Source organism: Sorex fumeus, unplaced genomic scaffold, assembly GCF_029834395.1.
Source record: "Sorex fumeus unplaced genomic scaffold, SorFum_2.1 ptg000151l, whole genome shotgun sequence".
NCBI lineage: Eukaryota > Metazoa > Chordata > Mammalia > Eulipotyphla > Soricidae > Sorex > Sorex fumeus.
In genome coordinates, this window is record NW_026606208.1 from 2277349 (window position 1) to 2421527 (window position 144179).

The 144179-nt window shown below is 44.4% G+C and overlaps 1 protein-coding gene across 1 annotated transcript; it reads left to right on the forward strand.

The window, feature by feature from the left end:
• Positions 1 to 40875: 40875 nt before the first annotated feature.
• Positions 40876 to 105301, forward strand: CDH20 (cadherin 20). The gene is made up of 11 exons (XM_056106963.1): positions 40876 to 41205; positions 53222 to 53516; positions 54710 to 54829; positions 57703 to 57870; positions 63104 to 63291; positions 73651 to 73904; positions 82260 to 82396; positions 85252 to 85373; positions 90320 to 90437; positions 99039 to 99290; positions 104789 to 105301. The coding sequence occupies exons 1-11, from the start codon at positions 40960 to 40962 to the stop codon at positions 105295 to 105297; spliced, it is 2409 nt and encodes an 802-aa protein (XP_055962938.1). The 5' UTR covers positions 40876 to 40959; the 3' UTR covers positions 105298 to 105301.
• The last annotated feature ends 38878 nt before the right edge of the window (positions 105302 to 144179 follow it).

The following is a 144179-nucleotide window of genomic DNA, read 5'->3' on the forward strand; positions in this document are numbered from 1 at the left end:
TTGCCTTGCACAGAGCCTGTATCACTGTATTACTGTCATCCTGTTGTTCATCGATTGCCTAGAGCAGGCCCCAGTAACGTCTTCTTCGTCCAAGCCCTGAGATTTTAGAAAGTGCCACATTCAAGGCTCTTTCAGGGTCAGGAGAATAAGACCCATCATTGTTACTGGTTGTTGGCATACTGAATACGCAACAGAGTTTGCCAGACTCTGCCATGTGGGCAGGATAATTTTGGTAGCCTGCCAGGTTCTCCAGAGTAAGAACTAGATAATAAGATGTCGCGCAGCTGCGCACTTCCGGGAGCTAGGTTTATAGTCTCTGGGTCTTGGCTCTTGATGGGATTACATAGCACCAGGGGCGATTGGTGGGTGTAACACCTACATACTGGAAGATGGGGGATCTGGGTGGAGGAGTCCCAGTCCCCATCCCAGCAGGCTTAGAGATCTAAGCCCCGGGTACCGCACACCGGGGTTCCTCTACTGGTTCCTTCATGCGTGAGGCTCATCCGAACCTGTCTTAAGCATGGCTGTGGCTGGAACCAGAGGTCTTTAGCTGCCAGAGCTCATAGCCTACCCAGGTTCAATACCTGCCATTCCATATGGTCCTCTCAAACCTCACAGGACTAATCCCTGGGTGCAGAGTTCACATTGCTCAGAATCCCTGAGTAATGCTGGTGTGGCACCGAAAAAAAATAACCAGAAATCTTGAATGAGGTTGGAGATGAGGGGCTCCCTCTTTAGAGCATGCCATTTGGCTTTCTTCTTTCCCTTTACCTCTACCCATCGTGCAAACAGAGAGAGCAGAGTGGGCAGCTCTGAGTCCATGTGACTCACAGAGGAGTCACTAATTTCTGGTGTTCAAATAGAATCTCTTCCTGAAGGCTGCAGGGCCGCCTGGGCTGCAGTCCTTAGGGGAAGGCGGCATCGAGGGGAGGGTGACCCAGGGTGGTCAAGATCCAACTCCCAAACCAGGCCAGTGGCAAAAGATTTGGACGTTTTCTCAACAAAGAAAAGAAAATTCTGGACTCTCTGAAAGCCCTTGAAGTATAACTTTTTACTCCACACTGGACCCTGGAAGTACCTTGTTTAGCTACCCATTAATGAGGTAACATATGTAAAGCACCCAGCATGGAGCCCAGCGGATATTAGAGGTTCAATAAATATTAGTTCCCTTCCTTATTAAAAGCAACACCAGCTACACTCTTATGTGATTCGCTTGCTCTTATTACCACATAGCGCTGTAAGAAGTGTGCATGTAATTAAATACGTACCACTCTGGTCATTTTGTGTTTTAAATTTTATTGATCACATCATTATGTTCTTTATGTAAGCTCAGAGGCTTTCTGCTTATGCAGCAAGAACATCATTGCTCAACTTTAGAAAAAAAAGGAAAAACAAGGAACATCAGGAACATCTGAGGGAAGAACAGTTTAGTGGTTTAACAATCAATTAAAAAAAAAAAGTTAAGCATCTTCCTGTGATATAAATACCACTTCCCACTTTCTTCTTCCTATTCTAACTCAATCCCTCCACTTAACCCCGGATTTTCCCCACCAATGACCCCTCACAAAACACTCTCTTGTTTTGTGAGGGGTCTTAGGTGGGAGGTTGGTGCAGAAACATGGGGCTAAGAGTGAGACTAATTTATTGTAGTCCTCTGCTTACTAATGCAGACATTTATGTAGCGTCTATATAATACATTTTCTAACATAAAGCTAACAGTCCCTTCTTAAGATAAAGCACACTTTTATGCATCTATTCAGATGTATAAAATAGGGAAGGCCTATTCAGATTCTCCACTTAAATTTTTCTTTACTCTCTTGACTGTTACTGTCACTGTCCTCCCGTTGTTCATCGATTTGCTGGAGTGAGCCCAGTAACATTGTGAAACTTGTTATTACTGTGTTTGGCATATCGAATACGTCACGAGTAGCTTGCCAGACTTTGCCGTGCTGGCGAGATACTCTCAGTAGCTTGCTGGGCTCTCTGAGGGGGGCAGAGGAATTGAACTCGGGTCGACCGGGTCTGCTGCATGAAAGGCAAACGCCCTACTCACTGTGCTATTACTCTCTTCATGCTTACTAAATCTTACATGTGTAGGATTTATGTACTTCATGTAAAATTCACATATATTAGCACAGAATTATTTATAATATTAGTTCTTAAGCTTGTGTACTCAAGAAGTTACAGTTTTTGAAAAAAATACTTTATCAATTTATCATTGATTTATAAGATAATTTGTGGAATTTTCTAGTTTATCTCCATTTTTCTTTGTACACCACTCTATGAACTCCACAGTTTAGAGAGAAAGAGAGAGAGAGAGAGCACCTAAATCAAATATGACATTTTAAAAAATGAAACATAGTATAGGAACTAAAATTGGTCAAAGTCATCAAAACTGAAGATTTTGTCTATAGAACCGTTCATCCCCTAAAATCTGGGAATACCAACCAGGTCAGAGCTTGCTCCTGGAGCTGGCAGGCACCTGTCAAAGCTCTGGTTACAGAATTCCTTATCCAAACACTGGCGGAAGTGGATGAGGACCCTGACTTGAAGCCACCAAGGAGCTGAAATCCACCATTCACATTTATCAATCCCTGGAATGCAGAGGAAATGTCATCATTGAGAAACAGCCTCTCCAACCTGAAGGCAGGTATGAATAACCCTAACACAGCACCAAAGCCGAAGTGGAGGTCATGGGGAAACCATTGGACCCCTCCAGCCCCCATCTGAATGTGAATTCCTGTCACTTAGAAATCTGCAGAGCCACGGAACACATACATAAAACTCTCAACAATATTGTTGTATAAGAAGTGTCTGGAGTCTCAGCCCGACTTGAGGAAATGACAATATCCACAAACGGAATCAATCATTTCAGAATAAGCCTTGTAATAGCAAACAACTCAAATCGCAGGAAACTCTGAGAGAGTGCTCATCACAGAACTCACCGGAAATAAATCAGTTGGTTGAGTCTCCCAAGAACATCCCCTGACATTTTTTTAAATTGAAATTGAAAATAGGGTCACTACCAATAGGCTCAGCGCTCACTCCTCTCCACCTGTTCTCCTCTAGCTTCTAAAACACCAGGCAGGAAAAACAAGACAGCACCAAGTCTATCGACTCGACTCAGTCCACCCTCCCTGAACAATAACTTTGAATCTCATCATTACAACTGCCACTTTTTATAAATGGCACCATGCCCGTCTTCACACTGTGACCCTTCTACTAGTGACACACACATTTCCCAGCACACCAAAAAAGAGGAAGTAGGCAAGACAAAAAGAACTCTATAGTTGGTGAAAGTTACCAGGTTTGCAGAGATGAATTGAGATTTCATCTCCAAAACCTTTTTAAACTTTTTTAATATATTTTCTTTTTTTTCTTTTTATTATTCGGAGAGCCCGGCAAGCTACCGAGAGTATTCGATATGCCAGACACAGTAACAACAAAGTCTCCAATGGAGACGTTACTGGGCCCGCTCGAGCAAATCGACGATCAACGGGAGGGCCTTTACCTTTACCTTATTATTTATTGAATCACTGTGGGAAAAGTTACAAAGCTTTCAGGTTTAAGTCTCGGTCATGCAATTATCAAACACATTTCCCTTCACCAATACTTATTTTTTACCACCAAGAACACCAATAAACCCCCCTCCCAACCCTCCCAATGCCTGTGAGGCAGATGAATTCTAGTTAACACTATCTACTTTGATTAGATTCATTGTTTTGACAAAAGATGCACCATTATTATTTAGAGTTTACACCCCCAAATCAGACATGCTGAAAAGACATTGTGAAATAATTTGTTTTCTACAGCTGTTTACAAGAATCAAATGATGTCACGCAGCTGCAATAGTGGCCGCGTGATTTTGGATTTCGGGTATTTTACTTATTAAGCCTGGAAGTATTTCTACTGAGAGTCAGATAATTGTGAGATTGGTTTCTGTGGCTCTGGAGCCATGGCCGTGCTGGAGAGCTGCTCTTGGGGGGCACTTCATGACTTTGGTAGGGCGTGAAGGACGAGCTGGGAACGCCCCCCTTCCCATGAGGTTTCAGTCACCCCGTCATGAAGGGCTCATATCTGGCTTTCCATAAAGCTCCAAAGCAGCTATCATCTTTCTTTCCAGAGGGAAAAAGGCGGAAGGGAGCAACACCCTTTCCCCTCCAGGCAGGCATGGCGGCGTGGATTAATGCATAGTCCATTCACTTCTTGGCTGCAAGCTGCCGGGTTCTGCATTAAGCCCTTGTGCTTCTGGAGCCATGGCTCATACCTGGCTTTCCATAAAAACCTTTTTAAATTTTTATCCTTCAGAAATAAAACAATATTTTTAAGTTCAACCATTTTTAGTTGTCTACAGCTACAAAATAAAAAATAAAAGAGTTATAAAACATTTAAAAAAAAGAAGCAAGACAATTCTTAACTTTCAGGAAGAATAAATGGCCTGTAACTTGGTGATCAAACCAGGTGAATTTCTGAAATTTATAGTATAGTGAAACAAGAAGGTTGAACATCGTAGCAGATTGAAGCATCTAGAAAGCACACAGGAGGGGATATTTGTGAGTGCAAAGTCAATAAAAAAGAATTCCCATTCTAATTCTGCAGGGAACCTTCACAACCCGCTCTCAGTCAGACCTCTGTCTTGGGAAGCAAGTGTGTTTGTCACTGAAACTATGACAACTGAGTGAGGGCTCACTCCTTAGAAGAAGCCAGTGCTTCTCTTCATGATTTGAATGCCAATTTATTTTTAAATAAAGATTTACAAGAGGTAAATCATTCTGAAAATAATTCTCTCCTCATTTTTTTACCAAAAGAAAAAGATGATCATAACCCTATCTCAAACATTCACATTTATTTTTTTTCAAACATTTACCATAAAAAAATGATGAATTTACATACATGCAAGAACTCAGCACATTTTCTTTCGACTTACTATTTGTAACTGTTTCCTTGGCTTGATGTTCTAGCTGTCGATAGTTACAGACCTTGCTGCTGCTGCATCCGTAGGCACCGCTGTGGATGTCCCAGCCGTGAATTCCAGGTCACTTTGGTGCATGTGACTCTACCTCCCCCATCTCACAGTGCCACAGTTCCTTCAGGGCCAGCCTTTCACGAGCAAGCCACACCTGTGCTTAGTCAACTTTCCATCTCCAGCAACCAAACTTTCCTCAAGTTGACTTGAAGAGGCGGGGAGGGAGGGTAAGTGCTTCATTCCTGAGCTCCATTGCAAGGGCCCCTGAGAATCCAAGGACAAGCAGTCAGCTCAGCCTCCAGGGGAATCTGGAGCAGCAAGCAGGAGTTTCCCTTCCCTTGCTACTTCTTCTCCCCTGACTTTCACTGTGTTGCCCTTGGGAGTTGGGAGTCGGGACACTGTTCCCTGGCTGAAGCATCCTGCTGTCAGTCCCTGTCTGACCCCAGTTCCAAATAGCCTGAAAAGGGGCAGCACCTTTCATTACAAAACTGTAAGAGCGGAGCTGGAACGATAGTACAGCGGATATGACATTTGCCTTGCACAAAGCCGACCCAGGTTCGATCCCCTGCATCCCATATGGTCCCCTGAGCACCGCCAAGAGTAATTCCTGAATGTAGAGCCAGGAGTAACCCCTGAGCATCGCTGGGTGTGACCCAAAATGCAAAAATAAATAAATATTTTTTAAAAAGCTATAGAGCTTGTCCTGTGTGAAAGGGGCAGTTCTTCGGCAAAGAAGGAATTTAGTGCACAGGCCACCCCACAGGCCTGTGTCTGGCACAGTCAGGAATGAGAAATCATATACATAAGGGTGGTTAGCCTCCAGGAAGACCCTGTTCAGTGATCCCAGTCAGAGCCTATCAGTTGAAACCTGTGCACCTTCATTAGGAAATGTGTTCTGTGGTTTGGTTGCTTTTTTACCAGAAAGCTGGCGCCCATCATTTTTCTTCCTTTCCTCTTGAGAACTGGACAGTACCCTCCAAGTGATAATGAAGTGGCAGGTTAGAGAACTTTAGTCTCTACATTTCCCAAATAGATCAAGAATAGAATACCCTTTGGACAGGACGGGTAGATGCTGTATCCTACGACTCAGCTCTAAGCACCCAAGATGGGATTTGCAGTTTGAACAGCTTTAGGGAAACTGCCACTGCCAACAAGCTAGAAAGATTCACAACCCCTAAACTTCAAGGAAGGAAAAGATACACACAAGAAGGAACACACACAAATAGGCAAGCTTGGCTCCAGAAAGATGCAAACTTACACTGAGTATCTACTTTGTTCCATACCAGACTTTGCTGGTGTCATCCTGAGGATGGTTTAATCCTTACAGCAACCCTGAACTGGTGAATCTCTGCTCCTTGGAGAGGCAGAATCACCTGCCCACCAGACACAGAAGGAAGAGATAAACCTGCTTGACCAAAACTTACATTACAGTGAACCGAAGCCTTGTTTCAGTGCATCAGTGATGCCAGCTTGGGAAGCCGGTATGTAAATATGAACATGCTGCTTTGGAATCCAGTCCACCAACATGGAAAACGAAGCCCAAAGAGATCAACTGCATCGTCACGTTCACACAACCTGTACTCAGGGCAGAACTGTGATCAGACGCAAGAGATCCAGCCATACATCCATTCCATCGGGTGCCTGCAGGGGAAAATTGAATCCTTCTGAAGCACTCGGCACTCCTGATGCCGGCCACATGACTGAGGCAAACAGTACCCGTGAGAGCAGCCGTGAGTTCATCCCAAATTCAGAGGAAAGTCAAGTAAAAACTGCAAATCTGGCCTTGTCACTGAGTGTGTAGAAACAGAAATGACAGTCTGGGTAGCCTGGATTCCCAAATTCTTTATTCACCCTGCAATACGTTCTTTTCCTAATATCTCTTAAAGAGTCAAGCTGTCAATGGAGGCTAAGGACTTTATGGTGGCAAAAAATTTGTTATATCTCTTTCTATATGGACGTGTGTGTGTGTGTGTGTGTGTGTGTGTGTGTGTGTTGGGGAGGGACAAACATAGTGCTAAAGAATGGTGGTCAGTCTCTCCTCAATGTGTTCTTTCCTTGTTTCGCCCTTTGAGCACAAGCATATGTGGTTTCTCTTTGCAGGAACTTTAATGGACTGAATGCCTCTAGGTCTCTTTTTTCCTCCTGCTTGCTCCATTAAAAGTCTTCCAATTTCAAATCGCTACAGTGCAAGAGGCTTAGATAATGTACTGTCATCCCTAACTTATACATCATGTCCAGGGGACTGGCTTACAGTAAGCATCACTTCAATTGCAGGGAGCTGGCCATGGGCCATGACCTACGGGGACCCTGTGGCCATTTATTGCAAACTACAGCTTGACGGTGATGCTAATGAACTTCTTCAAGAAGCCCATTTGCACGATTTTCACATTTTGCTGTGTCTTCTTTGAGATTGCTAGTAAAAGACTGGTAACCCAGCTTTTTCACATTGATTTGCTTCCCCTTTTTCTGTACCCCCTTGTGTAGAGATGAGTCCCACTACAACACATCTCTACATGACTACACAAAAACAAACATTCCCCCTCCCTCCCCCTCAAATCAAATGTGGTGATTGCCTCCAAATCTGAACCATCTAAGCAAACTGTTCATGACATTCTCAAAACTGGGAAGAAACTGCAATTGCACGGTGTTTCTGGGAAGATAAAGCCAATTTCAGAAGCCAATTTTCAAAAGGAAATGCCATGTTTGTTTCATGTCATCCTCTGCTTCAGTTCAGGGAGAAAAAAAAATAGAGCCCAACAAAGCAAAACCCTACGGTCAGACTGGCTGATTAGTCCCAAGAAGCGCAGGGGACAGCTGGAAAGTCATACCTTTGGCCGGAGACTCTTGTCCTGTCCACCCCCAGTTGCTTTGGAAGCAGCTGAGCAAAGCTTAACCCACCCCTGCTGAATAAGATCTCATGCACTCATACACACACTTCCGGATGTTCATTTAAATAACATTATTAAAAATATAGCGAGCAGGCCATCACACTGACAGGGGGTCCAGCTGCCTCTGCAGTTCTGATGCACCAGGCTGGCCGCCCAGTTTGTCAGAAGCTTTGCCTCCCATTTGTCCAATAGTGACAACATAACACACAGCCTTGGTACAACATGGAACCCTCCAGCCCAAAGCTATCACTCATTCCAGGGAAAGGACTTTTGGAAGCAAGCCTACAGCATTAGATAGCATGAATATGTGCAGATTATATCTATATATGAGGGAAATCATTTCTGTTATTGTATCTGAAAGATTCTAGCTACATACATACCTGTGGAATTAGTGAATTGAAGAAAAAACTCTCTCTCTCATACACATACACACACACACACACACACACACACACACACACACACACCAAACAGAGAAGAAATGGATATGAACTGCAGGTATTATATATGATGTGTCAGTGATGCAAAAAAGATTCTGAAAAAATTTTTTTGTAGAGAAACAATGTTGTTGATCTTTGAAAGAGTCTTCCTGTGTGTTTAGCTTTTTTAGCTAAAGACCCTTCTTCTCCTCTCCCCCTGGTGAAAATAACTTGAAGTTGTTTCTGGTTGTCCGCACCAGATGCAGAACCAGCCACATGTGGTTGCTCTCTGCTAGCTTCCCTGTCGACTGCTGTTTGAGCTGATCGCATTTAGCGGAATGCCCAGGGCATGTGGAGAAAAGAAGGCTAGGCTAGCATGGTGATTGTTCCCGTGGCTGCCTCCTGTCCTCCTTGCATGTCATAAAACTCAGGACTGTTGCTGAGATGTGGCTGGCTGGGCTCTAGCTGCAACCCTTCTAGTCCTACGCTGTACTGTCATTGGCCAGAAATGACCTGGTGCTCCCATTGCGTCCATTTTCCAGCTAAAAGAGAAAAGGAACAGATAAGGCTGGACACAACTTGTTCTGACAACCATCGCTAAGTTCCTACTGTGAGGGAGGCCCCGGCCACCTGGTGCAAGATGACACAGCCATCCAGGGTCCAGACAAAGGGAGCCCCTGTCTTTTTCTAAGTGTATTATTCAGCCATGTAGAGTCATATCAGCGCAGATGCCCACCCACTCACATCTTAATAGGAAAGAGAGAGCCAGAACAGGGCACCGGGGAAGGGGGGTGGGGGCACACGAAAGATGGTCAAGCTGTACCAAACAACAAAGTGTGAACTTGATGAAGAAGAAGAAGAAGAAAAAAGAACTCTATTTTGACCACGGAACAATAAATCACCGCCACGCTGTGAATATACGTGTTTTCATAGCACTCCGTTAAAATAGGGTTTTATTACAGATAAAGGTTACTCTCTACTGAAATGTGAACTTGAGGAAAGTTATGCTTATAAGGTGGCTATAATATGAACTTCCCCTTCAGTCTTCTGTTCTCTCTCTCCATCCTCCCACGGCCCCCTCCCCCCGACCCCCTGCTTTCACTTAGGTACAGCTGCACATTAATTCAACCTAATGAAACTGTTAGGATGAAATACCACTGAGATGCATTCTAAAGTGTAATTCTTCTGAAACAAGTATATAACTTTATTAAAAACTCAAAGTACCAGTCAAAAGGTGAAAAAATATATTACATTATGATGAAAAAGAGGTCATTTAAGAAAAGGCTGAAATAGCACTTCCCTTTGATTTGGCATATAAAGACTTCTTTTATAACAATAGTGGGGGGGAGTGACTTTTTCTTAATATTTGTCCTTATTCACTGTTCATGAACAGAAAAAAACTGTTGGAAGATAAGGTCACTTTAAATTCTAGGTCACAGTACATGTTCCTCCATGGAGCTGAATGCCCTCATCTTTCTGCCTTTCAACTAAATCTACTGATAATTGTTCTACTCATCCACATTCCTGTCAACTAGGAAAATAGTTGACAAGAAGTAATGTCAGAGTAACATCTAGGACATAGCAGAAATCATTCCTCCCAGCAAAATTCACTTTTTGCAAAGGACGAGAAATGAACTGGGGGAAGGGGTAGGAAGTTCATTTTAAAATCTAGTATTAGTTGCTTCGCTTTAGTCATAATGGAAATGGGGGGATTACAGATTCAATAACAACATGCAGTTTTTCCATTATGGGGAATGGCTAATTCAATGGATGAATCATTAGAAAATGATCCCTCTGGCCTTATGATACTGCAGACCTAAAAACAAAAATGGAAAGTTTAAGATATAAAATATACCATAAAATTGTTGGGGAAAGTGAACTACAATCTCCAATGCAATTACCTCTCAGGGCAATTAAGAGCCCCGTTCGTTGGCACATTAGCAGCCTCAGGCAAACTCAACAGACCCATTCCTGGCTGCCAGTCAGGACAGATTTCTTAGGGAGTATTATTTAATTAACAATAATTTGAAAGAGCAGTTCAGCTGAGATACAGCATTTACTTACTGGAAACTCTGAGCAACGGTAAGTGAAAAAGATGTGCAATTTGTTAGCTTCCCATTATCTTTTGTTTCCGAGCTACATAAGTAGCTGATAGGTATTCGCCACTAGATGCTTTCAGCTGTCTGGGCGGCCAACACATCCAACACATTCCAAAGAACTTTAGCTCTTTTGGTACATGGCTGCTAATAGTTCTTTGCAGTTTACTTCCGTTAAGAAGTCCCTCTGGGGCCTCAAACGTTCAGGGACTACATTCTTTGTCCTTCCTCTTCCAGAGGAGGACAATTGCCAGCCCCACTTTCTACAATCCAGAGGACTCCCTCCACCCACAGACATCATTTGGTGCCAATCACAAACTGTGCCTTTGGCTCTAATTCCCTTCCCCATTGGCTTTGACTTGCAAGTTGGTAGAGGCTGGGTCTTCCCTTCCCCCAAGAGTCTCTGTCCTCCCTGAGGCCACCGGCACAGGGCAAGGGTAAGAGAGGGGCTTGGTGGATGCAGTTCCTTCTCTCCTCCAAAGGGCCAGATTCAGTTCCCTCCAGCTCGTTTAAAGCTGTTTATAACTTAAAGGCCAATTTCGCACGGGCAAAGGAAGGACTATTTGAAGTTGTCCTGACATGCAGCCGGGAGTTAGCGCCAAGTAAGCTCCAGGACTCCAGGGACAAGAGCAGGAAAATGCAAAAACCAAGCACTCTGAGGAAGAAGGGGGAAAGTAAGTTCTAAAACTTTTCATGGCATCCTGTTGCTTTCACGTAGCTTCAAAATCAGGTCTAAAGATGGTCAATGTCATAGAAAGATTGCCTTGGGAAATGAGTGTGTCGATTTAGCTCATGCAAGTCGAACAAAGCGATGTGAGATAGTCATTTAAAATTATTATTGGGTGGCCATTCATTGTAGTCACCCATGTCCATTAAAATTCCTGCTAACAGAAAATCTTTATCTTGGCTTGATTTGTGATAAGCTTAGAAATGAACACTTGGCATAGAGCACAGTTATTAAGAAAAACTAATTTCCATACACAGTCTTCTGAAGAGATAGATCTGAAATCGCAACCAGTTAGCTCACGCTTATGTTTGTGGGTAGATTAGAATGAGGTGTGTATAAAGCGCTAACATCTACCACGGATTAAGATTGATTGCAGGAGCTAAAGATTTTTCTCTTTGATTCTTCTAAGTCCAAAGTAGCTTTGGCTTGAATAATATCAAAGGCATCTGATTAAACACATTTCCCAGCAGGATTTTATCATAGGGCAGGCTTTATTATGTATAGTATAATCAGACTGATATAATATGGCATCAGTCTGTGAATGCCTTGCTTAGAAACAACTCGTGGAGAGAGATTTTTATCCTTTTCTTTAATCCTAATTTGATCCTATTAGCCAATTCCACTATTTAAATTGACTGTTAAGATTAGAATATATTTTCCATTAATATGGCTTTCTTTTTAGCTCCTTCCTTAACATTCATTTACTAGAAGTAAATGAAAAGAAACATTTGCAAAATCGTTTTCCCTAGCATGGTTTAAAGCATGTAAGTGGTTTCTACTAAACTATTCTTAGACTCACAGCATAAGAACAAAAAGTTGCAGAGTTTAGATCTTCTTTCATGATTCATTACTGTAGGAGAAAAATAGAAGGACTCACAGGAGTGAGAAATAAACATAAATTTTGCAAAGGATATTCTTGTATATGAAATAAATACGCATGAATCTTAACCACTAATGCAGTTTTTACCAATAGCATTGAAATATCTTTTTCTTTTCTTTTTTCTTTTTTTTTTCTTTTTGTTTTTGGGCCACATCCAGCAATGCACATGAATTATTCTGTGCATTGATACACAAGAACTCAGGAATTACTCCTGGTGGCCTTGGGGGACCATATGGGGTGCATGAGATTGAACCCAGGTCCGCCATATGGCATGCAAAGTAAGTCCAACCCCTACAGAAACATCTTTGTGGGACAACTACGTGATCTTTAAACATTTAAATATCAGAATAGGAGGGAATACTAGCATAATTGTTGGAAAAAACACCCAAATTTTTCCAGAAAAAAATGAAAACAATCCTACCATGCAATAAGCATTGAGCTAATATTCCTATCATGCTATAACTATTACCTGGAATAAATCAGGAGATCATAAAAATATTTTAATACTTTACAGCAAATAAAAGTAGAAATGCTTGGAATCCACTCTTATCAATTGGTTGCACTCTGGAAGTAACCACTAACTTATTTTTTTACTGTGTGTTTACAAATAACATTTCTCCTAGGCAAAATGTTAAATATTACTGAAAGGTAAAGCCAGCACTAGAAAATACATTGATCTATAGTACTCATGGTGTCCAACTCTTCACCTTTGACAGCCCAATACTCTGTCAATGAGAAACATTTTCCCCTGAAGTCTCCTGGCCTTGATTTCTCTCATGATCCCCCCCAAAGCCCCAGAGGAAGGTGATTCTTGATCTCCATAAGCAACCTATACCTGTTTGTATAAGCTTCACCACCAAGAAACCTATCTGTGCATAAATTCCTTCTGTTACTAATTCACGCCCTATTCCTGGCCCCACATAAATGCCATCTTTAGTGAAGATGAACTTTGTTTCTAGTCTTAAAGATTATGGATGCATGAGTTTCCTCCTGAAGACTTAGTGATGCTGGTGGACTTGCTTTAGACATCTGCCCTTGAGCTGGAGAGATAATATAGAGATTAAGGCATCTGCCTTGCTCCTGGCCTACCAGGGCTCAGTTCTGGGAACTGCAGAGTTCCTTGAGCACTGAACCAGGGTTATTAGCCCAAGGCATAGCTGGCTGAAGACCACCCACTCTCAAGATAAAAGAAAATAAAGTGAACCTCTTTCATTACTCTTCCCAGCCCCATCCCACCTCCCAGCTCTCAGAAACCGACAAAGTTCTGGAGAGAGTCCCAAACCCACCAGGTATTCATGTGGCACTCTGTTCGCCTCATTCCGTGCCACAAAGTGCCAAACTTCTCTTAGGAACCAGAAGATAGTGTCACTGAACTGTCGGTCACTTTGCATTAAATTTCACTCAAAGCCAAGTTTGCTTCAAGTCCTGCTGAAGGCTGACACTGCTCTACTCCTGAGAAGACAACAGAGGGTGCCCAGGCTCCCAGACAAAGGACAAAGCAGCCCTCGTGGGGCGTTCAGGCCTAAAGGACAGGGTGATCTGAGAGCACAGCCGAGAGAGCTGCTGATTGAGAAGTGCTTCCTGCCCAAAGTCTCCTTGCCAAGGACCAGTGAGGGCATTTGCACGTCTTGTTCGCTTGGGGCGGTGTTTTGTGCAGATAGCTCTCCAACAGTGCTCAGGGATCTCCTTCTGGCTATTCACACCTGAAGAGTAAGGGCCTGACACAGATGCAAAGATCCTCAACAAACTACTAGCAAATAGAATCCAACTACTCATCAAAAAGATCATACACCATGACCAAGTAGGATTCATCCCAGGGATGCAAGGATGGTTTAACATTCGGAAATCAATGAACATAATCCACCATATCAACAAAAGAAAAGATAAAAAGCATATGATCATATCAATAGATGCAGAGAAAGCATTTGATAAGATCCAGCACCCCTTTATGATGAAAACCCTAGCCAAAATGGGTATAGAGGGGACCTTCCTCAACATAATTAAAGCCATCTACCACAAGCCTACAGCAAGCATCATCCTCAATGGGGAAAAACTGAGAGCCTTCCCTCTAAGATCAGGGACGAGACAGGGATGCCCACTCTCTCCACTGCTGTTCAATATAGTACTGGAAGTACTTGCAATAGCGATTAGGCAGGAAAAAGATATTAAGGGCATTCCGGTAGGAAAGGAAGAAATCAAGCTCTCACTATTCGCAGATGATATGATACTCTACTTAGAGAACCCAATAACTTCCACCAAAAAACTCCTAGAAACAATAGACTCGTATAGTAAAGTTGCAGGTTATAAAATCAATACCCAAAAGTCCATGGCTTTCCTATACGCAAACAGTGAGAGAGAAGAAAGCAACATGAAAAAAACAATCCCATTCACAATTGTGCCCCAGAAAATCAAGTACCTAGGAATCAGCTTAACTAAGGAAGTAAAGGACCTGTACAAAGAAAACTACAAAACGCTACTTCAGGAAATAAAAGAGGACATGAGGAAATGGAAAGATATCCCCTGCTCATGGGTCGGGAGACTTAACATTGTCAAAATGGCAATACTACCGAAAGCATTGTATAAATTCAATGCAATCCCTATAAGGATACCCATGACATTCTTCAAAGAAATGGAGCAAACACTCCTGAAATTTATATGGAACAATAAGCCCCCACGAATAGCTAAAGCAATTCTTGGGAAAAAGAAAATGGGAGGAATCAACCTCCCGAACTTCAAACTGTACTACAAAGCAGTAATAATTAAAACAGCATGGTACTGGAATAAAGGCAGAACTGCAGACCAATGGAACAGGGTTGAATACACTGACATCTCTCCTCAATCATATGCTCATCTAATCTTTGATAAAGGTGCAAGTAATGTGAAGTGGAGTAAGGAAAGCCTCTTTAATAAATTGTGTTGGCATCACTGGACGGCTACATGCAAAAAAATAGGCTCAGAACTCTGCCTAACACCATGTACAAAAGTAAGATCAAAATGGATTAAAGACCTCAGCATCAGACCAGAAACCATAAGGTACATTGAAGATAAAGTTGGCAAAACCCTCCATGATATTGAAGCTAATGGTATCTTCAAAGATGCCACGCCACTGGCCGAGCAAGTGAAAACAGAGATAGATAAATGGGACTATCTTAAACTAAGAAGCTTCTGCACCTCCAAAGAAACAGTGACCAAAATACAAAGACAGTCTACAGAATGGGAAAGGATATTCACCGAATACACATCTGACAAGGGGTTGATATCCAGGATATACAAAATACTGGTTAAACTCCACAAGAAGAAAACATCCAACCCCATCCAAAAATGGGGCAATGAAATGAACAGAAACTTTCTCAAAGAAGAAATCCGAATGGCAAAAAAGCACATGAGAAAATGCTCTACATCATTAATCATCAGGGAGATGCAGATCAAAACCACAATGAGATACCATCTCACACCTCAGAGACTGGCCCACATTCAAAAGAACAAAAGCAACCGATGCTGGCGTGGATGTGGCGAGAAAGGGACACTCCTTCACTGTTGGTGGGAATGTCCACTGGTTCAGCCCTTCTGGAAAACAGTATGGACGATTCTCAAAAAATTAGAAATTGAGATCCCATTTGACCCAGCAATACCACTCCTGGGAATATATCCCAGAGAGACAAAAATGTATAGTCGAAGTGACATCTGCACTTGTTTGTTCATTGCAGCACTCTTTACAATAGCCAGAAACTGGAAAAAACCTGAATGCCCAAGAACAGATGACTGGTTAAAGAAACTTTGGTACATCTACACAATGGAGTACTATGTAGCTCTTAGAAAAGATGAAGTCATGAACTTTACATACAAGTGGTACAATATGGAAAGTATCATGCTAAGCGAAATGAGTCAGAAAGAGAGGGATAGACATAGAAAGATTGCATTCATCTGGGGGATATAAAGTAACAAAGTATGAGATTAATACCCAAGAATAGCTGAGATCAGCACCAGGAGGATTACTCCATAACTTAGAGGCTAGCCGGGTATCCTAGAGGAAAGGGCAGTTCAGATAGAGAAGGGAGCACCAAATAAAGGATGTTTGGAGGATCCTCCCAGGAGGGGAGATGCATGTCGAAAGTAGACTATGGACTGAACATGTTTGCCACTCAATGCCTCTTTTGCAGACCACAACACCCAAAAGGAGAGAGAGAACACAGGGGAATGCCCTGCCACAGAGACAGGGGGGATGGGGATGGGGGTGGGAGGGATATTATCCATGGTGGTGGAAAATGGGCACTGGTGGAGGGATGGGTATCTGATCATTGTATAATTGAAACCAAAGCACAAAAAATTGTAAATCTACAACTTTAAAAAAATAAAATAAAATAAAGGGGGAAAAAAAAAAGAAGAGTAAGGGCCTGGCCCTGGGCTGGCCTTGGGGACTACTCTAAGGCTCAGTGCTGGAGGCCCCCAAGGCCACACCCAGCAGTTATAGGGCCAAGCTCTTCCTGCTCCAGTCTAGTGAGCCTTTTGGCCAGCCCTGAGGCACTTGTAGTTAAACAAAGAGAATGGGGTGTTAAAAAATATGTCAGGTCTCTAGTTTAATTTGGGCTGGAGCTATAGCACAGTGGGTAGGGTGTTTGCCTTGCACTCGGCCGGCCGACTGGGCTGACCCGAGTTCAATTCCTCCGCCCCTCTCAGAGAGCCTGGCAAGCTATCGAGAGTATCTCAAAGAGAGTATCTCAAAAAGGCTGGCACGCTACCAGTGATATATCCTATATGCCAACCACAGTAACAACAAGTCTCGCAATGGAGACGTTACTGAATCCACTGGAGCAAATCGGTGAACAACGGGAGGACAGTGCTACAGTACTACAGTTTAATTTGATGCACCAAAAACCCCTGAAGGAGGAGAAGAAAGAGCACATCCTGTAGGTCCTCAAACTCTTACCTAAGAATTTAGATCTTATCTTCAAGAAGAGCCCTAAGAGACCTTTCAGCAGGTGTCTATTAAAAGCACATTCCTCTTGGGGCCGGAACAATACAACAGTGGGGTAGGATCTCCAGCACTATATATGGTTTCCTGAGCCCGCAAGGAGTGATCCCCTGAGCACAGAGCAAAGAGTAAGCCCTGAGGACTGCCAGGTGTGGCCCCCAAAAAACAGAAAGCAGACCCTTCTGGCTGATAACCAAACAAATTAGAACTAGGATTTTCCAGGTAGGAGGCTACCACAACGGAGGTATGGCATCTTAAACTCCAGAACTATAGCCAGGATGACAGGAATGCAGCAGGGATGCAGAGCTAAAATAGACTTGAGAAAAGACAAGATAGAATAGGTGGAAATGGAAGGACTGATAGTTATAGGAGGGGATGGAAGTGGAGGGCATGTGGGGGAGGGGCAGTTGGAATGGAAGAACTCTTAGACTGACTTCTAGATCTCTACTGGGACAGGCAGAAGAGCCAGGCCATTCATTCACTCCCCAGGACAGAGTAAGAAAACCCAATAGACTCAATCAAGAAAAACAGCAGGACCAAAGAGGGGATGAGCCTCGCCCAAGAGGGGACTGGCAGAAACACCCAGGTACGCAGGAACCCATGACTAAGATCCTGAGATCTCCAAGCCAGCTCAGATAAGGACTGGGCCCCCACCCCCCAGCTCCCCAGTTTTCCAGTAGCTTGGCAGTCGCACCCACAAAATGCCCCTGGTGCCATGTAATCTCATCAATGGTCAAGACCCAGAGACTATGAACTAAAGCTCCCAGAAGAGAACAATGCAGAATTTCCTTACACTCTGTCTCATTTACTCATCAAAAGTAGCACACATTTGTTTGGTTTCAACATACTTGCTTGTATTCTCTTGTATCTCTTGTATTTTCTTGTATCTATGGGCACAAATGGCTCCAGAATAAAATGTTAACAACCTTCACACACTTCCCTTTTATAGGTGGGAAGGTGCTTGGTGGTGGGATCGGTGTTGAAATATTATCTGTAATGAACTATTGTGAACTACTTTATGAAAATAAATTATATATTAAAAAAAGAAAAAGAAAAAGAAAAACAGGAGGAAATAATACCCACAGTGACCCACCAATCTTGTCTCTGTTCAATGAGGTATCATTTGCAGGTATTTCTAAGTAGGACTTATTCATCATTGGCCTATTCATCTTCCCCCTTGTAAGACTTCCCCTAGGAGACATGTGTTTAAATCCAAGCCACATCCTTTATCACCACTTAAATTTGTTCTATTAAATTTGTTTAAAGCCTCCATGCTTAGTGATCATGATTTCATATGTTCTTATAATTGTAAATATTCAACACTTGATACAGAACTCGGTCTTCTATAATACAACTTGTCATTTCTCTAAAATTGAAAATGTTGCCTTGAAAACAATTCTTCCGCCACTCAATGCTAAAGTCAGAAGTGCCTTTTTTGTTTGTTGTGCCTGAATGGCAAAACCATGCTCAGAAGTTTCACTTGCATAGCTTACATTAGATACCCTCCCATCCTCATATATATATATATATATATATATATATATATATATATATATATGTATGTATTATCACTGTATCACTGTCATCCCGTTGATCTTCGATTTACTTGAGCAGGTTTCAGTAACATCTCTATTCCTCCCAGCACTGAGATTTTAGCAGACTCTTTTTACTAGTCTTTTCCCAACGATTGGAGGCTCTTTCAGGATCAGGGGAATGAAACCTATTGTTGTTACTGTATTTGACATCTCGAATACGCCACGGGGAACTTGCCAGGCTCTGCCTGTGCAGGCGGGATATTCTTGGTATCCCGGGCTCTACGAGAGGCATAAATGGGTAGGAAGTGGGTCCAGAAAGCTGCCATAATGTGGCAGTTGTTGGGCAGTGGAGGTCAGCTGCCAGGGCTGGGTCCGTTGAGGTGGGGAGGACTCTCACCAGCCCCACAGCTTGGTGCAGAGTCCTGTGGCATGTTTCTGGGGGCCTCCTTTTATACTCCCATCACGGAGTAGCATCGTGAGTTCTGGAGGGTGGCCAATGAGGAGATTATCTGATATATATATATATATATATATATATATATATATGTCCATTTATCTTATAGCAAATTAAAGGGGCCAGAGAGATAGTACAGAGGTTAAGTGCTTGCCTTGCACGTGGCCGGCTCTGGTTCTATCCCTGGCACTACAAGGAATGAACCCTGAGCAGAGTCAAGAGCATTCCCGAGAACATAAAGTAACAAAATAGGAGACTAACACCCAAGAATAGCTGAGATAAGTACCAGGAGGTTCACTCCATGGCTTGGAGGCCAGCCACACATGCTAAGGGAAAAGGCAGCTCAGATTGAGACGGGAACACCAAATAAAGGGTGTTGGGAGGATCCTCCCAGGATGGGAGAAGCATGCTGAAAGTGGACTATAGACCAAACATGATTGCCACTCAATGCCTCTTTTGCAAACCATAACACCCAAAAGGAGAGATAGAACAAAGGGGAATGCCCTGCCACAGAGGCAGGGTGGGATGGGGAGGATGGGGGGTGGGAGGGATACTGGGATCCGTGGTGGTGGGAAATGGGCACTGGTGGAGGGTTGGGTGTTTGATCATTGTACAATTGAAACCCAAGCACAAAAATTTGTAAATATAAATAAATAAATAAATAAATAAATAAATAAAGTTAACTGGGATTTTGTTGATAATAGATAAGATCAGCTCATTCTAACACACCGACCTATTGTTATAGTTCCTTTTGAGATGTTTTTACTAGAATAGATTTCCTACTGGAAAACTCCCCATGACTTTATGATAAAACTTTAAACTGACCAAATTCTCTGTTCTTCCCAGTGACACATATATGAGGAAGTTAATATGAATGGGTACCAGAGATAAAGTACTACAGATAGGGTGTTTGCCTTACACGTGGCCAACCTAGGTTTTATCCCTGTCCTCACCCTCCATATGTGGTCCCCTGAGCATCACCAGGAGATCCCTGAGCACAGAGCCAGGAGAAAGACCTGAGATGTTGGGGCTGGACTGACTGAGCTGTCAGGGTGAGCCCATGTAGACTGCACCACACAATGGGCAAGAACATAGGGACCCATGAAAATGGGCGAGATTTCTCGTGTATCCTGACTAGTTTGGATGAGGCTGAACATTTTTCTCCTTCAAACTAGTCAGGACACCCCAAGAAACTAAAAAAAAAAAAAACACAAAAGTTTATGATAAATTATGTCTTAATAAATATAATCATAAACACAAAAATAAATAAATGGCTGAGAATAGCTTTGGAACAATTCTTAAACTTCCTTCAAAGACAGAAATGCATGGTATTTCTTGGTATATCATAAGTTTTATTTTTGCTTTTCTTGGGGGGTGACGCCTGGCGATACACAGGGGTTACTCCTGGCTCTGCACTCAGTAGTTACTCCTGGCAGTGCTCAGGGGACCATATGTGATGCTGGGAATCAAACCTGGGTCAGCCGCGTGCAGGCAAATGCCCTACCCACTGTGCTATCTCTCCAACCCCCATAATTTTTAAATCATCTATTGTTAATGATTCTAGTTTTTTGCTATAAACTACTATATAAATACAAGTACATTTAATTTCAAATAAAATATCTGATAATTATTTCTTTGTGATCAGTTACATATTCATTTTAAAGATATGACAAATACTGAAAAATTGCTTTCAAGAAAAGGTTTGTCAACCTACACGCCATCTGAAGCATATGAGAAATATAATTTCCCACAATCTCAGTACCAGTAGTTAGCTATGAGTCATTTTCAACTTAGGAGTTATTTTGTAATGTTTTTCAATTTAATTGGTTGGAAATGGTTCATATTCTTTCTTCAGCTAATTATGGAAGCAAAATATTCATTCTATGTTATAGATCTTGTGTTTTCTCTCTTATGAGTTTCTCTTATTATCATTTGATCACTTTCCATTAGAAAGATATTTGTTTTTACATTGAACATAAATATTCCTCTGTATGTTAAGGATAATAAGCCTTTGTTTTCTCAAGCATTTACTTTGTTTATATACATAAACATTTTCTATAATTATTTAGTCAAATCAATTAAAAAATTCCTTTAATTTTCTTGGGAAGGCTTCTTCGAGTAATTATAAAAACAAGTCTTCTGCACCTTCTGCTAATATTTGTAATTTGTTAATTTTTTTACATGGCTTAATTTTTCCCATTCAATGGGTACTGGAGATATAGTACAGCAGACAAGGTGTTTGCCTTGCATGTGGCCAACCTAAGTTTTATCCCTGCCACCCTCCACTCCCCACATGTGGTCCCCTGAGCATCACAGGGAATGAAGATTGGATGGTAGGTGGAAAAGGGGGGAGATGTAGGATAACACTGTTCTGTCCTTCCTGCATAATCTCAGGAATAGTTGATAGTGGATAATTTATTGGATGGAGGAAAAGAGAAAAACACCTTAAGAGGTATTTTGCCCTTGGGCAGTCAGGAAGGGCTTTAAAATTACCTTTTAGGTGGGCCCTCAGGAGGGGCTTTCTTATGTTGATTTGGCTACCTGACTGGATGGAGAGTGAGCCCAGACTGCAAGGGAGTTGGAGACGAGAGGAGAGAGACAAGGGAGCTGGAGAAAGAGAGAGCAGGGCTGAAAGATGGACCATCGAGAGACTAGCAAGGAGAACTTGTGCTTGAGAGAACCTAGGCCCTCCATAACATAAATTTCTTCTATGGGATAAACTTCCTTGTAATAAACTGCTACAAAGATCAACCGACCTGGCCCTCATCTCTTCCTTCGTCTGCCCTTGGCCAACAGCCGTCCTGATCCAGGTCACTCACAGTGACTCTAGGGCACCGAACATGGGCGGTGAGATAGAGCCATCCAGAGAGCCCGCAAACACACAACCTTCAGCGTACATAGTTTTTTACAGTGAAGCACATTGATACTCCTATTTGGGGAGTGGGCAGGGCACAGAGATGGTGCTCAGGGCTGCTCTTGACTCAGTGCTTGGGAGACTGTGTGTGCTTGGGTGTCATACCCTGGCTTCTGGTAAACTCTGCATGCCCTTTACCCCTTTAAGCTCTCTCCCTGATCCAGTTATATCTTTTTATTATTGTAGTTGCTTCTCTCTTTGAGGTCTTCCTTTATCGCATCTCTGCACTGCTTTGCGAGCTCGGATGTTCGCTTGCAGTTGCCTGAGGCATGCACCAAACCATGTTGGTGAATAAGCTCAAGAGTTTTCGAAGACAGGTTTTTTTTGTGGCTATCTCTCTCTTGGAGTTCCTTGCACAATTTTGGAGGTGCTGAAGCAGTCGATCGTATTCCTCGACAAGGTTGTCAACAACGGCATCTTCCCATGTTGCCGCAATAGTGCTAAAGAGCTCCCAGTTGATGGTCGTTCTGGGAGTTCTCTTCTTAAACTTTGCAGCCCTTTCTCCCCACTCTGTGAAGTAGAATTTTGCATGAAGGAGACGGTGATCCGATCCCATTTGGAATTTTGGGACAACAGTGACATCAGTCAGACAATACCGCAATTGAATATGATGTGGTCTATTTCATTGTGTAACCGTCCACCGGGAGACTCCCATGTCCAATGTTTAGATTCAGCCTTCTGGAACTGTGAGTTACCATGGATGGTCTTGGTCGACATGATAAACTCAGCCAGTCTCTCACCCTGTTCATTCCATTCTAGGCCATGGGTCCTGATGTGGAGTTCTTCAACTGATCTTCTCGGTCCTATCTTGGCATTAAAATCACCCACAATGATCTTGTAGAAGGTGTGGTCTTCTTTATAGAACTTCTCCAGCTCCATGTAGAACTTCTCAATTTCTCCATCATAATTGGATGTTGGTGCATAGACAATGAAGATAGAAACTGCCAGCAGTGAGCCACATCTATTCAAGTGTAAACGTCTGATTTGGGTTGTCAGGCATTCAAATGAATCAATGCTCATGGTCAAGTTCATGTTGACAACGACACCAACGCCTCGAACGCCTCTTTTATAGCATGTTCCGAGGAACAATTCTTCTCCAATGTAGAAAATGGCGTGATGTGATTGATGCCTTCTTGTCTCAGTCAGACCAATGATGTCATACTTGATCTTTCACGCTTCTACCATCAGGTCCTGGATGGATGCATCCGATGCTAGCATACGTGCAATGAAAGTACAGACAATCATTTTTGTCTTCCTTCGTTTTGGCAGCCTAGTTCTGCCTTGAGATTTTATCAGCCTCTCCTTCCTCATCCTTTTCAACGCCGCCATTTGGTGATGCCTTCAGGGTCAGGGGAATGAAACCCATTGTAATTACTGGTTTTGGGCATGTCGAATACACAATGGATAGCTTGTGAGGCTCTTCCGTGCATGCAGAATACTCTCGGTAGCTTGCCAGGCTCTCCAAGAGGGATAAAAGCTTTTGGGGTGGCCTCTAATCGCCCATGCAGGTGTTCCCATGGTTCAAACCATATTTGAACCCTATCAAATATGGTGCGGCAATTCTGAAAGATGGGTATTAAGTATCTTATAATGTGTCACATGGCCACTTCACAGCCGCACAGTCCAGAAAGTGTCCTGTAGCATGGCGGCGGCTGGGTAGTGGAGGTAGTGGAGGTCAAAGAGACCTCAAAAAGAGAAGAGCAGAAGTGCTGGTAGATGTGGCAGAAGCCCGGAAAAGCATTTGTAATGACCACCTGTCCTTTGCCAACTACAAGACCAAGACAACTGCCCTCCAACATCCTGATGGATCTATCACATCTTTCAGAACAGCAGTGGAGAAGATTATCCATGACTTCTACTCAGTTCTCTTCGATAGCATGTCCACCTGCCCACATACAAAATTCCGCAGGATGGATATGTTGTTCCCAATGTTCTCCCTTCTGAAATCCGACACACCATTTCGTCGGTAAAGAAATGAACAGCACCTGGCCCAGAAAAGGTCAGACCTGAACACCTGAAGAACGTGCCATCAGTACTCATCAATACATTGGCTCGGCTCTTCACATGCTACCTGTCTGAATGCAAGTTTCCGTCCCAATAGAAAACCAGCAGGACTGAACTACTGTACAGAAGGGAGACATTCATGACATTGGCAACTATCACCCAATCTGCCTATTGTCTGTCATCTACAAGCTGTTCACTTGAGTCATCCTGAATAGGATTGGCAGAACACTAGATGAAGGACAACCATACGAGCAAGCTTGTTTCCGAAAAGGATTTAGCACAATCGACAATATCCACACGATGACCAAGCTCATTGAGGTTTCTCAGGAGTTCAAGATGCTGCTCTGTTGTTCATTGATTTAAAGAAGGCCTATGATTCTGTTGAGATGGAAATGGTCATCGAAGCCCTAGCCAATCAGGGTGTTCAAACTCAATACATCAGGACCCTCTGTGAGCTGTATTACAGATTCACTACCAGGATCTCACCATTCTACAAAGAAGTGATCATCCATGTCAAGAGAGGGGTTCGGCAGGGTGATACCATTTCACCGAAACTCTTCATTGCCACCTTCGAGAACATCATGCGACGACTGGAATGGGAAGGAATAGGAGTGAAGATAGATGGTTGGCAACTATACCACCTCCGCTTTGCTGATGACATTGTTCTAATAACACCAAACATTAGCCAAGCGGCACAAATGCTGGCTGATTTCGACCGTGAATGTGGAAAGGTTGGACTACAGCTGAATCTTACGAAGACAATGTTTATGAGAAACAGCCTCATTCCTGATGCTCCATTCACTCTCAACGGAACGACCATCTCCGAATGCAACAGTTATGTGTACCTAGGTCAAGTTGTCAACATAATGAATGACCTGGCACCTGAGTTGTGCAGGAGGAAGAGAGCAGCTTGGAACTCCTTCAAGAGCGTCAAAGAAATAGTTAAGAGGATGAAGAACCTCTGGCTCCGGGCACATCTCTTTGATTCCACTGTTCTTCCTGCAAATAACATATGCCTCAGAGACCTGTGCCCTATGCAAACAGGATGAGAACGCTATTCAGGTCTCCCGAAGAGGAATCGAAAGAGCTACGCTTGGAGTATCATGTTTCACTCAAATGAGAGAAAGAATCCGGAGTTCCGACTTCCGTCGACGATCAAGAATCAGGGATGCTGTCTCGTTTGCCAAGGCGTCAAAAATCAGATGGGCTGGACACATAATGAGATTTGGAGACGACCGCTGGACTAGAGCCCTTATCGACTGGATTCCACAGGATGTCAAAAGACCACATGGCCGCCCACCTAACAGATGGTCAGACTTCTTCATCAACATCCTGAAAATCAGTTTGAGGCTCTTTGTGTTCCTAGAATGAACAGACGCCATTGGGCTACACTAGCATGTGACAGGGACAAATGGAGACATTACTGGTGCCCACTCAAGCAAATCGACGATTAACGGGAAGTCAAGTGATCAAGTGATCAAGTGATTGTAGTTGCTTAAATTTTGTTGGAGAAACACAGTTAGTGGTGTCAGTGCATAATCCTGGCTCTATACTCCAAAATCTATTCCTGACAGGGCTCAGGGAACCATACGTGGCACCAGAGATCGAACCCAGGTTGAATGCATGGACGACAAGTGCCTTATTTGCTGTACTATCTCCCTGTCTCCAGATATATCCTTTTTTTCACCCAGTTAGTCAACTGCTAATGAAGTCTGCTTGCCAAACATACAATACAAATTAAGGTGAAATGTATTTTATTTTTAATACAATGTTTAAATTATTTTTTATTTAAAACCCCATGATTGACAAAGTTGTTCATTACACAATTGTTTCAAGCAATTGGTGTTCCAACACTGCCAGTGTGACCTTCCCTCCACCGAATCCCCAGTTTTCCTCCCAATCCCAAACTGCCCCTTAGCTACATAACAAATTTACTTTATATTATTTATTCCAACAAAACTTTAAGAAGTGAAAAGAAAATAAATCTGTAAGAGTCAATTTGTGATTACCATATGATTTTGACCTGTTGTAAATAAGAAAATTAAAATCATGTATTACAATATAATAAAATGCCTATTCTCATACTTTACAGCCCTAGAATATAAATTTAATTTAATTTTAATATAATTTAATTTTATTTTATACTTGGATCTCATTTTGATAATAATTATGCCTTGTCTGTCATTAATAAAACTTTGAAAGCAATTTTATATTAATATATTTTGGAATTACATGAAATAGGTAAAGCCTACATATGTAAATTTTCCCCTTACACATTATATAAACACTGTGGTTGGTTCATGATGTTGTTCATAAAGTTGTTCATGATGATTTATTACAGGTATTCAATATTCCAACACCAATCCCACCATCATTACACCTTCCCTCCACCATTGTCTCCAATTTTTCCAACCACCTCTTAAGCTTGCCCCCATAGCAGTCCCTCAATAATTTATTTTATATTGCTTGTTATTGTCAATAACAATATCAATATCAAAAAATATCAATATTTTTGCTAACAGAATGGTCAAAAGAACGTTCCCTTAGAAGAAAATTAGTGTAACTTGTGGTATCTCACCATGGAGACATTAGGTCCTTCTATGTGAGATTATTAAGATGGTACGGGTTAAGCTTTCTGTGTTGATGCTTTGTTAATCGCGATTGGTCATCTTCTACATCACATCCTATCCAATCTGGTGCACTGCTACTGATTTTTTAGTGTTGTATAAGTTGAGATGTCCCTCTAGGAAGTCCAGAATTTTTAAGGGTAGTAGTACATCTGGAGTTAACTTTATAACTGGGTGGGTGTGAGGTGTGGGTGTGACTGCCAGGGCTTCTGAATGTGCTAGGATGTGGGGAGGAGGCGATGGGTAGCCCATCCTGACTCCATGCAAATGAAGATTTCAGTGACAAAACCCACGTACCTGATTTTTCCAGTAGGTTAATTTCTGGTTGGTGCTGTCCCAAGACAGTTGAGTCCAGGGCATGGTGGCAATTTTGAAATGTGGGGGCAATCGGTGCCAGGACTCTGTCTGGACAGGCACTGGGATGACTCACTCCACTTTGGGGTACCCCGGGCTTCTCAGTCATTCAAGGGTTTCCGGAGAAAATTTTTCCCTGAGGTGCAGCTTAATGAAGGGGAAAGAAGAATAATGAAAGAATGACAGTAAGTGGAAGACAGAGACAAACAATTTGACTTTGAAAATCCTTCAGAACTTTAAGGGCCTAGAAGGGCTGGGTAAGAGAAACACTGATCTGAAGTATTTCTTACTTTCCTGATCCTATGAAACCAGAATTAAAATATATCAAAAACAGAATAGCTGTAAGTTCGGGAAGCAGGAAGTGCTAATATTTAAGTGCTAATAGAAGTCCTAATAACATTGATGGAGAGGCAGGGAGGCTAGGGAGGCTGGAACACACCTGCTGGTGTCCAGGGCCTCTTCCAGTGCCTGAGGGTCACTCCACCTGATGCCAGGGAACTAAGTGTTGCTGGGGATGAAACCCAGGCTACTCACATGCAAAGTATGTGCTCAGTCCTTGGACTTCTCTCTCCAACCCATAGCATAGATTATTAATGAAATCATTTCCGAGCTATCTGGAGCTTTTCCTTTTCTTTTCTCTTCAATTCCTTGGTAGTCTGCTTATTTTTAAGCATCCTTCTCAACTTTCCTATTAGTTTTTGTTTTATTAAAAGCAAAGTATTTGCACAGGTCAGAAACAAAACAAGAGGACTGGAGAGCTAGTAGGGTGGGGTAAGACCCTTGCATTGTGTGTGGTTGATCTCTGGCATAACACAGTCCCCTGGACACAGATGAGGAGCCACTCCCAAGCACAGAACTGGGAGTAATCCCTGAGCATCCCAGGTGTGACCCTAAAATACCCGCCAAAAAAATTAAAAACAAAGCAAACTAAATGGCACTGTCATACTTGTAATAATATGGTAACTAAAATAAAAACAGGACTTTGTCTCAACCCAAAACCCAGTATATGAAGGCAACTCCAAAGCTTGTATCTTTAGATATTTGCCAATATATTTGTAAAATGCTTATATAAATATTCCTCAAGGTCTCCATTGTAAATATTAGCAGCTGGCTCACTAATAGGATGTTGAAGATGTCTCTTTAAGCATACTCCCATCCACCCTCCCCTCCTCACCCTCTTATCTTAGCCGCATTTCATTTTAATTAGAAGATTAGATGGTATTTACCATATTATGAATGAATTTTGTTTATTATCAAGCAAGCTCTCACATTAAGATCTAAATTCTTTTAGTACATTTTTGTTTTCTGATGTTTTTTCCTCTTGTTCTTTGTGCTTGTTACTAATTTTATTCAAATGTTCAAAAGATTTGTCTTGCATTTGCCAGTAATTTTTTCGAATGTTGCAAGTCTTTCTGAGGCAGTTGACATTCCTCCATTTTTTTTTCTGAGCCCTCCCACCCGAGCTTGACTTTCATAATCTAGTGGGGTTACAGCTACGTTTGCCAGTCCCCAGGGCTTCCTCCAGAATCCCATATCTTTTTCTTACTTTCTTCTCTCATTTTGCTAAAATGCATTCAATTCTTCCATAGAAATGCTGAATTCTAGAAGAGAGTAGGCCAATTTCCATCATGAACTCCAATACATAGCCAAACTACTATTGGAATATTCTAATGTATATTCTAATATATAGAATCCAGGTGTCAAGAAAGACAATTAAAGGGCAGACAGGTGGATGTATTTCTTGAAAAGAGTTAGAGTTCTCCTATCAGCTCCTATTCCCATAATTAAGGATATAAAAAACCAGAGCAATTCAACTGTTATATCCTTTTATTTAAGCAACTTTAGAATATCATCAAATTTTACACCGTTATAATTTCTCAAATCCCAATTCCCTCCAAAGAATCCCTAACATCGCTACAAAGGATTTTATACTTTATGCTCACAAGTGATAATAAGGTGCAAAACATTTCTGACATGCAAGTGTTTATTTTATTTGTTTCCTAGTAATAAAAATAGCATATGTAAAAGCTGACTGCTTGACTTTTGTTGACTTCATACTGTCTGACTCTCCATATATCTTACTATGTTCACTAATATATTGCTGGAAGAGTGGATATTAAAGTTGATGTGGGAAATATTATTTAGATCAAATCACAAGCTTGAAGGATAATATAATATCCAACTGTTAAGTACTGCTTTTTTACAGTTTGGAAGTACATTGGCTCCAGTTAATATTTTCTAAGCACCTTGGAAGTGACAAATAAGTGCAAAAGGCATTAGGATAAAGAATAAAGGATGTGGGTTCATCTGTTTCTTCAAGGAGTTTACAAGCAAGTAATTATATGTCTAAATATTGAAGCCCCGTGACAGGAAATGTACACAGCATTCTGAGAAGACAGAAGAAAAAAAGGACACATACAGGAACTAAAAGAGAAAGAATGAAAAGAATTTAATCGATGCATTAGGTCATGATTATCTGTGCTAATCCTGTATTATCCTCATACTTGAGGATCCAGGAGGTTAAGCAAATGCCTGAAGTGGCAGAACTGGAAATCGTGTTAAATCAAGATACCTTGATTCCACCATTCTCTATAGTTTCCTTTGTTTTTGAAAGTATGTATAAGAAGACACATTTTTCTTTTTCCTGCCGCGGGATAAGCATAAATATGAATCAATTTTGGGTTTGATTTGTTCAACCAGGATTTTTTTTCCTCTGGAGTCAATTTTCCAGGGCTTTCTCTGTATGCAAACCGACTCATTACAAGGAATGGTCCAGAGTCACGACTCAAGTGGAAGTAACTGGAGACTGTGTAAAGGGACATCCGAGAACAGATGGCCAGAAAGCTCTGGCTGAAGTGGCAGAAGTGGCTTTGCCCAAACCACCTCCCAAGAAGCTGCTTAGAGCTGCCCTGGCCCCGGGCTAGGGAGCGAGTAATGGGACCAGCACTCAGGGATGCTGGGCTGGGTGCTGAGAACCGCTCTAAGGGGAAGAAGGAACTCACATATTTTATGCCCAAAGCGGCTTTGAAGTTTTGGACTGAAAAAGCAAAGAGAGTCCTGGCCTCTTTAAATAATCAGGCACAGAGGATGAATTTTTCATCCCGAAGTCTGAAGCTACCTTATTACCTAGCCTCTGACTCGCAGCCTCCGGGGGCCACCCAAGTCCCGAAGTTTCCTGGGATCTGGTGGCTTCATCGTTGCCCTCAGCCACCTGCCTTCAGCCTCAGCCCATTCAGGGGATGGGGATTCTGCGCGTTCCAGAGTTAGGACCTCTCATTAATCTCTTTCCTCCTGACCCCAGGTTAAAGTTCTTCCCATCTCCCCAGACTCTCCCCTAACTCTGCAGCGTTTGCTGGAGCTTGACTCGGCTACAGCCTCTCAGGATTCTCCGTGAGCATCTAAATAGAGTCGCCACTCTAAACTCTAAGCTCCTAACGGCTCCTGTGTCCTGTATTTGCTGTCCCCTCTCTCACTGCTGTCCTGAATGGGGCAGATTCTCCAAGCCCATGGTGTCACTCTTGTCTCGGACAGGCCTTGTGCAGATGCATCCTGTCTCTCTGTGTACCTGCAGCCTACTTCCAAGGTGTGGGCCGCACGCCACCAGGAACTGTTCCCTTATGGGTTGCTATGGGGTGCTGTGGGGTGCTGTGGGGTCCCGACCTGCAGGACTGTACCTATGAGGGTATCCTGGGTGAGGGGGCTCCCGAATGAGAAGGAATGGAAGTACATCTTGGATGGAAAGTATGTGACCAGCTTTATTGTCTGCAAGGCACTTATATACCTTAAGGTGGTGTGCACGCGAAACAGAATGGGCTGACCTCTGTCGCAGCTAATGCTCAGTGGACAGTGGATGGACAGTCAGGACGGACACTCAAGATAGCTGTATAAGGAGTGGAGAGTTACAGAGGGGCTAGCCAGATTGCATCATCCAAGAGCCACGTGGTGGGATGCCATGTGCTTGTGAGGAATGTACATACCTACAAAGCCAAGATGGAGACCTCTGGCTCCCCACATTCCCTCTCTGACTTGGTCTCACGTTTTGTTTCTGAGGGATGTTGTGGCCCTTCCCAAGAAGAGATCTCTGTTTGAAGAGATCTCTGTAGAAAGAAATTTCTTTTTTGTTGTTGTTGTTTTGTTTTAGGCTTTCTTTTTTTTTTAATTTTTATGAGTGAAACACTATGAGGTACAGTTGTAGGCTTACAAATTTTTGTGCTTGGCTTTTGATTATACAATAATCAAATACCCATCCCTCCACCAGTGCCCATTCTCCACCACCACCAGTCCCAGTATCCCTCCCACCCCCTCTCTTCCCCATCCCACCCTGCCTCTGTGGCAGGGCATTCCCTTTTGTTCTCTCTCTCCTTTTGGGTGTTGTGGTCTGCAAAAGAGGCATTGAGTGGCAATCATGTTCAGTCAGTCCATAGTCTACTTTCAGCATGCATCTCCCATCCTGGGAGAATCCTCCAAACACCCTTTATTTGGTGCTCCCTTCTCTATCTGAGCTGCCTTTTTCCCTAGCACGCCCAGCTGGCCTCTAAGCCATGGAGTAATCATCCTGGTACTGATCGTGGCTATTCTTGGGTATTAATCTCCTATTTTGTTACTTTATGTCCCCCAGATGAATGCAATCTTTTTATGTCTGTCCCTCTCTTTCTGACTCATTTCACTTAGCATGATACTTTCCATATAGTACCACTTGTATGTAAATTTCATGACTTCATCTTTTCTAACAGCTACATAGTACTCCATTGTGTAGATATACCAAAATTTAGAAAGAGATTTCTATGTAAAGTATGTGCCATGGGCTGGCCTGAGGAAAAACCCCAGTTTAGCTACTGGCTGTAGTAGAATTAAGACTCTCACCACTCATTTCAAGGAACTGTGACCACTCATTTCAAGGAACTGTGAAATCTCGTATGCTAATTGAGTCTTGGGAGAGCTGGTGGAAGTCAACCATCAACCAGCAAATGGCACTACCATTCTATTCCATTGCTTGCTTCCTTCCTCCATTCTTTCCTTCCCTATTTCCTTCCTTCCTTCATTCTTTCCTTTCTTATCCTTCCTTTCTAATTTCCTTCCTTCCTTCCTTTCTTTCCTTCCTTCTTTCCTTCTCCATCCTTCCTTCCTTTCCTTCGTCCTTTCTTTTTTTCTTGTTGTTATTGTCTTCGGGCCACACCCCTGAGTAAGGCCTTGCTCAGGGCTTACTCCCGGCTCAGACTCCGGTCTTACTTTTGACTGGCTCGGGAACTAGGGGGTATGGATGCCCAGGAATGAACCTGGGTTGGCCACGTGCAGGGCAAATGTCCTACCTATCCAGCTACTGCTCCAGCTCCTAGTCCTTTGTTTTCTTACAAAAAATATATTTTTTAAGTCTTTTGAATGGGGAAGGATCTGAAGATGTTTCAGGGCCACAGCTGGTGATGCTTAGGACACCATGAGGTGCTGGGGATCAAACCTGAATCAATGTGAGCACCAACTCTAACCACTGAACTGTTGCCCAACCAAAAAAACAATACTTTTCCAAAGAAATCTTAAAAGATTAAATGGTAAAGCAAGAGAGATAATACAGGGGTTAAAATGCTAATCTGCATGCAGCCTACCCGGGTTCCATCCCCAGCACCAAAGGGTGCTTTGAGCATTGCCAGGGCAACCTGACACAGAGCCAGGTATAGCCCCTAGAGCTGCTGCAGGCTATGCCTCCACACCAAACAAACCAAAAGATTAAAGGACAAAGGAATGACTTAATGACTTAATGCAACCTGGCATCAATACTCCCTGGGATGTAACTTCTCCTGCTATTGCTTCTGTTACTCCTGCTGTTGCTGCATCTCTAACATCAGTGCTCTAATGGGATTATGCCTACGCCTACTCCTGCCAGTGTTTATACTATTAGTATTAGTGTAGGACTTCCCCCACCAAGGGGAGAAGGGAAACTAACATTTATTAAGCATCTACTACTTTTCAAACACAAGGCTTTTACCATCTGCTGAACATTGTGCTAAGAGCCTCATACATATTTTCTCACTTAATTCTGACAGTCTTCCCCATGAGTCTATAATTATCTCCAGTTTGTTGATGACAATCTGAGACTGAAAGAGTTTAAGTCACTTGCTCTTGATTGCCCAGATAAGAACGAAGGTCTAAAATGGAAACTTGGGTTAATCTTCAAAAACCTTTCTTCAATTAAATGTAATGGGTTTTTAAATATTTATCGAATTAACAAATTAAATCTTAATTTTGTATAGCAAAGTTGCTTTTTCCAGAAATTGGTTTCTGTGGAAAAATCTTGTGGTAGATTACATAGGGAAGACTACGGAATTGACCCACCTGAAGTAAATGGGCAAGTTTTCTATAAAAAAAAAAAAAAAAAAAAAAAAACCTCTAAGTAGGGATGATTTGCAATTTCTTCCTTTCTTTTTTATAATTTATTTTTTGGACCACACCTAGGAGTCCCCAGGCGTTCAGAGCTCGGGGGACCATATGGTAACAGGGATGGACCCGGGCCTCCTGCATGCAAAGCATGTGCTCAATCAGTGAGCTATCTCTCCATCCCTTTATTGGCAACTTCTTCTTAATAAAGGTAAAAGGTAAAGGCCCTCCCGTTGATCGTCGATTTGCTCGAGCGGGCCCAGTAACATCCCCATTGGAGACTTTGTTGTTACTGTGTTTGGCATATCAAATACTCTCGGTAGCTTGCCGGGCTCTCTGAGAGGGGCGGAGGAATCGAACTCGGGTTGGCCATGTTGGCTGCTTCTAAGGCGAACGCCCTACCCGCTGTGCTATCGCTCCAGCCCAAGAACTTTAAGCAAAGGATTATATTTTTTAATGAATGAGGTCAAATTTAACATAATATAAGGATTGCCTAAGAGTAGACATTAGTGAATATGCAAGACAACTCTGAAAAATCAAAACTGATCATTCTTGTTTAACTGTAGTCTAAGAAATTGCCCAGGCACTGAACCGTAGTTTCAGTAGCTTGATTAAAAGTGAAAACTGGAAGAAGAGCAAAGTAGGTCAAAAACTTCTGGGTGCCTTTAGGGATTAAAACATTTGCTGGGGGCTGAATAATTGCACAGCGGGTAAGGCGTTTGCCTTGCTCATGGCCAACCGGGGTCCGATTCCCAGCATCCCATATTGTCCCCCGAGCACCACCAGGAATGATTCCTGAGTGCACGAGCCAGGAGTAACCCCTGAGCATCGCCGGGTGTGACTCAAAAAGAAAAAAAAATTTACTGATCGTGTATGGGAAAAAGATCAGTAAAGATTTGCTATTCTTGAAAAATATGAGGAAAAAGACAGGGCGCCCTCAACTGGAGAAATGAATTGTAATGGAAATAAAATGAAAAACAAAAGAATGGAACATGAGGTCTAGTTTTTCAAGTGATCTGTTTTTTGTGACCCACCAAGGGAATTTGGAAGAGTCGGCCTATATATAGGATATCCAAAGATGGGACTGACGGGTGTTTTACTGTGAGATTGATCAAAACCAGCTCTAATTACCTGATTCCAGTTGTCTAACTTTTCCTTTGCTCTACTCTCACCCACAAATGAATATTCCATATTCTACACTACGCAGACAACACAGACAGACAGACAGACACACACACACACATACACACACACACACACACACACACACACACACACCACCCCTACCCTTACATAAAACCAGATCCTGTTTCTGAACTCTTCCATTAAGCCACTTGGCACTCCTCCCTTGCTCACAGCAACCCACAATTCCATTTCTGAACTTCTCAGAACAGCATTCCCTCATAAAATAGCATGTCTGCATCGAGGAAAAGGAGATCAAAAAAAATCAGTAAATGGAGAAAGAAAAAGGTTTTAGAAAATATAATGACTTGAGAGAACCTACAAGCAGAATCTGTAGGCTGAGGCTTTTTACACAGACTACAAGGAAATTGCAGAGGAAATTCATTCATAGGAAAACAATCAAAATTAGAATAAGCAAAAGTGACAGCCACTTTTTCTACATTTAATTTCATAAAAATTAAATTTGCTTTGTTTTTCTTTTTCTCTTCAGTACTTTTTAAATACCATGATTCGTCAATTCTTGACACACATTATTACCAACTCCTTTGAAGGAGTTTTTAAGATCTATTCCACTGCAGAAACATTAAATTTAGGGGAAGGGCATAGTGTCAGAAGGAGGTAAGATCTATAACAGTGTGGGGTGAAGGGTCACCCTAATCCAGGAGATCTGGTACCAACACTGTTTTCCCCAGCTCTGCTGAGTAAGTTGCCTCCATAAATGACTGACTAGTTTTTTGTTTTTGTTTTTGTTTTTCGGGGGAGGGGGTCAGTCGATGACTTGAAGGCCAAAAAAAAGAGGCTTGAGGTCCACTCGCAAGGTCCTTGGGAAGAAATTGAGATGGATGTTAATACAAAAATGATAAAGACTTCAGGTGAGAGAACTCAGTTCCAGTAACAATATCACACTCTTCCACTCCCCTGTTGTACGCTTTCTCTCCTTCCCTTTCCAAAACAAATCCCAGTGGTGGACTGGCAGTAGTACAACTCTACACAGCCAGATCCTGGAATGCTGAAAGTTGAAGAACCACTGAAAGCATTTTCATTATAGGATTCTCCAAAAAGAATCCTACTGTCTGTGAATTGTACATATTTAATGATGTTACCATCAGATGAGTTTCTCACTCCATTGATACTACCAGCAACCTTCTCTGTGGGTTCTGTACCTTAAGGATAATGACTTCGAAGTAAATGCATTTGTTTCTATTTCTCAAGAGACACAGTAAATTGGCAGGTGGGATAACATGATGACTACATATAGTTGTGTTCCGAGCTAAATGTTGATGCTTCTTGTGGTACACAGTAATACTTCACTGTAAAAGCTAGGAGGAGTGTCCCAAGGTTTCTTTTAAGTGCAGTTTGAGGCTCTTTCTTAAAGTAAAAATGATAGCTTAAGAAGTTCAGTAGCCTAAAATGACAGCACCACTTTCTATATTGATCATTTTCATGACATTCAGCCATAGCAGAAAATTAAAATACCCCATCCTCCTTTCATGGACAGAATCAATTCAGCATCAATAGATTTGCCTTCTTCAGAGATGCCATTTGAGTTTCACTGAGTAGCACTTCCTTTCACCATGAAAAGCTCAGGAAAATGGGAATAATAAAGGAACTCGTAGGAGGACCATAAAAGCTTAGTTTGTTTCCAGGAGAAAGCAGCGACGGTCCTTCACCCTTCCCGTTTAAATATCACAACAAATTTAAGTAACGAAATAAACAATTCACTGGGAACACACTTTATGGACAACTTTAATTTCTTCCTACTGTGTTCATTACCAAGCTGTTTGCTTTCTTGGGGAAGGAGAGGGAGAGGGTGGGTGGGGTGGTAAATTTTAAAAGACTCATTAAACACAGAAGTTAACTTACACTAATGTCACCTTCATGTGGCACATGTGTTCTCCCAAAGCCCCTGTACAGACTTCACGTATAGATGCATAGTCCTATCATCATCTAGCCCACCTCACACACTTCATCCCTCTGCTGATCCTGGACAGAAAAAAAAACAATAGTAAAGTAACTCCTGACAGAAGTGATTTCCCTTCACTTGTAAAAGCAAATAAGTAAACAAACAAAAGCAGCTTGAACTGTGAAAAGAATCAGGAATCTATTGAGCAGGCCCAGTTTTTATGCCCTGAGGAGTAAAGCTGGGCTTCTCTGAGGTACCTCTGCCCTGAGGGGCGCCTTCAAGCACTGCCCATTGGGAAGTCTCAAGGTTGCCTCACAGGGAAGAGTTGACAGTGCTTCAGCTTTGATACTGAGGCACCTTGAGGTGGGTCACAAGTGATGTCGGTGGGCCCCACGGGTGACTTATGTGAAGCGGGGAGGAGAAAGACAGTCACTTTCTCCCCATCCACCTCTGCCACTCGGGACCCAGGGTTGCTGGGTTCTTGTCTCGCCTCGCAGAAAGGAATTTCAGGAGTAGACAAGCAGTGAAGTAAATAGATTTTATTTGGAGGATTTTTAGGTATGGAGGGAGGGAGAGGGAGTGAGAGAGTAAAGTTAGACACGAAAGCATGAAAGTACACATCTCAAGAGGGGAGATGAGGGCGACACATGTGCTCGGGCACCACATGTGCTCGGCCACGTGGGCGCAAGCAGCACATGGGCTCTGGCAGCAAATGCGCTCCCTTCCTTTGTTCAAGGTGGCCTTTATAGGGTTTCTCCAACCTGCTCCCACGTGGGGCTTCTTCCCAGGTAAATGTCCCGTTGCTAAGGAGGTTACCAGCGCGGATGGGAGTGGTGATGGTCTTCTTTGAAATTCCTTTCCTGGCCTTTTGTTCCTAGAGGAGCTTCTTTGGGTCTGTTGCTGGAGCCAGGCTAGGGTCTTATCAAGCCTTAGTTCCTGTTTTGCTATTTTCTGCAGGGCTGGCTTTTGTCATTGCCTCGGGAGGGGGCCCTCCCTGTCTACCTACCTACATCACAAGGACCACCAGAGCACACTCGCAGGTGTCCAAGGACAACCAGCAATGCTCAGGGGTTAGTCCTGGTTCTGAACTCAGGAATTACTCCTGGCAGTGCTCGGAGGAGCATATGGGATGCTGGGAATCGAACCCGGGTTGGCCGAGTGCAAGGCAAACGCCCACCTGCTGTGCTATTGCTCTAGCCCCAGCCTGGAAATTTTAATCAGTGACACTGGCAGACCCATGGTTGTAATCCCTGCACTTAGAATCCAAAAGTAAGAAGCTAAAACTAGCCAGAAAAAAATCACAAATAATAAACAAAATAATACTTAGGTAAGGAAACAGGGATGTGACTTAGATGGCAGAGCATGTGCTTTGCATGTGTGAGGCTCTGGGTTCAAGACTACTGGCACCTGAGGCCATGCAGAACCTCTCCCCAAGCACAAAAATAAGAACAAAGACAATTCTTAGGCAAATGTAGATATATATAAAACACAAATAGAGTATACTTCTATCTTTGATAAGTACAATTCCAGAAAGGAATTTTCTCTACTCCCCAGTTTTCTAATAGTATTTCATTTGGCTTATCACAGGGAAAACTGAGATTTGGTTATTATTGAATTAGACTGGGTCAAAATGTACTATTTATAATATTTTTCACAAATTTATAGATCTGTGAAATGGGGTGACAGGAAGATATACCTTAGCAGGAGAGCACTTGCCTTGTATATGTGAGGCCCTGAGTTTCATCTCCAGCAACACACACACACACACACACACACACACACACACACACACACACACACCATAAAATACTATGCACATTAAGTCCCTGCAGAATTCCAGCCCAGATGCACCCACAAAATACATTTCAGGGTTTCCCCATTTTTCATGTGGCTTTTCTTCTGTCTCTCTATAGACTCCTTTTCCCTCCATTTTCGCAGCAGACTCAAGGTAGAGTAAGGAGGAGTAGAGGTACCTCTCCCACTTAACCCATAAAGAACAAAAGCTCCCAGAAGCTGAATAAGTCAGAAATAAAGAAGATAGAACCAGGAGCCAAACTGTCTGGCTTTGTTTAGTGTCCTCAGGAAAAAACATAAATAATTTGCTGTCGGGTAGGGCGTTCGCCTTACAAGCGGCCAACATGGCCAACCCGAGTTCGATTCCTCCGCCCCTCTCGGAGAGCCCGGCAAGCTACCGAGAGTATTCGATATGCCAGACACAGTAACAACAAAGTCTCCAATGGAGACGTTACTGGGCCCGCTCGAGCAAATCGACGATCAACGGGAGGGCCTTTACCTTTACCTTGCATATGGAAGATTCTCTTTGTGATGACCTATCACAGTATCTAGGCAATGCCCTTACCTTTTTGCTTGTTTGTTTGTTTATTTGTTTGTTTGTTTGAAGTCAGATCCTTTGTCTTCTAAGTTGCTGAAACAGAAAAGTTGATTCTCATCAATATTTTCCATCAATTAATCTCCTTGGCCCCTTCCTCCATAGGGCTTCCCCTAGAAAAGAGTCTGAGCACATAAACTGGCTTCCTCTCAATCAGCTCAGAGAGAGAGACAGAGACAGACAGACAGACAAACAGACAGACAGGAAGAGAGAGAGAGAGGGAGAGAAAGAGAGAGAGAGAGAGAGAGAGACTTGGCACCACACCACTATTTTAATTTAATTTAAGTTGGGGGAGCTTTTTGGCCATACCCAGTAATGCTCAGGGGTTACTCCTATCTGTGCACTCAGAATTTACTCTTGACAGTGCTTGGGGGAGCATATGGGATATTGGGAATTGAACCCAGGTCAGCCACTTGCAAGGTAAGTGCCCTGCCTTCTGTAATATCTCTCCAGCCCAGCACAACAACAGTCTTTGCTTAACAAATATATTACTCTAAATCCAAATGCACCTTGCTTTTCCTAACAATCTGCCTTTGGAACTAGAAGCAGGAGGAAGCAGTTCCCCATTCTATTGCAGAAATTTCAGTCTTGCCCCCATGTTGTTCTATTTATCATCTCCTGATGAAGGGATTTATTTCTTATACAGAAACCATCGCATTGTTTAGTAATGACAATAAAATTATTATAAGACAGCTTTCTGATCCTTTCGTTCATTTTACTGATATTTGAGAGCTGAGATGATAGGTGGAAAGTGGAAACTGAGTTAACATTCTTGGATTTGTTTTGGTTTTTCTTTGGGGATGGGGGAAGGGACGCATGCCCAGCGATGCTCAAGGGTTCCTCTGGCTCTGCTCTCAGGAATCCCCCTGATGGTGCTCAGGAGACCATAACTGGATGCTGAAGATTGAACCCAGTGTTGGCCAAGTACAAAGCAAGCACCCTATCCATTGCCCTTACTTTCCAGTTCTTCTTGCGTTTGTTTTAATCCAGTGCTTTATATGTCTACAGATGAGCATCGGTCCATCTCATTTTAAACTACTTGTAGATATAAAATGACTTTTAACTGCATGAGTCTGAAATCCCCAAATAGACACATTTATTCTGAGACGATGTCAGAGGTTCTCTGCATTAACTATTAAAATATTAAGTCCACGGCAGACATTTCAACTGTTAGGACAGAGGGCCATGAGCACTGTGGCACTTCATTAAGTAAAGGAAGAAAAGGTTGATGAGGTCATCAGCCAGGAGTGAGGTCACCAGCTAATCTGACTTCAGAACAACCTAAGATGTTGGTCTGATTGATAAAAAGGTGTCCCAAGGGTTGAAGTCTATATCCCTTTGCCCAAGTCTCTCAGATTGGGGGGAGGGGGGAGGGGGGCAATGTTGGCTGGACTCTCTTAGCTTGCTCCTGGAAGTGTGTCACTAATAGCACTTAAAAGTCCACTGTGAATGATATCATGATTAACTGGTGATTCAAATCCTAGAGAGGTCACATTAACAGCCCCTATCAGTACCTCAGCGCTGAAGCAGTAGAGTGTGAAACTCAAATGCAGCTCAGAGAATGACTGAAGTCAAAAGTGATTCATTGCTGCTTACAAACAAAGCCCAAGCCTCCTCCTATTATCAGTAACAGGCGGGGAGGCACAGGATTGTTGTGGGAAATTTTTAAAAAAGTGTGTTCTTTTGTTTTATTAAGCGAACCAAGAAAAGCAGTTGAGCTAATGAAAATATTAGTTATTAGCTGTAACTTTTGGAAATGAATGCTATTTCTAAGAGTTTGAGAGTCTGTCTCGTCATAAATATTTCCAAGAGCTTGCTATGAATTCGAACCAATCAATAATATAGCATAACCCTTCAGCTACATTGCCAGGGGAGAGGAAATTTATTTACTAGTTTTATTTCCACTGAAATCCATAGGCAAAGGTCTAGAATTGATTAGCGCGCAAGAGGTTGTCTTCTGTTTCATCAAAATGTTTTTGTCTCCGCCAACGTTTCTAAAGCATGTTATGACTCTTTAACTCATTGAGCAGAATATTTACTAACGTTTCTTAAGAACTTGCTAGAAGCCCACCGCAAAGAACCTGTCATCACACACTCTTTTCCTTAACTTGACAGGAAGTGAACTTCAAGAGGATCAATCTGAATCAGAATCTCTTTGGGGCCACGGAAGGACCCGGTTACCAGAGTAGTTTTGTTTTGTTTTGTTTACATTTGGAGAAGACGCCCAGTTCCAAGCAACTACACCAGCCTGTCCTTTCCTTTCTGAAAACCTGGCATCCCATGTGGATTTCTGGTAGAATGATCAATGCAAAGAGCTGGCTTACACTTGGCATGTCCTTGTGTTTCTGGGGCTTGATGGATCTTACCACGGCGGTTCTCTCAGGCACCCCTTCCCCGCGAGGCAGCTTGGAAGCGCTCCTGTCAGACAAGCCACTGGCACATTCGAGAACCAAGAGGAGCTGGGTTTGGAACCAGTTTTTTGTTCTGGAAGAGTACACGGGAACTGACCCTTTGTATGTCGGCAAGGTAAGGACTGCCCGGGAGTGACGGTGTCTGGTGTTGGGTACGGAAATTGTACGGGACAATGAGTTGGCTGTGAGGGGACCCTCCCTGGACCCTCAACCCCTCCTGAACAGTTGTCACTGGTGATATCTCATTTCCCAGCTAGTTGAAATTTCATTTCTACTTTGTCAGATACCAGTTGGAAAGAGTTCTCCCCTCGTTTCGGCCTCTGTTCTGAGTAGGGAAACAGAGGAATTGGAGTTTGGAGAAAATCGCCTTGGAGCCTGGTTTCCTCTGCAGGCCCAGAGGCACCAGCTTTGAGTGACAGGGGTGTGGAGAAAGAAATGCCAAAATGCAAAGGGGGAGCGCTGGAGGTTTTCTTGATTATTGGTTGGATCTCTCCCTTTCATCCTCCCCCATCCCCCCAAGGCATTTCTGCAGGTATTGCCTGAGGTCTAAATCTAATGATGGGCAAGAAAGGGCGGGTGGGGTGGAGAATAGAACATCATTCATTTCAGAGGATCCGAGTCGGTGCTTTAGGACAGTTGGAGACAATCAATGAATATATTCATAAACTTTATACTTGAACTGCCTTGATTTATCTATCATCGTTTCGTTTCTCCATCCTGGCTTTCTCCCGTGTTTACTTTATTCGGCTGTTAATCAGAGACCATTTTGTGAAAGCAACCAAGTGAGCGAAATGGGAAACAAAGAGCTAATTAGAAAATAAATTATTCATTCAGATGATAACTTGAACACTTGCTTAGCACAGGAGCTAAGAGCGGAAACCCAACTCTTCCGATGGTTTCTCGTGGCTTTGGAGGGGTCACTATGCCCCCTTAGCCCTGGCTCCATCTGTGCTGAACAGGAAATGATGTTTTCTCAAGAGTGGCCATCCACTAAAGCCCCAGCCTCGCACCCAGCACTTCTTAGCTCAGCATCTAATGTGTCTCCCTGTCATGGTACTCGACTGTGATTTTAGGACCCTCAGCATCAAGCAGCTCCTAGGCCCAAGGTTCCCTTTGTGGACCCACCACCAGCCATCACCTTGGACACTGCTGACTGCTCTCTTGCCCCTAACTCAGTTTCCCCTCTCAACTCCATGACCCTCCCTCTCACGTGCTTCCCCTATCCTGCTCAGCCTCTTGCTGATCCAACGCACCAGCACACCCCAATTGTGGGTGACCTATAAACTTCTCTCCACTCGCTCACTGTGGTTCCATCACCACCCCTAAACGTGGGTTTAGTCACCCCTAAACCCACCATTCATCGCAGCCTCCTTCTCTGGCTCTTACGACTCATGGTGTTTTGGGCACAGAGACCCTCCAGCGCTGCTGAGAACTCCATGTTTCTGCCTACTGCCTCTCCCAAAGGTAGCAGATCGGGTGAAGTGGTTTCTCCCTCCCAAACCGAGTCAGCTTCCCTCTTGCCTTAGCACGCCATTTCCCCATTCCTAATGCCAGGGTTCAGCCTGCCTTCCATTTCTCTTGCCTCTCTGCCCTTGGCATTCTCTCTCCTGCAAATTCTGTTAGTCCTATGCCCAAATCAGTCCCCGGTCTCTCCCTTCTCTCATCTCCAGTCCTACCACTACACACACACACACACACACACACACACACACACACACACACAGGCAGATACCAAACTCCTCGCTGGTCTCCTTGTTCCCATTGAGACTTGTTTCCCATGTATTCTCTCCTTGTCTTTTAACTGGAGGTCAAGCCAGGTCCCTCTGTGTCCAACCCTCCGTGTCTTCCTTTTCCTCTGAATCATCCCTATGCACAACTAACAAGGCTGGTCTCCTATGACCCTGCCAGTTTCCCTGCCTGTGCCACTTTCTCCTTTACCCCGCTCCAGGGACACAACCTTCTAGCACTTGCTCACAATTGCCAAGCTTTGCTTATTGTTCCCCAGAATTAAGTGCCCGTCCCTGGCTTGTTTCGTGTGCCTCCACGATCTGCATCGTGGCTTCCGGGACCCTTCTCTCGGGTTCACGCTCACCACCATTCATTTTTCTCACGGTTCAAGTCAGAACCTACATGTTCTCTGGATATGAGCACCGTCTGGAGCCCGAGACTTGATTGCAAAATTGCAAACGCACTATGGGAAGGTTGTGGCTTCCACGTTCTCTCCCAGGCTGTATCTGCCACGTGGAATTTGCTCAGAGATATGTTAATGTATGAGTCCATTGTGGTATAATTTTGATTTAAAAACCTAACATATGTCAAGGGCTTAAACACAGTGCCTGGGCTAGAGTAAGGACTTAATAAATATTCGTCTTTAGGAGTAACAGTAATCGAAGCAGTAATCTGAACAGTAGCAGCAGTAGTACTAGTAGAGCTGCCATCCAAAAGGAGCGAGAGAACAAAAGGGAATGTCCTGCCACAGAGGCAGGGTGGGATGGGGGAATAGGGAGTGGGTGGGATACTGGGATCAGTGGTGGTGGAAAATGGACACTACAGAAAGAGAGGGATAGACATAAAAAGATTGCATTCATCTGGGGAACATAAAGTAACAAAATAGGAGATTAATACCCAAGAATAGCCGAGATCAGTACCAGGAGGATTACGCCGTGGCTTAGAGGCCAGCTGGGCATTCTAGGGGAAAGGGCAGCTCAGATAGAGAAGGGAGCACCAAATAAAGGGTGTTTGGAGGATCCTCCCAGGAGGGGAGATGCATGTTGAAAGTAGACTATGGACTTAACATGATTGCCACTCAATGCCTCTTTTGCAGACCACAACACCCAAAAGGAGAGAGAGAATACAGGGGATTGCCCTGCCACAGAGGCAAGGTGGGATGGGGGGATGGGGGGGTGGGAGGGATATTATCCATGGTGGTGGAAAATGGGCACTGGTGGAGGGATGGGTACTCGATCATTGTGTAATTGAAAACCAAGCACAAAAATGTGTAAGTCTACAACTGTACCTCATGGTGTTTCACTAATAAAAAGGGGGGGGGGGGGAATAGTAGAGCTGTCGTGTTCACAGTACCAGCACTAGCAGTGTAGGGAGTCCATTATGGGGTTTAAGCAGCTCAGAACTGCATCTACTCTTGGTGTAGCTGGGCCAGAGCAACATACAGCAGGGAGAGCACTTGCCTTGCATGCTGACCTGGGTTCGATTCCCAACACCCCATAGGGTCCCCCGATCCCTGCCAGGGTAACTTCTGAGCACAGAACTAGGAGTAAACTGTGAGCACTGCTGAGTGTGGCCCCAAACTGAAAAGTTCAAAAAGCAAACAACCAACCAGGAAAACAATGCGGCCACAGCTCTCTTACCCTCAACCTGCCAGTTTTCTCTGACTTTCTTTCTCTCTTTCTCCTCCCTTCATGCACAAGCAGTCATCACAGCCTCTCTCTCTCTCTCTCTCTCTCTCTCTCTCTCTCTCTCTCTCTCTCTCTCTCTCTGCCAGCCCCTCAGATTCGCCACGTCCTCTCCTGCTGTCGCTCTGTTCTCCATGATTAGGTCAACTGAGCAGGAGTGCCTCCTCTCCTTGGATTGGCTCTTCCCGTCCCTCCCCAGGGCTCAGGACACTGCCCTCCTTGAGGTGTCCTTTCTAGTCCGTCACTCCCCTGATGCAGCCGATGCTGAGCCCCAGAACTGGTCAGCGCTGCACATATGGAGCTCAAGTGCTTCCAAAATTGGATCCTCCTCACCCTCCCAGGATGGGAGAAGCATGCTGAAAGTAGACTAGAGACCAAACATGACTATAGACCACAACACCCAAAAGGAGAGCGAGAACAAAAGGGAATGCCCTGCCACAGAGGCAGAGTGGGATTGGGGGAGGGGAGGGATACTGGGACCTGTTGTGGTGGAAAATGGGCACTGGTGGAGGGATGGGTCATTGTATAATTGAAATCCAAGCACCAAAATTTTTAAGTCTACAAGTATACCTCATGGTGTTTCACTAATAAAATTTTTTTAAAAAAAAATTGGATCCTCCTCTCTGATCCAGTCCTTGCGTGTGATCTAGTTCTGATCCCACCCGAGCTAGGTCTCCTTATGGGTCTTGATACACGTTTGCTCCCACCCCAGAAGGACGCTTGGCCTTCCCAGGACACGCTGTCACCTTCCCTCTTAAATTGCACTCGAGTTCCCCATGGCTTTAACCCAAAAAAGCATTTTCTAGAGAAACATTTCTTCTCCCTATGCAGAACTTTAAAGACTTCTAGCTACTTTAATATTTGTAAAATATTCCTTCCAACTAGTGATGGTATGAATATTTGGGCTAAAGGGGTTAGGGAGATAGTTCTGTGGCCAAGGCACTTGTCTTATATGCAGCTGACCCAGATTCAATCCCGGACACTCCACAGGGTCCCCCAAGCCCTGCCCAGGAGTGATCTCTGGGCACTGGGTCAGAAGAACCCCTAAGCACAGAAGGCTTGAGCAAAAAACAAAAGGAAGGAGTGAGGAAGGAAGGAGGGAGGGAGGGAGGGAGGGAGGGAGGGAGGGAGGGAGGGAGGGAGGGAGGAGGGGTAGGAGGGAGGGAGGGAGAGAGGGAGGGAGGGGAGGAGGGAGGGAAGGAGGGAGGGAAGGAAGGAAGGAAGGAAGGAAGGAAGGAAGGAAGGAAGGAAGGAAGGAAGGAAGGAAGGAAGGAAGGAAGGAAATGCTTGGCTAAGTTGCTAAAGTGGCTACACTGCTACAATCCATTTCAGGAGATGTGTTTGTATCAGTAGCCGCTCTGTGTGCCTTCCTTTGGCGCTTTCCCTGCACCCCCCCCCCATTCCCCACCTCCAGTCCCAGGCCAGAGTCTGGGCCCAGCACAGACGCAGAGCACAGCGGGTAGGGAGAGAGCGGGGAGCGCGCCAGGACGTCTGCCTGGAGCCGACGGTTCCATCCGCCCGTGCTGGGAGGTTGAGCGTGATTCACGCGCTCAGACAACAGCCTCAGGACTTGGCTCACGGAGCTTGCGTGTGTTGCCACAGTTGCCCAGACGGCAGCAGGAGCAGCCCAGATGGAAACGCACACTAAAATCCGACGCTGGCGCCGCGGGTGGGACTCTCCCTGGCCCCGCGACACCGCCACGGCTCCCGCATAGCCCCGAGGACGAGGACGGAGGATAGAATCCGGGATGGAATCGATGCTGACTGCATCCTGGCCTTAGAGCCCCGAGCTGTGTGCGCTCTTGTGGTACCCGGGAACCTGCGCCTCCCCACAGCCAGCGGTCCAGCCCAGCCCCAGCGAGCAGAGCGCTCACTTTCCACCCGAACTGGGTGCATTTAGTCCCGCATGGAGATTATTTCACGCTCGGGGGCCCAGACACTTGCCTCTTTACTTCCATCTGAAAGAGAATCCACCTGCCTTTCACTCCTTTCCCCTTGGGGCACTCAGCTTGTCACCTTGAGCTCCTGGAAGATGTCTGTTTGGAGAGCCTGCCCCAGTATTTACTTATCTCAGAGAGGAATGTGGCAACAATTATCAGCTGTAATTGGTATGGCCTTATAAAATCCACACTGGGCTTTCCCAGACCGGGCAGAGAGGCTGGAGCTAGATTCTATTGACATATGCAAAGAGGCGGGTGCAGGGAGCCGGTGCTGGCTCCAGGACGCACAGTTCCAAGTCACTCTGAGGTTAACAGCTACACAGAAGCTAGCGAACCACAAATTGCACTCACTTACTGCACTCCCCAAGTCAGGCGAGGCACTGTGAAAGATGACAGGAGAAGGGTGAAAAATCACCCTGGTTTGGAAAATCCTCAATCAACCCAGATTTTTCTTAATCTGCATTTGCTTGTCATTACTCCTTCGGGAGAAGACCTTCCGAACTAAAAAAAGTGGGTGAGGTAGAATATCCACCTGCCTTATTTTGTCTAGGATATTGGGGAGGTAGGGGGTGCGTCTTCCCACTCCTTACGGAAATAGCGCTGCCAGCTCCGTTCCAGATGCTCCTTACCTTCTTTGGAGTCGCTGCGGTTCAGTCAGCGTGAGCGGAACTCAATGTGGAGAAATATAGCACAAGTTTCCATTAAACTGCCAATGTGTTGAATGACTTAGAGAAAAGCTGTTAATGTCTCCTTTGCAAGTCTCGTGACCAAATGTATTTTTCCCTGGCTTGTAAAACCCGAAATGTGCATCTCCGCATCTCTCGTTTTGGCATTCGTCTTTCTCTATGTCCACTCCACCTGGTGGCACTGGGGCAGAGACCCTGCAAGCCTCAGTGTCTTTTTTACAACAAGTCCCCACTGGAGAAAGGGAGTGGAATGTTCTAGAGGGATAACCAGATGCAAGAGGAGGAATAAGGGGCCCTGGTCCCTTGACCTGGCCAACAAAAGCTCCAGTATTCGGCTTCTTTCTGCATTCCTGACACCAGCCTCCACAGACCCCTAAGATTATCAGCACCAGAGGAAGCATCGCCTTCTCAGAGCCAAGCCCAGGGACCCTCCTCTGAGCTCTTGACTTCCCACCATTCCCTCTTCAGGGCTTTCAGGCCAGAACTCCTCCAGGCATTCAAATTCCAGCAGCCCCAACATCTTCTACAAACCCAGCCCAAGGGGCGCCTGCAGCTTCCTAGAGCTAATTAATATCTCTGCTCCCTCAAGGTTCCCTTACGCCTTCTGAGGTTTCCCTATTAACTTTTCTGCTAGAGTGACTGCTTCATGTCTGGTTTCCGCACTAGATGCTGAGCTGATAGCATTGCATCCCTCAGAACTCACGTCTGTGTAAGCAGATCCAGCCTCATCAGGGCTGAAACTCTGCCTGTTCGTTAGACATCTCTCCTGTCTGTCTTCTGATAACCTCTAACTTTCTCTTCCTTTCCCTTCCCTTCCCCTTTTCTTCTTACGTACACACACACACACACACACACACACACACACACACACATACACACACACTGAGAGAGAGAGAGAGAGAGAGAGAGAGAGAGAGAGAGAGAGAGAGAGAGAAGATGCTTGCGGATTCTTTTTTGTTAGTTTTTATTAGTGAAACACCATGAGGTACAGTTATAGACTTACAAATTTTTGTGTTTGGGTTTCAATTATACAATGATCAAATACCCATCCCTCCACCAGTGTTCATTTACCACCACCACAGATCCCAGTATCCCTCCCACCCCCCAACCCCCCATCCCACCCTGCCTCTGTGGCAGGGCATTCCCTTTTGTTCTCTCTCTCCTTTTGGATGCGGTGGTTTGCAAAAGAGTCATCGAGTGTCAATCATGTTCGGTCTATAGTCTACTTTCAGCATGCATCTCCCATTCTGGGAGGATCCTCCCAACACCCTTTACTTGGTGCTCCCTTCTCTATCTGAGCTTGCAGATTCTTTACCAGCACAGGGGCCATGATTTCACAAGAGGTGTTAACCCTCATTAGACCCCCTACACCATTCTTTTAGCTAAACTTTACTGAACATTTACTACACCTGAGGACCCACAGGAAGATGAAATCCACATGTTTCTGACTCCAAGAACCTCAAGGACATTTTCCAATACTCACAGAAACAAATACAGAGGCTTTGAGAGTCGGCCACACCCCATTTGACATGGGCCAGGTGGGCCAGGTGGGACTCAATGCCCAGAAGCAACCTTTCCCAGAGCAGCGAATTCTAGAGTGGCCTCTGTTGCATTGCAAGTGCCCTCCTCGGGCAGCGCACCTAACCTGGGGTGATCGCGGCATGTTTGACTTTTTTGAAGGTTTATTAGGCAACACATTCTAGATGGTAAATAGAACACCTTGAAGCAATACTGGGAACCTTTTTTTTTCTTTTTTTAAAATTTATTTTTTAAAGAATCACCGTGAGATACAGTTATAGACTTACAAACTTTCGTGATTACATTTCAGTCATACAATGTTCGGGTACCCATCCCTCCACCAGTGCCCATTCTCCACCACCAATGTTCCCAGTATCCCTCCCACTACCCCCCACCCCATCTCCCATCTGCCACCTCTGTGGCAGGCACATTCCCTTTTATTCTCTCTCCTTCTGGGTGTTATGGTTTGTAATACAAGCACTAAGTGGCCATCATGTTTGATCCATAGTCTACTTTCAGCATGCATCTCCCATCCCGAGGGAGCCCACCACGCATCATTTACTTAGTGGGCCCTTCTCTAGCCAAGCTTGGGCATGTTCTTTACATTAGCTTCTATTCTTTCTTTTCCCCATAATCTGCCATACCCTAATTTAATCTATCTCATCCCAAGTAAAAGTCACCTGTGGCATGCCTACAAATTTTGCCTCGTATAGAACATATATGAGCACACATATATTTTATATACATTCCTTATACATAAAGTATATGCCTTTTTTCACTAAAAAGGTCTTTTTTTTTTTTCATTAAAAAGCATCCTGTCTTTACTTCCTAGTTTTATGACTGCCTAAAAACCCATTTCCCAATGAAAATAATTTTCATTCCTTTGTGACCTGGTTTGATGAATGACTTTTTAAATTCTATGCCGAAATGACATGCTTTTTAAACTGCATAAATAGAAGATTAGGGATGGTGGGTAGGGAATAATATTATACATATAATACAGAAAGTTATATGGAATTAGGAAATATAAGAGCTTCGTGTTCTAAATAGAGTGTTTTAAGTTAAAAATTTGCAGCTTCTCTTGGTCAACTTTATTCTCTTAGTTCCCCTTTCTAGAGAAGACACAACCAGCTTCCTCTCACCAGCAAAATCATTGACTGAGTGGGTGGACTGGGAGTCCTTCTGAGGTCTGCTCAAAGCTGACCACAACCTCCAAGTGCACCGTGACCTGAGGATGCTGTGAGCATATTTTCCAATATCTTCTTCAGACTTGGGCTATTAACCCTCCAAATTACACTCTGAAACATTTCAAGCAGCCTCCACCTCTGGCCAGTACAGATAAGTCAACACGTTGCCTTTGCCTTCTCTGCTGCTCTCCTGACACCTGAGGGAACAGGGAAGAACGGGGTGCGCTAACACCCTTTTCTCTATGCACACTTATCATCATCATAATCGGACCCATTTATAGTGTTCCTATTATTGGAAAGCCTGTGCGGGGTGCTTTACATACATTAATTTCTAACGACCCTGGCAACTCTTCAAAATAAGTATTCATATTGTTATCTGCATTTATAGTATGAGGAATCTGAGAGTTGCAAACATCCATTTCTCAAGGGCACCTGGTTTGTCATGATCCCGTCATGACTGGGACAGACACACTGACTTTCCCAGGAGAATTCTTTTTTTTTTTTTTTCCAGTGGAACACCATGAGGTACAGTTGTAGATTTACAAATTTTTGTGCTTGGGTTTCGATTATACAATGATCAAGTACCCATCCCTCCACCAGTGCCCATTTTCCACCACCATGGATCCCAGTATCCCTCCCACCCCCATCCCCCCATCCTACCCTGCCTCTGTGGCAGGGCATTCCCTTTTGTTCTCTCTCTCCTTTTGGGTGTTGTGGTCTCCCAGGAGAATTCTAACCCTGAATGTCTGTTGCAGACACCAAACTTTCTGAAGCTTTCCACTGGACTAATCAAAGGCTGAACAACCCAGGCCACCTGGGATGACCAAGTAGCACCACTTGTTGCTTTGTCTTCTTCAGAGAAAGGTTGCTCCGCAGAAATCGCACACACCTTGAGCACTTTTCATGTGCATTCACTGTCTATAATTAAAGATGCAGACTTCATTTCAGGGATAAAAATGACAGTAATCCCTGGTCTCTTTCTGACAGCTTTGCTAAGTCATATGGAAGGAGATGGAGTGGGATCAGGAAGTACAAGCTTCCTGTCAAGTACAACTTGGAACGAACTTGGTTTTTTTGTTTTGTTTTGTTTATGTTTTTTAATTTTTTAATGAAATACCATGAGCTACAATTACAGACTGACACACTTTTGTGATAATGTTTGAGTCATACAGTGGTCGAGTACCCATTCCTCCACCAGTGCCCATTCTCCACCACCAATGTTCCCAGGACCCCCTACCAACCCCCGCCTCTGTGGCAGGTACATTCCCTCTTATTCTCTCCTTTCGGGTGTTATAGTTCGCAATACAGGTACTAAGTGACCATCATGTTCAGTCTATAGTCTACATTCAGCACACATCTCCCATCCCAAGCAAGTCCTCCAAGCACCCTTTACTTGGTGTTCCCTTCTCTATCTCAGTTGCCTTTTCCTCCAGCATGTGAGGCCGGCCTCCAAGCCGCAGAGGAATCCTCCTAGTCCTTATCGCTACTATCCTTGGGTGTTGTATTATACATATATAATATATCTCATTATGTTACTTTATATTTTGAAAGAACTTGGAACTTAAGTACAAGCTTATTCCAAGCTCAAGCATCCACGTACACATTTGAGTCCTTCAACCGTAAGCCCAGGAACTGGTCCCACTACGGTGAGCCCTCCTGCCATACAGAGAGTAACAGCAGAAGTGAACGTCCACACTGACCCTGACAGAAGCAAGCTCCATCCAGTCTACAAGGAGCAGAAGCTGCGAGGCCATGGAGACCTCTCAGTGCTCGGGGTTTCTAGCCTCATGCCCATCATCTATGTTTGTTGGTATTTTGTTTTGTTTTGTTTTATTTAGTAAATCAAAAACTTATTCATGATTGGGTTTTCAGGCATGCAATGTTCCAACACCAGTCCCTTTGCTAGTTTCCTCTTTCCTCCACCAATGCCCCCTCCCCCGTATCCCACCTACCCACCAGGCTGCTGCTATGAGAGGCACTTTTATAGGTACACATACATGTATGTATCTATATATCTCTATCTATATATGTGTGTATATATTTATATATATACATATATGTGTGTATATATATGTGTGTGTGTGTATATATATATATATATATATAAAACTTTTGGGGCTGGAGCAATAGCACAGCAGGTAGGGCGTTTTGCCTTGCACGCAGCCAACCTGGGTTTGATTCCCAGCATCCCATATGGTCCCCCAAGCACCACCAGGGGTAATTCCTGAGTGCAGAGCCAGGAGTAACCAAAAAGCTTCCCCCCCCCCAAAGAAAAACTTTTGGCCTGTGATTTACAACACTGTTACTGATATACTGAGCACCTTTCAGCTCTCTCTCTTTCTGGTGTACCACTTTCATCCACCACTTTTGTGGTGTTCTTGTCCCTGTCCTAACTCCCACCAACCCCATGGCAAGCTTTCTACTGAAGACCAGTCCTCAATTACTTTAATAGTAATTGCTTCAACAGTAATCCTCTTTGGGCATATGTTAGTCCCCGACTATGTTTCTTTGTAATCTATTTATTTGCCATTTCATCAGCTTCCACCCAACTTGAATTACCATAAAGTTCTTGAAATTCAAAAATCTTCCCTTAACATCAAACACCATAAAATGTTTAGGCATCTCCATTTCTGGATGGAAATGCTGAGCTCTCCTCTATTAGACGGACTCCTTTTCTTGCTTTAGATAGTAAAACTTTACAGGATGTCTGTTTTCCGTACTCCCCAGGGTGAAGAATTAAAACACAGTAGGAAGTTCAGGATAATGGATGTCATGTGGAGAAACTCTGATTCATAAAGCTATGATATTTTTCCTTGATAGAATCATGCTAGTATTTTGTAGATAAACATTAAACATGTGAACAGGTGGGAAATTTTTTCTGTTCAAAAGGAAGTCATAACCAGTCATCTGTTCTCGGGTACTTGGGTTGTTTCTATATTCTGGCTATTGTGAACAGTGCTGCAATGAACATAGGTGCAGATGTCATTTCTACTGCGCTTATTGCACCCTTGGGATATATTCCCAGAAGTGGTATTGCGGGGTAGGAGATGTGTACTGAAAGTAGACAAAGGACCAAACGTGATAACCTCTCAGTATCTGTATTCAAACCATAATGCCCCAAAGTAGAGAGAAAGTATAGGGCAAATTGTCTGCCATAAAGGCAGGGGGAGGGCTGGAAAGGGGGGTATACATTGGTGGTGGAGAATGTGCACTGTGGAGGGATGGATGTTTGATCAGTTGTATGATAGAAACTCAAACATGAAAGCTTATAACTGTATCTCATGGTGATTCAATAAAAAAAAAAAAAAAGAAATTTGGGCCATACTGAATACCCACTGATTTCAAATGTGTTCGTATCTATAACAAATTTGACTCTGTCCCCCCCAGCTCCATTCAGACATGGACAGAGGGGATGGGTCCATCAAATATATCCTCTCTGGAGAAGGCGCAGGCATCGTATTTACCATCGACGACACCACGGGAGATATCCATGCCATTCAGAGGCTCGACCGGGAGGAGAGGTCCCAGTACACACTAAGGGCTCAAGCCCTCGACAGGCGGACAGGCCGGCCCATGGAGCCCGAGTCCGAGTTCATCATCAAAATCCAGGATATCAATGACAACGAGCCCAAGTTCCTGGATGGACCTTATGTCGCCACCGTACCGGAAATGTCACCAGTGGGTAAGGTGGAAGTCACCAGGCTCCTCCAACAATGGCTCCCCCATCACCACCCGCCCTACCTCCATCTGTAACAGAAGAGAACTTGCAATCTGACAAAGAAATCATAAAGCAGAACCCAAAATGTCCATAGTCAATATAAAATAACATAATATGAGATTGACACCCAAGGACAGTAGACACAGGGCCAGGAATATTGCCCTATAGTTGGAAGTCTGCTTCATGAGCTGGGGGAGGAGGCAGCTGGAATAGAGAAGGGGTCACGAAGACAATGATGGTTGAAGGAATCGTTCGGGATGGGAGATGTGTGCTTTTTAGATAAAGGACCAAACATGATGGCCTCTCAGTCTCTGTATTGCAAACCCTAATGCCCAAAAACAGAGAGTATGGGGAAAATTGTCAGCATGGAGGCAGAGGGAGGGTGGGAAAGGGGGGGTATCCTGGGGACATTGGTGGTGGAAAATGTGCTTTTCCAAAGGTGGAGGGATGGGTGTTTGATCATTGCATGATTGAAACTCAAACATTAAAGCTTGTAACTGTAGCTCATAGTGATTCAATTAAAAAAAAAAAAGAAAAAGAAAAAAATGTCCATAGGCAGGCAGGAAGCAACTTAGACATTGTAACCTGCTGCATAAAAGAAAATTAAAAAAAAAAATGAAGCAGGTTGCCATAAGCCTGGTATTGACATTCAATTCTGCTTCTTAAAAACAAAAACTGAGAGGCAGGTATTTCCTCCATAAGGAGCGGCATTTTTGTTTTATCAAAAGAGCAAATAACCCTAAGGCTGTGCTGTCTTTACTGGTTATTAAGGAGGTAAAACACAGGGCTGGAGAGAGAGCACACAGGTGAGGCTCTTGCCTTGCATGCAACCAATCCGGATTCATGCCTGGCACCCCATAGGGTCCCCTGCCTCCACCAGGAGTGATACCTGAGCTTAGAGCCAGGAGTAAGTCTGAGCACAGTCAGGTGTGGCCCCCCCAAAAGAATAAACAACAACAACAATAACAAAAATAATTCAAAACACAAATATTTGGCCCCACTACATGATACAAGATAGAAATGACAAAAGCTCCCCTCCCAAGGGGCAGTGCTGAGAAGTAACTCTAACATCAGGGTGGATGCTGATTGCCCCTTCACAACGGTACCCCCCTCCCACTGACAACTGGCCTGAACCGGTTTCCACTCTGTCTCCTCAGGGACCTCTGTCATCCAGGTGACGGCCACCGATGCCGACGACCCAACCTACGGGAACAGTGCCCGGGTCGTGTACAGCATCCTCCAGGGCCAGCCCTATTTTTCCGTGGACTCCAAAACAGGTATTTGATGCAACGGTCAAGTAAGCAGTGTTTGGTTTATTCCCCAACTGCTCCCTCGGAGAGATCAGTTTCCCCTTTTCACTCCCAGGAGTGTACTGGCCCCAGAAGATGGTGACAAACATTAAGAGATTAAGAGAGCAAACCAGCACTCCCTTGCCGGCTGGTCTGAGAGCAGCATCTGTGTTTAAGAGGTGGAGAAGCTCCAATGGGGCCCGGGGTCAGAGGGCAAAGAACTGGCAACCCCCACGGACCTCCTCAATAACTGTTCAAAAATTCTTGCAATTGCATTTACTCCTGGGGATTAAGGCCCATGGTCCCCACCCTCCTCGCCCAAAGACCAGAGAAGATTGACACATGAACCCGTTTCACTAGAGAACTAGAACCATTGATTTTGACATGGGTCAAGACTTCAGGGAATCACACGGTTCATCCTCGTTCTCTCCCTTTCTGGGCACGGGGAAATGGCGCTGGACCCAGACAAAGCCCATCTCATTGTCCCCATGTCCCCCGACACTTGGTCTGATGCTGTTTCACTGGGACACCCAGTCTAAGCAGAACAACGGGTGCTAAGAAAGGTTTTGAGAAGCGGCTGGAGGGTGGCCTAGAACCTGGGTGTGCCCCCTTTCCCACCAAAGACAGTGACTGGAAAGTCTGAGGCAGAGGAGAACTTCGAGAACCTGGATTGGTAAGGAGCAGCTCGGCAGAGAAATAGAAACCAATAGATTTGATGTTTGCATTTTTTTCTTTGGTTTTTATTTTCATTTTTACACCAGAACTGGGAGGACAGCATTCATCTCACATCCGTGAAGCACCTCAGAGACTTGTGGGTTGGGCAGAGCGAATTTTCTATCCGTGTCTTTTAGTACTTGTGCCAGGATTTCTCCCTCGTAAAATACTTCCATGAACATTTCCAAATTTGTGCTTGGCAGTCATCTTCTGATCTGGCCAAATACCTGGAAATATTATTATTCCCGTTTTTGCACACAGGAACACTGAGGACCTAGGAGTCATTAACACACATCTTGAATAAAGACACAAACAGTTACAGAGATGAAAAGCCAGTGGGGACACTCAAAGTCACTTCTTTACAGAAGGAGGGAAAAATACACTGCTATCAGCATCCTAATAGAATTTTTTCCAGAAGTCCTAGAGGAAACCAGGCGTTCAGAAAAGTGCATCATAAAAGTCAAAGTCACAGGTGAGGGACTATAAATTAGGACAGAGAAAGGGATGAAACCGCGCTTAGGGACTTCTATAAAATAGTAACTTTAACTATCTTACAACCGGGGAAAGGGAGGCCAGCGGAACCCTCCGGGAGGAAGGTACAGCGGGGAAGAAGGGAATGTGTCCTTTTCTCCCCAGACAAACTTTACATTATTTTGACAGCTCCCAGCGGGCATCTTTACTTTTAGGGTCAAAAATACATTTTTTTAAAAATCGTTATTGTTATATCCAGAAGGCATTTAAAAAAAAAAAAAGAAAATGCTGCCTGTTTCCTTGAGAATGTTGTGCCGATAATGTAATAAGATACATTGTAGCACGCAGCTGAAGACAGCTTTGTGGGTCTAGGTGCTTCCTTTGTCAAGCAAAAGGTCCAGGTTCTGCGGGATTATAAACTCACAGAAAAAAAAAATCCTTTGCTGGTGTCTGGCACTCATCTTTTCCCAGAGGGAGGTGCAACTTTATCACACATCCTTGGCAGGGTCAGGACAGCTTCTGGCCACAGGAAGGGGTACAGAATCTCACCCCTCTCCTGCCTAAATGAAGCCCCATCCCTTAATGCTGCATTGACAAGGCTGCTTGCTGGAGTGAGTTCCTCCCTTAACTTGGGGGAAATAAACAGTTCCCTGGGCTGTCTTCCCCGGCTCCCTGGCTCCCGGGATTCAAGGAAACAGAGAGGCTATCAGGACAGATCAAACCTGAGAGGATGCACAGCCACAGCAAAAGCCAATCAGAATTCCCAGCCTGCCTGCAGGTACCGGGATGGCAGGGGAGGAGCAGCCTAGGACCGAGGCATGCACGCTACTGGGGCTCCGGGGGCCGAAAAAAAGAAAGAGCTGGCGGAGAATCACCCCAAATCACAGATTCGTAAACACACGACGCTTTGTTTTCTCGCCCCCCACCCCCCACCCCCACTCCGGGTCCGGTTTTCTTGGCGCTGGGTCGGCCTGCAATCACCTTGGGCCGCCGTGCAGGTCTGCCAGAGAACCATGCTGCCACCTCCTGTTCATTCTCGGTACTGCCGTCAAGGGAGTCCCAGCCGGGCTGCTTTAACTTAACCGTTTTAAGACCAGCACCTTCCCTCAATGGTTGGAATCAACCACAAGTGTGTAGGGGACGGAGGTTGGGTAAGATAGAGCAGGGACCAGGATGGCAATAATAGCTGAAAATGATCAAGTTGGACAAGAACGGAGTGTTAAAAGAGAAACTTTCAGTATCTGCGTTGCAAACCACAATGCCCGAAAGGAGGGGGTGAGGAGAGAGAGAGACAGAGACAGAAAGAGAGAAAGAGAGAGAAAGTGTCTGCCAGAGAGGCAGGCTGGGGGAGAAGGAGATGGGAGGGAAATTGGAGACACTGGTGCTGGGAAATGTGCATTGGTGGAGGGATGGGTGTTGGAACACTATGTAACTGAAACCTAACCATGAACAGCTCTGTAAAGATCTATCTTACAGTAATTCAACAATAAAATCTTTAAAAATAAATAAAATTAAAAGACTAGAACCTTCCCCAGTCCCACCAAGCTGGGCTTAAACAGGGGTGGCATAAGCAACGCCAAGACTCTGCCCAGGAGCTCCAAGAAGGACCCCGAAGCCCGTCCCCCAAACTGGACTGTGCCTTTGTTCCTCAAAACCAAGTGTTTTCTGTCGTGCAGGCGTTATCAGGACAGCCCTCATGAACATGGACCGAGAAGCCAAAGAATACTACGAAGTCATTGTACAGGCCAAGGACATGGGCGGGCAGCTCGGAGGGTTGGCCGGGACCACCACCGTCAACATCACCCTGTCGGATGTCAACGACAACCCGCCCCGCTTTCCCCAGAGTGAGTGTCTGGCCCGTGGAGTGGGGTCGCAGGTCCCCAAGGCAGAGCTGGGGAGCAGGGGGGCTCAATCCGAGTGCTCTTAAGCCCCCTAATCCACAGCTTCCTTTGCTGAACTTGACCACGCAGCTTACACATCACCTTTTCCCCTTCTGGTGCCCCAGATTCTTCTAGAAGTAAACCGGTGCTTCTCACCTTTTCTGTTGTTCGTTTCATTTTCCTCACCCTAAAGACGTCTTCTCAACTGCTTTTCTTGCTCACCATTGATTGTCAGTCACTCCCTGCCATAAAAAATAGATACTAAGGAAGGATTAAGATTTGATTGAAGCTTAGGGACCTCTGTGTCTGTGTATGTGTGTACTGTGAGAGAAAGAGAGAGAGACAGAGAGAGAGAGAGAGTCTTAGAGGCAATATTGTGTGTATGTGTGTGTAAGTGTGTGTGTACTGAGTCTTAGAGACAACATTGTGTGTGTTTGTACTGCAAGAGAGAAAGTCTTAAAGACAATGTTGTGTGTGTATACTGAAAGAGAATCTGAGGCAAAGTTCTGTATGTGTGCGTGTGTACTGCAAGAGAGTCTTAGAGACAATGTTGTGTCTGCGTGTATGTGTGTGTACTGAGAGTCTTAGAGACAAGGTTGTGTGTGTGTGTGTGTGTGTGTGTGTTTCTTTTTTTGCCCTCTCGGGGGCGACCTTGCCCCATTAAGAATGCAGGAGGGGATCAGGTCTAGGGAATGTGGAGACTCTCCTGATCTCCTTAACCCATGAATGCACAGGTAAGTAAAGACTGTCCAAGATGGGCCCCAGGTGCTTGGAACCCATGACCCCATGACCTTCAGATTTGAAATCCATGCTGGGAGGAGGGAGAGTGTACAGACACTGCCCTCAGCAAAAGATAACCGAGAAGCAATATTTGCCATGCCAACTGGTTAGCACTGAATGAAGCCTTCCCAATAAGCTGAGATGAAGGGAGGCGTCAGAGCAGGATGAAAATTCAGCCAAGCGCTGAAGAACGCAAATAAGTCAAATAAGCAAAAGGGTATCACTCCATGAGGGGGGTGCTATTCATTCATTTGGAAAACACTTGTTTCAGTTACCAGCTCAAATATGGAAGGTAGGGCAGCGTAGAATGCCAAACCTCTGCTCTCCTAGAGATCATTTGAGATGTAGGAAAGAATAAAGATGCACCTTTACATCCAAAGATACCCAATATTTATCTAATGGGAGTTGTTGGGAAAAAAACAAGAGGTAAAGAAAATCAAATGGGTTGCTGTGTGGATGATGGGCAGTGGAAGTACAGAAGCGGTCACTGGAAGCTGTTAGTGTTCTCTAGATTTGAACTGTCAGGACTTAAGGAACTAAAAGGCAGGAGTGTCGTGATACACATAAAAACATGCATTTCTCCCTGATGATTTCTTAGCTTCGAGATACAGGACAGAGGGTGGAATCAGATGGCCACCGAGTCAGAGTAGGATTAGATCTCAGTGACAGGCAGTGAGTGAACTGTGCTGGTAGGGGAAGAAGCGTAGAGGAAGTCGGGGCAAAGCAGCAAGAAGACGACCTCAGAGTTGAATATGAAGGGGGAGCATGAGGGCCTGACCCCAAGGCCTTAGGATGGTGGGATTACAGAGCTATCACTATAATTGTGAAATCAAGCCCAGGAGCAGGAGTAAAATTTTTGAAAACATCAGTAAGGTTGGGGGGAAAAAATTGAGAACATGAAAAAATGTAACCAGGAAAATTAGCATTGTAGCACTGTCCTCCCGTTGTTCATCGATTTGCTCGAGCGGGCCCAGTAACATCTCCACTATGAGACTTGTTGTTACTGTGTTTGGCATATCGAATATGTCACAAGGAGCTTGCCAGGCTTTGCCGTGCGGGCAAGATACTCTCTGTAGCTTGCCCGGCTCTCCGAAAAGACTATTAAACTACATAGAGCCAATCGAGGTTATCTGGTGATTAATGGTTATATTTTGAGTCTGACCAAATCAGATCATTGATTTGATCGGTATAAATACTGGGAGAGCTCAACCTTTTCTATATGCCTGATAAATACAAGCCTCCCTGAGAGTACCTGAAACACAAAGGCAGCACACTAGGAAGGGGTTCACAGTGGCACAAGACACCGTAGGAAGCTAAGTTATTGGTTTTGCAATGCAGAAGAGTCGTGCATCGTGGAACCATTTATGAAGTACCATTTTGATTGGGTTCTTATTGCTTTGTTGACCCTCTGGTTCCCTCCTTGTTACTTCATGAACAAAGCTTATATTGTACATATTGGAGATTCTTAAAATCCTTCAACTAGCCAATTTGGCTTTCATAATTTGTCAAGAGATGGTAACTGTGATGAAAGTAGAAAAGACAGAAATTTCAAGTTATCACATAAGCTCATAAAAATATAGATCCTTGAATAAGGTTATGTTGTTATAACTCTGATGAGAAAAAATAGAATCCCAACTTCATAAGAAAAAAATATATAGCCAATGTTGAACAAAATGAGCTTATTTAAAGACCTACTTCATGTTATTTTGCTTAAAGGCACAGTTTTCAAGAATTTTCAATGGAATTGGACATACTGTAGAAAAGTCATTTCACCCTAAAAATAGTATAACAGAATACAGTGAAAGTGGATTTTCACAAACCAACACATTTATACCATCCTAAAGCAAACATTTTCAATTGTCACTTTTTAGAAATAATAAAAACTCTGGGAGAGCAAGAAAGCATCCAAGCAACTATTAGACTGCCAAGAATGAAGATGTAAATATCAAAAAAGCCATCTACCTCAAAACATTTTCTGTATATTATCCTTAAGGATCATTAGTTTTAGATTTGGAAAACGCTCTATCTCACCATTAAATATTTCCCCATCTATTTCTTATTACTAAGTTTATACGGTATTATTATTCCATAAGCCTACAATATTAGCCTCATATGCATTTGTTGTTTGGGGGAGGGGTGGCTTTTAGATTCACTGGCCAGTGCTCAGGGGCTCTGGGATCAATCCCTCTGGCCTCTGGAGGGTCAGGTGGGTTGTTGAACCCAGATCCCTGCATCAAAGCAAGTGTTCCAGACCTTTGAGCTCTCTCCTTGGGCCCCTCTTCTGCATTAGTAATTTTTTGATTCTTCATCTGGGGTTCCATTGTATTTCTTTTTCATTAATACTGCTATAATAAACTATGGAATGTGGACAAAATGACATACTATTTTATATTGAATAAACACAGTCACTGGTGATGGGACAACATTTAATGAAATATCAAGATCTCGGGCTATTTATTTTTGTTTTTAAAAACTTTTTTATTGAATCACCAGGAGTTATACAGTTACAAACTTGTTCATGACTGAGTTTCAGTCATGCTATGTTGCAAAACCCATCCCTTAACCAGTGTGCATTTCCCACCACCAATGTCCCCAGTTTCTCTCTGGCTCCATCCAGCCTGCCTCTAATGGCAGGCCTCTCTCTTTCTCTCTCCTTTCTCTCTCTCTCTCCTCTCTCTCTCTCCCACCCCCCTTCTGGGAATTATGGTTTGCGATATAGGTCCTAAAGGATTATCATCTTTATCTCCTTTCAGCACTCAGTTCTTGTCCATAGTAATCATTTCCAACTATCATTGTCGTAGTGGTCCCTTCTCTATCCTAATTGCTCTCATCCCCCTCAACACCCCTACAACTTGTGGCAAGTTTCCAACCATGGACCAGTTTTCCTGACCCTTGTTTCTGCTGTCCTTAGGTCGATTCACTTCTAATATTTTTCTAATATAATGCAGCACATGAAGACATTGTCTCCATATGTTTGTTTAATCCTAGAATGCACTGTTCCTGGAGTGGATAAAATTGCAGGTGGATACTTCTTTTCCCCTAAAAGTTACTGTAGCAAAATCTAATCTGTCAACAGTTTGGGAAGTGAATGGGGAAAGGATCATGAAATCCAAGTGCCTGCAAGGTCATATAGACATTAACACTTTGGTAGCTCGTATTTCTGAAGGAAAAGTATCATTCCTTCTGTGCAAGGGAAGGAGGGATTGTGCTGTGAGCTGGCTGGAGGCTGTCAGACTTCTCAAATCTTTATGAAACTCAACTCCTCACATACCAGGCTTCTCTGTTGCTTACAATGCATATTAGAATAAAAGGGATCATGTCAATACTGAAAATGCGATTGTAAGTCACATTATGATTGACAAAATAACGAGTAACTTTGAAAACTTGAGCCCCAGGGAAGGTGAGGCAGCAAAGATACAACTTTGGAGCCAAAAATGAACTAATTTCATTGTGAAATCGAGATAGCAAATTGAAAATGAGGGTATGGCTAGCTCTTATCTTACCTATGTGAGAACACTTTGGATGTTCTATTCTAGAACAAAAGAGCAGAAAAAAAGCGCAGGTCTGTCCACAGAGACCCAGGAACATAAACACAGTAATGGGCCACTCATGGAGTTGATGGCTCTTGCTCTGCAGGACCATTCCTACAATAGAGTCCCTGGTCACCATTAAATTTGGAGATATTATGTCCATAAATATGGATACCTAGCACCTGGCCAAGCCATGGAGGAAAACACAAGGATTTGCAATGTGAGCAGAATAAGTACATCATTATCTCAGTGGTATGCTAGCTTTCTCAGAAGAAATTAACATTTGGGGAAATGGTTCCATACAAAGGAAATGAGGTACTTCCTACAACTCAGAATGGAAATTCACTAAGAAGAGAAATATTTAGTTTTTTCTCCTTCCTACCCTTAGGACTGGGCTGGAGAGATAGCATGGCGGGTAGGGTGTTTGCCTTGCACGAGGCCGACCCAGCCGACCCATGTTCGAGTCCTCTGCCCCTCTCGGAGAGCCTGACAAGCTACCGAGAGTATCTTGCCCACATAGCAAACCCTGACAAGCTACCTGTAACGTATTCAATATGTCAAATACAGTAACAAGTGTCACAATGGAGCCGTTACTGATGCCCACTCGAGCAAATTGATGAACAACGGGAGGACAGTGACAGTGACAGTGACCCTTAGGATTATAATCAAACTATTTTGACCTCTCCTTACCAAACACGTAGTTCAGGCTTCGAATCATTTGTTCAACCTCTTTGATTGCTGGTGTTCATCAATTGAACTCGGAATTTAATTGTTAAATTTTAGGGAGAAAGATGTTTTGCTAAGCATGCCTGATGTGATGTGATACTGTTGACATGTATTTCATGATGAAGATGACCAAGAATGGCCATTCTACCCTTTGTTCCCAGAGCATTATCAAATGAGTGTCTTGGAATCAGCTCCAGTGAGCTCCACTGTAGGGAGAGTATTTGCCAAGGACTTGGACGAAGGCATCAATGCCGAGATGAAGTACACTATTGTGGATGGAGATGGTGCTGATGCTTTTGACATTAACACAGATCCCAACTTCCAAGTTGGCATCATCACCGTCAAGAAGGTAATCTCACTCATTTTTGCAATGTTTTTCATTTTTGTGAAGATTCTGAATATATGTGAGCTGTTTGTTACTAAGGGCTAGAGTACTACTGATATAATATATATATATACATATACATATAAGTATATATGGGCTGGAGTGATAGCACAGTGGGTAGGGCGTTTGCCTTGCATGCAGCCAACATGGCTGACCTGAGTTTGATTCCTCCACCCCTCTCGGAGAGCCCAGCAAGCTGCCGAGAGTATCTTGCCCACACGGCAAAGCCTGGCAAGCTACCCATGGTGTATTCGATATGCCAAACACAGTAGCAAGTCTCACAATGTTACTGGGCCTGCTCGAGCAAATCGATGAACAACAGGAGGACAGTGACAGTGAGATAGATAGATAGATAGATAGATAGATAGATAGATAGATAGATAGATATACATTGCTTCAAATTTAACAAATGCTCTTTTTTATTATTAAAAAAAAATACTCTGCTCTGGGCAGAATAGATAGCCTGAAGGGCTGGGCACATGCTATGCATGCAGGAGGCCCAAGTTCAAATCCCAGCACTAAACAATCCCCTGAGCACAGCCAGGAGTGTCTCCTGAGCACAGAGCTGGGAGCAGCCCTCAGATATCACCAGTCATACCCTCCACACTCACAAAACACTCTTGGGCTAGGGGATTTAGCTTAGTAGTACAGCGCTTGAATTCTGTGTGTGTGTGAGGTCCTGAGTTCAATCCCCAACACTGAAAATAATTACAAATAGAAATGTTAAAAAATAAACAAAAACTCTTACTCCTTTTGCTTACATGGAAACATGGGAACCATTGTGCATGAAAGGTCAACATTTTACAGATGAGGTATCAGGTCTGGAAAAAATATATATAGTATAACTGTCGTTTACATGACTAGCTCACTACTTAGCCACTTAAAAAATTCTTGTAGCTTAATTCTCTAATGATGCTAATGACTTGATCAATATTTGCGTTTGAAAGCACTCATTTTTTACCATAGTGTGCCATAATATCAATAAAACATGCCATAATATCACTCGTGAATCAATAAATAACATGCAAAGACCTTTTAATTGCTACTTGAAGATCCATAGATGCTAATTAGACTTGGAAAAGCTTTATCAAAGATAGCTGCTGAGTATTGAAACGTCTTTGCTTCATAAATTACAAAATTTTCTGAAAATAACCTCTCCACTTTTTCAGTGACATAAAGCACATGTGGTTGTACTAAGCTGGAAGAGATGACATTTTAAAAATTGAAGTTCTAATATCCTAATAAATCTACATTCAATTAGAAAACATTAATTCAAAATTCACTGACTTATTCTTCTATCTCTATTTTAAATATTTCATATCCTGAAACGTTTTAAATTATTCATTTAACAGGTATGTGCGGAGTACCTACCTATGTGTCAGTACTATTCCAGGCTTCTAATTTACAGTAAAACAATGAACATCTTGGAGATAGATATAGGAGTTAAGTAGATACAGAGATTGTACAGGAGTTAAGGTGCTAGTCTTGCATACAGCCAACCCCATTTGAATCCCTGGTACCTCATAAGGTCCCTACAGCATCCCCAAGAGTGATCCCTAAATGCACAGTCTGGAGTACAGTCCCAGAGCTCCACTGGGTGTATCCAAAAGAAAAAAAAAAACTCTGCCGCCATGGAACTTGCATTCTGAATATCAGGAAGAAAACAATCGATAGCAAAAAGTCAATAAGATAGTGTATAACAGAAAGTGCTAAGTGCTGTGAGGGTGGATAGAAAAATAGAAAAGACCATCTGAGAAAGGTTGTTGGGTTCTTAGCATCACAGAGAGTGGCAGCTATGTAAGGACTTCAGTGGACGTATTCACCACATTGAAATGGTCCTCTGAATGATGTTCAGTGGAAATTAGATGTGGAAGCCCTAAAGATTAAAGATGGGGAACAGTACAATTAGGGAATAACTTCAAGCAGAGATTCAGTACAAGGGTCCTCAGGTGGAATTCTTCCTCCTTTGTTTCAAGAGCAGCAGGGGAGGAGAGGTAGGATAGGAACTTGCCTTGCAGGAAGCTGTACCAGGTTCTATCCCTGACACGGCAATATGGCCCCCCAAGCAGTGCCAGGAGTCATCCTTAAGCACAGTAGCCCTGAGCACTACTGGGTGTGGGGGAAAAAAACAGAACCAAATGAACAAAAAGAAACAATGGGGGTCATTAGACTGCGTCAAAGAGCACATTAAATGCAGACAGAAAGTAGAAAAGTATCAAGAATACCAGAGTACGTGGGATGCTGAGAAAAAAGTAAGAACTTTGAGTTTTGCTCTAAGTGGAGAACAACCGGACATGACTAGACTTTCATCATAACATAATTCCTCTGAAGGTCATGTGAGAAAGGACAACAAAGGGCCACATCTGGGAAAAGGGAGCCCACATGAAACAGAGAGCTTGGGAGGGGGGCAATCTCATTTTCTAGCAGACTGGAGAGGAGAGGAAAAAAAGACAAATCAATTTAGCAGTCAGAAGAATAACGCAGTCCTCCACTGAGATGAAAATGCCAAGCAAGTAGGGCACTGGGCACCCAGGGGCAGTGGCCGAGAGGCAGTTCTGGTCACATGATGTGTTCAGTGTCTCTTAGACAACCATGTAGAGTTGTAGACTTGGTTATAGGGGTCTGGAGTCAGGGGGAGAAATCTGGGATGGAAATACACATTGGGGAACCCTAAGCATAGAATTCTTTAATTCTATTCCTAGGAATGCATCCTAGCTGGGAATAAATCAGTGAAATGAGGTGCAAAACCCCAACGTGAAGTTAGGGAAAGGGTCACGGACAAGCAGAGACTGAGAAAGAGATTCTGAGAGGGCAGGGGGAAAGCTGAGGGGGTGTGTTCCCTGGGAGACACAAAGATTCTGCTTCCACAACAAGGGAGGGATCAGCCGTGATAATGAAAGTTAGCCATCCACGTTAGGGACATGAGGTCCTCCATGACCCTGTTAGAAGCAATAAGGTCCAAAATTCAAATGCGACACAAATTTATGTGTTTGATAATTGTGTTTCATATACACGTAAGATGCTGTCCCACCAACTGTAGAAAAGGAAGAGCTCACAGTTGCACCTGTATTTATTTAAATTGCAATCAAATAGAGCAGAGACAGCTATAACCAACATTTCACCACCCAGGAATTTTTAGAAACCTCAAAGTATTAACTCCAAATAGGACAAAATGCTGAGATTAAAGTCAGAAGACACACCTCGCTCGTCCTCTGAGAATCAGTAATAACACAAGCTTGAATTATACAAGGTGACGAGAAATAATGCCAAGCTGGGTTATGAAACAGGATTAAGAACATTCCACTTTAATTTGTGGCAGGCCCCCAAGTCCCCAAGTGAACAACTCATGACACATTTTTGTCATGACTTGTAACTGTAAACAAAGTAAAAAAAACTCAAAGATTTCGATGATCTTCTTTCTTACTGGTAATTGAATGGGGAGAGTTATATGGGGTATGTGGGCAGTGGCGGGGTGGGGGTGGGGTTCTCAGCAGCACTCAGGAGTCACTCGCAGTGATATTTGGCCCCCAAGACACGGGTTGGTACTAAGGTTTGGGCTCGGGCCCGTTGACATGGTACCACTCAAGCCATTAATTGAACTTCGGAGCTAGGCAAGGCTCCAGCCACTTGGATTATTTTTTTAGTTAAAAAGTTAAAAATGTACCAATACTAAGAAAAAAAAAAAAACCTTTGGGATTGTCAACACATTTCCTATTTTGTTTTGTATCTTAAAATAAATAATACAAATTCATGACATTATTATAAAATATGCCATTTATTGGAGAAAACAATAACTCAATCATTTTTTTCTGAAAGAAACCTAGGAATATCATTTTTTTAGCTTTCAAACCTAGAGAAAAGATTGAAACTCATAAGGCAGAGTCCTCCTTCATTGTCATTATTAAAGTTATATCCAAGTTTAAATAAAAAAATATATATCAATTTTTCTGAGGTCATTTGGCCTCTCTTCTTCTGAACTTATGAAGGGCCAGAAAATGGAATTAAGAAAGAAGTCAATAAGTTGAGTAGATAGACAAGTCAAACATAATAAATACTTTAGAGGCTATTGACTGTTCAGTCTATATCTTAGGAATAATATTCCAATGCGTGATCCACACCCAGCTCCCTACTTTGTCATTATTAATGTTTTATAAAATTGAAACAAAACTTCTGCTTCTGATTTATTTTCCTAAGGCCTATTATTTTTCCAAAAGACACCTACTTTTTCAAAAAAGAGAAATTAAATGGAATTGATAAAACTGAGTCTTCATAAAACTACACTGATTACTGCTCGGCCCCATGAATCTTTTTGGCTCTAAAGTAATCAATCAATTGATTTTCAGTCTCTTAAATTAAATGCTTGAAAGATAATGTGGACTGGTTAATTTCCAGAATGTTCTTTATTCTCACTGAGCAGGACGTGATGCCATTCCCTGGCCTGCAGTGTGTTTTCCATCTTCCAGAATACAACCAGTGATTGTTCTGAGTCCATTCTATTCAGTGACAGCCCAGGAAGAGCAAAACCTCTGTTTTCATTAAATATAAAATTCCATAAATTGTCCCTCATGACACTGCCTCATATACCATTTTAAGCAGGGAGGAAGCTCTTATCCAATAATTTAAATGATGCAGTCCTTTATTAATCTTTGTTTAGAGTTGTTGAAAACTATGTTATAAACACAGATATATTTGCCTTACAAATACCAGATTTAGTCTCCATTTACTTTATGCAATTCAGCCTACATGAAAACTATTCTTTCAATAGCTAATCATAATTTCATTCTTTTTAAGATAATTTAGAAGGACACAAGGTTCAAAGCATGCAATGGCAACAATATGCAAAGTCAGCTGACGCTGAACAACTGGAACAGCTTTGACAAGGTTTGGCTTACAAAAAGGGACAACTATGGGGCTGGAGCAATAGTACACTGGGTAGGGCGTTTGCCTTGACGTGAGTGACCTGGGTTCGATTCCCAGCATCCCATATGGTCCCTGAGCACCGGCAGGAGTAATTCCTGTGTGCAAAGCCAGGAGTAACCCCTGTGCGTTGCCAGGTGTGACCCAAAAAGCAATAATTAAATAAATAAATAAATAACAACTATTTTATCTCTTAGGATCTACAGCAATTGTAAGGTTTTCTCAATTGGACAGGCTTAATTACCTCCAAAACATCAACATAGAAGAAGATGCTCATCTTAGACTTACTGAAATCAGTGACATATCAAAATCTATATCTATATATATCACTCAGTCAGTACACATTAGTATATTACAAAATATTTTTGCATTATTTACTGTAACAACTTTTTGCCACAGTTCGTAGAATTTTAGTTCCTCACTAAGCAAGGAAAACAAATTTGAAGTCAGAGCCTTTGTCAAAATAATAAAAAATTATTGATAGAAGAGCAATCTGGAAGTATAGCAAAGTGCTCTGAGAGCATGAAAGGGCATAATTAATTTTGTTTAGGGAATCACAGTACTATTTTGTGCCACTACTTTCACAACTATTTTTAAAGATATAAAAACTTTTTTATTTTTGTGTACTTTTACTCTTGAAAAATTCTTGAATTGGAAATAGTTCTCAGATATTATAACAATTATAACTATATAAGTAAACAATTCCTTTTTATTAAAAATATAAAATCATTTTCAGAGAAAGTGTTAGCAACAATTTAACCCACTCTGGTCTTTCCAACAGACTAAAATAATTGTGAATTCATAAGTCTAAAAAATATAAGCTTCAATTCAAATCTCACAAAACTAAACTAAAACTAGGTCATATATATAAATATAAAAAAATCTCTAAAATTTTTATCAGAAAACATAAGAGAAAGTCACTGTGACCATGATTAGGTAAAAGATAATAGTTATATCACCCAAATCCCAACAGACAAAATAAAAAGTGATAAATAAGACATCATCAAAATTATTATTTTCTTCTCTTCAAAAATCACAGTTATGGGGCTGGAGAGATAATACAGCATGTAAGACAATTGCCTTGCTTGTGGCCAAAGAAGATTCAATCCCTGGCACTGCATATGGTCTCCCAAGCACCGACAGGAGTGATCCCTGAACATAGCAGTATAGCACTGTTCTCCCGTTGTTCATCGATTTGCTTGAGCAGGCACCATTGTGAGACTAGTTACTATTCTTGACATATCGAATACAACACAGGGAGCTTGCCAGGCTTTGCCATGCGGGCAAGATACTCTCGGTAGCTTGCCGGGTTCTCCAAGAGGGGCGGAGGAATCGAACTTGGGTCAGCTGGGTTGGCTGCATGCAATGCAAATGCCCTACCCGCTGTGCTATTGCTCCAGCCCTGAGCACAGAGCTTAGAATATATCCTGAGCACAGCTAGGTGTGACCCCAACAGGAAACAGCTATAACAAAAAGAAAGACCACTGTTAATAGAATGAAAAGGCAAATCACAGATTTGGAGAAATTATTGTAAATCACATTTCTGATAAAAGGCTTGAATATAAAACATATGTGGATCTCTTCAAGAAGACACATAAAGATGTTCAACATCATTCGGTTAACTTGTCAAAACCACAATTAGATAGCACTTCACATGCACTAAGATGCTAAAATCAGAAAACTGACAAGGAGTTGGAGCATCCAGAATTCTCATACGTTGTAGAAGCGCATAGTGGAGGGACCAGAAAACTGACAAGGTTTTCTCAATTGGACAGGCTTAATTACCTCCAAAACATCAACATAGAAGATGACCATCTTAGACTTACTGAAATCAGTGACATATCAATCTCTCTCTCTCTCTCTCTCTCTCTCTCTCTCTCTCTATATATATATATATATATATATATCACTCAGAAATCAGAAAACTGACAAGGAGTTGGAGCATCCAGAATTCTCTGACATATCTATATCTATATCTATATCTATATATCACTCAGAAATCAGAAAACTGACAAGGAGTTGGAGCATCCAGAATTCTCATACTGGTAGAAGCGCATAGTGGAGGGACCAGAGCGATAGTACAGTGGGTAGGGTGCTTGCCTTGCATGTGGCCTACCTCAGTTCAATTCTCCAGTATCCCATATGGTCTTCTTTTTATTTATTTATTTATTTATTTATTTGGAATACCCATCCCTCTACTAGTGACCATTTCCCACCACCACAGATCCCAGTATCCCTCCCACCCCCCATCCCCACCTCCCCATCCCACCCTGCTTCTGTGGCAGGGCATTCCCCTCTGTTCTCTCTCTCCTTTTGGGTGTTGTGCTTTGCAAACGAGTTAAGTATGATTTTCAGAGAGAAACGTTGGACGATTTACTTTCCATTGATCACTTCGTATATAAGGAGAGGTCCGCGGCCACGCAGTTTGGAGTAAATGTCCTGATTCCCGAGGGACCAACCGAGCCATGTTTGTAGAGGCTCATGGTCACTGGGGTTCCATCTGGAGAAGCCTGGATGCAGCACCTACCCCATTGGGGACTTCCCAGTGATCTTGGCTCTGTTTGGGACCTGGAGCATTCTCCGGGAGCTGTGGAGCCCCCCAGCAGTTTTCTTCTTTGTTGCTGTGTGCTGTAAAGATGGCGCTGGGGGGCGGGTTGTGGGCGTGACTTCAGGAATCAGAGGTTACCTGGGAGCCGGGGCAGTCTCGTGGCAGTTTGGAGTAAATGTCCTGGTTCCCACATGCCCGAGCTATGCTTCTAGAGGCTCATGGTCATCGGAGTTCCATCTGGAGAAGGTGGGATGCAGCACCTACCCCATCTGGGACTTCCCCGGTGATCTCGGCTCTGTTTGGGACCTGGAGCATTCTCCGGAATCTGTAGAGCCCCCCAGCGGTTTTCTTCTTTTCTTCTTTTTTTAAATTTAAATTGTTATTAGTAAAACACCATGAGGTAAAGTCCCCATATGGTCTTCTAAGCCCTGCCAGTAGTATCCCAGAGCACAGAGCGAGGAGTAAGTCCTGAACACCACTGAGTGTAACCCAAAACCAAAACCAAAAAGTTAACAATGGTACTACCACTTTAAAACTGGGTTAGAAGCTTCATATAAAGTTAAAAATACTCACTGTTCAATCCTTCAATCACATTCTTAGGTGTTTACCCAAGAGTATCTATATTTAGACAAAACATGTGTACAGCTGTTCATAGCAACTGCTTTGGAAACTGGAAACAACCCAAATATATCTCTAGTAAAAAAAAAAGAGAGAGAGAGAGAACAAACAAACTGTGCTCATAATGGAATACCACTTAGCAACAAAAAGGGACCAACCACTCCTCCGTATAACAACACAGATGAACCTCACCTTGTCCACCAAGAGAAAGAAGCCAAACTAATGCTTGTGTTTGTAAGACATTCTCTCAATAGGGAGAGACGGGACAGAAACTGAATCAGTGGTTGCCAAGAGAAAAGAGCTGACCACAAAAGGCAGGGACTTAAGGGTGCTAGAACATTCCTACATCTTAATTACCATGGAAAACACATGTCTATATTATACATTTGTCCAAACCTGCAAAACTTTAGCTAAAGCAGCTGAATTTAAGGTATGCTAATTATACCTTACGTTTATATATATCTTATGTGTATATATAACATATATACAATATGTAACATACCAAATGAGAAGAAATGACTAAGAGGACATACTTTCCCAAGCGTAAACCTAACCTAAAATAAAGTGTCAATTTGGGGGATTATCCATACATAAGAAAAGAATATTTCTTCATTTTGGGGGGCCACCCCTGACAGTGTTCAGGGCTTATTCCCAGCCCTGTGCATAGGGATCACTTTTTGGGGGGACCCAGGGATTTACATGGAGTGCCAGGGATAGAACCCAGGTCCACCATGTGCAAGCAAGTGCCCTACTTGCTTTACTTTTTCTCTGGCCCAGGAAAGAATTTTATGAAACTAGAATACCAGCACTGATAGATATCTAGATTTATAGACTGAGTGTTAATAAAATGTGTCAGAGGATCCCTTCAAATATGCTGTAATGTTTATGAAAATCTGGCCTTTTGACTGAGGACTCAGGAGGTAGACAAGACTCCGGAATTGGCTGCGTGGTTTAAATGGGGATGTTGGCACCCTGGAACAAGAAGTACAATGCTTGGCACTAATAACAGAGAACAAATGGCAACCCAACCATAGCAACAGACAAACCAAAGCTTAAAACTTGAACAAAGTGGAATTAGAGTAACCCCCACTATTACTTGTTTCTCACAAGCCAAGCAATTGCATAAATGGAAATATCTCCTAACATGAAATATGCTGACATTTTACGAAAAAAAAAGCACAAAAGAATGTTTAGCTAATAAAATGTAAGTCCTTGACAAGTTGACATGTGACTTTTAAGCATTTGTAACTGCTTTGCTACTCACTGTAATTATTTTATAGGACAGGCATTACATGATTTTTTAAAAGTGATTGATGATATTTTCAGGTGATTGTTACTTAAAACACTTAAACATCTTTGAAAACTGTAAATCTTAAGAGAGAGCATTCTAAACATTTTCGTGTTTATTTTGACATCAAACATGGCAGGGCCAGACCCAAAATAAAAATAAAAGGTAGGTTAGATTAAATTTTACAATGAACAATGAAGAAATTATGTTATGACATGGAATTTTACCAGTGTGAACTTTGCAAATGAGCCCTAGGTAAGTAATTTAAAATTCTCAATCAGGTTTTTCATTCTAACACCATGTAACCACAGCAGTTTCGTCCAGTCACTTGAACTCTCCAAGTCTCTTCCTTCAACTGCAATATCAGGCAGTGAATTTTAATAGAGAACATCTAGAACCAGCTAAATGTACAAATATTGATCTGATGCAGTGCCCTGAGAATTCCAGTGAGAGCTTCTGGTAAGTTTCCTGGAAAAAAGGAGGAAAAAAATCACTATTGCTTTTTGTACCTGATTTTTTTTTGAAGGAAGAAAATTTTAAAAGCCTCAGCCTTAGTTCTATGGATTCTAAAATAGAACGTTTTCATGGCATCTTTTCAAGTGAACACGTGTATCTAAAGACAAAGGGACCATCCTGATAAAAACGTTGGCATACTTAAGCTTGTTTAGAGCTGTGGTTTTCAACCATTGATCACTTGCCAGTGTGGCTTTACTCTCTCTGAAGCAGCCAATATCACTCTGACCTGCCTCATCATTTGTTAAAGTCAAGGACTTTAACAAGGACTTAACTCAAAGACCTATGGAACAAAGAAAAAGTTCTCGTGGTTTCCCTTTGTCTCTTCCCCACCATTTTAATGAATTTGGCAAGCTGCCCACCAAGATTGAGCATCCTTTAAAACCTGACATAGCTGCTGGCATTTAATCAATTTTCCTTTCGTTGTTTTTTTTTTCAGCCCCTGAGTTTTGAAAGCAAGAAAAGCTACACCTTAAAAGTGGAAGGCGCCAACCCTCACCTCGAGATGCGTTTTCTGAACCTGGGCCCCTTTCAGGACACAACCACGGTGCACATCAGTGTGGAGGACGTGGATGAGCCCCCAGTATTTGAACCGGGCTTTTATTTTGTGGAGGTTCCTGAGGATGTGCCCATCGGAACGACCATTCAGGTCATTTCTGCCAAGGACCCAGATGTGACCAACAACTCGATCAGGTTTTTTCACAGATCTCGTTTTTCCCTTAACAAACCCAAATCTTCTCTTCCCTAGGGATAGTTTTCTAGCCAGTGTTCCCTTTGCTCCTTCTGTATCTAGACGCTCTGTTTAAATAGCTTAGCCATTCCACATTACCTAGATGAGAAGCACCATCACGTCCGCAGTTCACTGGCAGTTAGTTCAGACAGCCACATTCCCCCTCTCACTTCTTTCTCAGTTGCAAAATTACTGACATGCTGGGCTGATCCTTCCTTATTGTGGGGCGTCCTGTGCATTGCAGAATATTTAGCAGCATCTCCCACCTCTCTCTACCCAAGAAGTGCCAGTAGCATCCCCCTAATCTGTAAAAACTTGAAATGTTCCCAGATAATGCCGTGATGTCCAGAATCACACCCAGTTATGAACCATCCATTTAAATGAAGCATAGGCATTAAGGGCCAAGGTTTAAAAAAAAATTAAAAGATATTGAAGCTTGGTAAGTATAAAAGCAATCGAAGCACATTCTTCCCGTTTTTATGACCCTTTGACATTTTGATTTTAAAAACAGAAAATGTAACATCCTTTCATGGACCATCGAAAGAATAGACACAAATCCCTGTCCTGGTCCCACATTGGACAAACAGGGCTTTCTCTCGCCAGCCCTGAGAGAGAAACACGTTTCTCCAAAGCACGTTTTTTGAGCAAGCACCAAGCGGAGATGCTAAATGCTCCTGCCTGGAGAGCAGGAGAGAGCTGACAGCATAGCCTTGGCCTATTCCCACTGACCCCGGAGCCCACGTGCACACAACTGGTCACAGGTTGACACCTCAGGCTTCCAGAGCAGCTGCCAAGCCTCTGAGGCATACACGAAAGATCAGGAATCCAAGGCTGTTGGAGGCCATCTGTCGCATTCATTGTAGAAAGCTGACAGACGGTCAAAGGGTCCTGGGGCTGTAAGGCAGAAAACACCCCTAATTGTCAGAGGACCTTATCTGTCAGTGAGTCTCGTCTCTTACCTGTGCCGTTTTCATTTAATGAAAAGATGGTTCTGTAGTTCCTGATGATAACCATATCGAGGAAGTCTGCCTTCTCTTTCCGATTAGTGAACATTTCTCATTTTCAAGCACTAAAATGGCTTAAATGATGTTGTTTGAATTCTAAGATTTACACCAGGAAGTTAATCTTTCTCTTACGAGTTTCAACAAGTTTATAGGCATTATAATTCAACCATGAGCTTTTTCTTTGCATAACAGGATAGAAACAAGTTAGCCCTATTATCCCTCAAAACAGCCACAACATAATGAAGCAGATTCCATTAAAAATTTATATTTTCAGAACCCAAGAAAATCTATATGCATAGAATCTAATCAATTAGTCTGTTCACATTGAAGAAGATAGTGTGACGAAAACTTTATGGAATAAACCTTTATAGAGGGAAATGTTTGAAGTAGAAGCACAATCTTAAAAGCATCAGTTTCCCATTTTGTTTTTCTTTTCCTTTTTTTTATTGATTGTATCAGCTTCCATTTCCTAAACAGTCAATCAGAATGCCCAATGGATGGATTCTTCCATACTCTAAGCAGAGCAAACAGGATTCTATTAGGTGCCATACTGCTCTATGACAAGCAAAGGAGACTGAACAGAATCAAACAATACACACACAAACACACACACACACACACACACAACCTCTAGAGCATATGTGCAGGATTCAGAACTAAGTCATTACCTCAAAATATATTTAGCAATTTAAGAAAAACGCCAGGAGGTCTAACTCTACCAGCAGGAGCAGAATGAGGTTCACAAAATGAAAGGCTCCTTCCCAGCTCACAGAGAACACTGCTTGGCCGACGTGGCACAGTAGTTAACAGTGGGGAAGCCCATGATGGATCACGTGTCTGCCTGTGCCACTAGCGCCAGCAGAGCGTGGGCAGTCCAGACCCCAGGGCATGGGCTGCTGAACCCATTCTGGGCCAGGATGCTGAGAGAGCAAGTGCAGGAGAAAGGAAACAGTCACAGACCTGGAGGTAGCGAGGCAAAGCCGAACTCTACTGCTTAGGAAGCCAGAGCTTCCTGCTCCGTTGCAGGTACAAAAAGGAAACAGCTATCACGTCTTAAGAGGTGTGGCCCCTGACTCTGTACTAGCCCGTAGGACACAGTGTCCCCCTGGACGGCAGCAGAGTAAGCGAGGTCTTGGATTCTCAGAGGAAAAAGCACCAAAGAGTCAAATCTCAGGCTATTAATAAATTGACATTAAATTACTTTCCCGTGTTACCTTTCCCCCTATTGCACATTTCATCCTCATTTTTCTACAATAGTTGTTTTCTTTGAATGTAATTTGCCTCTATTATTTATTGCTTGGATATCGAATTCATCTGCATTTTTATTACAAATAATAAATAAGATTTCTACTCCCCGAACCAAAAAAAAAAAAAAAAGAAATATATCACACAAAAACCAACAATTACCTGAAGCTAAACTGTTACGATAAAAAAAAAACATTTAATATTTTTAAAGGCTTTAGAAAACCTCGATATTCTCCTTTCTGGAAATGGTGCTCTCAGGCAAACACACCACCTGTCATTTACTTGTAAAGGCCCAAACTTCGTCTACAGGTTTTGTCATAGTGGACAAAAGCTAAAATGTTTGCTTTTAATAAATGCATAAGGAATAATAATAATAATAATAATAATAATAATAATAAAAGGCCCGCCCATGAAATAAATGCCAAGATAAGCAGGAAACGCCAGCATTTGGTAAGGGAAATGGGTTCTGCTAGGGTGGAAAGAGCAGAGTCTGTGCCCTTCGTTCAGATCTCAAATCCAGAGAGCTGCCCCAGCCACGGCTCAGTGGCCAGCCCACGGCCCTGCAACTCAGGGCAGGCTTGCAAGGGAGGTGACGCAGAGAAAGGAAAACATCCGCTAACGTCTTCCAGCGTTCCTCATTTTCTGTCTACACCTTGAATCACTTCTACCTCCTGAAAGTTGGCCGGTGCCTCGTTCAGAGGCAGGAATCCCCTCTCAGCCGCCTTCAGGTCCCGGCCGGGAAATGAGAACGGGATGCCCCGGGGGGCTGGCGCCGCACTTGGCCTTGGTGTGTGGTCAGGCGGTTCTGTCCGGGTCCTGAGGCTAAGTTCTCCCCTTGCTCCAGCCCCCGAGTGCCCGCCCTGCAGGTCTGCGGCACTGGTGAGCAGTTCATTGGGCAGTGGCCTCGCGTCCTCGTGTGCAGAGCTGAAGGAAAAGACCGCCGCAAGCTCCCCAATAATCTTTTTCTAAAATAATCTTCATCTTGGGGACAGAGCGATAGTACAGCCGGTGTTTGCCTTGCGGGTGCCCACCTGGATTCTACCCCTGGCACTACATTTGGGTCCCCGGAGCCCCACCAGAAGTGACCCCTGAGCTCAGAGCTAGCAGTAAGCCCTGATGTGGAAAAATTAATAATAATAATAATAGTAACAAAATTCATAAATAAAATTTCCACCACCGGATGTGGAAAAAGAAAAAACAAACAATAAGAAGGAAATTCATCTTCTACAATAGTCAGGAAACTTTAAAAGGGTACGATCACTAAAGGTAGGTAAGGAAAAAAAAATGCTTCAGTTCATCTTAAATGAGATTTTTCACCTGTGTTTTTAGCTCATTCGTTAAAAAGTCAGGTGTTCTTTTCATCAGGGCATAATCTGTTTTTGGATTTAAGAAAAGGTAAGATAGTGTTTTAAGAAAAAAATAAAAGTTTCTTTTCTTTAAGAATTTCCCATGGACAAAGGGCAGTACAGTGACCTGGTGTTTGGGATTCCCAGCCCTGCAATCTTTGCAAAATGCCCAGACTTCAGTTTTCTCCCCTGTGAAATGGGGCTGTGGATAGAGCCTACCTGAGGGCCAGTGTGAGAACTCAATGAATCACTCACTGCATGGAGGTGTGGGGGGGTGCCACGTTCATTCATAAGCCCCAGGCTGAGAAAGGGTCATTAAGTTGCTTTCTTTGTGTTCCCTAATTCTTCACTTGATCACTTGACTTCCCGTTAATCGGTGATTTGCTCGAGTGATTTGCTCGAGCGGGCACCCGTAACGTCTCCATTTGTCCCTGTCGCGTGCTAGTGTAGCCCAATGGCATCTGTTCGCTCTAGGAACATGAAGAGCCCCAAACCGATCGTTCATGATCTTGACGAAGAAGTCTGACTATCTGGTAGGTGGGCGGCCATGCAGTCTTTTGACATCCCGTGGAATCCAGTCGGTAACAGCTCTAGTCCAGCGGTCGTCTCTAAATCTCATTACGTGACCAGCCCATCTGATTTTTGACACCTTGGCAAACGAGACAGCGTCCCTGATTCTTGATCGTCGACGGAGGTCGGAACTCCGGATTCTTTCTCTCATTTGAGTGAAACATGATATTCCAAGCATAGCTCTTTCAATTCCTCTTTGGGAGACCCGAATAGCCCCGAATAGCATTCTCATCCTATTTGCGTAGGGCCCAGGTCTCTGAGGCATATGTTAATGCAGGAAGAACAGTGGAATCAAAGAGATGTGCCCGGAGCCGGAGGTTCTTCGTCCTCTTAGCTATTTCTTTGACGCTCTTGAAGGTATTCCAAGCCGCTCTCTTCCTCATGCGCAGCTCGGGTGCCAGGTCATTTGTCATGCTGACTTTTCGACCTAGGTGCACATAGCTGTTGCATTCGAAGATGGTCGTTCCGTTGAGAGTGAATGGGGCATCGGGAACGAGGCTGTTTCTCATAAACATTCTCTTCGTAAGATTCAGCTGTAGTCCCACCTTTCCACACTCACGGTCAAAGTCGGCCAGCATTTGTGCCACTTGGCTTATGTTTGGTGTTATTAAAACAATGTCATCAGCAAAGCGGAGGTGGTATAGTTGCCGACCATCTATCTTCACTCCCATTCCTTCCCATTTCCGTCGTCGCATGATGTTCTCGAGGGTGGCACTGAAGAGTTTCGGTGAAGTGGTATCACCCTGCCGAACCCCTCTCTTGACATCAATGATTACTTCTTTGTAGAATGGTGAGATCCTGGTAGTGAATCCGTAATACAGCTCACAGAGGATCCTGATGTATTGAGTTTGAATGCCCTGATTTGCTAGGGCTTCAATGACCGCTTCTGTCTCAAAGGCCTACTTTAAATCAATGAACGTTAGACAGAGTGGCATCTTGAACTCCCGAGAAACCTCAGTGAGCTTGGTTATCATGTGGATATGGTCGATGGTGCTGAATCCTTTGCGGAACCCGGCTTGCTCGCATGGTTGTCCTTCATCTAGTGTTCTGCCAATCCTATTTAGGATGACTCGAGTGAACAACTTGTAGATGACAGACAATAGGCAGATCGGGCGATAGTTGCCAATGTCATGGATGTCTCCCTAATTCTTAAGAGTTGTGTAATAAGTGGTTTCACCTTTTTCTGTGATTCCTAACTCTCTGAAGTGTCTTCCTGAACCTCTGCAGAAAAGAAAGGACATCTTTGAAAAAAACATTTTTATCAAACAATATACAGTGCATATGCTGCTATGTACATATACTTAGTGTGTACGTATTTAAAACCAAAGTTTACCATTAGCATTCACCCTTACTGGCACTGATAGTCTGAATTCGTATGTTCTATTCAACTTTTTTCCATGGACACTCCTCACAATCTGATTTCAAAACCTGCAGTTTAAAAAAACAAAGAAACTACTTGATCCCTTCAAAAAAAAGGCATTTTCTCTTCTCTCTCTCTCTCTCTCTCTCTCTCTCTCTCTCTCTCTCTCTCTCTCTCTCTCAATGTTTCTCTGAGTCCAGTCAACAAGCATAAGTTTGACTTGGGACACAGCAAACCTTTGCTATTATTAATATTATCAGCTTTATCTCTCTCTCTCTCTCTCTCTCTCTCTCTCTCTCTCTCTCTCTCTCAATCTCTTTGTGTTTCTCTCTTTCCTTTTGGTCATTATGGTTTGTAATTCAGGTACAGAGAAGGAAAGGGGGAGAGAGAAAGAGAGAAAGAGAGAGCAGAGGGAGAGAGAGAGAGAAGAAAAGTACCTTTCCCAGAGAGAGGCTGGGGCTGGGGGAGAGAAACTGAGACATTGGTGGTGGGAAATGTACACTGATGAAGGGACAAGTGTTTTAACATTGTAATACTGAAACCCAATCATGAACAGCCTTATAGCTTGTATCTCACAGTGATTTAATAAAAAATTAAATTAAATTTTAAAAATTAAGTAAACTGATAGTCGATTAAAATTAATAAATGCTTTAGAAATGAAGAAAAGGCATTTTCATAACTTGCACAACTTGAAGACACAGACTGCAAATGCAGGCAACTTTGAGTCGATTTTTTTGAGTCGATTTTTTGAAGCCAATATATCACAATAGTTATACAAATGTTATACATAAGTTCAAATATATTATGTATTACATGTGTTTTAAATCTTAACTTATCAACAAATTGTTAACCTTGTAATTGACTATGTAGCACTGTAGCACTGTCCTCCCGTTGTTCATCAATTTGCTCGAGCGGGCAACAGTAACATCTCACAACAAATTGTGAGACTTCTTGTGACTGTTTTTGGCATATGAATACATCACGGGAAGCTCACCAGGTTTTGCCGTTCAGGTGGGATACTCTTGGTAGCTTGCCAGGCTCTCCAAGAGTGGCAGAGGAATCAAACTCCGGCTGGTCGCATGCAAGGCAAACGCCTTACCCGCTGTGCTATTGCTCCAGCGGGTAAGTGACTATGTAAGTGACTTAATTTGGTTAAGCCTTATTTTGTCTGGTGATTGAGATAATACCTATTAACAAAGATGTAAGAATTTTTTAAAAAGGGATAAGAGAAATAGTACAGTGGGTAAAGTGATTACCTTGCATGTGGCCAGCTTGGTTTTTATCACTGGCCCCACATATGGTCCCTTGAGCCCTGCCAGGACTGACCCTTGAGCACAGAGTCAAGAGTAAGTCTTGAGTTTCGCGGAGTATAACCCCTTCCTCCCTCCAAAAAAAGAATAATTTTTAAAAGGTTATGAATTAAGCACGTCATTAAATGTCTGATAATAAATAAATGACAACTATCATAATTCCTGGCCTTTAGATAAGGTTCTCAACAATGATTGTCCATCAGGCTATCCAGCAAAATCCCTATGGAGGTTCCAAGCCTGAAGACACCTGAGCCACCTGTCACACTCACAAATCTCCCAAGAGAGTTACCAGATTAGAGTCCATTGCAAATCAAATTCACCAAGAACTAGAGATCTTGCCCAAAAGCAAGCTAATGACTCAACTGATACAAACAGCAGCAAAATATGGGCCAATTATTTTTTCCCTAGAGCAATCGGAGCAATCAGCACATGCGTCTGTAAGTGACCTTTGCTGTATTAGGGATGCACATCGGTCACACAGGCCAATCGAGGTTTATGCACTGGAGGAAGGGCTTTGCCTGAACAGGAGGGCTAGGGGACATCTGCTTTGTTACCCTTTAGATACATAATTCACGTGATATGTAACAGTAAGCCATGTTCCACAGACCATAAATTTGAGTTTTGTTTACAATAAACAGCCTCAATAAGCCTGGTTCATCCTGCTAAAAGCATTACATGAATAAGGATCTACAGCTAGTTAATGCCACTGCTAATGTAATAGCCATTAGCATGTTCACAAAAGGCCTGCCACAAATCTTTCCTTCCCAGTCGAAGACACTAATTACAAGGACTCAAGCCACTGAATGATACCTTTTCCAGTTTTGCATTTCAGAACTTATTTGAACAAAAATAATTTTAAACAGAGATGTGTAGGAATTGATGTTCTTAAAATTGTTCTAAGTTTCAACTATCTGGAATTTTTTTAAAATCATTTATTTCTCTGTAAGGCTTTGACATCCTGTTTGATTTCATTTTATGAGGGAAGAAACTGAAATAATAATCATTTGTTGTTGGGGCTGGAGCAATAGCACAGCGGGTAGGGTGTTTGCCTTGCACGTGGCCAACCCAGGTTCGATTCCCAGCATCCCACATGGTCCCCTGAGCACTGCCACGGTTGATTCCTGAGTGCAGAGCCAGGAGTAACCCCTGTGCGTCGCCAGGTATGACCCAAAAAGAAAAAAAAATCATTTGTTGTTGACTTTTAGCTCTTATTTGGGCAAATGAAATAGTCTTTGGGGAAACTTGGGCATGTTTGGCTGGGTATTTAAGGGTGGTTGGTTCCAGGGATCAAATGAGGGCCACAGACATCTACCACTGAGCCACATCTGAGCCTCTCTGAGAGGATAACTAACATGACAAAAAAAAGCAAATGCAGTTGTCCTAGTATCTGTAACTCAGGACTAGTACGTGTCACATGGTCGATATTCATGTAGCATACTGTAGTTGTTTAACCAGATGCAAAAAAGAATCTGTGTTTTTTCAGATACTCCATTGACCGAAGCAGTGACCCTGGAAGATTCTTCTATGTTGACATTACAACAGGTGCCCTAATGACTGCAAGACCCCTTGACCGGGAAGAATTTTCTTGGCATAATATTACAGTCCTTGCTATGGAAATGAGTAAGTAATGCAATAGATTAGTCCCTATGGAGAGACAAAATTGCAAGCAATGTAGAAGGTAGACGTTTCTGAAACATAGTGGAATGAAGATGAAGTTCTTGCAGGGAGTAAAAGTGAGTTTACACAAGCAAGTGACTATCTTTAGTTTGAATAATTATTTTGCACATCTCCTATATACCTAGTCCTCTGTTAGAGACAAAAATAAAATGGTTGATATTGGGGGGCAGAAAGAGAGATAGTACAGCAGGCAGGGTGATTGCCTTGTATCCAGTTGACCTAGGTTCCACCCCAACACAACATATGATTTCCCGAGCACCTCCAGGAGTAATCCCTGAGTAATGCCAGCTGTGGCCCATAAAACACCAAAAAAATTAAAATAACAGGGCTGGGATGTGGCTCAGGGATAAAACACTTGCCATGGATATGTGAAGCCCTGACCTAAACCACATGATCTCCCAGGCAGGCACCACCAGAAGTGGTCACAATGAGTTGGGAGTAATCTCTGACCACCATCATATATGGTCCCAAATAGCTCCCCACAAAAAAAAATTATATATAAAAGATTTTTAGTGTGCATATATATATGTATCCATATCCATATATATATATTTCTTAAACCAAGGAATTTGTAGAGTTTCATATAAGAGAAAGGAATTTCATGAGAAATCTAAAAGGTCTTAATTTTTAAAAACTGGAAATGTACAATAATATAAAATACTCTTATTGGATCAATGGAAGCCTTTATAATATACTATGCTTATTTATGTACATGCATACAAAAATTACAATCAGTACAGTAATGTCTTGAAACAAAAGGCACAGTTATTAATATAGTAAGCTTTTAAATGAAAGAAAATAAAAGCTAGATGTAGGTTTGTAGTATTAAAAGACATTAGACTACATTCTACTGTATGTAATATATTTTCATAGCACTTAGTGATGATTAAGGACCTAAAAAAATAGTAGACACTAACATACTGACAAAAATAAGTATATTCATTCATGAGGGCAATTTGGCACTTAATCTTTGTGTATTAGGATTTCTTCAGCAGTACCAGAAGTGTTCCTGAACATAGAGCCAGGAGTAGCCCCTGAGCACAACCAGGTGTGGCTCCAAACTCCACCTCCCACAAAAAGGGAATTCTCCAAACTACTGTTATGTATTGCTATAAAGAAAATCATCATAGATACCAGCACCCAAAAACTGTACCAAAATGTCCTGGAGAGTGCTGTTTTAAATAGGAGACTAATAGGGAATACCCAGGACTTCAAAGACTATTTCAATGGCACAGAATATCTCCCCCTAAAATATTAAAGTTTTAATTTTAACTTTTTAAAGAAGAATTGTAGTTTAGGTAATGGGGTGACAATAGTGTCAAAGTTTATAGTCTGAGTTGTTGTCTCATTGAGATGTGTGTCTGTGGCCCCGCATTTGAGGTTTGCACAATGTTCCATGTATCATCTAATGGGTCTCTCTGGTGGTAGGATTGTAAGTAATACTGACCTTTTTGTGTTTTCTGGGATTTCCAGTATTTCTTCTTATTATTCCTTTTTTATAAATAAATGCCACTATCACAATAAAAATGTAAAATATTGGGCCAAAGAGATAGCACAGCAGGTAGGGCACTTGCCTTGCTTATGGACAACCTGGGTTCGATCACCAGCATCCCATATAGTCACCCGAGTACGCCAGGAGTGATTTCTTAGTGCAAAGCCCGGAGTTACCTCTGAGGAGCACCCCACCACCACCAAATGTAAAATATATGTATGTCAGGATTTTGGCAAGCAATCAATAGAAACATTTAGAGGGGAAACAGTCACACATACATATTTTTTAAGAAAGAGGAGATCCAGGGAGGTAATACAGGCATCAGAGCACATCCCTTGCTTGTGGCTCACCCTGTTTCCATCTCCAGCACCTCATATGGTCCCCTGAGCACTATCAGGAGTGATAACTGAGCACAGAACTACAAGTAAACCCTGAGCACCACCAGGTGTCCCCTCAAAACAAAAACAAGGAAGGAAGGAAGGAAGGAAGGAAGGAAGGAAGGAAGGAAGGAAGGAAGGAAGGGGAAAAGAACCAGAACAAAGCAGTCCAGGCTTGAATAAAAGTACTTGCAAAGAGTAATTTCTGTGTCATCTAACTTCTATTTTGTCTTCTCGGGATGGTAAGCACAAAAGAAAAGTCAGCGTGGGGGAGCTGCTGGTGCTGTGACATGGTCTTTGTGACACACTGCCAGGCCACAGACACCAAAACCACACCTTGCCCATCCCCCCACCCCACCCCCATGAATGACAATCAGTCCTTTCTCCCACCACAGTCGAAGATATGGATTTGGTACAAGCCTGATCTTCATCCCTAAGCAGAAATAAATGTGTGTATTCCGGTGAATAACTTGAAACCTTTTGACATATAATTCAAAGAGCAAATTGCTCCATAGGAATAAAGCCAAGCAATGCCATGTGGCATGCATCTGATAAGAGATAGGCTGTTTGTAAGCCTAGAATATAGAACTGACCTGCCTTTAACTCCACAACTGGAAATCTGAGCCAAGTGAGAGGTCCAAGCTCTCTTTTTAGGATGCACTTGGTGATGCTGCCCCCGACTCCCCCAGCGTTTTCCCCAAATTCCCCTGCTGTTGCAAACCTGACTATGTCTGCCAGGTTCTGTGCACACTGCCAGGGTCCTAGCCACGCTCTGAATGGGCAATGCCTACAATCGTACCTTGTCATCATTCCCAGTATTTGATCGTTAGACATTTAAAAACCAAAGTGACAGGTGCCCCCTGCTCCCCCATGAGCTGCCTTCTTGCCTTCCTGAGCCCTCATCTTCCTCTTTTTTGTGCTCTCTTTAGACAACCCTTCCCAGGTCGGAAGTGTTTCTGTCACAATCAAAGTCTTAGATGTGAATGACAATGCTCCAGAGTTCCCCCGATTCTATGAAGCTTTTGTCTGTGAGAATGCCAAAGCAGGGCAGGTAAGGCGGCCTGGGAGGTGTGCACCTTGGCTGACCTCCAGCATAAGAAAATAATGGTTACAGAAATCCACATTCGCTAATCATAGAAACTGTAGCTCCTGAACCAAAGAACCCCCAAAGGCTGTGTTGCAAGAGTTTGTTAAGACAAATATTTAGAGTAACCATTACCTCTTAGGTTCTGACCCATACCATGAGCAGTGGTGAATGGGTAGACAGGAGAATCTGGAATAAGGCAGCCACCCACCCCTCAAACTTTTGTACATGCTCCCAGATACTCCACTGTGATAGGCTGTGCTCTATGACCCGGAAGTGAATGACCATGCAGATCAGGAGATGGAAGAACTTCTCTCTTCCTGAGCACAGTACTAATCCCTGAAAACTGCACAGCAAGGAATGTTCGTGTTTTGCACTTTCCTTCCTCCCTTAACTTCTGGCAACAGGTAACTTGTTGAGGGACTCTTTTCATAATGTTTTGTTACCTTCTCGCCTCCCCGACTTAAAACAACCATTTCTTTAAGGCTGCTCATGTCAGGTAAGTTTGGAGATGAAAAAAATCCAAAGAATACATTTCTACTTGTTTGAAGTAACTGTACTTCCATAACCTTTAGAGATGTATTTGCGTATATTTTCCAGTGTGCTTTGAAACCAAAGCAAAATATTTGATCAGATTTTGTGTGGTATAAATGAGAAACATCCAGAACTCCATGTGGAGTGGCCACATATTAATATGCATTGGGCTATTACAACTCTGAAGCCCAGTCATATGATGAACATCATATCAGGAGGATTATACTCCATCTCCCCATTTCTCCTGTTTTTGAAAGACCCTTCCCTCTCTCCTGATGACCCATCAGATTTTCTAATGTCCTGAGTTGTTTTCCTGAGAAATACACCGTGGAGTCAGTGACAAAGCAAGTGGGTCACAGATAGGTTTGAAAATGAAAGTTGAAGGGTGCCTGAGCAATAGTACAATGGGTAGGGTGTTTGCCTGCGCGCGGCCAACCCGGGGTTCAATTCCCGCCATCCCATATGGTTCCCCAAGCACTGTCAGGAGTAATTCCTGAGTGCAGAGCCAGGAATAACACCTAAGCCTCGATGGGTGTGACCCAAAAAAAGAAAAAAAAATGAAAGTTGAATTTGTGAAGGACCTAATTTATAAGTCGAGAAGTCATGGAAGTCAAACTCTCTGACTGGAATATCATTGTCTCCCTCACCTTCATCTCACTGCCCAAGAAATAAGTCTTTGTAACCAACACTTCTTTCATTTGCTGAAGTTAGCGAAGATGGACTCATCACATCATTACCATTCTCCTCTAAGTAAAACATGATTCCCATATCCTAAAGGAAATGGGTGTCTTGAAGCAATTCTTATATGAATTTACATCAGTACCTGGTTCTTAAAAGTTAGTACAATGGTCTGCAGCATTCCTCAAAGTTGTTTCAATAAGTCTAGGATAATTCTACTTTCATATCTTTTGAATTTTTAGCCTAGAAAGACCTGAAATACTATCATGCTACTCCTAGGACTTAGCATGAAGATTTACAGTGTAAGAAATGAGGGGTATTCCTTGTAAGCAAGAATGAGAGGGCTGAGAGTATCATGTCCACATGTGCAGAGCTATTAAGGCTTGTCTGCATATGAGCAGTTTGAGAGGGCCATGCAAATATGGTACGTTACTGTGTCAGCCAGAGGTGAGCTTCGGGCTGAGGGAAGGGAGCCTTTGTTCTTATAATTTGTCTTTAATATTGTTATACTGACCATAGGTTCTCAGGGACTTGTCCTCCAGAAGTCAAGACTGGGAGCAAGGGACCAAAGATTGAGTAGCCAAAGTCAGAAGAGTCTTGGGAAGGGAAAGGAATGAAGGGAATTTCCAAAATATGGGTGAGGTCTCCTATAGAAGAATTCCAGAGAAAGGCATCTCTTTTTATATCTCTTGATGAATGGTGGGTGGGGGAGCATCTCTTTACTATGTTCCAATAATGTGGGCATTAAAACAGAGGAGAGGATGCTGAGATGGTTCTCTCCTGCTGTCTGGGTCAGGCAGGGACTAGTCATCCTGTTTATTAGGCATCATCTAGGTAACCCTTGAAACATTCCGCACAGACGATTTCCTTTCTTTGGGACCATATTCCTAATCTCTCCCTGTATGCTCCCCCTTTTGTCTCTATCAGCATGACAATGTATACAAATTTTTATAAAATATGCAATCTTGTTTTATATGATTAGTTTAAGACAAGAGACTTATTTTTATTTGATAATATAAGAATGGTCACAGTCATGGTCACGGTCCTCCTGTTGTTCATCGATTTGCTCAAGCGGGCCCAGTAACGTCTCCATCGTGAGACTTCTTGTTACTGTGTTTGGTATATTGAATACGTCACGGGGAGCTTGCCAGGCTTTGCCGTGCGGGCGAGATACCCTCGGTAGCTTGCCGGGCTCTCCAAGAGGGGTGGAGGAATTGATCCCAGATTGGCCTGGCCGGCTGTGTGCAAGGCAAACGCCCTACCGCTGTGCTATCGCTCCAGCAATATAAGAATAGTAATAAATAGTAATAATAAGTTACTAAAAATTGACCCCCTCTATTCACAAAGAATGAAACATTTTCTTCATGGGCTTTGGAACATGAGAAGTTGCTTACTTAGAGAATTTAACTACCTCTCCTTTATCTGGAGAACTCAAATACATACTCCTCCCATTCCTAAGAACACTTTCATATGGTTTATTGTACAGGCCTTTGAAGTTTATCTGTGACTTAAAGTTCAGGTCATAAGCCACAAATCTGTTGTATTTGTCACCTTTAACCCAAGATACTGGAAATCCTTCCTGTTTGATTTTGGTTCTAGAACATGTTTTAAAGACTTTCAAAGCATTCCACTCAGTAGTTATGTCTGATTTCTAACGAATCGGATCTCTTGTCTTTACCTTATTGGTTGGTCTCTGCTGTCAGCTTTGTGTTGGCCACGTCAGGATGTAGGATTTCAAATCCTCCTAGCCAGCAGCTACAGGGAATGCCAGTAAAGAAGCTAGGTGGCATACTTGGTGGTAACCGTGGGCAGAATTAAGCCTGTGGAGCAGGATATGGGCTGGCAAATGGAGCTGAGGAAGAATTCTCATCTGCTTGGACCATGGAGGGCAGAAGAGCAGGCTCTGGTGGGTTCCACCCAGACCCATCAAGAAGCGTTTTTGCTCGTTCTTTAAAGCCCCATCATCCACCATTCAAAAGCCTTAGCCCTCTACCTCGCCAATATCTGTACACTATTTCGTGGGTTGGATGTGCTGAAATGACTTTTACAATTGTGTTTTCCAAGTTATACATTATCACCTCTTTATAGCACTCAACAAGAAATATGTTATATCCTTTTATATTTATCACCATATATAAAATTGGAAGTAGGTGATTCTTTTTCTAGAGGAATGGAGCAATGAGGTGGTCCCATGTGTGAACAGAACTTATTTCAGACTAGATTGTGGGACAGGTTCATTTTTAGTTCTCTCCTGGCCTTTCTCCTTTTTTTGCAACTCCATCCCTGCTACCCCCAACCTTCAGATTCACTAGGAGGCCAAGAGTGCATTGGGCTGGCCAGGAGTCATGCCCTGAGCAATTACAACATAATATTTTTATTAAAGAGTGCCCTTACGGCCAAAGCCTATAGAATTTTGTAAGTCTGGGAAAAATTAATCCAGCTGAGAGGCATCTCGCTAGCAACATTAGCTGACTGTGCCAAGCTCTAGGACCAGCTTTCCCAAGTTGAGACAGAATAGCCAGGCAACGCATTAAATGTCACTTGATGTGAACTGCCCTTGGAAGGATGGGCTACCAGCAACTGAGGCCATCCCCCAGCACTGGCCATCCAGTTCTTTACTGGAGTAGGATCCGGGCAATCTCTCCGTTTCTTAATCTTCAGCATACGGTGAGTGTAGGCATTTACCCATTCCCCCTTTATTCACAGTGAAGATCAAAAGAGTAGGCAAGTCCATCTGGCCTCTAAAGCTGACCTCTGACACTCTGGGTTTACTCTTGGCAAAAACTTAGTTGACTTTTAATAGCAAGTGTGTCAAGCCTACAGGATCAGATCCGAGAGGGGTGGATGGAGCCTGTGCTGTTCATTGACTGGAAACACCCGGACAGGAAGGAGAGGGGATTGCTCAGAGACCTTTGTGTAGCCCCTAGTCAGCCTGCTAGAGTTTCGAGTCCATATTTTGTGCTGCTTTAATAGATTTTTATTGTGGTCTCCCTAACCTTTTGATGAAGCTTGTCGCTTTGAAAAATAATGTGGAAAAGGCATAGATGTGACCAACGGTCTCAAAGAGCAGCTACCTGACCTCTTACTCTCTTCAATTCTGAGTTTCGCTCAACTCTGACGTGCTCCATAGACCCTGCCCTGGTGGTCTCATGCTCTACCTTGGTCACATCCCCCTTCCCTGGCCCCCTCCCTCGCTCTTGCTTTCCATTCACCCACCACAGACAGTACTGCTATATCTGCTCACTTCTCTCACTGGTCATTTTTAAATCAGAGCTTTTCTAAGCTGGCGATTTGACCCTGAAATATTAACCCAAACCCAGGGTTGAGTAGGTGGGGAGGGGAGAGGGAAAACTGAGAGACAAGCACCCAGTGTGGCACCCCTAGTTATTTTGTCCCAAGTCTTCTAATCAGATGACCCAGAGGACTGGCCTTGGTGTGAGACCGTGCTGACGCCCACCTTCACAGCATTTAGGTCATGTTCCCCAGGTTCCTTTAAAGTAAACCACAGTACTTTCGGGCCCTCAGTAAACCACAAATAGTTCCTGAGTCATGTGAGGACATGGAGACTTTCCCAGCACATGTCCCAGTGGCCTTCTCGATAGGACAAACAATCTGCTATTGGTGATCACTGGGCCCTTAATCTTTTTTTTTTTTTTTTGGTTTTTTCCTTCAACTCACTTGATCTCATGTTCTTCCCTCAGCTGATCCAGACAGTGAGTGCAGTGGACCAAGATGACCCTCATAATGGTCAGCACTTCCACTATAGCTTGGTTCCTGAGGCTGCCAGCAACCCCAACTTCACAGTAAGGGACAACCAAGGTAATCTGGGGACTAGTTGGCTATCAAAGCTTTTCAACAACTTAGGCTGGATACTCTTGGTGATTACATCATGCAGTGTTGAAGGATCAAAGGTCACCTCTTCACTACCAAGGAAGACATTAATACTAATTTAGAGTGTCTAAGTATGAGAGCAAAAAAATAAATAAATGAGAGCATACTTATACATACTTAAACATACTGTCAGTTCTTTACTTATTGTTTTTCTTTTTTGGAAGGGTGGTACACCCAGCAGTGCTCAGAGCTTACTCCTGGCTCTTCACTCAGGGATCATTCCTAGTGGGTGCCAAGAATTGAACCCAGGTCAACTGTGTGCAAGGCAAGGGCCCTACCCGCTTTACTATACTTTCAGCCACCCGATGGTTCTGAAACTCTCAGTCAATTCACAAATATTCGAGTGTTTGCTCTGCACCAGATACAATGTGAGACCCATAGGTAATGTCTCCATCTTTCCCATAAAAAGCAATTGTGTTTATATGTTCTGAAACTATGGAAGGAATCTGAAAAAAGATGCTATAAGAAGGAAAATCTGATGGAACTTTTCTAGGCAAGGGTCAAAGTGGCTGGAGGGGTAAGGGTGCAGAAACAGTGAAAATTTCCCAGAATAAAAGAAAGACAAAGTGGAGGTAATGCCAAAGGGGAACTATAAGATCACAAGTTGTTTCAACACTGAAACAACTTCATTACTTTGGAATGATTTCCAAGTACCACTGAGTGTGGGGCTCCCTATTCAATAAAATGATCCCCACTACATCTCTGCTGGAATGGGATTCCAGATCTCTCTTTGGCAATATGCATTCAGATCAGCGAAGGGGGGATGCACCCAGCACACTCTGTGCACAGATGGGGAATGGAGGGACTTTTGTTCTCCAGCCAGACGATTTTCAAAGAAAGGGCAGAGCAAGTGAAAAAATAATTTAGATCTGCCAAGTGCAACCCTTCTGTTGCTAACTCTGCTGCAAAGCAGCCATTTGACCTTGGGGAGGTCACTACTTCTCTGAACTGCAATTGCCTCATCTTCTTTCCAATTTTACCATATTGTCGCTCTGTCACAACCTAAACAAATGGTCGCACAAAGTCATGATCAGCCATGCCTAGTTTTGGTCTCAAATGTGAATTATTTGAGATTCGTGACAACCCATATGATAACCATATAAAGGTTAGAGAATCTCAAACTTGTTTTCTCCCCAGTGTTAAGCACTCTTCCTGGTCACCTCTCAGTCTCCTACAGGTAATCGTAAAGTCATTGTGGAAATTCTAGAAGGAAGGGAAAGATAAATCATAACAATAGATATACTACAATAAACTTACTGAGACTTTTACTGGTCAAATTTTGAATTCCTTATTTATTTACCTCACAGAGAAACCCCCTCCTGTAAAAATTGGTTTAAGCCTCCCCAGAGCTGATTTTACAATGGAAACTCTGGGGAGAGAAAACTTACACATTGGCCTATTTCCTCAAATTTTCAGTTAAGTGAGTACTTGAAAGTATTCCTTTACTCTGGTGTTGATCAGAATCAATACAGAAAGAATATGAAACCAAATGGTGCATCTTTCTTTAAAATGATTTTGGGCAACTGTTCATGGAGCCACATTCAAAAATGATGGATAATGGAAACAGAGTGACTATTGAAAGAAATGAGTCAACTCTTGGAAGATTTCCAAAATAGAACTTGGCACGTCATTAAGTAGAATGAGTCCACTCTCCTGACAATTTATCTAATAAGTATCTTTTACTAACTGGAAAACTGACCAGCATCCCTTATGCTCGATTTATTGTCTGTCCCCCAACTCTATCTCAAAACAAGTTATCTTTTTGTTACTTTTGAGTGGTGCGGAGGTGGGCCACACCCAGAGGTACTTGGAGCTACTCCTAGTTCTATACTCAAGGGCCACTCTCCTCAGTGTTCAGAGGATCCTGTGGTGCCAGGGATCAAACTAGGGTTCACTGCTTGCAAGTCAAGAGCTTTAACCCCTGTACCACTTTTCCAGGCCCAAAGTAAATTATCCTTTTATGAACACAACAGAGGACCATTTCAAGTAAAGCCTTTCCTCTTATCCCCAAAGCATTATAAAGAGGATTGTGTGTAAACACTTTATAATTTCAAGAGCATTTTTCCATACTTTGTTTTATATGATATTTAAGAATCTGTAAGACTTTAAGAAAGTTACTAAGTTACTAAGTATCTTAGCTGATACATAAGAAATCCAATATCCCAAGATCAAAGGATAGCCATTAAGATTGGGTCTAGACATGAAATTTACATATAAATGGATCAACATGGAAAGTATCATATTAAGTGAAATGAGACACAGAAGAAAGACTGTACTCATCTGTGGAATATAAAATAACACCCAAAAATAGTAGAGATAAGGACCAGGAGGTTTACTCCATGGCTTGGAAGCCGGCCTCAAATGCTGGGGGAAAAGGCAGCTCAGATAGAGAAGGGAACACCAAGTAAATGGTAATAAAATATTAAAAAAAAAAAAAGATTGAGACTAGAAGTTGGAATGTATAAACACATACACAAAACATTACCTTGGAAACAAATATTCTTTCCATATGGGTTGCTAAAACCCTTGTTATTATATTCAACAAAAATTTTCCAGGGGGTATGGTGCCGCCAGCAGGTCAATCTGTACCTGTGAAGTGAGTGTATTAGCAGCCTGATGGCGCCTTTGACTTCCTGATACCCCAAAATTGCTGCTGTGCCTTTGGTCAGACCCCAAAAACTTGGGGCAAAGTTTACCAAGAGAGTAAATGGCCAAAAGTTAGGTATGTGGGAAACACACCCACAAACCACCTCCAGCTCAGCTATATAATTGGAGGCATGGCCTCTCTGGTTCCTGATTGAACTGCTTAATGGCCATGATCCCAGAGACTCAGAAACAAATCTTGAAACCCAGCCATTTTTGGCAGAAATGTATCCGGTTCCTGCAGTAGGTTTTTGGTGCTGGGCCAATCCAGATGGGAATAGGTTTTGTGCCTTGGCCTGTTCCCTTTGGCGGCCTGGTGGCCACCATCCTCCAGAGGCCACTGGATAATCAGTTTTGGGCCCGCAGTGACGAGACATTTGGGGCCTCATGGGATGGGGGTGGAGCCGGTCCTGTCCTCCCCATCCCGAGACCCCAAGTCATCACCCATGAACGGCCTCTCTGGCTCCTGATCAAGCTGCTTAACGGCCATGATCCCAGAGACTCAGAAACAAATCTTGAAACCCAGTGGCTTTTGGTAGAAATGTGTTTGGACCACGCAGTAGGTTACTGCCACCAGGCCACCCCAGGGTGGAAAGGGTGTTGTCCCTACGCCTGCTCCTCTTGGTGGCTCGGAGGCCATCATCCTCTGTCCTCCCCACCCCAACAAGACCCCAAGTCATCGTCCACGAAAGGCCTTTCTGGCTCCTGATCAAGCTGTTTAACGGTCATGATCCCAGAGACTCAGGAGCAAATCTCGGAACCCAGCAGGTTTTGGCAGAAATTCCTCCAGATTTAAGTGTTAAAATTTTGAAATTTCAAAATCAGGCGGCCACTACTGCAGCCATGCAACATCATATGTTATTCATAACCAGCAATAGAAAACAAATTGTCTACTGTTGCCTTTTCAGCAGATCTGAGTGTTGGGGTTAAAATCTCAAATAATAATGGTGGGTCTGGTGTCAAAATACTGAATGTGATCGAAGTAGAGAGAGAGTAATGTGGAAATCATCTGCTCCACGGGTAAGGGGAGGGTATGGGATGGAGGTATACTGGGGTTGTTGGGGGTGGAGAATGGGCACTGGTGAAGGTGTGGGTATTTCATTGTATGACCAAGACTTAAACCCGAAAGCTTTGTAACTGCTCTCACAGTGATTCAATAAATAAAATTATAAAAAAATGAAAAAAAAATTTCAATAATTTCTTCTATATCTTCCAGGATTCGGTTCAACAATATGATACTCTGAGTTTTTGCCTTTATATTAAAAAAGTCTAGAGATCAAGAAACATATGTGTGGGTAGACAACACAATATACTTCCATTCATCTCTGGTCAGGCTTTCCAAGATTCTCAAGTCATACTTTAAGGCAAAAACAAAATCAAAAAAAATCCAAAAGAAATTTAAGGAAAACCTGGTTTTCTGGGAAAAAAAAAGATAACTCAAACTATAGAGTAAACAAAGCTTAGCTGTTAAATCTAGAAAACAGAAAAGCAGGTGGGTTGTAGAGGAGATAGAAATATGAAAGCAATTCTCAAATAGCTTTCTCCACTGAGAAAGAAAAAGTGAAAAATTCTAATTAAAACAGATTTGGGTTAGCTTTATATTTTTGAGCAGTTACTGTCATTAAACTAAGTGATTAGAAAATGGAACAAAATGGAAGAAGTACATATTCCAACTTCGGGAGACCAGAATTCAAATCCTATTTCACTACTAGAGACTAAGTAGCTGTCATCTCTCCAGGCCTTGACTTTCTCATTGCAAAAGAGTGACTATTCGGGGCTGGAACGATAGCACAGCGGGTAGGGCGTTTGCCTTGCACGCAGCCGACCCGGGTTCAATCCCCAGCATCCCATATGGTTCCCCAAGTACTGCCAGGAGTAATTTCTGAGTGCAGAGCCAGGAGCAACCCCTGAGCATTGCTGTGTGATCCACAAAAAAAAAGGGGGGGGGTGACTATTCACCAAATTATTGTGATTATTAAATGATACAGGACATATAAAAAGTCTCCAACTATTGCCATGAAAAAAGCAGGAGGAGGAGGCAAAAAATTAAGGGATAATATACGGCAGAACCTGGCAAGCTACCCATGGCGTACTCGAATATGCCAAAAAAACAACAATAACGGGCCTCATTCCCCTGACCCTGAAAGAGCCCCCAATATGCCATTGGGCTATGCTAGCACGTAACAGGGATGAATAGAGTTGTTATTGGCGCCCGCTTGAGCAAATCGATGATCAATGGGATGACAAATGACAAGTGACAAGGGATAATGTATTAGTCAGATTAGGCTAAGTTGCACTACAGGAACAAACACCACCACAATTTTGTGACTTAAAACACCTAATTTCTTATTCACGTAAGTCCGAATGTGGGTCTGAGCAACCGGTCTCAGCCTACTTGATCACCATCTCAAATCTCAAATATTCTTTTTCACTGTCATTGGTTGTAGTGGTGGCTTTGGGAGTGCTTTGTTTTGTTTTCTTGGGCCACTCCTGGCTGTGCTCAGGACTTACTCCAAGCTCTGTGCTCAGGAATCACTCCTGGTGGGACTGGGGGTACTATATTTGGTACTGGGGATTCAAACCATGTTGGATGCACGCAAGCCAAGTGTTTTAATCCCTGTAATAATATCCCTCTAGCCCCTCCATATAAAATATTGGTTGACAATCCTACACAAAGCACAAGAGCTTGAATCACATACCAACTCTTTAGTTTCTGCATGAAAGTTACATGAATCACTCTTCATTTATCAACTAAAGCAAATAAACATGTCGAGATTCAAAGAAGGTAGAAAAATACAATGCTTTATTATGTTTGAGAAGGGAAGGAGAGCCAAAAATATTTTTATTATTTCTATAAATAACATTTCTTTTGATTTGGATCTCAGATTTTCGAGGTTAAATTCTTCCCTGTGAGATGAAACCTATCGACAGGATCTTCTACACTGATACATGCTTTGAAAGTCATTGCATGTACAACCCACTGCACACGTTCCCTCTGCTGACAATGCCTAAGCTTTAAAATATGCTGATGATTTATAATTCAGAGTCTCTCGAGAAAACTTGGACATAAATTTTAAAATAATGAAAGATTCCAAAACATGACATTAGCAAATGTAAGCATTAATATACGTGTCACATTTGTAAAAACACATCTAATAATTTTGCTAATACCTTTAACAAGTGAAGAAAATTAAAGGGTATTGGTGGTCATGAAAGAATTTTCATCAACTTTGCCTCAAGCCCATATTCTGCCTTGAACACATACCTCATTTACTTGTCTCCATGTTCCTTTGCCTGCTTATTTCCAATCTAGAAAAGTCTGTTCTCTCTCAAACAGGTAATTCTCTTCCCCCTCCCCTTTCTCTCTCTCCGCCCCCTCAAGTCTTTTTAAATAAATTTCAATAAAATTGTTCTTGCTTTACAAAAAAAGAGAATTTTCACCAACTTCATATTTTTATAAATTTTTATTTCACCCACTTGATATTAATGACAAAAACTCAGACCACCAAGAAGGAAATAGCAGGGAGTATCACATGATTAGATTTCAAATAAGCTTCTGCTGGATGAGCAGGTTATTTAAAAAGCAAAGGAGTTGCTGGTAACTGCACTTGAGAGACCTCAAAGAAAATAGCAAAAGACAGGAATTCCAGCCAAAGTAGCAAAAAGAAGCAATCAGCACAGCCCTGTGGCTCCTCCTCGTTTTTTTCCTGGGGGCACAAAGCTGCCTGGCCTTGGAGAGCTGCAGAGCAGGATCAAATAGGGTCCACAAGTCACCGGTTGGTGTTTGTTCCTGTCAAGCTTTCCCAGGGACCTTTCATTTAGATCTGAAGTCTGACAGTTCCGCCCTGGGCTCTTTATGTCACAAAGGGGAAAAGAGACTTTCGAAAAGGACTGTGCCCTAGGCCTCCGGGTTTCGCCTAGAAGCAAGCAAAAATCTTGGTTTCTGAATCCAAATGCTGGTTCACTCGAGCCTGTGGAGCTGCAGCTGAAGACCTCCGGGGAATTCTCCCAGGCTCCGTGCCTGCCCCCTCACTGTCCTCAATCTAAGAAATCAATGCATTTATGGCTCTGCCATTTTCATCTGGTCTTTTTTATTTCTTCTTTTATAAATTTTTATTTTATTTGGGGCACAGTAGTTTACAACATGAACTGTTCTAGTACCACATCCTCCACTCCTCCACCTCCCTCACGCCCCCCAGTGTCCACTCCCTTCCACCTTTGTCCAGTGTCCCTCCCCCACCCACCTCCCTGTGGAAAGCTGCCTGTTAGAGACAAGTTCTCAGCTTTTGCTGCCTTTGGGCATTTTTATTCCCCTATTCTGTGCCTTCACATCCCACAATGAGAGAGATGATTCTCCTGACTTCACTCAGCATCCTGCCATTTTTTGGCACAGCGGGAAGGCATTTGCCTCACAAGCCGCTGACCCAAGTTCGATTCCTCCGCCCCTCTTGGAGAGCCCGGCAAGCTACCGAGAGTGTCTCACCCGCATGGCAAAGCCTGGCAAACTCCCGTGACGTATTCAATATGCCAAACACAGTAACAACAAGTCTCACGATGGAGACCTTACTGGGCTCACTCAAGCAAATCAATGAACAACGGGAGGACAGTGCTACAGTGTCCACTTGATAAGTTTGCTGTGAATAGTGAGGAAGTTTTTCTTCTTTCGTCTTACAGCTCTCCATATTTTGGCTCTACTTTGGCTTTCATTATTCTAATTATGATGTGTATACGTATATTTTTATTAGGACTTCTTTTGGCTGAAACCCTTTGGGCCTCTTGAATCTGGGTGCCAGCACTAAACTCTGGGAATTTCTCAGCTCTGATTTGACTTAGGCTTCTTTATCAACCATGATCAGGGACTCCAATGTTCTTAGGTTGTTCCTCTTGTACTCATCCCATAGTTCTCTTGTATACTGTTTGTTTACTTTTAGGGGTTTTTTTTTCTTATTCTATTGCTCTATAGTGGTTTCCTGCATTTCATCTTGGAGCTCACTTTTATCCTTGGATGCTTCCCATGCTTCCAGTGAGTTTTTATTTTCACTACCAAACTCTTCAGTTCTGTCACTTCTATTTATAGTTTTCTTGTTTCTGCTCTCATAGTTTCCTGTGCTTTATTAACTACCAGCACCACTGTTTGAGCTCATTAAACATCTTCAGCAGGTAGCCTCTGAAATCCCTGAGAGATTATATAGCTGGTTAATACTGGGAGTGTCTTCTAAGCTACTGAATTCATCCAGTGAGCTTGGTGGGGGTTCTAAGCCACTTCCCCTATTGCTTCTGTTGCAGTCTGGGCATGCGTCTTTATAATTTACCACCCTTGCCCCTCTACCAGGGAGGTCTCTGGAGCAATCAGATGAGTACTACCTCACCTCCTTCTCAACTGGAGCTGCCCCAGCCAATCTTGTGATTACTGACTAGTTTCTTAGAGTCTGGTATGAAGGTTCCATGAAGACTTTCAATGACCTTGACCCTTCCATCCCTCCAGCTTTAATTTAGGATTCCGTGATTTCTTAGTACTTGACTACCTTTGTGAATTTTTTCTGGATATGCGATTGGATGTAGGGTTATGCTAATATGATTTGTTGCATTTATAGACAGAGAAGTACCCTGCACAGTCTGTGAATTTACTGCCAGAGTACAGTGTCTGTTCCTATGATACACTGGAGGATGGAGGAGGGAAGTAGCACGAGGCCACTGTCCACACTTCCAGGAAAGTGTTCCTGTTACTCTAGGGGAAGTGCAGTGTGACGGTAGAGCTCTGGGTATTGTCCCTAAGCTCCGTGTTTACTTGGCAGGTCCTGCAATGTCCAGGAATCTCAGTGGGCAATAGCCTCCCTCTCGCCTTTTCCCCTTCTTTTTCTCAATCCTGGCTCTTCTCACCTTCAGATAACACCGCCCGGATTCTCACCAGAAGGTCTGGCTTCCGGCAGCAGGAGCAGAGTGCCTTTTACCTGCCCATCCAGATATCAGACAACGGGCAGCCCGCACTGAGCAGCACAGGCACGCTCACCATCCAGGTGTGCAGCTGTGATGACAACGGCCACGTCCTGTCCTGCAGCCCTGAGGCCTACATGCTCCCAGTCAGCTTGAGCCGGGGTGCCCTCATTGCCATCCTTGCCTGCATCTTTGTCCTCTTAGGTGAGTCAGTGGTTTCATTTCCTGGGTGCTACAGGAGTTTACTTAGCTCACTTAGAGCTGTCGTCCTATCAAACCTATACAGAACGGTTCTTTCACACTGTGGCTTGGTGGAAAGGTGGTAGAGAGAAGCTGGTGGAAAGTAAAGAAATTGGCAATAGTCCTTCCCTTCAAATACTCCTGACCTCTGTGGCCAGATCAAAGCTCAGATACTGGTCACACATCAACACTGGGCAGGACACTCTTCTAGGAGCTGGAATTGATAAGCAGATAGGTGCCAGCCTTCTCGGAGCAAAGCAAATTCTTTTTGACATCACAGAACTAAAATGACAAACTGGTTATCATATTAGGATGTGATGATCACCTCTTCTAACCCCTTCAGTTCAGATAAGTAGCTAACTCATAAAGACATTGTGACAGGTTCATAGCCAAACATCAGAGATTGAGGCAAACTGAAATACAGGCAGGCCCAATCTTGTGCCATCCTTATCTGACCACTGGCCCTAAATGGTGTCACAGAGAAGCGAAGAGGGACAGAGTGTCTAGAAGGGACAGGAGTCGACAGGGAGGGCCTCACTCTAATAAGCAGAGATGTCAGAGATGTGACAGAATGAACCACGGGGTGGGGTTCTTTGTGTAACAGACCTGGCTTCTGCTACTGGAGTGTAAATTTCTGGGGCGTTAGTGGCCTTCCCCCCAGCCTGTGGCAATCTACCAAGGAACAATGACTAATAGGGTCAGCATGCCTTTGATGATGAAGTAAGATCTGATGCTCTGATGGCAGACTAGTGGAAGAACACTTTGGGGGTTCCAGGGTCCCACTGCTCTTCCTCTAAAGCCATACTGCAAGGGATCCACCCTGTTTACTTCTTGGTACATATAACTGGGCAATCTGTTTTCAAACTTCACCCTCAAAAACAACTCCTGAACCAACTCTAGAAACCAAAAGATTAATGGTACATACTTCTGAATTCCTCTGACTGAATTAATTCATAGCATATATATTTTGATTAGAGTAAAAGCATAAATAGAATAATACTATTCAATATAAAATAATTCTACAAGGGGAAAAAGGGAAGGCACTCAGGATACAAATATCCATATCTATTTGGACTGACCCTGACCAAGAGTCAAAGTCAGACGAAAGAAAGAACTTTCTGTTACAACATGTCAGCACTTGATTGAACTCCTAGGTAGGCCTGTGGAATAAGCCCTGGGACAAAAATAATAAAACATGTGATTAATTTTTGGCTTCAGAAGGTGAACACAGTATTAATGAGTAACCTTTCTAAGTCCTTGAATGTCTGCCTTTTTGGATCCTATCTGCATTGACAAATAAAGTCTTCCTGTAATTCCTGAACTGTCCAGAAGGTGGCACTGAGAATCCTTGGGTGCCTCACAGGATAGTCTGTAACAGACCTTTGAAGATGCCTTCTCCTAGGAGAACTTTCTAGGCTGGCTTTCCTTCCTTCTATCTTAGAGAATTATCTACGCTATTAAGTTCACCCTGGCCCACAAAGAGCAAAAGTAATCATCTTTACAAAAAGACTGATTTAAAGTGATCAGCAGAGGGAGGATGTCAAGTTAGACGCAATATGACAAAAGCAATGTATTTTGTACCTTCCGATCACATTATGCCTTGTCTTTTGACCTGTATGGAATAAACAGACAGTTTTCAGGACTTAAACTGAGTAGACATATCAAAATCCTCGCAGTTTTCGGCACTCATTTTTAAAGGCACACTTCTCACAGTGAAGAGAATTTACAAACAGTTAAAATTTCATTTTAAAGGCACACTTCTCACAGCGAAGAGAATTTACAAACAGTTAAAATTTCAGTCGCAGTTGACTTTACTATTTGTGGGCACAAATAATTTCATAATAGTATATTAATTTTGTTTGCATTTCTTCACACCTCCAAAATTTATGTAGTGTGCCCACAATATCGAAAGAATAAACTTCCTTGGAGTTGATTCCAGGGAAGTCTTTCAGTGAAATCACATTTGTCACAAAATCTGAGTTTCAGGGTATCACATCATACTTGTTATTCTGATCAGATTAACTAAAAATTAAGATGTGACAATCTTTTTTTTTTTTTGAAGAGATGGAATAGCTCTATAAACTACCCACTTCTCTATCACCTTAGGAATTCTGATAGAATCTCAAAATCATTTCTAATTTTAGAGCGATAGCATAGCGGGTAGGGCCTTGCACGCGGCTGACCCGGCCGACTTGGGTTCGATTTCTCCGCCCCTCTCTGAGAGCCCAGCAAGAAGCTACCGAGAGTATCTCGCCTGCACGGCAAAGCCTGGCAAGTTACTTGTGACGTACTCGATATGCCCAACACAGTAACAAGTCTCACAATGTTACTGGGCCCGCTCGAGCAAATCGATGAACAACGGGAGGACAGTGACAGTGACAGCATGTTTTAAAATACCACTTGCCTTGCAGGAAGCTGAGCTGGGTTTGATCCCAGGCATCCCATATCGGGCCTCAAGCCCACAAGGAGTAAACTCTGAGTGCAGTTAAAAGTTAAAGGAGTTAAAGGAGTGCAGTGTCAGGAGTAAGCCCTGCAAACCCCTGGTTGTGGCCCCAAAACTAATTAATAAATTAAATACCACCTTACCATGCCACTGCCACTTGTGCAGTTTTCCCAATCCTCAAGGAATAATTAACTAGCTCTGCTTTGGTATTCTCTTCACAACACTTGTAGCCTGCATATAACAGCCCTTATCATTGCCTGCCTTGTATTAATCATTAGTATCTATAACCTCCTTAGACTGCAAACATATTAAAGCAGAAATTACATCTTATGCAATGTTATTACCCCATTGCTTAGCATGGCACCTAAACAATATCTGAGTTCGGTAACTGTTTAACTGAATCTACCAATACAAGTTCACTTAGAACTCTATCCTCCTACCTGCATTGGTCACATCCCAATGTTTGATGCAGTTGTCACCCTCACTTTCTTAGAGCCCTAGTCCATTTCTCTGAAATCTCACGGTTGTAGTCTATGAGTCCCATTTTTGCAGGGAGAAAACACATGAGAATATGTAATAGTCCTTTTATATGTGCAGTATTGTCAGTCAATCTATTTGAGGAAATATTTTGTATTAGTATTCATTAATTCCAATTCCTGTAAAGTAGATTCTCCATTAAACTTTGACAATCATTATTGCAAATTTGCAAAGTCAGTCTTGAAAAATATTACTGGGCATACAGTTAGACTCCATTTGTTTTTTCCCTGAATAAACTGGGGTCTTATTTTGCAGTACTGTCAAACTGTCACCAGCTGTAACAAAGTACACCAGAAGAAAAAAAAAATCGATAGCAGCTCTATAGCTAAAATCTCCACGCACTTCCTGGAAAATGTTTTCAGTCAGAGATAAACAGTTCAATGGGATTATCTCTATCTCTCTTTAAACCACAATGAACACACCCTGGGTGGAAAAATGAATTTGTTGGGATAAAATGTTATCCAAACATGCAAGAGCACATCCAACTCTGGGGCGTCTTTGATAATGTGATGAGCAATGTGAAAGGTCACTGCTCATTTCTTCCCTTCCTCAAAGAATATGAAGCCCAAAATTCACAGCTACCTCCCCACAAAGGCTTTTCTGCTAGTCATCTATGCTCTTAATATTTTGAAGTTAGTATAAAAAAACTAAGACTGGTTCAAATTCATTATGTCTGTATGAAAATGCATTAGCAGATGATTTTATTTAAAAGTACAACGCTATGGGGCTGGAGTGATAGTACAGCAGGTAGGGCGTTTGCCTTGCATACGGCCAACCCGGGTTCAACTCCCAGCACCCCATAGGGTCCCCCGAGCATCACCAGGAGTAATTCCTGAGTGCATGAGCCAGGAGTAACCCCTGTGCATCGCTGGGTGTGACCCAAAAATCAAAAAAAAAAAGTACAATGCTATTAATATACTAACATAAGAATCTGTGAGCGACAGTGTAGCAGGTAGGACACTTGCTTTGCAAACAGCAGACCTGGGTTATATACCCTGAGCATGCAAGCAGTCCCTGGGTGTAAAGGCAGAAGTAGGTCTGAGTGTAGTCCGGTTTGGTCCAAAAACAAACGAAGCAGATAAAAAAAAATGCAGTTCACCAACATAACTGTAGTGAGAGAAATCTGTATTTGCCTTCATATAAAGATATAATCTGATCCTTACACTGCATTCCTGAAGGCAGGCCAGAGTGTCATTGTTGCTGGAATTTTATTTTGACTGCTTCCTGGGTTATACACAAAAACCAATATAGTTTCAAAACTGCTAGTTGATATTCAGACTACATTCAACTTCTAATTAAATCATTTTAAAAGATGCAGGGCTTCATTTGCACACACAGTCTCTTCTCTAAACACAAGTGATGACAAAATGCACTTCCAGATTCAACCAGGAAGGGTTTCTTAAACTTCTTCAACTCCTGACACCTTTACCGGAGAGATTTTTAAGTGACCCTGGGTATACTGGCATATAAAAATGGGTATACAGGGAGTAAGACAATTGCTTTCTGTGCAGTTGATCCTGGTTCAATCCTCAGAACCAAATGGTCACCTGAACACCCCAGATGTACCCCCTGGAGACCCACGAGCACTGCGAGGGAAGCCTAAGCACTGAACCAGTAGTCAACGGTTGCCCAGATACACTGTTTAGGAGACACCACACCACACTACCATACACACACACACACACACACACACACACACACACACCAGGTAAAGAACAAATTTACTGACAATAAACCATACAGAAATTTTATTTTAAAACAAGTATTTTTTTTTCTTTTTTGGGTCACACCCGGCGATGCACAGGGGTTACTCCTGGCTCTGCACTCAGGAATTACTCCTGGTAGTGCTCAGGGGACCATATGGGATGCTGGGAATGGAACCTGTATCGGCCATCTTGGCTGTGTGCAAGGCAAACACCCTACCCGCTGTGCTATTGCCCCAGCCCCCAAAACACGTATGTTTAAAGTGACATGACTCACTGTTTACGCAGCTAGAATGGGTGGGAAAACAGGAGGCATAATCCATGGACCACTTGGGAAGAAATGAAATTAAATCATCAATTTTGGGAGCGAGAACTCAACGCACTGAGCAGTGAGCAGTGCTGTGCACGTAGGTGACCCGGGTTCCATCCCTGGCACCACAGTGGGCAACAGAGTTCGGTTACCTACCCACCCCGGGGCCCCCCAGCACCCCTGGGACGTGTCACTCACAAAAAAGAAAAAATAAACATTTACAGACCAGTGTTGACAACATTTCTGCTGCACTATCCAGGCTCCCTGTGATAGAGGTGAGCGAGCTGCTGGGTCGGGGATGCTGTGGACGTCCACTGCACTGGTCCCCGGGCATCCCAAGGCCGGCGCTGCCCGCCCCTGCCCGTGAAGGCATCGCGTGGGGCGCGCGGGGATGACGTCACGCGGGCGCCCGCCGGCTCTCACTAACGCGCCCACCCTCCTGTTTCCGGTTCCGGTCCCGGTCCCGCAGTGCTGGTGCTGCTGATCCTGTCCATGCGGCGGCACCGGAAGCAGCCGTACATCATCGACGACGACGAGAACATCCACGAGAACATCGTGCGCTACGACGACGAGGGTGGCGGCGAGGAGGACACGGAGGCCTTTGACATCGCAGCCATGTGGAACCCGCGGGAGGCGCAGGCGGGCGGCGCGCCCAAGGCCCGGCAGGACATGCTGCCGGAGATCGAGAGCCTGTCGCGCCACGTGCCCCAGACGTGCGCCGTGAGCAGCACCGTGCACAGCTACGTGCTGGCCAAGCTCTACGAGGCCGACGCCGACCTGTGGGCGCCGCCCTTCGACTCGCTGCAGACCTACATGTTCGAGGGCGACGGCTCGGTGGCCGGCTCGCTCAGCTCGCTGCAGTCGGCCACGTCGGACTCGGAGCAGAGCTTCGACTTCCTCACGGACTGGGGGCCCCGCTTCCGGAAGCTGGCGGAGCTCTACGGGGCGGCCGAGGGGCCGGTGCCCCCGCTGTGGTGACGGACGGGAGCCCCCGAGGCGCATGCGCGAGAGCCCACGCCCGCCCCCGCGCCAACCTCGGCCCAACTCTCGCGAGATCAGCTTTACTGGGTTGCGGAAGCGCGGGAAGTGGGCGCACCGGCGCCAAGGACCTCTTTTTTTTTTTTTTTTTTTTTTTGCTGGGGGTCGTTGTCCTCGTTCTCCGTGACCCCACGCGAAGGTCTGCGGTTCCAGTTCACGCGTGACGGGCCGGGACTTTTCTTGGCCGTTGCCCTTGCAGAGAAGCGGTGCGGAGATGACCACGAGAAGCAGAAAGTTCGACCTTTTTGGGGGGAGGGGGCGGGGAGGTGGCTTTTAATCTCATTTTTTTTTTTTTGCTTTTCATCTCTTGAGTTATTTTTTAATCCACATTTTATTCCCCATGGAAGAGTGTTGCCGGCTCGTCAAACCGCACAAACCAAGCCAATGCAAAAGAACGCGGGGGGTAGAAAAAAAACCGTGTTCCTCGGTGGGATATAAAGAACCTCCTTGTTCTGGGATGGATGGTTTTGTTTGGTTTTTGAACCCTTTTTGAGGCCAGGATAAGGCCAGGGCGGCCTTGCATGGGGGAGGGGTGGGAGGTGGGAGGAGAAGAGGCAGTGACTTGGACCTCAGGTTGCTGGGCCGAGCCAAGCGTTGTTGGTATTTCGGTGACCCCCAAATCCATCCACTTTGCTCTTTAATGATACCCCTTGCAAAATTGTTCGAAGGAAACCAGAAAAATCTGCCTCTTTTGCACTGTAGATGTCTCTTCCACGTGCCAAATGTGAAGATTAGATGCTACAAACGGAAGCCAAATAAAAAGAAGTATCTGATGGGGGAAAGAAAGAATAAAAAAGAAAAAGCTTGGGTTAGAGGGCTTTCCTTAATCCTGTGTGAGGTCAATCCAAGGGATGTTTACATACTGTAGATAACCTACTTGAAAATCAGTATTATAGAGAATAAATGGATGTAAGAAAATTACATGTATAAGTTTTGTATATTTGTTAATAATTTTGGTAATAAATATGATGTACTGCATCTCAGTACCTTAGCATTTCTTTTAATAAAAGTTGAATAGAAGGGATAGTGTTGCAAATTTGTTTCATTGCTGAGCAATTAAAAGAGGGCTTTGCTGGCAAAGATGCCCAAAGGACTGGAATGCATAAGGGAGTCCCCGCTAGATCAGGGAACATGTGATCCCCAAGCACCACCAGGTGTGACAGGAAAACAAGATGATTCTGCATCCTGGCCTGGGGTCTTGGAGTTGGAATTGATTCATAAAGCAAAGCCACTAACAAGGAAGGAGGAGTCTGTGCGTTGTTTCCATCACTGAGCAGAGGAATGCTGTGATTCAAGTGTTAAGCTTTAAATGAGCTCTCTTCATTCCCTGTCTGAGAACAAAGGAGAGTTTGATAAAATCAAAGATATAATGGGGAATTTAGCCCTTAATTTTTATTCTGTGAGAGGGCATTGCACAGAGCCATTAAGGAGGCAGGCCCTGTGAGCTTTCATCTCTGTTCTACTGGCATATCAAAGTTGTGTACACCAATACGGGCTACATTGGTACAGTGTCATGATGAATGAGCTCACAAAAGGCCAGGACCACATTTTATTCTTTCTCTACAGTAGCTAATAGTCCTTTGCATACAGTAGGTATTTGATAGATACTTAATGGGTGCATCATAAAAAGGATCTCTCTGACTTGTGACTAGGGGAAATATTATATACTTGTCTTCACTGAGAATAATGAACAAAAAATAGTGAACAAAAGAGTCTTGGTTATGGCAATGGTTCTGAACCTTCGGTATACATCTGAAGCAACCAAAGTTTGTTGAACGTTAATTTAATTCAATTGGTCTGGGTAGTTTGCAGTTCTAAGTTCCCAGGTGACTCTGACATTGCTGGTCCATCAACCATTCCTTGAGATCATGATGGAGTTACCCTCTCCCAAACAAGGAAGATTAGATTATCAGCCCCTTGCATTTGGGCCCACTCTATCCTTAGAGTGCTGCTGTGAGATTTTTTTTTTCAGAATAAAGGACACTTTCAAATAAGAGAAATGTGTGAGAGGCCCAGGGACCGGGGGTGCTAGGAACTGCTGAGCATGGAAGTCAGAGGATGTGCTTTACAGCTTTTCCCTTGATGCACTAACATCTAGGCTAATTCTCAGCCTCAGCAAATGAATCCTTTCCTCCCATGAACGGCAGCTCTCACACATCCTCTTTGTGGGTAGAAAGTGGCATAAAAACAAACTTAGCAAAGCAAAGGAAAAATGTAAAAACTCAAGTCACAACTAGACACAGCAACATAGCTGACATCTGCATGTAGCCAAATTAACCCCCATATTACTCTTCATTTCTGTCACTAGAACTCAGGAAATATTTGTCGCTATTTTGCTTTCTGTTGCCTATGTTCAAACTAGTAACAGCTGCTCTCCTAGCTGTGGGGGGTTGTCATGCCTCCCTCATCCTGCAAATGTGGTCCCCATGCTACTAGGCAAGAAGTGACTAAACCATCTCCTGGAGATTCTGGTCCCCAGGAGGATGTTTAATGGTGTGATACAGGAAGTGTGAGAGAAAAACAGACTAGGAGCTCTGTTCCAGCTCACACTCCAAACTGAAAGAGATTTTCCCCTCCAAATGACTTTTACAATCCCCTTTTCCACTGCCACAGTTAACTACAGCTGGAAAAGAAAACAATTCTACCACCAACAGAGCAAGCAGGTTAGACAAGAGAGCTGTAAAATCATCAGGCCTTTTTTTCTCTTTGGCTAACTGATAAACTAGCCTATCATTTACTGTTGCAAAGCAATAAGAACATCTGTAGAAATCAACTGATAAGACTGTCTGGGACTGTATTCTGAACAAGAACACAAGCAAAGATAAAAATCACCAATGAATTTTCTGAATCAAATAAGCAGAATATCCCAATATGGCAGAGAGCAAAGGAAAGATGAAATTGTAAATACCAGAGAGAAGCTGTCAAACCTAAAAACACAATTCAGACAAATCAAAAGTAGTGTGGATACATTGATAAAGCCTTTTTACTATTTCACTAGTAAACCAAAACTAGACCTTGATGTAGAAATTCACATATATAACATTCAAAGTGCTGGGACTGTGTAAAGATGAAATACATTTTACAAGAAATTCTTCCTGCAGGAGCTGGAATGACAGTACAACAGATAGGGTGTTTGCTTTGCACATAGCTGACCAGGGTTCAATCCTCGGCATCCCATCTGGTCCCCTGAGCACCACCAAAAGCAATTCCTGAGTACAAAGCCAAGATAACCCCTGACCATCACTGGGTATAGCCCCAAAACAAAGCAAAGAAAAAAATTTAAATACCACAGTCTTGGTGACTTGAATTACCAGAATTAATTTTCTCACAGGTCTGGAGTTTGGAAGCCCAAGATCAGGGTACAGCCTGGTCACATTCCAGGGATGACTTTTCTGTTCTGTAGGTGGTTGCCTTCTCGTGTGCACACATCACAGACTGAGCTCTCTGAGGTCTTCTGATGAGGATACTCATCCCACCTGACTAGGTTCCCACTCTTATGAACTCTCTTAACCTCAACTGCTTCCTTCCTTTAAATAGGGTCACATTAGTGGCAGCAGCTTCAGCACACGCATGGGGGTGATATTTGGATGGAGGCTACTACAATTTAAACGGCTGAGAACATCTGTGTCTCTGGGTCTTTTATGAAAATAATGTCTTCTCTTGGGTAGACATTCAAGAAATGAATCCCTACGATCATAAAATTGTCGTGTGTGTGTGATTTTTTTTTCCATTTTAGGAATAACACAGAGTATTGTAGAATCTCACCGTGATTTGGGCTTGTAGTACCCCCATGACTGGTAATGTTGAGAATCCATTCGTGTGCTTTCTTATTATTCGTGTCCAGGTACTCTCTTTGGGAGGTTTCACCAGATGATTTGCCAGTTTTAATAAAGGTGCTCGTTTTATTGATGCTTTGAGATTTCTTTAGATTTGGGGGATACAATTTCTCTATCAGGTATATACTTTGCATAGCCCATGTGACATGTCATTTCATTCTCTTAACAATATCTTTTGAAGGGCAGGAAATTTTAAGATTGTTTTATTGGTGTCAATTCTAAGAAATCTTTGTTCACCCCTAGTCACTAAGATTTTCTTTCATATTTTCTGCCAAAACCTTTCTAGATTTAGGTTTTATGTTTAAATATATATTCCATTTTGAGGGTTTTTTGTTTTGCTTTGTTTTCAGATTGTCAGGCATATAGCCAGAATCCTTTTCACTGCCCTCCACTGGGAGGGAGGGTATATGATTAATCAATTGTTCCAGCAGCACTTATTGGAAAAGTCTCTTTACTTTTCTTTAGAGTCTTTGGGCTTTGTGTGTGTGTGTGTGTGTGTGTGTGTGTGTGTGTGTTAAACTGAGTATAATAAAAAGATAGGTTCTGTCCCTAGACCCTGTGAATGTGCTCTTATTCAGAAAGAAGTTTTGTTTATAGATGTAATCAGGTTCACAGTGGACTGTGGTGAGCCCTAATTCAGTGACAGGGGCTAGCAACACCTGGACATAGAATCAGGGTGTGATGATAGAGTCAAAGGCTGAAACAGTGGGGCTAAGCCAGGAAGTGTCACGTATTGTTAGCAGCCAGCAAAAGCTAGGACAGGAGCCTTGAACAAATTCCCTCCCAGACCCACAGAACGAACAGGTCCTGCCGACATCCGGCCTCCAGGCCACTCCAGCCCTATAAGAAAGGGCCAGGGAGGAGGGTCCCAGCAGGCCAGAGCACATGTGTTCTATGTGAAGCGCAGTTCAGATTCCCACCACTACTGAGTGCATCCCTGAACACCACTATTGGAGACCCCAAACTGAAACTTAAAGAACCTAAGATAATAAATGCTCATTGTTTGATTTTACCCCTTTCAAATTGCTTTATTAGTAGTTTACAATATTAGAGAATGTCAGGGGAAGAGCTTGACACCTCTTTTTGTGTATAGCATGCACCAAATTCCCTTTGCTGTAAACCACCCAGTGTGTGTTCATCTGTAGTGGAAGAAATCAAATCTTGGGTAACTATTACCATCTATCATTTTTATCTGTATGGGTGGTGCTGGGGAAGGAATCCAGGGCCTCACATATGCAAGGCAAATCCTCTGCCACTGAGCCACAGTCCCCAGCCCTTGAAGATCTACGTTAACATGGAAAATAACCAAGTAGGAATCCAGTACCTGCCCTCTCACTCGGGCTGGATCTATGACACATACATACCAGGTGACTTTCAAACAATTGAGTAACTTGTGTATTTATTCTGTGAACCTTTGGGAAATCTCCACTCAGCCCCACGCGTGGCTCAAGGGCATGGAGAAAAGCCTCTGAAGGTGCCCTGTGGTCCTGGAGACTTGGCTGTGAGCAGCTCTCCCCGCTCCAGGCAGGGAGTGGAGAAGGTCAAGTCAACCAGATGTTTGAGAAAATCAATTCCATTCACACAATCTCACCCGGGCTACCAGAGAGGCTGCAGAGACTGGAGAGAGTGATGTTCCTGCTGTAATGAAGCCATACGCCCGTGGGTACTGAGGCAGCGCAGCAATAGGACAGGTTTTGAGAGGTGCCCGGTGCTCAGTTAGGACACGGAGTATGTCACCAGTGGCAGTGGGTTCCCTTCAGCATGACTGTCGGTGCAGTGCTGAGCTGCACTGCGCAAGAATTGACCTTCAAAAAGCACGTTGGAGGCCAGAGCGATACTACAGCGGGTGAGGCATTTGCTTTGCACACAACCGACCCAGGTTCCATCTCCGGCATCCCATATGGTCCCTGGATCACCAGAAGTAATTCCTGAGTGCAGAGCCAGGAGTAACACCTGAGCATCACCAAGTGTGACCCAAAAAAGCAAAATAAATAAATAAATAAATAAAAATAAAGAGCGTGCTACATGTGTTTCTCCTGTCTCTTTCACTTGGCATTCCCAGGCTGCCCCCAATGCGATGCTCTGTGTTCCCCTGCCAGGCTCTGTGGCAGTACATTTACTCATCTTAATTGCTCTCATTCACCAGCCTACTAAGGAGAACGGACTGCCCCTTAGGCAGGAAGAGTTCTATTACCCTCCAGCAATCGGCGCCTCAACCTCAAGTTTTGCCAATTGCCAATGCTGTTTCAGGACTCTGAGATTGGACTTACGATGGTCAGCGTGAGATGAGTCTCAAAGGCAGGGCACTAGCTGAAGACGGGTATTAATCACAACCAGGAGGAGCTACAGCAGGAGACCCCCACTGGAATCACTGCGAACAAACTGCACTGTTTAGGAAAGAGGGAGACGGAGCTCACACTGACCTCTGTCACGTGCAGGCACTGGTCGAGATACTTTCACACAATGATGACACTGAAACGGAAATGGAACATAGGGGCCGGGTGTGAAGCACTCACTGTGGGTACTCACACCAGTGGGTCCTCTGGCTTTTATAACACAGAAGGAGCTCTGCTCACCCAGACAGAACCAACATCTGATGATGAACCAGCATCTGGTGACAGGACCACCTCTGTCACCTCAGCCCTCACGTGGGACAGTACAACCAGGCAAGGACAGTTGTCATCTAAGAAGAATGAGTGACTGTGTTTTGAAAGTTCCAACTGGAAGATGCTTCCTGAAAGCATGATTTCACTCTACAAGTGAAAAAATAATAATGTCACAAGCCCTCATTATCAGGGAATTCCCATAATCCAGGTGAATCTCCTCTCAAAGAACCCATTTGCAGATGACACTAGTAAGCTGTCATAGCGACAGTGAGGTCCTACCAACAAACTGGGGACAAATTCTCGGTAAACACAAAGCCACTTACCCCCTCAGACTCCCACCTGGATCCAAGCATATGCCATAGACAGCTGAGGCACACGGGGCTAACAGATTATTTATGGAACTTGGCCGAAACGTCACTATTGGGGCTTTTATTCACCCTTCCCGTGACGGCACCCACTGTGACAGCGAGCAGGTAAAGTGAATAGTAATCTATCCAACTTGGAAGGTCAATTCATGCTCGTATTTCTAATTATGAAGTACACCATTACTGAGGGCCTCTGCTAGAGTGAGTTCCTACTGTGTCGGGCGACTGATCATTATTCAAAGTTGTCCTTTTGTGACAACGTGTAATGGCACAAGTACAAAAGGCTTGAGTGTGATCCTTTTAGCATAAAGAAACAAAGGTATTTGGTTTCTTGGAATGGGAACGACGTTTTTCTCTACTTCCATCAGTGCCAATCTTACTGTTACTTTCATTGATGTAGCTCAAAGTTCCACTGAAATATTACTTGACATATTTATATGGCCTGGAAAGATAATGCAGCTCAAAAAGTGATAATTCATGCTGTATGTAGGAAGCCCAAGTTCTGTGCACACAGCCGGGAGTAGCCCCTGAGCACTTCCCAGTGTATGTCCCCTTCCCACCCCCGCCACCACACACACACACACACACACACACACACACACACACAAATTTCTTTATTAAAATATCACTTGATGCGGGTTCTCTGGGCCCAGGCCTCATTTGCATCAGACCACATGACTTAATGCACCAAGCATTAGGCTGTCCATAACCAGAGTGCCCCTCCCATACCTTCTCCCAGAAAAGAGCATAGCCCTCACACCAAGCACACTTGCTCACACTGCAGGAAGTGAAGGGGAAGAAATGAGCTCTGGAGATCTGGAACTTTGTCTCCTGCGTGAAAATGGAAGGTTCTTGAGTGCCCAAGAACAGATGACTGGTTAAAGAAACTTTGGTACATCTACACAATGGAGTACTATGTAGCTGTTAGAAAAGATGAAGTCATGAAATTTACATACAAGTGGTAAAGGTAAAGGCCCTCCCGTTGATCGTCGATTTGCTCGAGCGGGCCCAGTAACGTCTCCATTGGAGACTTTGTTGTTACTGTGTCTGGCATATCGAATACTCTCGGTAGCTTGCCGGGCTCTCCGAGAGGGGCGGAGGAATCGAACTCGGGTCGGCCATGTTGGCCGCTTGTAAGGCGAACGCCCTACTGCTGTGCTATCGCTCCAGCCCATACAAGTGGTACTACATGGAAAGTATCATGCTAAGTGAAATGAGTCACAAAGAGAGGGATATACAGAGAAGGATTGCATTCATCTGGGGAACATAAAGTAACAAAATAGGAGATTAATTCCCAAGAATAGCCGAGATAAGTACCAGGAGGATTACTCCATGGCTTAGAGGCCAGCCAGGCATGCTAGGGGAAAAGGCAGCTCAGATAGAGAAGGGAGCACCAAATAAAGGGTGTTTGGAGGATCCTCCCAGGATGGAAGATGCATGCTGAAAGTAGACTATAGAACAAACATGATTGCCACTCAATGCCTCTTTTGCAAACCACAGCACCCAAAAGGAGAGAGAGAGAGAGAGAGAGAGAGAGAGAGAGAGAGAGAGAGAGAGAACAAAAGGAAATGTCCTGCCACAGAGGCAGGGTGGGATGAGGGAGATGAGGGTGGGAGGGATACTGGGATCCGTGGTGGTGGGAAATGGGCACTGGTGGAGGGATGGGTATTTTATCATTGTATAATTGAAACTCAAGCACAAAAATTTGTAAGTCTACAACTGTACCTCATGGTGTTTCACTAATAAAAATTAAGAAAAAAAAAGAAAATGGAAGGTTCTGTAAACTATTTCTATTGTCACAGTGAAATCTGCCATCTGCAAACTAAAGAGATCAAAAGACCAGTAAGAGTTCCACCATTTGAAGCATCACTGGCCCATAATCAGCCGGTTCATTTATGTAACACATATATAAATGTAAGGAACTGACTCTTGAGCATGGGTTTCAGCTGCAGCGGCTCTCTTCTATGTGCCTCTATACTCACTGATATATGGTGTCATTGGGTTCTACCCCAAATACAGAACCCTTGGATAAAGACCAACTATAATGGAGTTGAACATCTTCAGAGTTTTGAAGGAGCGGAAGGGGTGCTATAATCAAGCTCCCAATGTATACCAAGGGTCTATGTTAGTGGCAGGGGAGAGAAAAGTTACCCATTTTTCTTTTAATATGTTCCCATTTTATCTCATAGAGAAAAAGAAAGAAGAGAGGAAGAAATGAAGGAAGGAAAGAAGGTAGGAAGGAAATAAGGAGAGAAAGAGAAAGAAAGAGGAAGGATATACTAGATAGACTAGATAGACTAGCCAAAGATAGACTAGACTCAAGAAGTGCCAATACAGGAGAAACGTGACCACCTAAATGAAGCTCACATTAATTGTATTACTTGATAGTATGAGGCTAAGCTTTCTAATAAGATCTACATGGATAAACAAGATAAGAACAAGCTTAAGCAGATAGGTTATTTTTATAGCCTTGATATTAACTACTACACTTGGGAGCCGAGATTATAGAATACTAATCATAAGACTCTTCAAGGGATGGCCCTATAGACTTGGTCCTTCTGTTCTAAAATTTTGCTTATAAATGAGATTATTACACTAGGCTGCATGGGAAGTGTTTGCTCAGCTTTCTGTTCTCAGTTGTTCGGCTGAAGTTTGACACCACCTGGAAGATCCAGGCAAGGGCGTTTTCCATGTGCCAGATGGAAAATAATACTGATGTGGGCTTGGATCACACTGGAGCTAAAGAAATCTGACGTCAAGGAGGAGACATTAAGGCAGTTATCACATCTTCTGGTTCTCTTCCTTCCAGATAGGTGTCTAAAGACCTCTACTTTTTCAATCATAAGAGTCTGACTTTGCCACATGAGCCCACTGAACCCCTCATGGGCAAGAAGGAATAATTTCCAGGCTAGAATCTGCCAAGCATCCTCCCCTCTGTGGCAGGACTGGTGACGTCTAGACTGCACTGGAGCCTGTGGCTGCTTCGGGATGGAGCAGCAGTGCAGAGACAAGACACTGGCCTTGCTTGTGGCCATCTTCCATTCAATCCCCAGGACTGTATGTTGTTGTTTCCAAACAACACTGGGAAACCCCCTGAGATTAGCTCCTGAGCACAGCTAGATATGACCCAAAAACCTCCCTCACAAAAAAGAGAAACTGGGAGCCAGGGAAAGAACTCAAGGGGGTGGAGCCCAGACCTGGCTGAGCTAGGCCCCCAGTGTGACTCTGGCACAGTATTGCCAAGTGTGGGGCAACTCAACATCACTGGCCCAAGCACCAAAACTATTGTGTCCACACCACCAGGCAAACATCCCCTAGCGTGGCCCCAGTAGCCTCAAACACCACTGAGCAGCATCCATCTGCCAAAAGAAGAGAAACTAATCGGTATGACTATCAGGAATGATGACTACTGATGCCTCCACCGAAGTACCCCCAAGTACCCAAACACAACCAGGGTTCCCCACCAAAGTGAATATTAAGTAATCCGTGTCCCGCTATTGTTTTCATGAGCAATTATGGGCATTTTTATTGGCTGATGCTCTTATCTCATGTTATTTTGAGAACAAAATGAACAACACACATTTCCAGAGCAGAGACATAAAAGAATTACTGCAGACAGAAAATCACACACTGAGAGAATAGGAAGGACCCATGATGATGAGTGTAGAGATCGGGGTTCTGCAGCTGCAAACCAAGGTATGCCAAGGTAGTTGGATGTGGAGAGCATCATGGGCAGAAGTACCTGTATAACCATGAAGCAAGAAGGACCCAGCGCTGCCATTGTCATGAGTCTGAACTCCAACTTGATGCTTCCTGCAACCTGGTTTCTGGAAATTTCTCACAGTACTGTAGCACTGTAGCACTGTCCTCCTGTTGTTCATCAATTTGCTCGAGTGGGCCCAGTAACGTTTCCATTTTGAGACTTGTTGTTACTGTGTTTGGCATATCAAATACGTCACGGGTAGCTTGCCAGGCTTTGTCGTGAGGGTGAGATGCTCTTGGTAGCTTGCTGGGCTCTCCGAGAGGGGAGGAAGAATCGAACCAGGCTTGGCCAGGCTGGCTATGCACAAGGCAAATGCCCTACCTCTGTGATATCATTATTATGTTTATTTCTGGGTAGTATAGTGAGCCCAGCGAGGGCTATACTACCCAGAAATAAATATAATAACTTAAAAAGTATCTATGCATATATACACACACATAATATGCATGTATTATATATTATATATTTGAATATATGTATAGATTGTGCATATACACATGTGGACATATAGGCATACAAGTATATATGTGCAGATTATGTTGCCTAAATACATACATGCATATAGACATATATGTGTATATATATGTATCAATTATATGTGCGTATATATATATGCCTGGGGGGACTTCCCTAGTGGCAATCAGGGGCTACAGGTTAAAGTACCAGCTGGAAGTTCAGTGTTTACCTCAGAGATATGGTGCTGGGTTTCACCAGGGCCACACACCCAAGTCCTTGCAGTGTTAGAAATTAAATCCATGGCCTCATGCCCACAGTCTAGCCCTTCAAGCTCTCTGGTCTTTACATACATTTCCTGCTCTCCTCAACCGCCCGGCAAGCTACCGAGAGTATTCTATATGCCAAACACAGTAACAACAAAGTCTCCAATGGAGACTTTACTGGGCCCGCTCGAGCAAATCGACGATCAACGGGAGGGCCTTTACCTTACCTTTACCTTCCACAACAGTCCTTCACATTCTGCATTTTCAACTATTATGGTCCCCAGGCTTTTTCTTGAGTTGAGTGAAATACGAGATGGAATTGCCTTTTTTTTTTTTGTCAAAGGAACCCTCATCAGACCAGACGTGGGTGCCTTGTTCACATCTCCTCTGACATCTTCCTGCGAACTGACCAGTGCAGGAACTGCAAAATACTCACTTAGAAAGTTACTGAACAAGCCCAGGATGGCACTCTCCTCTCTGCGTGCTGCCATCTCACAGCGAACAGTGACTTAGAACAACTGGTTACTGAGTCTGTTAGCGTTGGCTCACTCTGGGGCCAATTACTAAACAAAAAACTGGCTTCCTTGTGGTTACCAACCTAAATCAGTCTGTCCAAACAGAAGGGCCAATTATTCCAGGCCCATTAATACCATCCCCATCAATTATTACATCGGTATGAGTCAAGGAACAGTCAATCCCCCGAGTCAGGTTTGGGTGTTTAAACTAATTGAGTGTCATTGATCACTTGGGGCAGAACAGGAACCCAGGGCTTCGGAGGCAAAAGCCACTCCTGAAAAGCAAGACTTTGCATACTGGTTGCTACACATTAGGGATTGTGTACACACAGCACATCCCTCAACAGAATTGTGATTCATTTGTTACTTGTCTTAATGAGTTGGCTCACAGGTGAAGTATCCATTGGCTTCCAGAGACTCTTGACTTTCTCTCCAAGCATAAGGCGAAGCCAGTTTTCTCCTTGGGCTGGGAAGGAGTCTTAATTACCTACGAACTAGCACATCGGCTCTCTTACAAAAACTAAGTTTCACTGGATTGAAATACAACCAGCATACAGATTTCTGTCCAAACACTCAGAGAAAGTCCGTTGTCAGTGTTCTACATGACTGAACGCCCTGAGCTTTCCTCTCATTTGGAATCAGAACCCTTACAGGCAAACAAATGATTCCTGCACATCCCTTTCTCCATGAATCTTCCCGCTTGGTGGCATTGGGGGCATGTTTTAATTAGCTCGGCTACTTTCTCAGTCCTTTAAGTATCTCTAAGTTTCTGCTGGCTTCTCAGGCTCTCAGGAAGAGCCCCCTTCTCGAGAGGTAGTTAGGCGATATGCATTTACTCTCAACATTCTACAGCTCTCTGAGCTAAGCATTTCATCCTATTTCCTTTCCACAGATGCCCATGAAATGCTGACAGGCTTGGCCAGTGTTGGGTGCTCTCCCGTACACAATTTAGAAGCAATCAGGAAGGGAGAAGAGCAAAAGAGCCTCACTGCATTTCAGAAAGTCTCAAGTCGTCAGCATTCCCTACAGCCGCCCGCCCCCACCCCAACACACACACACACACACACACACACACACACACACACACACACACACTTCCTCCAAAATGCAAGTCACCTACAGAAGATAAACACGCATTCGATCATTTTTATCCAGCACCGTCTTGTTCTTTGTGGCCATTGTTGGTCAAAGCAGGACGAAAACACAGAATCCAGGGGCCAAGAGATCAACTAGTTCCCCTCAGCTCTCCTGAAACAAACCATCGCTGCTCTCACTGCAGAAACAAAACAGCTGAGGTCTGTGAGAGAGGAAGCTGACGGGCAGAATGAAAGCACTAGAAAAACGAAAAGTGGGAGAGTAGAGGGTCAAAAGAACAGAAAGGGGCAGCGGGAGGAAGCCCACCCAGACAGACCCCTCTAGTCTTTTGCCGAGCATCAGTGCCATTGGGGGGTGAGGGAGGTGAAGGGAACATGGCAGTCTCTACCAAAGACTCTGAGACCAGAACACGCGTGAGAGGAGTTTGAGTGAACAAATAAGGCATGGACGGGGATGAGAAACAGAGTCAGAGACAGAGGTTGCTCTGGACGCATGGATGTGGGAACTGAGAAGTAAAGCAAGAGCCAGGACAGCCTCACATCTCATCTCCCCAAGTGGGAGAAGCCTCCAGCCCCCAGTACAGTGACTCCTGCCTGGGCGAGTAGTGATTTGCAGGGTCGCTGCTATAGGGACAGTGGGTAGGACGCAGTGAAGCTGGCTAGGGGAGGAGCAAACCTGAGTCTACCCAGAACCCTGCACACACAGGGCAGATGCCAGCACCCGCCCCTGTGCTCCAGAAGAGCCTCAATGGGGATCTGAGCACAGCTCTCCTCTCCTCTCCCCCGCAGAGCTCCTATGCTGTTGGGAGACTCAGTGACATTAGGGACAGTATCACTGCAATGTCTGTCCTAGACGGGTGCACCTGTGCTCATGGAAGGTGGGCTCAGTGATCCTGGGGACTCTGACGCTTGTGGCTGGGGGTTGGGTAGGGCAGGGAGGAGCAGCAGGAGCCCATGGCCAGTGGGGCAGCCGGGGGGAAGAGAGAGAGAGAGAGAGAGAGAGAGAGAGATCCTTCCCAGACAGGCATCCTCTCCAAATTTAGAAGCAAGAACTAGCCTTCCCAGAGGCTCCTTTGAAACTGTTAAGAAATTATAATTAGACTCGATGCTTCTGCTCAGCCTTTCACCCCCCCCCCCTGCTCGGGGCATCTCCCCGCATCGTCTCATTAATCTTCACCAGCCCACTCCAGGCCGCTGGCACCTCCTGTCATCTCTATTTTCGGGATGAAGAAGCGAGAGGCAGGTACAGGAGCATGACCCCCTGCTGCCATCAACACCCGCCGTGAGTCACCAACCAGCTGCAGATGGGGGCCACTGATTGGGAGCAAGAGTTCCCGAGACTCACTGGGGCTCCAGAGCGTTTAAACCCATTTTGACCCAGGGAAGGTCACTGACTGCCGCTGGGAGTTGGAGCCTGGAAACAGACTTGAGGGGCGACCGCCACGGCTCTGAGCAGGCCCAACGGAGCAGAGCATGGGCCTGGATTCCTCTCTAGACAAGGGGCAGGTTGGTAAGTGCTCGGCACATTCCCTGTTTAAGAAATAAAGCCATGGGCCAAAGAGAGAGCACACGGGGGTAAGGGGCTTCCCTCACATTCAGCCCACCTTGATTCGATTCCCTGCACTACTTTTGTGGACCCCCAAGCACAACCAGGAGTGACCCCTGAGCACAAAGCCAGGGATAGTTCCTGGAATACTGTTGGCTCCAAAAACAAAACTAAAAAAATTAAATAAATTTTCAAGATCTGGACTGGAGCGATAGCACAGTGAGTAGGGTGTTTGCTTTGCATGCAGCCAACCTGGGCTTGATTCCTCTGTCCCTCTCAGAGAGCCTGGCAAACTACCAAGAGTATCCCGCCTAGGATATTGATGGGTCTGGAGAGACAGTCTGTGGGTTCGCTCCCCGGCATCCTGTATGGTCTCCCAAGCACTTCCAGAAGTAACTGTTGAGAACAGAGCCAGAAGTAACCACTGGGTGTGGCCCCCTCACCAAAAAATAAATTAGGATATTGAGCCAGGGTTAGGTGAATGAGACCAGTTGTAGTTACAAAATAGACCACATCATATTCAATCGACGGTTTTGCCTGACTGATGTCGCTGTTGTCCCAAAATTTCGAACGGGATCGGACCACCGTCTCCTTCGTGCAAAATTCTACTTCACAGAGCGGGGAGAAAGGGCTGCAAAGTTCAAAAAGAGAACTCCCAGAATGACCACCAACTGGGAACTCTTCGGTACTATTGCAGCAACATGGGAAGATGCCATTGTTGACAACATTGACGAGGAATACGATCGACTGGTTCAGCACCTCCATGAATGTGCGAAGAATGCCAAGAGAGAGATAGCCACAAAAAGTCGCCTATCTTCGAAAACTCTTGAGCTAATTCGCCAGCGTGGTTTGGCGCATGCCTCAGGCAACCGCAAGCTAACGTCCGAGCTTGCAAAGCAGTGCAGAGATGCGATCAAGGAAGACCTCAAAGAGAGAAGAGCAGAAGTACTGGTAGATGCGGCAGAAGCTGGGAAAAATATTCGTAACGCCCGCCTGTCCTTCGCCAACTATAAGACCAAGATGACTGCCCTCCGACGTCCTGATGGATCCATCACATCCTCCAGAATGGCAATGGAGAAGATTATCCATGACTTCTACTCAAATCTCTTCGATAGCCATGTCCACTTGCCGACATACCAAATTCCACAGGATGGATATGTCGTTCCCAACGTTCTCCCTTCCGAAATCCGACACGCCATTTCGTCGGTAAAGAAACAAACAGCACCCGGCCCAGACAAGGTCAGACCTGAACACCTGAAGAACCTGCCGTCAGTACTCATCAATACACTGGCTCGGCTCTTCACTCGCTACCTGTCTGAATGCAAGGTTCCGTCCCAATGGAAAACCAGCAGGACCGTACTACTGTTCAAGAAGGGAGACATCCATGACATTGGCAATTATCGCCCGATCTGCCTATTGTCTGTCATCTACAAGTTGTTCACTCGAGTCATCCTGAATAGGATTGGCAGAACACTAGATGAAGGACAACCATGCGAGCAAGCAGGGTTCCGCAAAGGATTCAGCACCATCGACCATATCCACACGATAACCAAGCTCATTGAGGTTTCTCGGGAGTTCAAGATGCCGCTCTGCTTAACGTTCATTGATTTAAAGAAGGCCTTTGATTCTGTTGAGACGGAAGCGGTCATTGAAGCCCTAGCCAATCAGGGCATTCAAGCCCAATACATCAGGATCCTCCGTGAGCTGTATTGCGGATTCACTACCAGGATCTCACCATTCTACAAAGAAGTGATCGTTGATGTCAAGAGAGGGGTGCGGCAGGGTGATACCATTTCACCAAAACTCTTCAGTGCCACCCTCGAGAACATCATGCGACGACTGGAATGGGAAGGAATGGGAGTGAAGATAGATGGTCGGCAACTACACCACCTCCGCTTTGCTGATGACATTGTTTTAATAACACCAAACATCAGCCAAGCGGCACAAATGCTGGCTGACTTTGACCGTGAGTGTGGAAAGGTAGGACTACAGCTGAATCTTACGAAGACAATGTTTATGAGAAACAGCCTTGTTCCTGACGCCCCATTCGCTCTCAATGGAACGACCATCTCCAAATGCAACAGCTATGTCTACCTAGGTCGAGAGGTCAACATGACAAATGACCTGGCACCCGAGCTGCACAGGAGGAAGAGAGCGGCTTGGAACGCCTTCAAGAACGTCGAAGAAATAGCTAAGAGGACGAAGAACCTCCGGCTCCGGGCACATCTCTTTGATTCCACTGTTCTTCCTGCATTAACATATGCCTCAGAGACCTGGGCCCTACGCAAACAAGATGAGAACGCCATTCAGGTCTCCCAAAGAAGAATAGAAAGAGCTATGCTTGGAATATCACGTTTCACTCAAATGAGAGAACGAATCCGGAGTTCTGACATCCGTCGACGATCAAGGATCAGGGAGGCTGTCTCATTTGCCAAGGTGTCGAAAATCAGATGGGCTGGTCACGTAATGAGATTTAAAGACGACCGTTGGACTAGAGCTGTTACTGATTGGATTCCACGGGATGTCAAGAGACCGCGTGGCCGCCCACCTACCAGATTGTCAGACTTCTTCGTCAAGATCATGAACGATCGGTTTGAGGCCCTTCATGTTCCCGGAGCGAACAGATGCCATTGGGCTACACTAGCACGCGACAGGGACAAATGGAGATGTTACTGGCGCCCGCTCGAGCAAATCGACGACTAACGGGAAGTTAAGTGATAAATGATAAGTGAGCCAGGAAGGCAGCTCAAGGGATGTAAAAAATCTTTGAGGGAAGCCAGGGGGGCCCCCGACGGCTCTTCCCCTAGCCGCCCACGTTCAGGGTGGGCCTGAACTGCTCCCTCAGCCAGGGCGGCCTGGGCCGTGGGGCAGATAGCAGAGGAGACGAGGGCCAAGCCAGTTAATTGATCAGATGCCGTTTATTCCATTCTCCCCACGCGACTGCCCCAGTCTCTCTGAGCCTCCCATTCTTGTCTCACAATGCTCCTCATTCGCGTCTCCTCCTGTTTCTCCCACTCATCTCTCCGCTCCATCTCGCATCTTGGGCTCTCTCCACGTGCCTGCTCCTGTATTCTTCTACATTCTCTCTGTTCCCCCTTGCTAGCCTCTCTGTGGTCCATCTTGCCGTCCTGCTCTCTCTCTCATTCTCCAACTCTCTTGTCTCTCCAACTCCCCAGAACTCTGGGCTGACACTGCACCCAGTCTGGTAGCAAAATCAACATAAGAAAGCCCTTCTGAGGGCCCACCAGGTTCAAAGGGAATACCACTTAAGAGGTATTCCAAAGCCCTTCCTGACTGCCCAAGGGAAAAATACCTCTTAAGGTATTTTACTCCTTTCCTCAGTCCAATAACTCTATCAACATCTCAATACTAGTTATTTTTGTACAGACACAGTAAGAGATAACACTGAGGCTTTTAGGGCAGCTCTCCTCTGAACATCTTGCCACAGACTCAGAGTATAGAGCTTAGGCCAGATTAATCATTCCTAACCCTATCAGGATCCGAATCTAATTATTACTTTTTCGATCGTGACTGCATTTGTCCATGACCAAGCTCTTATAGTTAAGCATTATGGCGCTTTGGCAAGACCCATCTCGATGCCAGGGTAGCACATAGCTTACCACTTGCCCTGGTTCCATCCAGTCCCTCGTCAGGATCCTGCTTTTGGGGGCGCTAGGAAGAAAGGGCAGCTGAGGCTTAGGTGAGAGAACAGATACCCAGGAGGAAAATATCACTGAGAGTCACATAACAAAAGCATACTGTCTTCTTGTGTCCATACAAAAAGGACATTGCTCTGAATAAACTATGCAAAGGACTTAGGGAGAAGAGAAAAACAATATTTACAAGTCAACAGAGCACACAGAAAGAAATTACAAATAAACACAGAGGAATAGGAACAACCTATTGGAGCAACCCAATAAACCTAAACTACCTGAGGCTATGCAGGAAGGACAAAACAGTGTTATCCTACAAAGGGACTGCATGCATGCTTTGCATGTGGGTTCAATCCCAGACAGACAACGCCCGGTCCCCCAAGCAACTCCTGGTACAAGCACCAAACTTGAGATAACCGTTGGTAATAACAGGTGTGGCTTCCCAGGAAAAAACTTTTAATCAGGACACCAGCCCCATCAACATCACCCCATTTCATTCACTCAGCTCTTTAGAAGACATGAGGAATGTTTTAAATAAAACCATACGTGTGAGGACATTTTGTCAAATAAAAGTTAATTGAAAGTTTTGCATTCTTTTGTGGGGAGAGGAGGAGGCAGAGGTTTGGGCCACACCCAGTAGTGCTCTGCACTCAGGGAACACTCCTGGTGGGTTTGGGGGACCAGATGTTATTCTGCAGATTGAACCCGGGTTGGCCACATGCAAGGCCAATGCCTTCCTCACAGTACTCTCTCTCTCTCTCTCTCTCTCTCTCTCTCTCTCTCTCTCTCTCTCTCTCTCTCTCTCTCTCTTTCTCTCTCTGTCTCTGTGAGTAAACAATTCTTCTGTTTATTTGTTTGATTTTTTTGGCCACACCCAGCAATGCTCAGGGATCACGATCACGATCACAATCATCCTATTATTCGTTGATTGCCTCTAGCAGGCCCCAGTAACGTCTCCCTCGTCCTAGCCCTGTGAAATGCTCTATCAGGGTTAGGAGAATGAGACCCATCATTGTTACTGGTATTTGGCATATTGGGTACGCCACGGGTAGTTTGCCAGACTCTGCCATGTGGGCAGATTACAGTCGGTAGCCTGCCAGGTTGTCCAAAGTAAGAATGAGATAATAAAGTGTCATGCGGCCGCAAATGCAGCTGCGTGCTTCCAGGAGTTGGGTTTTATAGTCTCTGGGTCTTGGCTGTTGATGGGATTACATGGCGCCAGGGGGCCAGTTGGTGGGTGTGACCCCTGCCTACTGGAAGATGGAGGATCTGGGTGGAGGATGCTTAGCCCCAATTCAAGCAGGCTTGGAGATCTCAGCCCTGGGACCCACATGCCTTTGTTCCTCTGCCGGTACCTTCATGCATGTGGAGAATGGTCTCAGCATGGTTGTGGTTGGTTCTGGAGGTCTTTGGCTGCTGGAGCTCTGCTTGGGGTGGGGAGGGAAACTCAACCCACCCCACTGCAAGGGGCCCCTGCGAGGACAGCCAGGCGTGGGGGCAGGAGACTCTGCGGGAGCTGGGTTTTATAGTCTCTGGGTCTTGGCCGTTGATGGGATTACATGGTGCCAGGGGGCCAGTTGGTGGGTGTGAACCCTGCCTACTGGAAGATGGAGGATCTGGGTGGAGGATGCTCAGGGATACTCCAGGGATACTCCTGGTTCTTCACTCAGAAATTACTCCTGGCGGGAGTAATATGAGATGGCAGGGATCAAACCTGGGTCATGCAAAAACCAACACCCCACCCACCAGCCCCAAGACTGCTCCAAGACAATTCTAAGTCAGCCTGCTCCTCCTGGCTCACATTGACAGGTCGATGTTTCAACCAAAACCCATCTGGAGGAGTCAGCACTCCAGGTTTTCCTTTCAGTGTATACCAAGCCTCCTTCCAACACAGATACCTAGAAGGTTCTACGCAGGATGAGGGCTTGACTCAGAGGTACCCTTGTCCAAGGAGACATAGTCTGGCCAAGATGATAGACAGAGACCCTCCCATCACTGGGAGTCCCTCATGAGTAAGGAGGCCAGTGTGGGGTCTCAGGGATGTGGGTCAGGATTTTGGTGGTGGGGGGGGGGGGGGAGGGGGGTTCCAAGGATGTTTCCCAGAGGTGGCAGACAGGAAGGCAGGAATAGAGGTTTGGGGGAAGGGGCAGGGTGAGGGTAGGATGGCTGAAGGAACCAGGATGTGGAAGGGACCTGGAGGCTCTGACTGAGAGCTGTGTGATAGGCTACCAGGAGCACCCTGCCAGGTTAGCCCTGAGTGGCAGCTCAGGTCAGAGGTCAGACACTCGGGCTCTGCCCACAGAGCTGCCTGATGCCCTTTCCCTGCCACCTGTGTGCCCTGGGGTTGAGTGAGCAGAGCTGGGACTGAGGGAGCATCGAGTCATGGGAAGAGCCCCTTCCTGGTGAAGGACCGCAGGATGACTCGCCCTCACCTCAAAGAGGGGGCAAGGGGTACCCACAGGAATGAAGAACTGTCCTCTCCAAGCCTTTCCACACCCTCAGAGCCAGCTGGCCTGAGAGGACTCTTTGTAATGTTCTAGAAGCTTGGAGGTGAGATCACTACTCACATCTCTACTCACACTTAAAGTGAATTTGAAGAGACATTCGGGTCCATGCAGGACACCAGGGAAGGGAATGCAGCCATGAGTGAGGTGGAGGGTGGGGCTAGAGTTCCAGCGACCCCCGTGAGAAGGCAGGGTCTGAGGTGGGCTCTGCCCAAGTCAGGTGGCAAGAGGCGCAGTGAGGAGAAGCGGGTGGACACAGGCCCTGAGGAGGCCAGAGGGAAATGTTGCAGCCCCTGGGCTAGGGAGACACTGACCACAGCCCCAGAGAACCACCACACAAACAGCCCAGCAGGAGAGTGGCCGCCCCTGAGGGGCCGGGAAGAGCCAGGGTGAGGCGGGAAATAGGCAGGTTGGGGCAATGGTTCCCTGGCATTGTGTCTCTCCTCTCCCCCTTCCCTGGACCCAGTCTTGCTCTGCCCCTGACCCGGAGAGCCTCTCAGAACGCTCCTCCGAGCCCAGTCGGCAAGAATAAGTTTGACTTGAAACACAACACACCACTGCCATCATCTATCAGCTTTATTCTCTCTCTCTCTCTCTCTCTCTCTCTCTCTCTCTCTCTCTCTCTCTCTCTCTCACACACACACACACACACACACAGACACACACAGACACACACACAGAGCACCAGCTCCTGGGACTCAGCTAACCTAAGGTAAAACAAGCTCTGAATGGAATGCGAACCCTAAATCTGAAAAGGCTGACCTGAGCCTCTACGATCCAGTTATCTTTGGGGATCTGATCCCCACCCCACCCCCACAACACCCAGTGGAACTATCTCCCAGTGGGGTTATCCAGATGGGGTAGGTCCTAAAAAAAAAAAAAGTAATGTTTCTATACGCCATGAAGAGATTCCTGAATAAAAGCTGGGCAGGGAAACACTGAGAAGCGGGAGCTGTGTTCCGAGTTAAAGGGGAGCCGGGACTGTGGCTCAGGGTCAAGAACGCCGCTTACATGCAGGACACCCAGCTCCAGCACCAGAGAAGAGAAGCAAGTGAAGACAAACAGTGAGCAGTTCAAAAGTGCTTAACCGAGTCAAGTCAGCTCCAGCCCAATGCGCCTGGGCACCCTCCAAGTAAGCCGGAGCAATCCTTGTAGGAAGCCGTGGAAGCAAAGCAAGGACTTTATCTGTCTGGCACCATCAGCTCCATCCTCATCTTTACTGGGTGGGTCCAGGGTCTGTAGAGGGTCTTCTGTGGGATTTCCTGCCAGAGACATTTACAAGCTTCCATGCGGGTTCAGTTCAGGAGGCTGCTAAAATCGTGCTACTTCATTTGTTTTGTTTGGGGGCCACACCCAGCGATGCCCAGTGCTTACTCTAAGGATTCCCCCTGGCGGTGCTGGGGACCATCCGGGATGCCAGAGATCCACCCCATGTCACAGTGTGCAAGGCAAGCACCTGATGCCCACAGTACTATCTCTCTGCCCCACTGTAATTGCTTCAATCCAAAGAAAACTCCATAGGGAAACAACAACAACAACAACAACGGAAGGTTGAAGGAAGGGAAGGCATTTGATCATGGGGAAACTTGGGGCTTAGAAATGCAAAACACAGGGGCCGGAACAATAGCATAGGGGGTAGGGCGGTTGCCTAGCACACGGCCGACCTGGGTTCGATCCCCGGCATCCCATATGGTCCCCCAAGCACTGTCAGGAGTAATTCCTGAGCATCCCTGGGTGTGACCCAAAAAGAAAAAAAAAAAGAAATGCAAAACGCTCTGTAGGGGCCAGGCAGACTTTCCAAGCCAATGCCAGTGACTGGTGGGGAGTCCGAACGGGGAGCGCCCCGGAGGGTGCAGACGGAGAGAGAGGAGGTGTGCTGAGCTCTGCTTTTCCGTCCTTCTCTCTGCGGAGACAGGGAAGTGCGGGACAACACCGCGGTGGGTAGTTGCGTGTTTGCAGCGTGCGGATGGCTTGCAGAGAGAAAGGGATTGGTCTCGGCCTGCAGTCTGGCTTTCGGCCACGGGAGGGCGCAGCCGGCATCCAACTTCCCACCTCTCATCCTCTGCACCGAGCCGGACCAATCCCTCTTTCCCCTCGGCAGCGGCACGTGAGGTCACCCATCCCTAAAGGATCCCCAGGGAGCACCGTGGAAGGAGTGTCCATGGCAGAGGAAGCCCGGAGGAGCGGCGAGTTGCTCTGTCCGGGGAGGCGGGGGCTCCCCCCCGCCCTGGCCCAGGTGCCCAGGCAGCTTGGTCACCTGAAGGACACGGACCCCGACTCCCCACCTCCCCGCAAAGACCCCACCCCACCCCCACCACGGGGTGTTCAAGGAGCTTCAGCTGGACAGGACGCAGTTTCCAGCTGTTTATTTGTGTTCAGCGAATTGTTCAAATACCTGAAGACAGGAAACTATCTGGGCTGGTCGTGCAGAAGGCAAGAATTCCTAAATTGCTCTCGCTTGGCAGCCCCCCAAAGTAACTTTGTCCTCGCCCCACCCTCATTGTAAACAAACCCACCCACTGCCTCCTGGTACTATTTGTCCCAGAGAATTCCAAGGAAAGTTTTTAGATCTGGGGGAGTTCAGACACTTCAGAGGCCTTTCACCCACACCCACCCAGTTCCAGGAGACTTTTTTTTTTTTTTTTTGCTTTTGTTTGCTTTTGCCTCTTCCCCATGAAAAGATTCTGCTGATTCTGGTTTAAGCATTAGTTTGGGAGTGGCTTTGGGGATGGAAAGAGGGGAATCTTTCTAAACCTTGAGTTGAGCTGGCAGTAACACCAAACCAAACAAGACAAACAAAGAAACAAAAACCATGCCCCACTTAACAAAGGGGAAAAGACTAATTCAGAGGAAGACAGTGCAATTCAGTAATACAAACACAACTATTCGAAATAGATGGGTTTGGAGGGCTTGCAGGGTGGAGGGCTGGAGGGGTGGAGGGGGTGCGATTTTTACTTTGTTTTACACAAAACCAGGGAGAAACAGCCACAATCACAGGAGCAAGTGCCTCACCTACTATACTGTATACTATTCCTCCCTCAAAATAGATCTTTTTTTAAATTCTGCTTTTGGGTCACCCTTGGTGATGCTCAGGGGTTACTCCCGCCTCATGCACTCAGGAGTTACTCTTGGCGGTGCTCGGGGGACCAGGTGGGATACTGAGAATTGAACCTAAGTCAGCCGTGTGCAAAGCAAATGCCCTACCCACTGTGCTATCGCTCCAGCCCCTCAAACCAGATCTTGATCTGAAATGAGGGACAGTACCACTTGCTCAGAGAGTCAGACACCAAACTACAGATGAGCTGAGGGTTGGTGAGTGCTGTGCAGGGAAGGGTTTCCTCTCCCTCCTGGTCAGATGATGGCGATGGGCCCTTAGAGACTGGCTCAGAGGGAGCCCACAGTGGGAGGTGTTGAACCCTAACATTTCCCCTTAGTTTGCTGAGCGTGTCTCGCCATGTTTGCCCTTCTTTCTGGGACAAGTATAACTTGTCCTTCGTGTCACTGAGACACTAAAGAAGTCCTCTGGGCCAGAGAGATAGTTAGGGGAATGCTTGCCTCACACGTGGTAGGCCTGATCCCAGGCACCACATACACTTCCCGGAGCCCTGCCAGGAGTAAACCCTGAGCACAGAGTCAGGAGTTAGTCTGGAGTACCATGGGATAGGACCCCCCCCCCCCCCCACCAAAAAAAAAAAAGAAATCCTGGGTCTAGTCCCCTCCACCCTGCGGATAAAATGTGAGGCAGGTGCTAAAGACAGGTATGGTCTGTGTGTTCCTCTAACTCTGGGGACAGTCTTCTGCCTCTTAGAAGCCACTGTCACTGTCACTGTCCTCCCATTGTTCATCGATTTGCTCAAGTGGGCCCAGTAACGTCTCCATTGTGAGACTTGCTGTTACTGTGTTTGGTATATTGAATACGTCACAGGTAGCTTGCCAGGCTTTGCCGTGTGGGCGAGATACTCTCAGTAGCTTGCCGGGATCTCCGAGAGGGGCAGAGGAATTGAACCCGGGTTGGGTCAGCCGTGTGCAAGGCAAATGACCTACCCGCTGTGCTATAGCTCCAGCCCTCAGAGAAGAATGTAAGGTAAACACCCATGTAAGGGTGTTATGGGCGAGTGTGAAAAACAATGTCTCCTGGGGGGTTATAGCAGGCACACTTCACCCTAGCTTTTATGTTTCTGAAAACACAACTACACCCTCCACTCCCAGGAGTTTCAAGCTGGAAACAGTAGGAAGGATAAAAATAAACAATGGTTGATGTTGTTGACTAAGCTTGGGGCCCGGTTGTTTAGTTCAACTCTAGTCCCGACCAAGACTCCCCTATGGGATTGCATCCATTTTATTAAATATTTCAAACATTTTATTATTCATTATCAGAAAACGTTTCGTTTATATGCCTGTTGCATATACCTAACTATTCCGAGTCTTGTAGAAACTTTCTCAGGCAAAAAGGGGTCAGTGGGAAAATCTTAAAAGTCTCGTTCTAGTCTAGATGCTGCTGCGGGGAAGGGCTTTTGTAGGTGTGCTTAAAATTTATGCCCACTTAGACAAGGGAAACACCATCCATGCTGTGGGTGGGCCACGTCTAAGCAGTTGAGGTCTTTGAGCTATTTCGGAGAGGGAAGAGCAAATGATGGAATCTGCAGCTATAAGTGTGAATTATCCTCCCCTGCCTCTTCTCCCCACCAGTCACTGTGCTCACGCTCACCATTTAAAGAATCAAAATATTACTGTAAACAGTTAAGTACGTTTTTCTTAACAACAAAAATGATGCGTGACTTTTAATTAAGTAACTTAATGTAATCTCCCCTCAGTGAGAGGATGTCTTAACCTTCGACATTCGCTGTCAGTCGTAATAACGTGACACATTTATTGCTATAAAAAAAGTGCTAACAAATAACCAATATTCAGCGGTGAGACACAGCCTTGGCACTGGATTTCATCCCTAGCACAACTTCCCACCACACACACACACACACACACACACACACACACACACACCGCTCTGCATACAACGCAGGCCAAAAAAAGAAAAGTTTAAGAGCCCAACAGTTCCCAGCAAAGTAAATACAAATCATCTTCATCTTCACTCAAAGAAAGAAATGAAAATGAAGATGGTGAGATTGGGTGGGTTGGGTGTTTTGGTCACCTGAAAGTTAGCAGCAATGCAAGAATAAGTGAATCATGCCAATAGTGAGAATAAACAATTGAGCCAACTCATGACAGGGAAAGGTGACCATGTCCAGCCTTCAAGGAAGACAATTTGGTGTCGGCTGTCAAAGTCACAAAAGCTCATATGCTTCACCCAACTGATAACCTTCTAGAATTCCATCCTACAGTTGTTTTTCTATGTACAGAATAATATTCTTTGCAATTGAAACAGTTTTAATATATATAGAGAGAGATGAAATGATCTTAGATAATTTATACAATAGAGTAATTTCCAGCTGTTAAAAAATGAAGCATCTCTCGATGCAGTAAGATATAACAATCTTTCAGTTGTATGTTAAATAAAATGAACAAGATGACAAGGAGGAAGCTTGAATGCTACCATTTATATTTCTAGGACAGAAGAGCAAAACATGTTTGTGTCAAGAAAAACTGGGAGATGAAATAAGAAACTGGAAAACTGGAAAATGTGGTTCCGAGCCCAGATCATAATACAGACTCTTCGACCTGAGAATAAAGGAAACATTAACTTTTCACTTACCATCTTTTTATCCTGAATCTAATATATGGATATGTACCAGCTCTCTTAAAATAACTAAACTTTGGGGGAAGTAAAGTTATTATTATAAACATATTTCCTGATTTGCTATAATGACAGTGACTCTGGAGTTAAATTATAGCCTATGTTTGGATAAATGATAATTGATGATCAGATATGAAACAATAATGTGGTACATTTGTTCTCATTTCCTTTTCTGCCTAAATAAGGGCAGTAGAAAAAGCACCACAAATGACACAGAGGAAATGAATTTTCTCTGTTAACATTTTAGAAATGAGTTTGCTAGTCCTTTGACTTTTTCATGAATTCAACCCTTCAAGGTGTGTTAGCTATGGCCCGAATCCAGAATCACCGGGTCCTTGTCACAGGCCCATTCCCAATGGCTTACTCAAGACTCTGAATGTCGCTGAGGTGCTAGACCCTGGAGTCCATTTGAGAATAAGACCAGGACCACTACTATTTTCGTGAGCTCAGTCGCTACTCTTGTCATATCACTGTCTGTGATAAACGGAGAAATCAACTTTCCTTGTTTTGTTTGTTTCCCAGCTGTGCTCAGGGCTTGACTCAGAACTCTGCACTCAGGGAATCACTGCAAGCGGTACATATGAGGGGCCAAGAATTGAACCAGGGTCAGCTGCATACAAGGCAGTACCCTACTCACTGGAACAACGTGTTTTAAAATATGGAGAAACCCACAGGGAAAACAAATATAAAAAACATCACCTGGGAAAGAGACCAATGAAAAGTCATGGGGAATAAGACTGAGGCCCCTAAAAACCATTCCAGAATGAAACTCCTCTTCCTAGGCATCCCTCAACATAGCGTCATACTTCCTGAACATGGTAAAAAGAAGGGAGGAAGTGACAAGCCAAGGGAAAAATGGGCCCAGCTAACACAATAACCCGGGAAGCTGGGACTAATCCATGCTCATCCTCATCCTGTTGAACAGAGGTCACTGCATGTTCGTTGGTGCCCAGCTCAGACTGAAGAGTTGGAGAGAGATGAAAATCCTAGCCCTGGACTGGAGCAATATCACAGTGGGTAGGGCGTTTGCCTTGCACACGGCCAACCCGGGTTCGATTCCCAGCATCCCATATGGTCCCCTGAGCACCGTCAGGGTAATTCCTGAGTGTAGAGCTAGGACTGACCCCTGTGCATCGCCAGGTGTGACCCAAAAAGCAAAAAAAAAAAAAAAAAAAAAAAAAAATCCTAGCCCCTGAAGAAGCTAATCAGAGACACAGTTGATCCTCTTAGTTCAATGACCTGACAGAGCTCTTAAGAGGGAGACAGACTGAGGCGGCCATGTTGGATGGTGCTGGGGAAAGACGCCTGAGGAGAGACCACCTGAGCAGAGAGAAGGAAGTAAGGGAGTCGGGGGTACCTGGGCAAAGAGGTTTTCAGGCAGAGAAGGAGGTCTGGAGTGGAAGTGTACTTAGAAAGTTGAAGAATCAAGAGTGAATGTCCTCTCCAACAAAACATTCACCCACTGGCTTAACTTGCAACAGCAGTTTAAACCCTCAGACAAGAACTTCATGTCCCCATGGTGAGATGCAACAACTTTCACAAACGTTCTTCTATGGAAATATATATTTTTTAATTATTCCGTTAGCCATTTAGCGGTAACAAGCAATACAAAATTAGCTATTGTGGGCCTACTATGGGTTTGAGGCGTGGTTGGGGAATGGAGACAAGGGTGGAGAGAAGGTGGGATTGGGGTTGGAATATGAATGCCTGTAACAAACCATCATGAACAATTTTGTCTACTGTGGTGTTTAAATAAAGCGGGGGGGCTAGCGGGGTGCAGGGAGGAAGAGTTCTCATGGAGTTTAGAAAAACTTCGCTGAGGAATAATGTCAATCTCTCTTCCAGAAAACACTCCAGGCCAGCACCTGTGTGCCTCCACACAGAAAGATCTAGATCAGAGTCTTATTTCTCCACAGAGGAGGACTCCGATAGCGTGGGGTGTTGTCAGTGGCACTGAAATTGCCCTCTGGCCAAGCAACACTCCCTTAGAACTCGCAGGCCTTTGGGGTTTCTTGTAGAGGAAGCAGTTGCTTCGGGTCTGTATTTTGAGCTTTGATATCTGAAGCGCCTTGGAAGTGGTAATGCCCTGATTTGAAGGTAAAAATAACTGTTTGGAAACTGCTGTGAGCCATCTACAGGCTTTCTGAGCCAAGGGGAGGACAGGACATCGCAAAAATTAAACACACACAAAAGCCTGAAGTCCCCAAATCGAGCTTCCGGAGCCGGGCTATTTTCTCCCAGACAATCGCTTGAACAGAAATATTCTTTTCCCCTGGAGAGACAAAGGTATTTCTGTGAAGCTTTCATAGCTTGTTAGAAATATCCCTTAGGGACGGACAGCTCCCTTTGGAGTCTCATTATACATTCGCCCAGTGGTGCTCAGATCTGAAACACCGAAATGGGAAGCAAGGATGTCCGCGGAGTGCTGTGTGGGATGGATACACTGTGGATGCAGAGCAGTCACTAAGCCGTGCTGGGTATTCAGTTCCACAGGATTTGGGGAGGACCGTGAAGTCAAAGACACACATCAGAAACAGCCAAAGGTCAGTCCCGCCCTCTGGACACCCAGCCAGTCCCGTGTTTCTCTGGGTGGGTGTCCAGAGCTAGTGTTAATGAACTTAGAGCCTTGGAACCCCCCCTCTCAGCTCTCACTGTTCCGAAGCCTCCTGGCATCTGGAAACTGAGGGGATTCATTTCCTGGTCGCAGACAATGGAAGGAAGAACCCATTCTTTCCACCAAAGGTGTGCTAAACTGAGACTGTGCCGGCCATAGGCCTTCTGAAGAAACTTCTGCCTTTTCCGCCCCAGAGACACTCTGCCCCCAAGGCCAGGAGTTAAGTTGGGTGGGACTGATGGGCAGGGTCTAAATGAGACTGGGTGGTGTCCGGACCCTGTGGCCAAACCTATGGGGGGCCAGTTGATGTAGTGGTAATGTCATTAGTTCATGACCGCCAAGTGAATGGGAGAATCAGGGGGATGAAGGCGTTCCTCACGAAGAACCTTGAACTGGGAAAGCACAAGCTGAGCTTGCTCCCCATCTCCGCCCCTGCCCCCGCCCCCGCCCCGCCAAAATGCCCAGAATACCCCCTGCAAGAATGGCAGCCCACTTGCAAACAGGAAACCCCCCAAGAACCACACCGTCTCTCAGCTTCATTCGGCTACTGCGGGCATCCCTCTCCCAACAAGACTGAGAGAGGAAGTCCCAAGAGCCTCCAGGCTCACCTAGCTCGGCCAAAGGAGACTTGTTGACAAGGTGCCAGGGAGCACCGGACTGCACAGGAGGACGGAAGAGCTGGACAGGAAGCACAGTTACTGTGCAGGGCTAGTGCAACACCTTGGCCAGACACTCAAGACCACAGTGATGCAAAGTCCAAACAGAGAGGCACTGTCTCTGCTGGCCCTGCTTGGACCCAGCACCTCCAGGCCCAGTCTGGAGTGGGTGGGGCTTGAGTCCTGCCCCTCTGCCTGCTACTTGGGGCTTGCCCAGCCTGGGCTCTGCTGCTTCCCCACACAGCAGCATGAGGGGCCATGAGGGGTCTCTGCAAACAGGAAGTAGGTGCAGTGGGGCCAGTGAAAACTGACACTGGGGAGGGCTTTGATGTTGGAAGTTTTTTTGGGGGGGTCAAATGCTCTACCACTTGAGCATGATGGGTCTCATTCCCCTGACCCTGAAAGAGTCTCCAGTGTGGCACTTTCTAAAATCTCAGGGCTAGAGTGATAGCATAGCGGATAGGGAGTTGGCCTTGCACACGGCCAACATGGGTTCGATTCCCAGCATCCCATATGGTCCCCCGAGCACCACCAGAAGTAATTCTTGAGTGCATGAGCCAGAAGTAACTCCTGTGCATCGCCGGGTGTGACCCCAAAAGCAAAATTAATTAATTATATAAATAAAATCTCAGGGCTAGGATGAAGGAGACGTTACTGGTGCCTGCTTGAGGAAATCAATGAACAACAGGATGACAGTGATATCACTGTCATCTTCTTTTTGGGTCACACCCGGCGATGCACAGGGGTTACTCCTGGCTCATGCACTCAGACATCACTCCTGGCGTTGCTCAGGGGACCATATGGGATGCTGGGAATCGAACGTAGGTCGGCCGCGTGCCCTACCCACTGTGCTCTCACTCCAGCCCTTATGTGAAGTACAGTAGTATATTCAAAATGATACAACAGTGCCTGTTATTATCAATTAACACTTTGTCTCTTTTGTGAGCATGAACGTAAGTTCACTGTATATAACATAAGTTAACTCTATTTTAACGGTTTACACAATTTTACATGCATTGCATGTTCTCAATCAGGTGCACGACTTCACTGAAACAAGAACATAACCTCCAAAGCATTTAAGATTGACCTCTCCTTCTACCATAATCTAACAATAACAGATTTGGCCTTTTGCTGTTGATACTTTTGAATAAAATTTAATTCATATCATAATAAAATAGACTCTTGGCTGGGTTTTCCATGAATGGATAACGTTGCAACATTGCACACAACTGCAAATCACATGATCCAAATTTTCTAAAATGTCATGTTCTATGCATGTTCAGGGGCAACCGTCCACAGACTGACTCAGGAACCTGGATTCTCCTGGCCTCTCAGGACCCTCTTCTTCCAGAAACCATTAGAATCATTAGTTGCAGAAGCCGGGAGATGGCTCAGGGGTTGTGGTGCCTTGCAAGAGTGAGACTGTGAATAGACATGGAGAGTAGCATGCTGAGGGAAATGAGTCAGAGGGACAGATAAAGATGATCGCATTCATTTGTGGTATATAGAAATATATGTAGAGAGAGTAGAAGACAATTATTGAAGGCCAGGAGAAACAAGGGCTAGGAGGACTGGTCAATGGTTAGAATCTACCACAAGTATGTGGGGGATAAAGGATTGGTAAGAAAGAGAAGGGAACCGTACGACAAGAACAGTTGGAAGATGATCACGCTGGACAAGAACTGAGTGTTAAAAGTAGGTAAAGGATTCTTCATGATAATCTTTCAGTATCTATATTACAAACCACAATACCCAAAAGGAAAGAGAGAGAGAGAGAGAGAGAGAGAGAGAGAGAGACAGACAGACAGAGAGACAGAGACAGAGAGACAGAGAAAAGTGACTGCCACAGAGGCAGGCTGTGGGTGGGGTGGGGTATGATGGGCTGTGGGTGGGGTGGGGTGTGTTGGGAGGAAAGCTGGGGACACTGGTGCTGGGAAATGTGCACTGGTGGAGGGATGGGTGTTAGAACATTATGTATGATTGAAACCTAATCATGAACAGCTTTGTAAGGGTCTATCGCACAGTGATTCGATAAAATCACTTAATCACTTAACTTCCCGTTAGTCGTCGAGTTGCTTGAGCGGGCGCCAGTAACGTCTCCATTTGTCCCTGTCGTGTGCTAGTGTAGCCCAATGGTATCTGTTCGCTCCGGGAACATGAAGGGCCTCAAACCGATTGTGATAAAATAAATAAATAAAATTTTTTTAAAATTTTTTTTTAAAGAGTAAGACCAGGAGTTCCATTTCTAGGGTCCCCCAGTTGCTTGGAGCACAGTCCTGGCTGCATGGCTGCCAGAGCCTGGAGGCCCTGCTGTCTGCATGTGACTTCTGGTCATACTAGCCAGGCACGAGCACCACAGCCACAAGGGTGCAACCCTCGGCCGACTCCTCAGCTGGAAAGATGTATGAGCCCCACAACCAGGACTGACTCCCTGTGAGCAACACAAGCAAAGTGTGTGACAAAACCCCCTCCCCCATACAAAGGGATGTGCACTGACTCTGCTAATAGAGCCCGTGCAGGCCCACGGTTAGGGATGGGACCTCCAGCAAGCATGGCAGAATGAGTGAGCAGCACAGCCAAACGTGTGTGTCATCAACAGCATCCGCGGGAGACGGGGACCCGGGGAGGATGAATCTTTACTAAAGGGCAGAGGGAGAGCAAAGCAGCCAACAAGATGGGAGTATCCTGGAAGCAGTGAATCTACTTTCTGCCCAGTTCTTCTTGATCAAAACCCACTTGCACAGCCAGAGTCTGACTACAAAGGAAACTGAAATATCATCTTCCTGTGCTCTCAGGAGGACAAGAGCCAAGAAGAGGTTTGGTGACCACATTTCATTGTTTGCCTTAATGTCAGACCGTCGGACAGGAACAATCTCCTTGGGTGGGTCTGCCAAGTTTTCTAAATGTTTCTGTTCTCACATCTCCCTCCTCCAGCTGCAGAGATGACCTCAAGGTTCAGTTAATGCGCTGGAAGCCAATATAAAATTGTGATCGTGACTGATATGCCCCTGAGTGAATATTGCAACTTAGAGTTGTGTAAATTTTTTTGCCACACCCTGTGGTGCTCAGGGCTTACTCCTGGCTCGGTGCTCACAAGATCATATGTGGGGCTGGGATCGAACCTGGGGTCAGCTGCATGCAAGGCAAATGCTTAAACCCATACCAGCCCAAGTATTGCAGTCTAGATCGTGGGCTTTTCATGACCAAGTGTCAGTTCTAGCCACTGGGGACTTCTCTGCATAGTGCTTGTCACCTGCGCTTGGACTCTGGTCAATGCCTGGGGCTGGACGGTAGGAGAACCGCCCGCTGCTCAGAACCCTCTAGCTCAAAACCAGCAGTCAGCATCGGACATGTTCCACTCTGCAGAACTGAACCCAGTTCTCCCCACCCACCTCTTCTGCGCAGCTTGGAGCCATTTACCCCTTTGGCCAGCCTGGGTCTTTCTTGAAGCTTCCACCTGCTTCTTTCTGCCTGTACCCAATGACCACAGTCCAACAATTTCTTTTTAATCATCGTAAAATATAAGTCACAAAATATACCATCTTGGTCTTTAAAAAAATTAAGTGTCAGTCCCTGGTTTCATCACTGTAGCGTCTCAGGAATCTCTACAACATCCACACATCTACCTGACGATGGCAGTTAGACAAGCTCAAGGCCAGAGCAGCACCAAAGCTGAAGTGGGACTGAAGGGGAGACCCTGCCCCCCACATCACAGGAGAGGTCTCTGTCCATGCAGGACTGTGTGTACAGCACAAAGCCAGAGTCTGGGGAAGGCAAAAACTGACAGAGGGGAAGGCAATTCAAATGACGGATACCCAGTTCAGAGGTGGTTCTTTCTCCACCCTGAAAAGGAAGGAAAAAAATTTTTTTTTTAGTTTTTTGGTCACACCCAGCGATGCACAGGGGTTACTCCTGGCTCTGCACTCAGAAATTACCCCTGGCGATGCTCGAGGCACCATGTGGGATGCTGGGAATAGAACCCGGGTCAGCCGCGTGCAAGGCTGTGCAGCCCTACCCGCTGTGCTATTGCTCCAGCCCCAAGGAAGGAAATTCTTAGTCGGGCTACAACCTGGATGAGCCTTGCACATGTTATGTTAAGTGGAATAATCCAGACATAAGGAAGAAGCACAGGAGGATTTCACTTCTCGCATCAAGACAAGGAAAATGCATGAGATAGACAGTAAGGGCCGAGACTGTAGGGCAGAGAGAGGGGTCACCTGTGAGTGCCCCCTTCGTGGGCATAGAGTTTCTTTCTGTTCATTTCTGCTCCCTGGGAGGAGACAACTGTTTTAAAGCTGGTGGCTGTAACTGCACAACACAGGGAGAGCAATTCATGTCACTGAATGGTAGACACACTCAGAAAGGGCTGAAATAGCCCCTGTTCACTCTATATTTTACCGCATTTTCAAAAAAAGATACGGTTCTGGAAAAGCGGGCAGGGAAAGGATGCCGTTCCTTGGTGCTCTCTATTTTTAACATCAAAAATCTAATTAAAGATCCATTTGAGTCTGGGCGACCGTCAGCCACTTCCTTTTTCTATAGCAAAAGGGAAAGGATGGAGCCAAAAGCCCAGAAAGGAAGCCACTGAGAAATGTTCAGACTGGAGAATCCGCCTGCCGCTTCAGAGGCTGGAGGCTTCCTGTTACTGGATTAGCCCTTTGTGGGGAAAGAGACGCCCCATGAGCTTGGACTCGGACTTTCTCTTAAGTGCTCTTTCTATCAGACTGTAGTCCATTAAATGAGATTTAATTAAAGCTGATTTGATGGATGGACTAACTACTCATAATCTCTCCAAAGACTACATAGGTTTATGTCATGGATCCAAATTCCCCCCTCCCACCCCACCCGCCCATTTTGGCCACGGTGTGGCAAAATGATTTATTTCCATGGTGAGATCAGGCAATACTATTGATCTACAGAAACATCCCTTCACTCATTCCTGGATAGTGGAGCTCCTTAACTGTTATTAAATCAGCTGTTCATCGGAGAACATGTCACAAATTGAAACTATACCCACAAATCACAAGCCCAAGTGGAAAACCAACCCAGTTGGTGTTATGCTATGGAAACTAGGATGGGGGCTTCTTCCTGCTGAGATTAACCCATGGACATGTTAAAAATGCAAAGCAAATCTCCTTTGCAAAATAATAAATGACATAAATCATGCTGACAGCTGACCATTACGCTGTAACATTCCCCAAGTCTTGCACTAATAAGAGGCTGAATTAGATTAATAACTGTGCATTCTCCTAAACCTTTCAAGAAAATTAATTTAACTCCTCACCTGTCTGAGCAAAATGCTTAGAAAATATTAACTACCTGATTCTTATCACCCAGAAAAAAATTTCCTTTAACATCTATTTGTACGTGGGCTTTGGCTAAGCACTTTCTAAACCATTCAAACTGATGGATTATATCATCTCAAATGCTATTTTCCTACTTTAAAAGACAACCTTGTTTAAGTGCCAAAAAACACGGACTTTTTTTTTAAGTTGGATTATTTCCGGTTATAAAAATATAGGAGGTCTTATTTCATTACAAGGGTACACCACACCAGCCCTGATATAATTCACACTTGCATAATTCAAGAGTGATTTCCTCATGGGAATAAATATAAAAGAAGACAGATGTATTCTCAGCGCCCATCTACAAGTTGCAACGTATTTTTGCTTTAAGGCTGCTTTTGCGGTTCCCGGGCTCACTCTCATATTTCAGCGTGTCGTCTCCCCTGCTAACTGCCCCATGTTTCATCCTGGTCGTTCGCCCTTCTTGGCATCCGATCACATAGACCTTCCCTTCAAAAGCTATGGATTTGGGGGGGCACATTTTTCAGCAAGAGCACACTTGCCTGCCTCTTTTATGAATATTTGAATGCCATCCTTCTGGGTCGCTACACATTTTACATGATAATAACCGTGAGTGTGAAGATAATAGCATAATAACCCAAACCTTTATATGTAAACAAAAGCCTGGCCTGGCGCATCCCACAGAGCCTGGCTGACAGTCCTGCTTAGCAGCTAAAGTGGCAAGCTTGGAGAGGACACAGCACCCGTCAGCCCTTCAGCTTGGAAAGGTGTGGGTTTGCCAATATCTGTAACTTAGGGGGATTGGCACACGTTTTCCTTTGTAGGTGATGAAAATTTTGCTAGGGGGCAGGGAACCTGATGTGAAGGTACTTGCCTTATGTGTATGTGGCTCTTCCTCGTTTGCTCCTGGCATGTAGGAGTATCCCCTGAGCATCACCAGCCAGTTGTGGCCCTGACAGCTCCCCCCGCTCCAACCATTTTTGTTGTCGTTGTGGGGGAGCTGGGGATGGACCTAGAAGTATTTGCTTGTTGAAGCTGTGTCCCAGCTCTGAGCACTGCAGCAAAAAAAAAAAAAAAAAAGAAAAGAAAAGAAAAGAAAAGAAAGAGATTTTGCTGGATATGCTGGAGAGATAGTTCAAAGGCAGGAAGCCCAGTCACCCTGGCACACAAGGGACCTTGAGCACTGGGGCCTCTTCCCCAGCCACTGAGTGTGGCCTCAGTGACCCTCAGCTGATGGCCGGAAGAGCAAACCCTACTGCATGTCCAGTGAGCATTGCACGGCCAGGCCATATCGGTGATCTCTGGGCGTCCTCTGGTCCTGGGGAATAGTGAGACAGGCATGGAAAGGAGCAAAGACTAACCCTTTTACTGGCAAGTGTGTGTGTGTGTGTGTGTGTGTGTGTGTGTGTGTGTGTGAGTGTGTGTGTGTGTGTGTGTGTGTGTGTGTGTGTGTGTGCCTTGCTTCCCTAGGGGGCTAGTAGAGACTCGGGAGGAAACAGCATTCAGGACCACTGTGGGGTCCAGGAGGGGGTCTGAGTCTTTTGTCTTGGGTGCCACCGAGTGTGGTCCCCGAGCACAGAGCCAGGAGTAAGCCCCGAGTACAGTCAGGTGTGGCCCCCAAAACAATCACAAAAGAAACAAAATGACTACAAGGAAGAGCGTGGAAGGTTCTAGTGTCACCCAGGGTCATCCTCAGAGATGGCTCCAAGCAATTACTGCAGGATTCACTGTTCAGAGGTGGTCATGCACTCACACGCTCACACCCATATTCATGCCGACCCCTCCCCACTTCCTCTGCAGGACCCTCTAAGCAGGGGTGTGCGTTCTAGGTTCAGTCAGAGTTTCAGTGCAGGTCGGTTGCTATCACTGCGGCCTGGCTCACCTTTTCCTCTGATCCAGGGTTTCGTGCCTATAAGCGGGGTGCTATTCAGGCAGCCCGGGGTGGAGAGAGAGGATGCATGGTGAGTGCTCATGCAGATGGTGGTCCTTGTCCACTGGGGGTGGGGGGCATAGCGTCAGGTGTTAGAGGGCTGGTGTGTGTGTGCTGAGAAACAAACCATATTTTTTTCTTCTGTGAAAGAGCAAAAATGGACTTACCACTGGCACTGAAAATGTGCTCATTTATTTTTTAAAACCTCAGAGCCATTGCAAACAATTCCAACGAGTTCAGAGGGGTAAGGGCATGATTCATTACTGCACTGCTACGAAACGAGCTTTCTAAAACGGTGGCCAATGTTCCCCTCTTTCTCTGTGCCTCTATTTCTTCCCTCATTGCTATTGCATATTGCTGGAGCTGCTCAGGGAATTCCTGGCTCTTCAGTGCACAGGTGGACCCTATGGGATTCATGCCAAGCAAATGCCCTATCCACTGTGCTATCCCTTAAGCCCCATATTGCTGCTTCTTAGTCTACCTATCCCTCCATTTTTGGAGGGCACCAGTGGACCATCCCTGATAGTACTCAATGCCAGGGCTTAGGGACCATGTAGTGCCAGGGGTCAAACCCAAGGCTCCTGTCTGTGAAGCATGAACTCCGGCCTTTTGAGCCATCTTCCTGGCCCTGATCTCGGAACAAAACAAAACAAGATACACCTTATTCCAGCACTTTTCCATATCATTATCTTTCAAAAAATTCTTGTTATGGCTTCGTTTTACCCCAACACCCGGATGTTCTCTTCTGTTGATGACCAAAACAAACAACCACTGTCCTCCCATTGTTCATTGATTTGCTCGAGCAGGCCCAGTAACATCTCCATTGTGAAACTTCTTGGTACTGTGTTTGGCATATTGAATACTCTCGGTAGCTTGCCAGGCTCTCCAAGAGGGGTGGAGGAATCAAACCCGGCTTGGCCAGCCTGGCTGCATGCAAGGCAAACGCCCTACTGCTGTGCTAGTCTGATTCAGAAGATCACCATTTTATAATATCCCCCAAGAACTGGCATTGCTCATAATTTTCTGATATATCAAACATTACAATATTGGGCAGAGGCAGGTAGGAACTTAGCCTTGCACACAGCAAGCCCGGGTTCAATTTCTGGCATCCCTCACACGGTTTTCTGAGCTCCCTCCCCCCACAAAAAAAAGTATAATAGTGGTTTTAAAATCATAAAAAGAAGTAGTTTGCCGTGGGCTGGCTGATAGTGTGTTACGGTACGATTGACTAGCCGACAAGTTTTAGGCCTGCTATCCCAACTATAGCAGAAGACCCTTACTCAAAACTTATATTTTGAAGGTTTGATTGGGTAGAATGAGAAAGGTAAAGAGAAACAAGCAATGGACAAATGTATACAAATCAGACAGTGAGAAGTTCTATAAAAAAAAAAACCAGCAATAGTGAACATAATACCAGGGGCAAAAAGAAAAGACATTTGAGTTGAAGCATATGAAAAGGAAGGAATGAAGCCAGCTCAAGGAAATTAGGAGTGGATCCCTATCCCTTTGGTTACGGATGTTGAAAATGTTGAGAATGTCATTCTTATCTATACCTAAAGGATAAAGAGATAAAAAGAAAAGTCAGAATCACACATCTTTTTTCTCAGACACATCAAAACTCAGAGAACCAGCCCATGAGGAACTCATGGCCAGCCAGTCTGGCCACCACCAGTCACCTTGCAACCCGCCCTCACTAAAAAGGTGCCCCCCATTCTCATTTCCTATAAAGGGACTCTGCTTCATTGCTGAAAAGAATGCTGACTGGTTCAGCCTATTTTGGAAAACAATATGGACATTCCTCAAAAAGCTAGAAACTGAGCTTCCATAAGACTCAGCAATACCACTTCTGGGAATATACACTTGAGGCCCGAAAACACACTATAAAAAAACCATCTGCACTTCTATGTTCATTGCCGCAAAACTCACAATAGCCAGAATCTGGAAACAACTTGAGCACCCAAGA

Coding starts and splice junctions, on each gene's coding strand:
- CDH20 (XM_056106963.1), top strand. CDS start 40,960: ATGTGGATTTCTGGTAGAATGATCAATGCAAAGAGCTGGCTTACACTT. Junction 41,206..53,221: donor ACCCTTTGTATGTCGGCAAG/GTAAGGACTGCC, acceptor TGTCCCCCCCAG/CTCCATTCAGACATGGACAG. Junction 63,292..73,650: donor GCATCATCACCGTCAAGAAG/GTAATCTCACTC, acceptor TTTTTTTTTCAG/CCCCTGAGTTTTGAAAGCAA.